The 144,179-nt window shown below is 41.9% G+C and overlaps 5 protein-coding genes and 1 pseudogene across 6 annotated transcripts; 4 read left to right on the top strand and 2 right to left on the bottom strand.

Moving 5' to 3' along the window:
* Positions 1-989: 989 nt before the first annotated feature.
* On the top strand, positions 990-10,818 carry LOC118558722 (annotated as a pseudogene).
* Positions 10,819-30,079: 19,261 nt separating this feature from the next.
* On the top strand, positions 30,080-36,827 carry LOC105927354 (tumor necrosis factor receptor superfamily member 13B). Its single transcript, XM_012864062.3, is given in 6 exon segments — positions 30,080-30,188; positions 34,130-34,264; positions 35,379-35,495; positions 35,676-35,969; positions 36,045-36,108; positions 36,110-36,827. Coding segments are annotated over 5 exon segments (780 nt in total). The 5' UTR covers positions 30,080-30,188; positions 34,130-34,149; the 3' UTR covers positions 36,300-36,827.
* Positions 36,828-39,739: 2,912 nt separating this feature from the next.
* Positions 39,740-63,083, bottom strand: usp22 (ubiquitin specific peptidase 22). 2 transcript variants are annotated; one of them, XM_012864132.3, is made up of 13 exons: positions 62,516-63,083; positions 60,236-60,368; positions 52,178-52,291; positions 50,460-50,561; positions 47,876-48,042; positions 47,637-47,784; positions 47,359-47,461; positions 44,397-44,555; positions 44,191-44,317; positions 44,013-44,104; positions 43,575-43,637; positions 42,771-42,920; positions 39,740-42,673 (listed from the first exon to the last, which is right to left on the bottom strand). In XM_012864132.3, exons 1-13 carry the CDS (start codon positions 62,633-62,635, stop codon positions 42,631-42,633), a joined length of 1,521 nt encoding a protein of 506 aa, XP_012719586.1. In that variant the 5' UTR covers positions 62,636-63,083; the 3' UTR covers positions 39,740-42,630. The 2 variants fall into 2 exon arrangements, with proteins under 2 accessions (XP_012719586.1, XP_021172934.1); XM_021317259.2 differs by lacking the exon at positions 62,516-63,083 and adding an exon at positions 60,459-60,479.
* Positions 63,084-65,104: 2,021 nt separating this feature from the next.
* cops3 (COP9 signalosome subunit 3) lies at positions 65,105-77,908 on the bottom strand. Its single transcript, XM_012864123.3, has 12 exons — positions 77,729-77,908; positions 76,273-76,402; positions 75,779-75,891; positions 74,196-74,245; positions 72,464-72,556; positions 72,195-72,374; positions 71,974-72,114; positions 70,713-70,886; positions 69,123-69,209; positions 68,826-68,939; positions 68,636-68,716; positions 65,105-65,942 (listed from the first exon to the last, which is right to left on the bottom strand). Exons 1-12 carry the CDS (start codon positions 77,781-77,783, stop codon positions 65,889-65,891), a joined length of 1,272 nt encoding a protein of 423 aa, XP_012719577.1. The 5' UTR covers positions 77,784-77,908; the 3' UTR covers positions 65,105-65,888.
* A 2,475-nt stretch (positions 77,909-80,383) lies between these two features.
* On the top strand, positions 80,384-90,240 carry LOC105927391 (5'(3')-deoxyribonucleotidase, mitochondrial). Its single transcript, XM_012864124.3, has 5 exons — positions 80,384-81,103; positions 81,982-82,082; positions 85,689-85,749; positions 85,872-85,986; positions 88,155-90,240. Exons 1-5 carry the CDS (start codon positions 80,738-80,740, stop codon positions 88,292-88,294), a joined length of 783 nt encoding a protein of 260 aa, XP_012719578.2. The 5' UTR covers positions 80,384-80,737; the 3' UTR covers positions 88,295-90,240.
* A 39,499-nt stretch (positions 90,241-129,739) lies between these two features.
* On the top strand, positions 129,740-139,248 carry LOC118558723 (ubiquitin carboxyl-terminal hydrolase 37-like). The gene is made up of 18 exons (XM_036129269.1): positions 129,740-129,748; positions 131,960-132,018; positions 132,138-132,237; positions 132,347-132,417; positions 132,534-132,689; positions 132,894-133,037; positions 133,154-133,261; positions 134,738-134,896; positions 135,029-135,176; positions 135,378-135,469; positions 135,608-135,739; positions 137,722-137,845; positions 137,947-138,098; positions 138,197-138,296; positions 138,372-138,448; positions 138,549-138,672; positions 138,784-138,844; positions 138,946-139,248. The coding sequence occupies exons 8-18, from the start codon at positions 134,844-134,846 to the stop codon at positions 139,170-139,172; spliced, it is 1,290 nt and encodes a 429-aa protein (XP_035985162.1). The 5' UTR covers positions 129,740-129,748; positions 131,960-132,018; positions 132,138-132,237; positions 132,347-132,417; positions 132,534-132,689; positions 132,894-133,037; positions 133,154-133,261; positions 134,738-134,843; the 3' UTR covers positions 139,173-139,248.
* The last annotated feature ends 4,931 nt before the right edge of the window (positions 139,249-144,179 follow it).

Raw genomic sequence — 144,179 nt, 5'->3', positions numbered from 1 at the left:
CCACACACCCACACACACACACACACACCACACACATACATGCCATGAGGAGGACCGCAGGTAGGTTGGTGGATTTGGGGGGTCTCTGTTAGACAGTGAGGGAAGATAGAAACCCTGATGGGAGAGAGCAGAAATGTGTACGTGTACAACTGCAGAGCCTAAAAAAAAAAAAAAAAAAAAGCACACAAAAACCAAAACAAATCCAGCTTGCTTGTTTGGATGTTGTTCAGTAATGTTTTTTTGTCCTTGTGTCTGTTCTGTGATGAACCTGAAGCGCTACCGCCCTCGTGTTTTTTACTCCCCCACTGCGGTCTCAAATGGGGAAGAAAATGGCCAAAAGTTATTTTGACTGCGCGTCTTATGAGAAACTGGAACGACCCATCGTCGTGTTTGTGCGTCTGTTTGCCAAAACCATGCTGCGTGCAGCAAGAAGCCGTGATTGTGGATGATGGATAAAAAACCCGTATAGAGGCACAATCTCGAGTAAGAGCCCTTCAAATGTTACTATGGTTGAAGGTGTGAAGCCGGTTATGTAAAGTTCGCACCGTAATTGTTGCCATGGATAATTGCAGTACTCTTAGTATTACCAGGCAAAGGAAATACTTTGCTGGTTAGCTGAGCTCATGGTTATTCTATTGCTTTTCTCTCCATAGATCGACTTTGCTCTCTTTTACTTCCTACTGACCGCTGGAATGTGATCACCGTGGCTCCTTGAACATAAAAGCCCCAGTCATCCTAGTCCCCAGATCCCCCAACCCTTAGACTACAAAGTTCCTACTTGCCTGCACCCCTAGAGTCTTATCTTTATCCCCAGTTAAAACATCACTGAATCCTTTTAACCTTATCTCTTTATTCTTGTTCAGTACAATTAGTGCTTTTTGAGGGCACTTAAGTAAGACCCATTACATACTCCTTTTATGATTACATCGTTCATGCTATTTTATATCAAAGCCCATAAGAGCTTCTGATCAACGAAAAGTTTTTAAGTCATGGCCTTGGATCTGTGGCCCTTTATCCCAGCGTCCCCAACATCACTATCCCCGAGCCCCTCCTGTACGACGCCTACGGCCAGGAGAACGACTCGGACCTGAACGGCAACTTCTCAGACCACAGAGAGCTTCACCAGGACAAGACCAGCTCGGTCGTCCTCACCTTCATCAACTTCATGGTGTGCGCTGTGGGATTATGTGGGCAACACCCTGGTGATCTACTTAATCCTTGCGTTACGCCAAAATGAAGACGGTGGACCAACATCTACATCCTGAACCTGGCAGTGCAGATGTTCTGTGCATGATGAGGTCTGCCATTCATCGCCCTGCAGCTGGCGTTGGTCCGCTGGCCCTTCGGAGAGGCTCTGTGCAGAGTGATCATGACCGTAGGTGGGTGGAAAGCAGAAGGCTGATGAGTCATTGTAGACAGCAGCATATAGCCGTAATGGATGAAGAAGGACGTTCAGGTTTCCCAACTGGGAAATTATCCTCGAGTCATTCATTATCTATTGAGCTGCTAGAAAAAAAAAAGAAGAGAGAAACATTTTATTTTCAGTGTCAGTGCATTTAGCCTGAGCTAAGAATTGTTATTTATGTCTCTGTAAAGCAGATTCGGGTAAGGAAAGTGGTTTTTTGATTAGTTGTGCAAAGGTTTTAATTTTCTAACCACCCAGGTTCTGGCATTTGATGCAAAGCCTCTAGTTAAAGTGTTCTTTCACAAATCTAGAGTAACCCGGACAAGCTCTTTTATAAAATATTAACAGTAATTCAGTCAGGGTTAAAAGTCCATTTTGACTGAATTATTAAACATAATTTGGTAATCTGTGAAAACCCCTATTTTACTTGCAAAGGTTTGATGGAGAGTCATAATGTATTTCTTTTGCTTTTCAGGCTTACTTGAATTTGCTCCATCTTAAAAAGACCAATATTTAGACAGGTCTAACCTGGTCTGAATACCAGCTATTGGTGGTTGTTGTTGTATTGTGGAATCTAAAACATTTAAGAGCAAAACATGCTAAAAACCTTTTCCTGATAAAACGAGCATCCCAAGTCCTGGGATTTGAGATGACAAAAAATGTGAGCTATTATAAATAAATGTGGTTTCACTGATCACATAATGTTAACCTTTCTGCATTCAGTTTAGAATAATTGTGTCCTGATTAGACCAGCACTTGACTTTAAATGAATAAAGAAATATGCCCTTTCTGCATTTTCACTAATAGAAAACATGGTTCATTAATCCAACTCTGTTCTTCTATATTATCATATTCAGGATTCATTATTGGATATTCTCATCCAGGTCCAACAAGAACAAGCATATCAGGCAATAACAAAGCCCTGCACCACCTAATAGGATAGCTGCAATTCCTAAACTTCAGCGTAGCAGAATTATACTGTTCTTCTGGTTGTTTCTAAAAGAAAAACTGAAGAAGAATTAATTCAGTGGTTCTTCTGTAAGATTTCTGCGGAATATCTTCTCTAGATTTTTTTTTTTTCAAAGCAAATGTTTTTAGCAAAGTTGTAATGGTTACTGCTGGTGAACTTGATATTCAGCCGGACACAGAGTTACGTTGTTTTTAAAAGGTTTGTTGTGAGGGGATGAGTAATGGCAGGTGAGGCAGGCAACCAGGACCAGACTTGACCAGACGCAGGTGGAACCAGACTAGAACAGAGGATTTAAAGGCTGACGGTGTAAGCAGGTAGGGATGAGCAGGAGACCAGAGGATGCAGGTAGCGAAAGACCAGAACAGGCAATGTGTATTTCTGCACCTCTCTGCAAGTTATCTCTTCCTTTTACTCATCATAATTCTGCTGTCAAAATTTTCAGATTTCTAAAAACAGGATGTTTTAATACCAAAAATACATGTCTAACGCTTCCTTTTAGCATTTACACAAGTAGAAAGAAAGGTTTTAAAAATCTCAAAGAGAACATTTGTTCATTCTAGAAATATCCAGCTAAATTTTTAATTCCTTGGAGCTTCATGACAGGGAGGATTAAGTGCCTTCCAGACCGATAAATAAAGTTTGAAAGAGGCTTTTAGTTTACCACCAATAGACAGCTATGAAGCGGACGCTATCTTTCACTTTCACTCGGCGGCTAACAGTAAGCCAGCTGCTGTACTCTTACAGTGGTTACAAGTCTTTAAATAGCTTGTCTTTCCCTCTTTTAAAAGTTTCATAGCACAATATCTCCTTACACCCCGAGTACCTATCAGAATGTCGATTAGAGAAAGAAAAAACATGGTTTAGGGTAGATTTGAAGGATGTGGGATTGTTATCATAAACAGCATTTTCACTAATGTTTTCTGTTCAGATAGCTATCATTTCTATTTTTCAACCAATATTTTTCTTAAATCTGGGAAACATGACTCTTCCACGCCTCTGATGAACACCCTCCCTTTCCCTCTACCAGATTCTCTCAATCAGTTCACCAGCATCTTCTGCCTCATGGTGATGAGCATCGATCGCTACCTGGCCGTGGTCCACCCCATCAGGTCCACAAAGTGGCGGAAGCCCCGTATCGCCAAACTAATCAACGTCACAGTATGGGGCGTGTCACTGATAGTCAACCTACCGACGATGATCTTCAGTGGCCTGAACAAGGTGCCGGTGTGTGGCATAGTGTGGCCCGAGCCCCAAGACCTCTACTACAAGATCTTCATTTTCTACACCTTCTCCATTGGATTTTTCATGCCACTGACAGTGATATGTCTGTGCTACCTGCTCATCATAATCAAGGTGAGAACCTGGCGGTAGATGAGGGCAACTTTTTCAATTCTAAAATTGTATGTGTGCTTTAAATTGAGGCTTTTTCTGCTTAAACCACCAGAACCACTGTTTAGTGTCAGTTATTTTCGAGGAAGAGAAATGCTTGTCCTGATCAAGCTTTAACTCACACACCCTGGATCAAATAGTCGGGAGTATAGTTGTTGTTTTATTATCCGCAGACATTGACAGTTTTCATTTGTGCTCAAACAGAGGGGAAAAAAACAGCACAGAAAGATTGAAACACTGGAAATTTTCTTTCTGTAACCGGTTTATATGGAATCAGCCAGCTGCTAAACGTGTTTTGTCTCATGTTTACTTTTACTCTGGACAAGTAACTGCACGGAAATTTCAACAAGGGGAAATATTTTAAAAAGACAGCACAATCCAAACTATCATGTTCACAGATTAGTAGGAAAATAATGATCTGATAACTAATTATTGAAAATCCACCAGAAATAGTCCACTTATTACAAGTTCAAAGGTGGTGTAATACGGCTGGGAGTCAGGTTCATTGCATGGATAGCATTTTGTACGCTGCAGAAGAAATTGTTGCATGGTGTGAGTTAACTGTTGCTCAAACAGGATGAAAAACAGTATAAAACCCAATTTAAGCTGTTTAGCAGCACATGCAGAAACAATGTGTTGCTACCTGATGGTAAATTGTCCAGAGGTGACAATCACCAGGGGTGTGATTACTTATGGTAGCTCCCTGGGGATCCTGCAGTCTGTGTATGTGTGCTACTGTCACCTGTTTAGCTTTGTGTTACTATTTATGTTATATTATTTCAGTAGTTCTGTTAGCTCTGATTCTGCTATCTGGTTATTTTGTTCTGTTCATCCCTGGATCCTCGAGTTATGTCCGTTTAGTTTCTGTGCAGCATTTGTGTTTATTATATATATTCAGGTATTGGTTAGATCGGTCCCCTCTTAGTATTCACTAAGTTAGATCTTCCTATGCCTGGCCCATTATCTAGTTCCCGGCCAGGTTCTGTTATTCCCTGCAGCTGCGAGTTCATCGCCCCTCCTTTCCTACAGCCTAATCGTATCACTCAGTTCACCTGCGCCTAATTATCTGCCTGTTGTTTCCCTCCGTCTCTTCGCCTTTAAGTTCAGCCCACTCTGTCAGACACATTGTCAGGTCCTCCGTCTTCATTACGGCATTCTACCCTGTTCTGGTTTTCACCCGCGTCATGTTCCTGGTTTCTGTCATCCTTGTTACTTTGTGAGCATTATTGATTTAATAAATCACTCTCCATTCATCATGCGGCTTCACAGCTCTTGTCTGCGCTTCGGTCCTGCACCAACCCTGACAGAAAGGTCTTTCCCGCAGTGTAATCAGCCAGCTTCCTCGAACCCAGCAGGCTTCTAGCTTGACTCTCTGTTGGTTTGGTTTGTCTATCCACAAAAACCTGAACAATTATGAACTGAAAGGGGGCATTTTGCCACTTACAGCAAACTAGTGTGACCTAGTTAGGTCAATAGATTAAATCCTCTAACATACGGGCACATTAGGATAATGAAAGTAGTGTAGCTTATGGTCCCTGCCACACAGTGTAACTCTAGCTGTTTAAAAGTGCTAATAGAAATAAGTTAGACAAAGAACAGAACATCAGTCTTACAGACTAATAGCTCAGATGCAAAAAAATACATTTTTAACTCTTTGAAATGGAATCAGATCTCCTATCTAGTGAGGGAAATTATTGTTTTCATGTTTTCATGATCTTTTCTTTCAGTACATTTTGTAATTGAAGAACATATCCCTGAAATGACATTGAGATTGTAAAAAAAGCTGTCAGATGTCAAGAGCAAAAGCTGTTTTCTCTACAAGGAGGTCAATTTTTAAAAGCGGTTCTCAATTAAATATGATTTTTATTCTTGGCCTTGGTCAGCATTCAGGTCTTCACAAATACCTGTAGGGTCAAAACATAAGTCAGTCTTTTCTGGTGATCTTTAGGCCCGTGGCTTGACTGCTTTAAAAATAGTAACTGCCCTGTAGGAAAATTAATTCATGGGAATTTCTATAAAACCTACTGAGAGTTGTTTTGTTTTGTTTTTTCTGTCTTTAATTTAATATCCAAAAACTGGGTTTTTCACGGACTACTTAGCTGAGACGGATCATATAGGACTGGATTATAGTTGAATTTGAATGAAATGAACTGGTTTGACATCATTCAGGAGGATGGCACTGTACTGGATGCTGCAGGAATTGAATTGGCCGTGTTTGCTTTTTTTCGTACAATGACTTTAGACGTAAACTGGGGCCGTAAAATCAAATTGAACTAAGATGAATGAAGACAAATTTAAAGTCTCTGATGAAAACAAGAGCAATGAGCGAGCCTCCTCTAGGTCTCCTTTATTGACGGTTCAGGGAAGAATGGAAAGCCCTTCGGTCTTCTAAGCGCCTTAATTTAAAGCATTTGGTTCAGAATGTTTGACTCTGTATGCTTCGGTCTTAGCGGGAGATGGATAATCCTCCTTTGATATCAGTGCAGAGATCAGATAACAGATTTGTAATAGTATGAGGGCACATTAGTGCCCATAGTAATGGCCTGTTTAAAGTCACCACTAATACTGAATGATGTAAACAGGTTTTAAGAAATTGTGTCATATACATTAGTCAGACGACATTTTCTTTCAGGGAAAGGCTTGCCTGCCAGAAGACTAGACCTCCTAACCTCTTTATATTTCAGAACCAGTTGCCTACTAGGAAATTGCGTTGATGTATTTTAACCAATTCCAATTTGTTCTTGGCTTCAAATGATTAGAAGATGTTTACTTTGTCAACAGTGCCTTGCAAAACTATTCAAACCCTATGAACTTTGTTTCTCCAGATTTTGCCACATATTTAAATGTATTTTATTGGGATTTTATGCGACAAACCAATGTTAAGTAGTACATAACTGTGAACTAGAACGAAAATGTTTTTTAAAGTGTTTTACACAGAATCGTCAGATCCCATTAAGATACATGAATGAACAAGGAACTGTATTTCCTGATATTTGCCCAAATATTCTATCCTCCTACCCTGTAATGCTTCAGTGTGAACGATGACCTTGTATTTTTGACGTTTTGAGCCACTCTCTCCGTTCTCTTCACCAGGTGAAGTCATCTGGAATACGGGTGTGTTCCTCCAAGCGGAAGCGTTCGGAGCGCAAGGTGACGCGGATGGTGTCCATCGTGGTGGCCGTGTTCGTCCTCTGCTGGCTGCCGTTCTACGTCTTCAACGTCACCTCCGTCACCGGGTCCATAATGCCCACCTCCGCCGTGAAGACGTCGTTCGACTTCGTGGTGGCGCTCGCTTACGCCAACAGCTGCGCCAACCCCATCCTGTACGCCTTCCTGTCGGACAACTTCAAGAAGAGCTTTCAGAACGTTCTGTGTCTGAAAAAGGTGGCGGGCCTGGACGAGATAGAGCGCAGCGACAGCAGGGCGGACAGGAGCCGGATGGTTAACGAAGCCATGCTCATCAACGCCAACCTGGAGACTCATAATTCTGCCCTGCTCAATGGCGAGCTGCAGACCAGCATCTGAGGCGTAAAGGAGCAGCACTAAGATCGGCAACATCCGAGGAGGGGAGAGAGTAACGGGAGGGGCCGGTGCACCGCTAGTAATGGACACTGACACATGAGCAAAGTCTGACAGAAATAAACAGTCTCTGAGGGGGGTTGTAGAGTTCACGGAAAGTGCATTGACCCCTGGTAAAAAACTCCTGGTGCTTCAGTAAATGAGGCGACTGCAGCTTCTCAACCCTAAAATGGAGCAAAAAGTTTCAGAGATTTGTTTCAGTTGAAATCAAATTTTTTTTTTTAAGAGTGCTGGTGGCGCTCATCGATTTGACTCGTCGAAGATCCGGGCAAGCAGTCTGTCTGCTGCAGAATGAAGAAACATCCTGACCGGAGAGGATTCAGAACCAGATCGAAAGCCATCTTCGCTGTCCAGAATCACCTTCACAAAAGAAACGAGCGGCGGAAAGGCTTTGATTTTCTGTAGCCTTTCATCTGCATAATCTGGCACCACTCTGCACAGATGCCAAGTGTAGCTGTATAATTTATTCACATCGGCTGATTAGTTTGCTTGTATATAATTGAAAGGAGGAACAAAGTGGTATCTTTTATTTACTGATGGATTCCTTTCTTGCCTTTCTGGCTTGTATCTTCATGGAAGAGGCAGCGGCTGGTCGTGAACATGAATCTAACATCTTGGATTAATGATGGAGGATGGGAAATCATCTCCGCAGACAGTCTGACCTCGCTTCTACAAAACAACTTGACTTTCTACACAGAAAATGGATTTCTGGGCACCTTTGCAGGACAGTTCAGCCCTTTTGTCGTGTGTGTCAAGAAACCAATGTATTTTAAAGGCAAGCCCAGCTTCGATAACTGAAGCCAGTGATATGTACAGTACAGGCCTACCATAGCCTGAATTTTACAGGAGTCGTCGCTTGTGCTGCTGTGAAGAACCTATATCTATTTGTACAGTGCTGTGTTTTGACAAGCTCCCTGTTCCATGGTGAAATGTGACCCTCTGATTCTCCGTTTGGTTCTGCCAGCCTGTGCTCGAGAAGATGTCCAAATTTCCCAGAAGGCCGAAAAATGTGTCACGCGTTCGAAAACGAAGGAGAGAAACAATGAAACATATGGAGGGTAGGACATTGGAAGCAGTATGTGAGTGACGAAGATAAAGTTTCAAAAGGCTTTGGTGGGATGTATGAATCAAAGAGAAAAGCAGACAGTAAGGTTCTTCAATATGTGGGTGAGTGAGAGGAAAAGAGAGCCTCTAGCTCTTGAGTAATTGTGAAGAAAAAGAAAACTCAGTCATGTGATGCATGAAGCGTACACATTGATCTCAATATGTTAGAATATCGCTGAAAAGTTCATTTTTTTCGAGAAATTCTATTCAAAAGGCGAAACCCATACTCATTACACACAGAGTGAGTGTCAAGGTCAGGGTGAACTTCATTTATGTAACTTAACCCCCTGACCCTGCCTTAATATTGAAGATGATGGCTTACAGCAAAGGAAACCCCAAACATTTAGTTGCTCAGAAAATTGATGTTGCCAATTTTTAGGAGATTACATAAAACTAATAAAATACAGCATTGACTTTGTGCAGTTTATGCAAACCACTGTGGGTTTGGGCTCCTATGAATCAATCCAGCATGGCATGGAGGTAGTCAGCCTGTGGCTCTTCCTAGGCAAGGCAGTTTGATTTTATTTCACACTTTTCAGTAACACGACGGTGTTAAGGAAGGCCGAGTCGCTTTAATAGTGGCCTTCAGCTCGTCTGCATTGTGTTTGCTCTGGTGTCTCATGTTCTTGAGAATACTCCATGGAATCCCTGGAGTTTAGGGCAGGTGAGTTTGCTGGCCAGTCAAGCACAGTCAATAAACCAGGTGTCAGTACGTTTGTTATGGAAAAGAAATCCAGCATCTCCATAAAACTTGTCAACAGACTGAAGCATGTCCTAAAATATTCTATAAAATATACTGACTGTGGAAACACACTGGACCTCTCCAGTTTTGTGCCTCTCCACTCTCAAATTTCCTTTAATCAAAACAGAAAATTTTGGAGCAATGAGCAATAGTCCTTAGCCCAGTCCAACGCTGCTGAAGTCTCTGGTCCACCCAGTTGTACCCCATGTCCTGGATGCGTCTGCGTGCCTTGGCTCTTGAAGCCCTGACCCTGGCCACAGTCCACCTCTTGTGAATCTCTTTGAAGATTTGCTTCACAATCTCCTCAAGGATTCATTTATTCCTGTTGCTCGTGCACCTTTTACTTCAACTGATTTTCCTTCCACTCAACTTTCCATTAATATGCTTGTATAAAGCACCCTGTAAACAGCCAGCTTACTTCTTATTTTGGGGTGTTACACTCCTGGTGGAGGGCGTTGATGACTGTCGGCCTGGCAACTGTCAGGTCAGCAGGCTTCCACATGATTGCGTAGGCGCTAATATCACATTATCGTGGTAAATATTACTTCTGAGAAACATTCTAAGGAACATTTGAAATATATATCTGTGTGTAATCTAATGTATCTGACTTTTTAAAATTGACATGAGTATGTCAGTATTCTGCATCATTGAGAAGCACCTGTATGGTCTGGGTGCTCTCTGTCTGGTGATTAGCATTGCCGGCATACCCTGTTCCTCTGTTGCATCTCAACAGTCTAGCTATTCTGTTTTACATTTGACACAAAACCCAGAAAATGCTCGGCTAAATTAAACTTGTGACCGCGAACGAGAGAAAGTGTGCAAATGAGGAAAATTATCGGATTTTTCAAAAAATTGGACTTAATCATCCAAGACAAGCAGAGGTGAGCTGTACCAAACTGTAATCATGACAATAATGAGCCTGCAGAAACGGCCTAACACCCAGCTATGAATACGTCATTCTGGGCGTGATTGGATGCCGGAACAGTACTGAGCTCAGAAAGAATGGTGACGTTTTAAAAGGAATACAGACATGATAAAAACAATCTAAATTGCCATTTTACTCTACAGTGCAGCTAATCACTGGAACCATTAGATTAACTATGATTACTCAAATACCCCAGGGTTTGTTTTGTACATTCTAAAACCAGAGTAATCCTCTGGTTTTAGTTGGAATTGGGTCATTGGTTCCAAAAGTGTTTACACCTCTTATGTATTATTGTTCATCTTGAAGGCTTGAATTGTAGAGCTAGGGTTCCATTTTTAATTATATTCATACAGTTTCTGTGAAAGATGGATCCAGATGCATCTTATGTCAAAGATGAATTATCCTCAGTCCTATTTGTAACGAAAGGGGTCAATACAAAGTCAAATCTATGAATTTTAAATAACTCAAAACTGACAAGATTTCAAAGGTAAAGGTTTCAGGTTACTGGAATGTTTCAACATTGGCTTTTACATAGAATTCAAAGCATAATCAGTTATTCACACATTACTTTATTTATATTTTTACTGATTGGACACTCAACTCCTGATCTCTGTTTCCACACTGTATACTATTTGTAGTTTTGTGTCCTCACAGCATAATAAAGAAAAAGTTGCCAGCTGCACATACCAATGTAATATTTGAAAGTGAGAGCACTTCAGTTTTATTTGGTATTCGGGGGCCCAAGGGATTTATATCCCTGGCAGATTTAAATTTAAAGATGTTGTCATTCAACCAAGAAATTTGTTTCTAACAGGAAATGACACGGGCATCAGTCAAAAGACAATAAAACCACATAATAGGCATATCTATTTTGAAAACTAACTTGTTTAATTAAAGTAATTAAAACTTCAATCAAGATGTTTGTTCCTTATGGGAAAATATATATAGGTATTTCTAAGTAAAATAAAATAAAAATAAAAATGTGTAAGAGTTTCAGTTTTGACAAAAATGCTGGTGATTTTCCATCACTCCTATTTTTGGGTCCCTCCACCAATTCTTTCTCAGATTTAAGTTGGGGCTCTGGCTAGGTCACTACAAAATGTTGATATGACATGTTGTCAGAAGAAACATATTTATAAAATTAAAAGATTTAAGATACTTGATATCTAAATCTGCCTGGGGAATAAATACTTTTTGGCAAATACATATATCCAAACGCACCATTTCCACGCATCATTCAGAATTCAAATACTCAACTATGTTTATATGTTAAAGTCAGTGTGACACCACCCCCCCTCAATAAACCATAATATAACAGAAAACTAAGTGTACTTATCTTATGTAGTTTGCAGGTCCATGCTAATATTTACTGCCAGTGCCAATAGGTTCAAATGCTGACAGCCTATCTATTTTCTTATGAAATAAGATTTCTTATGAAAATTTAGCACAGCAATTGTTTCTCCATTTTTATTGTTAAAATCAGCTATGAACTTGGCCCACTGGCTCTTTTTGTCTATGTATGGTTGGAAGGTTGTCTACAATAAAACCAGATTAACTGGGACTGAAAGGCAGATTGACTTGACAAAACACGGCATGATCATCAATTTTGAAGTTTTGCATTTAGGTTTGTCACTTTATTAGCACTGAGTTTAAAGTGATAGTTAAAATGTAAACAGAGTTCTGAGAAACTGTTGTTAGAGTTCCCTTACTAGCAGTGTGTCATTTCACTGTGAGTTAGTGGAAAAGTGAATCGGCTATATCACTAGAGCTCTACATTGCTAACAGCTAACCAGATAGACCTCTTTATTAGCTGGTTTTAGAGATATGAAACAAAACAAAGTGAAAGCCTTCTGCAAAAGTAGACTGACAAATCACAGCTAATGTGGCAGAATTATAAAGCAGGCATCACTAACCAGCGTAAATTTAGCCTAGTAGCACGAAAGCTGTTCGGCTGAGAAAGCAGCAACGAACTTAACTATATAATAGTTTGTGACAGAGTACACTGTTAATATGCCCTTAGTTTTATATTCAATGGATATGTACATTTTCAGTTTTATTTGTTTTAAATGGCTAAAATTAGTTAAAACAGGGAGTCCATCTAACTAGCTGCTAGCTTTCATGCTAGCAGTATTACACCTATCTTTCACTAGTTGGGGCAAGACAGGGCTGGATTTTAGTGGTAATTGTTTTAGAAAATTTAACTATCCCTAATATACAGGAAATCAGCGGGCCTACATGTAAGCCAAGAAAACAAAATTTAGTTAGTTCAGTCTGAAGCCTTAGTTTTTGTTTTTGAACATATCTCTTCCTACGGAATATAAATTCGCGGAGGTTAGCGGAATAAAATATTGGGGTTTGTGTATTGGACTTAACACATCTGCAAAAATCAGATGCTAATTCTGGTTCTCTGACCATTGGCAATATATTGGCCTGGATATAGCTAGTGAGCTAAGCTAATATTTTAAGCTAGTTACAAGAATATCAGTAAGCTATCCAGTAGCCTATGCCTTATGTTTATTGGCGTCATCTGTACGAAGATGAGATGTTGAAATTATTTTATTTTGAGCTGCTATTTTTCATCTTGCACACTGCCTACAGCCAGAACACATACATTTTGTGTGGGGGTTGTTGCTTCATTGTTCATTTTGACTTCATCCACAGCAGTTATGAACCCTTTCCCTAAAATAATTAAGTTTTAAGTGAGGCACAACTGTAGCTAATAAATTATATCCGCTCAGCAGGGGAAGATTCAGCAGAAGATAAAAAAATAATTGAAATTCTTTCTCCTTTTTTGCTCTATTAATGTTGACTGAATAAGTCCACAAACACAGCAGACATGCAGGTCAGTTTTTGCTATGAGGCTTTTTAAGGTGGAGACCATTCGTAAAAAGACCTTGATAGCGCTACAACTGGGAAGATGAGAGATTTGTCAGACAGTTGCAAAGCCAAGAGCAACAAAGTTGTTAACCATTTGCTACACCGTTGAACTGTCTTCATTTCCATATATCAATGCTATCAGAAGCCATCAACCTACGCAATCAGAGCAGATGAGAAGCACAGATATGGCTGTTCCTGAAAGCCCACTGCTGATAGCAATTATATGAGGCAGCACAAACACGTAGCTACACACAGAAATGGGCATGTTGAAGTTCTGTTGATGGCAGCATGCCGTACCGTTTTTCATGACATCGTCTGTGTTAACCATGGTCTGGGTTGTTTCCAGGAGTGTCGGTCACGTCGTCCATCACATGTCTGGGTTGGAAAACAATCGGCCTTGTAGACATCTTCACAGAGATGTCTGGAGATGAATGTTGGTACATCTGATCTGGCAATGTTGTCCATTATCTGTCACATGGATGTTGGGTTTTTGTACCTTTATAAGAGCTGAAGAAGACTTGGACCAATTTTCTGTCTGGGTAGATACTGCTGAATTTTAGATTTCAATAGTCCAAACCTAAACACTTTTACAGTGCTTTGTAAATGCATTCATATTTCCCAGCTTTTCCACATTTTGCCACATTACAGACAGAAACCTCAGATAGCTGCAATTGGATTTTATGTGAAAGACCAGCATGACGTAGCACATGAATATGAAGTGGAACACGATACAAGTTTTAAACCATTGAAGTCTGAAAAGTGTGGCGTGCATTTCTTTTTAGCCCTACTGAGACAATACTCATCTTTTCTGCAGTTACAGCTGCAAGTCCTTTTCCATTTCTCTGTACAGGTTGTGCTTGTATAGAAACCCAACACTTTAGTATTCTTCTTTGTGAAATAGCTCCAGCTCGGTCAGACCGCATGGAAAGCATTAGGGAAGAGCATTTTTTCAGTCTTGCCACAGATTTTCCATTGGATTTAGCTGTGCACCTTGACTCGGCCATTCTAACACTGTATCAGCTCAATTTAGTTCTGGCTATATGTTTAGGGTGGTTGTCCTCCTAGAAGGTAAAGTTTTGCCTCAGTCTCAAATCTTTTACGTGTAGTCCTAAAACTTACATTTTGGTCACCTCTGACAAGAGCACCTTCTTCTACATTCCTGACAGAGCTTGCGGCAAACTTTAACATTTGTAGACCCCTGCTGGTTTTGATCAAGCAACATCTGGCTTTATTCCAGCCAAGGGAGCACATGGATCCCACTATTGCCTACTGATGCATATTGAACACATACCAGAAGATATATTATGTTGCTGCCATCTAGAGGGCTTAGGTACTCCCTCAACTGACCTAATGTCCATACCTAATACTTACATTTATATAATTTTATGTACTGCATTGAAAGTAACAACCTTCACTTAATGTAGCATCTGTTTGACATAAAAAACACAAAGTTGTTTTATAGAATTGTACATATTTACTTGGAGTTAAAGGTTTAACTGGACTTCTAATGGCTTTCCTTCAACAATGGCTTTCTTCTTCTGATTCCTCCTTAAGACCAGATTTTTGTCGTGCAAGCCTAAGAGTTGACGTTTTAACAGATACTCCCACCTGAGCTGTGGTTCCTCCACAGTAACCATAAATGTTCTGCTGTAATGAATGATGTGCTTCTCTCAGTCTCCTCTGTTACACTATTTCAGCCTCCACCACCCTGCAGTGCAAATACTACTTTATCATCTACCACCTGTAGTTTGCTCTTATAGTCTCTTGATGTGTCCTTGCCTCCTTCTTTCATTTGTGAGTAAAACTGCGGAGGGGTAGTATGACCTTAAACGATATTCACTGCGGGAAATAGAGCAAATCCCACAGAAAAAGAAAATATGATTCATACATCTCCACTGGCCATGTACTTTGTGTATAAAATGGAGCTTTTTTGGTGTTTAATAACTGTTGATAAAGAGAGTTTGTGCCAAAGCCAGCGCAAATGTAGCGCTAAAATCCCCAATGGTGGCGCTGGGAAAGTGTTTTCACTAGCTGCTTTCTTTATCATGTTGTGAAACCAAAACTTTTCCTTTTCTTAACCTTATGTTGAGCTCTGTTAAAACAGTATTAGGATTTTCTTGCTTGACATGTATTACAGTGTTGAGTGAGCTGGACACACACAGGCTAAGCACCAAATGTAAATAAGAACATTTATGTCCTGCAGCTGTATAGTGTACAGTTGAGAGGAAGAAAGCAAAGGGATGGGGAGCCTTTGCTTTACCAGTTTCTTCTTTTTTTTTTCGAGCATAAGTTAACTTGTGAAGGGCTATTACGTGCACTCCAGAGGATGCACCGTTTAGTACAAACTGTGTGTATTTGTCGTATCCTCTGCTTGTTCTTGCATGGAGGAAGATTGAGTATCACTACCTTCTGTTTCAATGCACCCACTTAAGGCAGAGTTACTCCTGTTACCCGGAATTCTCTCTCAGAAAGTGGAGAGTACTTTATAAGGATGGTTTAGGATATTTGAACTCTGGTTCTTTCAGGAGGTTGTCATCTCCTGATATTTTACCTGCAGTAGATTACTTCTTGGCAACTTCACTTGGTATAAACCCAGAAGCTAAAGCTAAAGGCTATTCCAGGAAGTGCCACGGAGAAAGAGGATTTGTACTGTCCGATAAAAACTCCAGATTAACCATCATGGTAGTAAATGACAATGCCATTTTGTCACCTTTAAACAGTGATCATATTAACATTCGTGGCTACTGGTGGTTTTTAACACCTGTAGGCATGTAAATGTTTATCAGTTACTGTAAAAACAACTGCCCAATGCAAATATTTTAGTATATTTTTAAAAGTGTTTACATAAATGACGATGCTATGAACTTGGTGAACCATTAATTTCAGCCTCTGGGGCAAGATAAATTGGATTAGGAATGAATGAAGACTAAAGGCTGGTTTACACGGCAGGATTTTTGTCCCGATCTTCCCCTTCGGACAGGCGCAGACTATCGACGTGGCTCTTAAAATAATCTTAAGAGATATTCCTGCCGTGTGTGGTGTGTTAAGAGAGATTTGGTCCGCTCGGCAGGACGTCGGGACTGCTCCGACTTCAAATTGGGGATATTCATCATGTTGGATTGACTTGCCCCGATATTATAGCGTGTGTGGTGTCCCCCCGAGGACAAACGAGCCTGTTGACTGTGACATGTAGCCATTTAGAAAGCGAGGGGAGGGAAACCCAGAGAAAACACAGCTCACCTCCATGTCGTAGTGTAGCAACTATGAAGCCCCCTGGTCGTGCTGTCAGGACCGGGTGAGGGGGCTTTTCTTTTTGTTATGTTTTATCTAAGTTAAATTAGTCCACTAACTATCACCATTGTTATTTGTTGTCGTCCATGTTCGTTTACTCTAAATTCACATTTGATCTTGAAATGTTTAGCAAGATTTCTTGTCTGACATCTGAATGACCGCGAGGGAAATCTGCTTGTGTGTGGTGTGTGTTGTGCTTGCCGTCTGACCGGACACCACGCACTGTACGACCAAACCTGTTTTATCTACAATTTTTTTAGCGTTACGTGTGCTGTCCCTCAGGCTTTGAAAATCGGACGACTATTTTAAAATCCTGCAAACCAGCCTTGAGACTGTTTTCTACAGCAGGCAAGATATTAACAGCTTTGAACATTTGAGCAGAACCTCACCTCAAAGATCCTGACCTGTTATTTTAGTCATTGCCCTACATTTTGTAACAACTGGTACAATTTTGTAGCTTTTACAACAACAACCTTCAACACCGGTATGAGTTTAAGGTTCAGGGTTACCCTGAAATCTCTAAACTTAAGCCAAGTGGCACCAAAGTGTTTGTTTCTAGTGGTGTACAGCTGTGGTTATGTACTTTTTATTGTGCTGTTACTTTTATCTATGTGCCTTGAAACTTCATACTGTCTAAAAATCATGTGATGACGGCATTGCAGAGTGTTTTCCCCAAACCCGACCCGACCAAAGGCCTTTGTACTCTACAGAGAAGGTAGTGATATAACCGTAACAGACGTGTTGAATTTCTCTTTCACTAATATATACCCGGCTTACATTGCTTATGTTTGTCAAAAGCAGGTGTTTTTTTTTGTGATTTATTGTCCCATAAGGTAGATATAATGTGATCAATGATTGTATTGGACAGGTCAATGTTCTTGTCTGTGCAAATTAAAATGCAGCCCATAGTCCGACTAGTGGGTTTGTGTATCATTGTGGTGACAATGTGTGTAAATGTTATTTTTTTGTGATTAGTTTGGCTTTTCATAGAATGTTTCAAGCACTGCAACTTGAGGGGCCCTCCAGGATTTAAGTCCCTGGTGGAATGTTAATGTTCCTCTTGATCCCTGTACACACAACGCAAAAACATTATGTTACAGATAATCCCTCGACGTGGGACTCGATAAGGGCCAGTCCCACTCAAGGGCTTTCAAAGGTTGAGATAAGCTAAAGAAAAGCAACAAGTGAAAGGAAGGGAAAACACTGAAAGGAAAAACATGGCCAGTCTGGACTGAGCTGGGACTTTCAGAAAAGAGGGTTTCAGACTAAACCAGCGACATGTTGGCTGATTAACAAAAATAGGTTCCAGTTTTTTAGTTTTCACCACTCCGAGGATTGATTTCTTGTACATCAACCACTTGGTGATATGAAATGTTTCTACTACAGGACTTTCTCAAACAGTCATTGGGTGATAGGTGGGTACATCCTGGACAGGTTGCCAGTCTATCACAGGGCAGCATAGAGATACACAGAACAAACAATCATGGCAGCACACGCACACTCACACCTAAGGGCAATTTGGAGAGATCAATGTCAAAGAAGCTCACTTAATAATTCTAAGTAATCCTTTTACTTTTTCAGGAACTTGAGCTACAGTAGGTCCTCAATTGGACCGTACCCACGCAAGGACAGGGCAGGTTTCTCTGAATTAGAACAGCAAAATATCAACAACCCTTTTGGCAGTTCACCTCGGCTTCTCTCTCAAACCACTTTTGGTGGCATCTTACCATTCCTGACCAGGAAAACCCTACAGCAGCTGCAGTTATGGAGATCCTCTGACCCAGTCATATAGCCATCACAATTCAGCCCCGGTCAAACTCGCTTAAATCCTTGGCCATTTTTCCTATTGCTAACACATCCACTCGGAGGATGCAATGTTCACTTGCTTCCTAAAATATCTATGTGATGATGTGCTCAGGGGAGGAGATATCACTTTTCGTTCAGACAGAAAAAAAAAGATCAATGTTAGCTAATCTTTTTTTTTCATTTTTGTAGCATCTTAAAATGCTAATGCTAGTTTTTAAACTACTTTTTAAGCAGGGCTACATGGCTTTCATGCCAACGATGTGGTGTAAAAAAAAAAGAGTGTGCTATCATTTCCAAAACGTGTAAAATATTTAGAAGTTTGCAGATGGTGAAAATTAAAAGAAAACCCCTTAGTTGTACGTTGTTAGTTTGATAGTTATTAGTAGGCATGTAACAGTAACAAATCACAGTTCGCTATGTGTTCTGGTTTTAAAGGTAAGGTTTGGTACATTTTCTCTATGCTTTTATATAATAAAATAAATAGAAATATGTGACTGTTTTTAACCTGGGTCAGCAGTTAAAGAAATGTTTTTCAGTTTCTGAAATTAATTATTAGATTTTTCAAAGTTTCAAAAGATAGAGTGAAAGGTATAAAACTAAATGTAGATTTGGTTGGATTACTTTCAAAGAAAAAGAAGTGTATGCAGTATTATGCACCTTTAAGTGGACAATTTTATTTTTCATTGTAGTGGCCTTTATTTGAAAATAGGCTGACAGGAAATGGGGTTGAGAGGGAGGAAGACATGCAGCAAAGGTCCACAGGCTGTTACACCTTGAGGCCTCCAGACATGGAACACGCACACTATACCGGCGGCACCACTGCGCCCCCTTTAGGAACAAACTTGAAGAGTATTGAACCCAAAAGTTTTTTTATAATCCTGTGTCTGTTCTGTGATTAAACATATGTGGTTATCTAGAGTGAGTTTTGAGATAGATAGATAGATAGATAGATAGATAGATAGATAGATAGATAGATAGATAGATAGATAGATAGATAGATAGATAGATAGATAGATAGATAGATAGATAGATAGATTAGTTAAATGAAAATAATTTTAAATCTAAATCTGCCAGTGTTATGAATAATGTTGGTCTTAACTATACATTAAATTAGCAATTTTTCCAATCTCTAATTTAATGCTTGTCCCATTTGCTTAGTGTACGTAATTTTCAGAATTCTTATATATACTCCTCACCTGCAAGTTGGAACGGACGCTAAATGTACATCAAATGTAAAAATACTCATATCCTTTTGGTTCAATGTGAATTTATTTAGAGGTAGTCGGACTCGTAAAGGTAGGCGATGCTTGGTTTAATACCTTCCCCACTTGAGTGAGCCCACTTACAACAACATTCCCTCATATCACTTCTAAATTGCTCTCCCGCCCGAGTCGCCTCCGTGTGACTCACGACTCTGAGTGCCGTGCCAATCGGCACTGCTTAGGATTCACTTCCACTGTGAAAACATTGCATTCTGTAATGAACATTGTGCCGGGGAGTGTTTTATTGTCGTGCTGGCAGGCGAGAGGACAGATACTGGGACCAAAATGTGCAAAGAAGAAAAAGAATGTTCCAGATCAACTCCAGCCAGCAATATGGGAGTTTTAAGAGAATCCCCTTTTTTGAATGTCAATATTAAAATGTCAGCCCCTGGTCCCTGAGTTTCGTTATTTCAGGTAAGAGCCAGTTCCAAAGTTTCACAGCCTCTGTGTATGACCTTTTCAACAGGCAGGTGGAAAAATGACCAATCAAAGCGCTCCTAAAAAAAAAAAAAAAGCTTTTAAGATGGGCTTGTGTTGCATAATGTACCATTCTGTGCACAGAGGTACTCAACATAATAGGAAAAATCTCAGACATCTTTAAACCCGGAGGCCTTGAACTGATTTTAAAAATAAAATGCCTCCCAGACAGGAGGTTTGTCTGTCACATTTGCTGACAATTAGGACTGAGCAACATGTAGCATTAGGAACCAAGCCACATTACATGCCTCTCTTTGTTATTTTAGTGACCCTCACACTGAGCTACAGTAATGTTTTTTTTTTTTTTTTTTGGAAATAAATGTAATTGTTTTCTAACCCATAACAAAAAACTTTACCAGCTATTCAGTTTCAAGTCTAGGTTTCTTATCTGGTCTTAGTAGAACATTTAAAATGATTCATGGAAAAAGATTTTGTCATCAGGCTCTCAGAAGGCAAGTTTTTAATCAGTTTTACTAAGGTGTTATACCTGAGTTAGCCAGAAAAAGGTTAATATGAATAGTTGAGGAATTTGGATTCCCTTATTATGCAAAACATTGCTGTTTTTCATTTTCATACTCATAACTAACACTCTTGTGACCGGCAAGTCTCATCTCACTTTCTGGTTATGTGCAATAGGCTACTGTGTTTGTAACTTTGTTCTAAATGCCATCATGTTTAGCCAGCGGCGTTAGCTTTGAAGTCTACCCTGTTTAAACGATCCAGCTGCTACACTCATATCTAATTTGCTAACCAGTCATCCTCTCAGATATTATTCAATCATTTGGAGGCCAAATGTTTTGCCATGTCCAAATAAAGGTTTGAGAGCAAACTTAGGTTGGTAAATAATGAAGACAGAAAGATCCACTGTCACTAAAACATTTAAAGCACTTTTAAAGTCTGGTCGTACTGACCTGCCAAAGCAGTTTTTTTGCAACAATTCTCAACCATATATATTCCATAAGCAAAGATCTGGGATTGGTGGCATGCCCAAGGACAATTTAGTATTGGGTGGGAGAATGTGAAATTGAACCCTCACCCGAGGAATGAGATGTCCTCATGAAACCCGTGCAATAAAAAATGATATGAGACAATCAGCTCTGTAGAAAGGAGCAAATGTGACTCATGGACAGTCTATCCATCCTTGGTGACCTTTTGCTGATATATATTGAATGACACAAGATGGGCAGCAAACACTTCTTTAAATATACATTTTAGACCTTAACTGTTATTCTAGCTTGCCAGTATTTCTCCCCTGAAGTCTTTTTTATTGGAGAAATACACAAGAATATGACATTCCCATAGCCATAGTTTGTCCTGTGTAATTTTTATAATACATTTGAAAGTTAAGTCCTGACTTACCTTATAAAATGTATCATTATGTGTAACTGTTTCATTGTACAATCCATATAGCATAAACTTCAATAGTGGTGTCAATACATTTTATAATCACTTTGTCATATTGATATTGTGGATATCAAGTACCGAGCTGAGTCAACCTTTGATGACTATGTTTTATAACCATTTGTGCTTTAAAATATTTTTACTTTATATTGTTTAAAAACACATGGAACGCTGTCCCACATTTGACAATAAAAAGCACTGTTTACAATAGCAAAATGTGTAACATGGGATACATATATGAATTGTGGGGAAATAGTCCACACATCCAACCACATGTGAAACAAAAAGGTTTCACATATTCCAGGTATATTGTGTAATAACGTGAAACATGGGGAAATTGTTCACTTGTATACCACTGTTCAATGCGTTTTAAATGAGGAAGGTGCATCATATAGTAATACGTGAAACGTGTAGGCGAATGTTTCACATGTGACAACAAAAATATGGCTCTCTGCTTGTCACATATTAAGCTCAATGCTTCATATGTGACAGTATAAATATGTGAAACGTATAGGTGGATGCTTCACATGTGGCAACAAAAATATGTGAAATGTGGAGGTGAATGCTTCACATTTGACACCAAAATGTGTGAAACATATAAGCAGATGCTTCACATGTAGCAAGAAAAATATTTGAGCATGTTGGCGAATGTTTCACATGTGACAATAAGAATATGTAAAACATGTAGGTGAATGTTTCACGTTTGACAATACTAATATGTGAAATTTTTAGGTGAATGCTTTGCGTGTGACACCAAAAATGTGAAAAGTCTAGGTGACTTCTTCACATGTGACAGTATAAATATGTGAAAAGTCTAGGCGACTGCTTCACATGTGACAGTATAAATATGTGAAACGTTTAGGCGACTGCTTCACATGTAACAATATAAATATGTCAAACGTTTAGGCAGATGCTCAAATGTGACACCAAAAATATTTGAACTTGTAGGCGAATGTTTCACATGTGACAATAAGAATATGTGAAACGTGTAGGTGAAGGTTTCACATGTGACAATATAAATATGTCAAACTGTTAGGCAAATGTTTCACATGTGACAATAATAATATGTGAAATGTTAAGGTGAATGTTTCACATGTAACAACAAAAATATATGAGCGTGTAAGTAAATGTTTCACATGTAACAACAAAAATGTGAGCATGTAGGCGAATGTTTCACATGTGACGACAAAAATATGTAAAAACATGTAGGCAAATGCTTCACATGTGATGACAAAATGCACAGCAAAAGTTTGTACACTTCAATCACCTGTGAGAAAATATTTCAAATGTGGAATATTTACCGACAGTTGGGTAAGTACCCACAGGTTTAGTATATGTGAAACACATTTAGGAGTATATGTTTCAAGTATGAAAATTAGGTTATATAGCTAAATCTGACTAAATGTTTCACATGTGACAACAAAACGCCTGGATGAAGATGATTAAAGCAGGATGCGTAACATGCTGAAAACGTGTCTCAAACACTTGGGAATCCTGTGATAAAACCTCTCACATTTGGGAGTCCGGGGTTATGGGTCCCCTGACCCATGCCTCTGTGCTCGGGGAAGGCGGGTCTTTGGTTCTCCACAACCACTATCGAGCTATTTCCTTCTGTATAATTTTCACCTAAACTAGTGCACTCTCACATACTCCCAAAGGTGCAGGGTTCCAGGTATTAAGTGTTCACTTATATACAGAAAGCCGGTAATTTATTTATTTATTTATTTATTCACTTTCTTTTCTCAGGTATCACTTTACACATGTCAGCTTAAATGATAATACATATGATTTAGCAATGGCATCTAGGTGTTGTTCTATTGTATCTGTTGCTTTATGTCTGTTGGTTGTGCTGTTCTTGTTGTGTCTCTTTCCAGGTGACGGAGCAGACGGAGAACGTTTTATCATTCTCTCCCTTTTATCTCTTCCTTCTTTCACCTCTTCTCTTTCTTTTTTTCTCTTCTTGTTCTTCCTTTACTCTCCCATTGTAGTGTCCATATAATTTGAAATTCTCCCCGCAGGAATCACAATAAAACTATTTACATGCATAAATCAAGCGGAGCACTATGGCGAAAGCTGTTCGCTCCACTTGTAAAAGCAAAATCTGTCGAGCTCTATTTGGTATTAAGACATCAATTCTTATTGCCACATTGCTAGACCGGACACTGGGGGGAAAAAAAACTCATTTTATTTTGCGGTAACATGTGAAACACATTTGGGAAAACATGTTTTACATTTGGAAATCACATTGTGTAACACCTTATTGGAAAACATTCCGCACGTCACAACAAAAAGCACAGTTAAAAACAACTATACCGAGATGTGTAACCAACATAAAACACGTGTCTCACATATAGAAAATGAAGTAACCGTCGACATGTGAAACACATGATTAAAAACTTTTCATAGGACCTTTTACAATGAATTACACATGTAAAAATTTTATTTTTTTAAGAACATGTGACCTGTGATTTTCATGTCATGCAATAATAATGTTCACATGTGCTTTTTTTTAATCACAAGTGGAGCATGTGGATTTTTTATTCTTATTTTTTTGCATCACTACAGTGCACTGGCAGACAGACACTGTGACAGTGCAGAAAATCTTGTAGCATTTGGCTATAATTCTCTGTTTAAATTACAGGATTCACAACCGTTCACAATCAGCTGACCAACAGAGTATGTAGGGACACAAATCCCATGAATGCCACTTTAGTCAGGTTTTCTACATGTGTGCTGTGTTGTAAAACGACAATAAAGGCTAATAAGGAATGAGAATGAATGAATTCTAACCAAATCATGCATCCTGGTCTCCTGCTGTGGGATCATGTTGGGGGAACAACAACAGAGCAATTAAACAAGACAAGCTACACAAACTGTTGTCTTTGGCTGGAAGTCAAGAACACGTTCTATCAGAGCGGCCGTGCTGACAGCGGAGAAGGCGCTGAAGGGCAACGCAGATGGAAATCTTGCCCAGCAGGTGATAACAAATTCTCTGCACACTCAACATTCTTTTGAAGAGGAGCGTACAGTTGTCAACATGAACTCCTAATAAAGCACTTCTTATTCCCCTCACGCCGCTACTTTTATCTTTGACATTCTCAGGTGTCATAGCTGGTGTCAGAACACGCCGATTCTTCCTCTTTAATGTGGGGTTTGCAGAATCTACTTGTAAGATTAAGATGTATGAGAAGTGAAATGTACATGTGAGTCAGTGTGAGCTATGACAGTTCTGAAGGCAACGTTGGCATGTATTACCTGATCTTAAGCTACGCTCTATCCCCACCACGTGGCCAGATTAAGTACTGAAATGAACACCATTAAAAATAAAATAGGAACTTGTTATGTTAAGAAAAAGTCTATAATAGTCTTTGTTGCCACAACATGGGGGGGGGGGGGTAGAGGTGGGTACAAGCAGCTGGAAATCCTTCACCTGAGCTTTGTTTTCTGGTTTCATATGTGTGGTTTCTTTTTCCTTTTTTAGATACTGAGAAGCCATCTGCTGTAGCTCAGCTTTTTTAGGACGCTTTCTTGGTTAGAGGCGCGATCCAAACAAACACTTTTTTTTCTTCAGGTTTTGTACCAATCTCTAAGGCAAGGCAAGGCAAATTTGTTTAAATAGCACAATTCAGTACAAAGACAATGCAAAGTGCTTTACATGATTAAAATATAGCAAAATAAAACAGAATAAAAGCAAGTAGGAATAAAATGTAGATAGAAAATAGAACATTAAAAAAAAACACTAGTTGTGTTTCAGTTAACTAGAACAGTCGAAGGCAACCCTAAACAAATGTGTTTTTAATCTCGATTTAAAGGAACTCAGGCTTTCCGCACTTTTACAGTTTTCTGGAAGGTTGTTCCAGATAAGTGGAGCATAGGAACTAAATGCTGCTTCTCCTTGTTTAGTTCTGGTTCTGGTTCTACAGAGCAGGCTGGAGCCAGATGACCTGAGTGGTCTGGATGGTTGATACACTGATAACAAGTCTGTGATGTATTTAGGTGCTAAGCCATTCAGGGATTTATAGACTAACAGAAGGATTTTAAAGTTTATTCTCTGAGATACAGGGAGCCAGTGGAAGGACTTTAGAACTGGGGTGATGTGCTCTACTTTCTTAGTCTTAGTGAGGACGGGGGCATCTGCAGTAGGTTTCACAGCAGTATGAACGCTAATAGCACATTTGTACTGTTGATAGTATATTTTTAAACCCCCAATGATTGGGAAATGATATGATTTTGCCAAATTATTAAAATAAGATCAAATTGTAAAAGTACTTAATTTTCAAATAAAACAATTTCCCAACAGATAAACAGGTGGAGGCTTTATCTCTTTACCTCATTACTACTATTAATTAGCTTTTGTGAAGGCTAATAAAACATCTGTCACTGCTTCGTTGCTCATCATATATAGAGTGAATATTCAATCCAATGAGAAGAACATCAAGCATATATTTAAGTTTATTAAAATGGTGAAAACATCTGATTTTCTATAACTAGCACTTATATGCATTTTGGTATATTAAATCTATTTGGTAGTATAGAAATTTGATTAATCAGTGAATTTTATTTGGATATTATATGATAGACCACCATAAAGTATTGCATAATCCTGATTTAGAAGGAAATGGATGCCTACTTTTAGAAATTACTTTCATATGCCAGTCTTGTAGAGTGTGGCGGGCATTCCCTGGCACTAATCATTTGCAGAATCGCATTTACAGCTGGAGTCTTTTGAAGTATGTCTGTCCCAGCTTTGTACATCTAGAGACTGAAATCTTTGCAACCACTTTTTTTTTTGCAAAATAGCTCTAACACTTTCAGACTGGATGAAGAGTGTCTAGGAACATACTTTTTCAGGCCTTATCACATTCTCAATCAGATTTAGGTCAACACTTTATCATTGAATCCTAATCCTAAACCTCCCATCAACTGTGACTGGCTTTCCCGTCCCTACTAAAGACAAGTATAGCCATATCAAGATGCTGCTCCATCAATGGTGGGGATGGTGTTCTCAGAGTGATGTACATTTTTCTGCCACAAAGTTTTAAATTTAGGCCAAAACTTTCCATTCTGGTCACGCCTTCCTTTACATGTTTGATGCGTCATGTGTATGGCTTGTGCGGAATAGCAAACAAGATTTCTTATGGCCCTCTTTCAGACTTTGTTTTTAGTGCGCCTTTATAAAGGCAAGATTCGTGGATAGCATTAATGCTACTTTTCCTGTTACAAAATCTGGCTTTTTATTCAACTCAATAATGGTCTCCTTTCTTAGACTGTTTTGGTTGACAGCCATGTTTTGCAAAACCCTTCAGTTGTGAAAGATGGACTAAACAGTTCTTTGTGAGATGCTTGAGAAGATGTTTTATACCACACTTTGCAATTACTCTATTGTACACTGTATTTTTTTAAGCAGATTAAAAGGAAGCGGAGTATAAATGCATGCAACACAGATATTGCTTTTGTTTTCTGAAAACATTTTTGAAAACTTTATGACTTTTTACTTTCATTTCATAATTAAACCCACTTTGTGTGGTCTGTGGCATAAATCCAGATTTAAAAGATGTTACTGTTAAGTTTCTGGGTCTGGACCCAGACAGACAGGTTAGTAAATGTTGATTCTCAGAGGAGGAGATTTTGTAATGAAAGGAAGCCACTAGCCCTGTTTGGACCCAAGAAGTAGCACATAATCCAAAAGGGCTTTTATGAAGTGGTCCAGAAGTGTTTCTGCTGGCAGGAATTCATCTCCTCAATCGTCCGGAAGCAGGTGCAGGGATCCAGAGACAGTCCAAGGTCATACGCATGCAGAAAGACACAAGCAGAGGTTCCAGTGGAGAAGTCCAACAGGCAGAGTCCTGAGTCCAGTCCAGGGTCCAGAAATCCAAAGACAGTCCGACAGACAAAAGGTGCAGGAGGGCTTGAAGGCAGGCTTAAGTAGCGCCACAAACAGGTGAAGCCAATCCAGAAATCTGGGCGGTAATAGGTGCATGCAATCAGGAGAATTAGCCGGAAAAATCCAGAATAACTAGAGCCGTCGACAACAGGAAAACAGTGGTGGCCGTGAACATGACAGTTACATTGGGGGTGTAAAGTGATTAAAATGGTACACAGGTTGCAGGGTATAAAAACTTTTGTAGCAAGTCAGTTTATGTAAAACCTCTGAAGAACACCTGTGGTATATTTCAGAAAAAAATAATTCAACACTTAGTCATAAAAGTCCACATCAACGCTGTCTGCTGTCGCACGACCACATCAGGTGTAGATTATTGAACTGTAACCTCAGTTTCTGCGGGCAGTGTGAGTGGGAAACCAGCAATAGATCATTGACTAATTTACTGGTAAGCCCTGTAGTTAATTTGTACATCGCATAATTAGCATTTAATGACTCCTTTGCTTTAGCTACTTTGAAAGAACAAAAATACCATCGATGAACAGATCTGCTACATTAAAACAGGACTCTTCACATTAAAACGAGCATTAGGTAACGAACCCTTAAACCTCCCCAAAGTAATTATCAGCCCAACTGCACCTGGTGTTTTCAGTGGGCCAAGATCCTCTTGCGATCGCACAAAGCGGAACTAAATCGGTGCGTCTCAGGACAAAACTAACACCTTTTGATCATTTGCAACTGCATGGTTTCCGTTCAGTCCCAACAGCTGCAGCAGCAAAGCCTCCAAGAGAATCACAAATGGACGTTTTAGTCCCCTGCTTGTTGTGAGTTGTCACTCCTTAGCATGGGGTTGTTGGATATTTTTCTCTAGCTCTTAATGTGTCTTCCTTAATAGTTTTTGCTCAAATACTTTATTGAAAAACAAAAGTCCACACAAAACAGAGGAAGGGCATCATGTAACTGACTCCTTAATGAACTTTTGGATATAACCTGCCACGGACAACCAAACCCATGTACTAATGAACTGAATGCATCACTGAATTAATCATTGGTCAGATGACACTGAACAAAGACAGAAAAGTTTTCTGACCTGAGCCCACGCCTTAAAAGAGTATTGGTTAACTGGATTGATTATAGGATTATTGATAGACAGAAGAAGAAAAGAACCCACCAGAGAAGCGAGGGGAATTTTCTGGACTTAATCAAACCCACTGACATTGGAGGAAGACTTAATCCTCTCTGGATTATAACCTGTAGTGCAAAGAACAAATACTAGCTGCCTGGTAATAAAGGCGACAGTTAACAGCATGCCAGTCCAACTTTACTTTATTTGTACTTGCATCTGGGCAATCGGGGGCATTCAGCTTGTTAAATTTAAAAGAGATTAAATAATTTTGGGTAATAAAAAAAGGATTTGAGGACAAAAACGCTTAATAACTGAAATAAATGTAAATAACTTTGGGTAAATATTAGTTTTGACTTAGTGCCCACCAAAGTTGTAATTAAGGTGACGATTGTGGGAGTTCCACTTGACAATATGTAATCTTTTCAAAATGTTTAGTGGTAAAGTGGATTTTGACTGTTTTAAGGTGGAGGTCAGGTCCAATTAAAGGTACTTCATAGCTGAAAATAATATTCTAATTTGTGTGCAAATTTAATCAAAGTGCAGGTAAGCAAACAGTGGCAGTTATGATAAGGCAGGTGGTAAAGAGAAATGGGGATTTAAAATATAAAGTAAAATGTCATCGGCATAAGGAGGAATTTTATGATCAGTTCACACTAGTACATATAAGGTTTGGACAGAAAAGTTGACCAAACCCACATCGAGTGAGAGTATAGTTGGCTCTGAGTGTCACAAAACACAAAGCAAGATTGTCTTTATTTTTATAAAGACCAAAGAAGTAAATATTTCTTTATATTTAAAATATAGTAGTAGTAGTGTTTACAGTCATCAAAAAAGAGTTAGTATATTTAAACATACTACAATAATTTTGAGAATGGAGAAAGAAAACCGGGCTAAAAAGAGACACAGTCCTGAAACACTGAAATCAAGTTTTCTGCACAGCAGATGAAAAAGCATATGGTGTGAAATTGACCACCAGTTTCACATACTGACGTCGTGAAAGCAAACATTGCATGTATTTCTCAGACCTGCTCAGAAGTTCACTGGTGCATGTCGGCAGCGAGTCCTTATGCTGGTGTCATTTGCGGAAGTTTTTTATACAAATGAATGCTCACAGATTCTTAATAACATGCAAAAACTAATATTCTAAAAGAGTCTAACTAAAAAGAGTCTATGCAAAATGTAATTTTAAATGAAGGATTCATTTATTAGCCTAAACCTAATGATTGGTTGATCCACTCATTTAAAGAATGACTCAAAACTGCCACAAATTCTAAAGATAAATATTATGTGCGCCAAACTGGGCGACATCCATGGGCCATGACATTAGGCACCTGGCAAAATTCGGTTAAAATCGCCTATGAATCATGTTCATAGTTAACTATTCAGCCATTGTTTATTAACACAAGACAAAATACCTTTACTGTCAGTCTGACATTTGTCTGACATTACAGCTCTATTTTTTTTACAGACATATATACACAGACACACACAGAATCAAAAAGTACACAGTGTAAGATGAGCAGATGTTAGCTTTTCACTCTTGCATTAGGAGCAATCTGCCTTTCTTAGTCACGTTACAACCACATACCTCAGCTGCTGAAATAAGTTCTCCTTTTTCTTCTACTGACAAATCTTCAAACATGTACACTTAATGTGTTAAGTTAGATTTTTAAAATTCAAAAGCAGTAGGGTCTATCTACTGTGTGACTCCCTACAGACTTTACAACTGACGGTTTCCGGAAGCTGGGTCCTAACAACATACAGACTCTATAGGAGCCTGACCTCAGCGTGTGTGTTTAAGGGTGGGGGGAATACTCCTGGCACTCAGGGGGGGAAGTCCCACACCAGACAGCAAGATCATATCCAAATTAGCTTCCAAGCAGAAAAACAGCACTGTATTTCACCCACTGCTGTCTCGAAAAACAAATCGTCCCTTTGCCTCTGCCTCACAAGGTAAGTGATCTGTCCGCGCATCACCACAAAGCAGAAAAAGGGAAAATGGTTTTAGCAGAATTTTTGGGAGACCCACTTCAATCTCCTATTGAGCAGGATGTTAAGATAGATTTTTATTTTATTTTATGAATCTGTTGAGTAGCCATATGTAGTACAATTCTTTTTCTAGTTACATTTACATGGAAGCAGAAATCAGGAAAGGCAGCTTAGGGATACCCTAAAGAAGCCCAAATTAAAGATAACACAATATAGAATTTGAAACTGAGAGCTACTTCAGTGGTACAGAGTCATACAAATGGCTACTAGTACAGACCTTTGAATTAAAAGGAGTCAGAGTTCACCTTAACTTTATGTAAAATAAACAGAATTTCCATGATTTGTTATAGATATAGCCATTTTTTAAATATATATAAATGCAAGTGTGAATAAACAGGAAGGGTTACCGAATAAAATAAAGTTTTGGATGCAGCTCACTGGCGGATGGAGCTTTTCTTAGAACAAGCTCGTGGGCGGCACATGTGGTCCTCGGGGGCACCATGTTGGTGTACCCTGGAACGGTGAAATGTTTGGGGTTATGGATTTGGTTCATACTTTAAATGTTTCATGAATACGTTTAAAGGAATTACAGGTTGAAACCGGAGCTTGGTAAATCTGCAAAAGAGACTGGCTCATGGTTGCTGGGGTATGACAAGATGTACTCGAATAAATCAGACCTGCAGCTCCGAGTGTGAAGGCAGTGGAGGAGATCTGTGAGCCTTTCACGCTCCGCTGCGTCATTGTTCGCCAGAGCAGAGAAAACCTTGTTCAAGAACACGAAGGTACAAACTAAAATGGCCAGGCTGAAACGATAATAATTATGTTTTTATATGGCTGGTGGAATCACTCTGACCTTTACTGTGTTTGTTCTTAAAGAGTCTCTGGGGTCCAGAGAAAAAAAGCAGCGCTTGTAACAACTGAGAAACTCCTCTGACACTTTAAGTTGATTTTACGTAATTGAAGTTTTAAGTGGTGTGAGGGCTAAAGCTCAGAGGCAGTTTTTGATAAACAGTAAGGCTCTCTACCGAGGGCAGAATGCCTACAGGGTGAGACATAAAAACGAAAGTCATTTGCACCTTGAATGGAGAAATACTTATATCTTATTTCCGAGTCAAGTTAATGATAATGGGCAACCCCTGTATAATGCACAGTGTAAGCACTGTAAACAATATTACTTTGGGCTTCTAGTGGCTGATGACGAATAAGTAGGTGTCTGATTTGCAGGAATGATATAATGATAATAGAAACTCCAAAACACAGCATGGGATGTGTAAAGCCTTTACTCTGTGTTAAAAATATGGACTGTAAAGGTTTCCTCAGAAACATTGTTAAAATTGATATACATCAAACCTAGAATCTCTACATACAATCTCATATTTATCATAATCCATCTATCATCTAGTCTGATGATAGATTGTAGATTGCTCAAAATGTAGTCAATGTTATTCTAGATCTTAATGTTTATGGACAGTTACATAAAAAGTGTGATTTTTTTTCCTCTTTAATTTTTGTAGCATGAGCTTCATGGGGGAGTGAATTTGTGTGCAGGGCGGCAGAAAGAGGAGCTCACCTAGCGTCCCATTCATGCTAGAACCACTACTATCACTCACCAGTTACAGATCATAATAATCATACATCAAATAAGCCCATACTTGAATTAATGGTAAATTTCAAGAACACAGAAAAATATAACCCGCATGTCGTTGTTGTTGTTTTTTGACTGATAAATTAAGATCGGCTCTATTTTGAGAATTAAGCAGTCTAACCTTCATCTATTTTTAAACTAAAGGCCCAATTTGCACTCTGAAAGAAAAAAACATCACATCCAGCTAAATTCACAAATATCTTGTAGGATGACACTTTCTCAATAATCTCGCCTCCTTTAAGAATTATCTCCACACCTTTAGAACCCACTTTAAGTCAAAACATTAAAAAGCCTGTCGCAATTCAAAAGGCAGTCTGAAGTTCATCAACTGAAAAAAGACATGGTATCATCAGCATAAAGGTTCACTTTGCCTGCAGATATAGTCTTTGCGATAGTAATACTAAACAACGGAAATAAAATTGGGCCTAATTTGAGCCTTGGGGGACTCCTTTAAGAGTTGTCTAAGCTATGATCATAAAAAAACGTTTCCAAAATAATTTATTGTGGTGTGTACCTTTCTACGAATACACATATTGTCTGCATCTTTATTGCATGAAGCAGTCAATCCTAAAACAATGATAGATAAAGACAAAAGTGATTGAGCAGTAAATGGAAAGTGTTATGAGGATTATAGAAATAAAAAAAATAACAAAACTCAATTTCTGTGTTTGTGTTGTCATAATGTATTTTGACACAGGTTTAGAAATGAAAGAGACCACCAACACCAAATCATACAGACCCTTACAAAGTTACCTTTTGTAAGGGTCTGTAGTGTATCAGATAGAACCAATTAGGCTTGTTTGGAATGGTTGCCAAGAAAGAGGCTTTCACCCTAAAAGCTGTACACAATGCATTGCAAAAAGTATTCATACACCTTGAAGAGCTTTTCCCTCGCATTATGTCACGTTAAAACCAAAAACTTCAGTGCATTTAATATGGATTATATGTGATAGTGACAAGTCAATTTTGTCACTGAACATTTTTGTCTACAAGCAAAAGTACAAGTCACCCTGAAGGCACCATCACCAAAGTGAAACATGGTGACGGTAGCCTCATGCTGTAGGAATTCTGGTCAAAGTTGATGATAAGAACGCAACCCTCATCTGACCAAAACAAGTTTCAGTTAATGTCCCAGCAGAGATGAGCAAGCTCTACAAATCAGAGGATGGGACAGAAAAGGTGTTTTCCTGGCATGTGTCCTCCCCCCCCCCCACCTTTGGTTAACTAGATGTGACTTGTTGCTGCGGGTCTCTAATAGTGTAACTTGAAGATTATTTCCCCCAGTATAGAACATCAGTAAAGAAAATCTCGGGTCCTCTACACCCATGAGGTTTACGTCAATGGCGTCTTCTCTTGTTTTTCCCCATATCAGATGCATATCTAAGGGAAAACAAGATGTCATAGAGTAATTACAATTTCATAGAAATGGTTCAATATCCAAAGGCAAGGCAAGGCAAGGCAAGGCAAGGCAAGGCAAGGCAAGGCAAATTTATTTATATAGCACAATTTAGTCCACAGACAATGCAAAGTGCTTTACATGATTAAAATATAGGAAAATAAAACAGAATAAAAGCAAGTAGGGATAGAATGTAGAAACAAAAAATAACATTAAAAACAGTAAAACAGTTTAACTAGAACAGTCAAAGGCAATCCTAAACAAAAGTGTTTTTAATCTTGATTTAAAAGAACTCAGGCTTTCAGCACTTTTACAGTTTTCTGGAAGTTTGTTCCATATCAGTGGAGCATAGGAACTAAATGCTGCTTCTCCATGTTTGGTTCTGGTTCTAGGTAAAGGTTAAGCATCAATCTTGCTCCGTAGGAGTGTTAGTGTAGCACTGAGGATTTGTTGAAAATAATTATTTTGTTTCTGTATTGAATGAATGCTCTTAAATTATAAATTGGATTTTTCCTGATTTTTTTTTTTTTCATAAGATCATGCTACTCCAATAAAAGGAGAACTCATATTAGGACTACTTGCAATAGGGTTGCCAATAAGTATAAGGCTGTAAAAGAGCTGATATACCTGAGGTTTAATCCGTTAACAAAGAACATATACTAACCCACATTGTGAATATTGAAAACTGCTAGCATATTTACACGCATGTCTGCTGTCCCCGTCTGTTCTGTTTCTCTCTCTCTCTCTCTCTCTCTCTCTCTCTCTCTCTCTCTCTCTCTCTCTCTCTCTCTCTCTCTCTCTCTCTCTCTCTCTCTCTCTCTCTCTCTCTCTCTCTCTCTCTCTCTCTCTCTCTCTCTCTCTCAGAGTGAGGGTTTTAGGGGCAAATGGCTGGAAAATGCAAGGAGGGTGAGGACCTAGACAACTTGACCAGATCATGTATACCCTGTCGCATCCTGTGTCACCAGCCGACTGCAAAACCCAGATGTGCTGTTTCCTGCGGTGAGTTAGTTTTTTCTTTCTCTCTCTCTCTCTCTCTCTCTCTCACACACACACACACACACACACACACACACACACACACACACACACACACACACACACACACACACACACACACACACACACACACACATCTTTGTTTAAAACAGACCTCACTTTACATAAAAGTCCTCACTTTGGCTGCAAGTAGAAGTACAACACGTACAAAGCCGAGGTTGGACAGTGATATTGCCAGCTTCTGATCATTTGCTCACATTTATGTCTTTGGACCACTTCAGTTTTTGCCATTGAGTAACTTCGTGACAGCTCTTCATTGGTCTGCATCTGTTATTGTCTTCAGCATATCAGTTTCTTAGCTTCAACTTGAGTTAACCTAGTGAAACCTCTTTTACGGCTTCTCTGAATAATGCTCTCCTTCATAAGCCTGGCAGTTTAGGTGGAGGACCATGTCTTGGTGGGACTGCGCCGTACTGTTTCCATTTCTCAAATGATTCAGTTCAATTCAATTTTATTTATCTAGTGCCAATTCATGATACGTGCTATCTCAATGCACTTTCCAAAGTCAAGTTCAATCAGATTATACAGATTGATTAAAAAGTTTTCTATCTAAGGAAACCAGTAGATCACATCAAGTCTCTCCAAGCAGCATTCACTCCTGAAAGAGCGTAGAGCCACATGGAGAGTCGTCTGCATTGTCCATGGCTTTGCAGCAATCCCTCATACTGAGCAAGCATGAAGCAACAGTGAAGAGGAAAACTCCCCTTTAATGGGAAGGAAAAACCTCCAGCAGAATCAACTGTTTTGTGAAATGTTCAAAGCTTAGGATATTGTTTCATAACCCAACCCCTGCTTTAACCGTCTCCACAGCATTCCCCTTGCTGTGTTCCTTGTTCTTCAGAACCCTTAGAGGTCTTCAAAGCACAGCTGGATTTATACTGAGATTGAATTAAAACATTTTGAAAACATATTTTCCATCCACTTTACAATCACATTGACTATTTTGTGTTGGTCTACCACATAAAATCTCAGGATGAATAAATTATTATGTTACAAAATCAAAAGCTTTTGGGACGCGTCTCGTTTTTCTAACTCTTTTCCCACTTCTTTCATTAAGAGGTCGCCCTCTGCAAGGCTAAGCCGGGCCACTACTATGACAGGCTGGTGAGGAGATGTATAAAGTGTGCAGAGATATGTGGTAACCATCCAGCAGAGTGCTCCAAGCACTGCCCAAGTAAGTACTGCTCTGCTAATTTTTGATATTTCTGAAACAACGCCAGGCTTCCAGTTTCAGCCCCGCGGAACTATGAGCGAAAACGGCTCATAGTTCGGAAAAGTCCGGCAGCAGCAGCTCTGCAAGACCAGACAAAACCGAAATACATCAATGAGACATTCCCTCTGTGTCGTCCTTCAGCTCCGCCACCTCTTGTGACGACCAAAAGTCTCCTGCAGCCCGGGAACCCCAGTCTGACTCCGGGGACGTTAGAACCCAACACCCTGCTGTACGCCGCCCTGGCCGTGTGCGCGGCATTGCTGCTGTCCAGCCTGTGTCTCGCCTCGCTTGTGTTGCTTAGGAGAAGGAGGGCCAAAAACTCAAACACGAAACCCGCCAGTACCACGAACACCACAGATCAAAAGCGGAAGTGTGCCGTTCAGGCAGAGCAGGAGTCTGGCTGTCCAGGAAGTCAGGCAAGGAGAACCCCCAACGGTCAGTAAGGGTGAAGATCAACAGGCCTGATCTGCGCAGTTCCTTTCGCTGATATGTCGTTTCCGTCCTTTCTAGATTTCCTGCCAAGCTCGAGCTATCCCACCTACCACGAACCGTCAGAGGACTCCTACCCAACAGAGAAGCGTGCACTGCTTCCCCGATCTCAGGGGGCTCAGCCACGACGGCGGCCGGCCGCAGAGAGCACCGTACTCCTTCTACCAGCAGGGCATCCTTCACAGAGCCCACATCCAGAACGGAGGTTCCCCGTGGACCAGGGCGGGCCAGGCTACGGCAGGTCCGGAGGTCCAGCCCGAGGCAGCGGTGGGATGAGGTCCGTCGGCAGAAATAGAGTGGGGGCGATTTCTGCCTGGGATATCAGAGGTTGCCATTTAACACACGGTTGATCGACATGGGCATGTTTGTTGGTAAAATGTGGAATTTTTTTTTTTTTTTGAGCTGAAATATTTTAGCTCTAAGAAGCAACCATGGATCAAACTAGATCTGTAGCATACGCATGGAACTATAACTTTTAAGGGGCAGTTTTACCTCATGTTTCTCGCAATACAACTTCTATTCTGACATTTTTCTATGTAATTCCTCTCTGACGACACTTGTAGAGCAACCAGATGACTGACTATGGTTACAGTGCCCTACAAATATAAGTTTGTCACATTTTGGCATTTTTTTTATAAAATTCTTTTCAGACAGAACAACAAAAACTAGTGAATAATAGTGATGTGGAAGGAAAATTACAGTCTTTAATAGAAATGTACAAATATAACTCTGAAAAGAGTGGCATGCATATGTAGCTAGTCCCCTTTACTCTGATACAGCTAAATAAATTCTGCTTCAACCAGCTGCCTGTTTAACAGTGTCTTGTTTGATCACAGTGTAAATCCAGCTGTTGTGTGAAGCGTCGTCTTACAACAAGAGATAGATATCTATCTATTGAGAAACTCATGATAGATATGAATCTATTGATCCATCAAGAAGGTCCTGGGTTCAAATCCCATCCTGGGGTGTTTCTGCTTGGAGTTTGCATGTTCTCTCTGTGCATGCATGGGTTCTCCCTGGGTACTCCGCCTTCCTCTGTTGAGTTAATTGGCCTCTAAAATTGTGCAGAGCTGTAATTGTCTGTGTAAATGGTTGTTTGTCCTGTGTGTCTCTGTGTTGGCCAGTGATGGACCGGGTCTACACCCAAGGGTGTACTTCACTTCTCACCCAATGACCACTGGAGATACAGTGAGTTATAGAAAGATTCAACCACTTTGGCCTTTTACCTATTTTTTTACATTCCAATCTGTAATTTAAATGTTTTCTAATCCTATTTTAAGCCATGGATCTGCACAAATTAGTCTAAATTGGTGAAGTAAATTGAGAGTTATATAAAAAAAAGAATTTAAAATGGTGTGAAAAACTGGAAATCTAAGTGTCACATGATCTGTCAGGATAGACGCACCTTTTCTGGAAGGCCCCAGAGGCGGCAGCACCACTAAGTTAAAGGCATCACTCCATGAAGATCAAGGAACTCACCAAAAAAAAAAAATCAGGGACCAAGTTGCTGACTTACGAAATACCTTGGGGGGTGAATACTTACTGCAGGGCTACAGTCCACAACTGCATCACGGAGACCAGGGAACACGTCAGACAGGTCAGGGAGAACGTTGCAGAGAAGTTTGAAAGCAGGGTTCGGTTATACAACACAACCTTGGAACATCTGGCTGCGCGCTTCTCTATCCAACATCTGAAAATGGTACACGGCACAGCTGCAAACCTACCAAGACGTGGCCGTCCACCTAAACTGTCAGACCGAGCGACGAGAGGATCCTTTGCCTAAACGCAATGCCCCACTTGTGTCGGAAAACTCACACCTCCTGGTCGTGCTTGATGTTTGCTTTTCAGTTCATGTCTGCATAACAAAAGGAAGAGATGATGATGAAGGAGAATCCCACTGGGGGCTAATGTGAGCAGTAAGACATGGCGGAGAGCAGGTGTACAGATCAGAGCTGCCCGCAGAGACAAGCTGGTCAAAGCTCGTCTCGGTGCCAAACTTAGAAATCTGCCACCTGCAGCTTTTCCTGTCAGCTCTCTTGGGAATAATGAGTGATGCTGAGCATGAGCGCGCTCTCAGTCAACACGGTAGCTGATCAGATCCAGGCTTTATTCAGACATTTATCTGACTAACAATCCCTTTGAGGCCCCATATGAGCGTGGAGCATTGATGCTTTTCTCCAGAAAACATCATTACTGTACCTGCTATCCAGTTCACAGCTGAGCATCTGCAGAAATCCACCTGTCAAACTCGTGAATCATTTTCTGTATCAAGTGCAGAGCAGAAAGTTAAATAATGGTGTAGCCTTTCTGAGGTGGAAATACACAGGAATATTGTAGTGCAATATTGTCGATCCAATTTCAGCATTTAACCTTCTTCGTGTGGAATCTCTCATGATCCCATGACTCATCCTGACAAAATTCTCGCTCTGCTTCACAACAGCCACCAGATTATGACCTTGCTTGTCCTCAGCCCCCCTTAAGGTGACTCCACAGGTAAAACAGACTCAGCAGCTGGTTCTGGCTAAGCTATTTCTAAACTGTAAATTTCTATTCTCTTTTATATGGATTTCATGTTAGCTTCTTTGTCATCGGCTTTTCAGCAGACATGTGAATTGAATTGCATTATTGCCCCCCCCCCCCGTGGGGGAAATTACATTTCAGTACAACCTATCAAGAGAAAGACAAACATGGGTAGACAGGTGACTGAGGCCTTGCTGCCCATGTAGACTAGGATGGTTGGGGTGGGGGGGTGGGGGGGGGAGCAGGCATAACTGTTTGTTAGAAAGAACTGATCTTGATTTCAACCACTTGGCCAAAATAAGATCTAACTCCATCTGAAAAAGAATCACCACAGAGTATGATGCTGCCACCACCATATCTCCCTGTGGTTTTAATATGTTCTCTAGACAGTAAACTGTTGTTACTGTGCCAAACGTCCATTTTGGAATTATGGCCAACCGTTTGGTTTCATCTGACCAGAACATGTTCCACAAAGTTTTGCAGATTTCATTGGATGGAAATGGCCTTTGTCCCCCTTTTACTTGTTGCTGATAGACCTGCCTTTCCCCAGTAAGACACTAAAGGATTATTCTATTCTTCGTACCCGTCTACCAACCCTAACCCATCAGTCCAGACTTATTAGCAGTTACATGTAGAACACAACCAGAAACTACTACAGCTCCCTCAACGATACCACAGGACTCTTGGCAGCCTCCTTGACCAGTTCCTGCAAACGCTACTCAGATGACCTGATAATACATTTCAACACCAGCCTGAGGCACATAATGAACGGGCCGTTTGCACACAGAACACGTTTACAGGATCTTTGCGTGTCAAATTCTCAGGCTGAAAAAAAATGAATAAAAGCCTCTTTCAGTTCATAGTTTCGTTTTGTTACATCTGACAATGAGCAGAACCACTGGATGATCCTCCAGCGTCTGTGAGAGAAACACATTGATCAGCAGAATGGGAAGATGGCCCATGACAAGTTCTCCTGTGATTTAAACACTGAATGCATCCAGACCACCTGCATGAGGATCCTCGCAGAGCTCCACCAGACAGTGGAGACCCTGATCATTTGTCTCACACATCACTATTGGAGGCTGTTGTAAGCCACGCCCCTTATGTGGTTCCACGATCCCCCTGCGAGCTGCGAAGGCTCACACGGTCAACGATCTCAGCGGATCGACCCGTACGACAACGACACAGCACTCTGGTTTTTTCCAGATACGTTTTTCTTTATTTGAGTGTGTTTTCATCACTGCGTCCAGTCCTTGCAGCAGTAACAACTGTGTGCGAGAAGGAATGGCTGACGAGGTCAGGACCAGTTTCGCGCCCTCCGCCACCTTCCGACCGGATCCGGCGGTGCGGAGGAGCGACTTTCATCGGCTTCGAGGTTTCACCTTCTGACTCATACAAACAAAACTGTACACACACACACACACTTTTATAGGTGTCATCATACATGTGAACCAAAAAAAAAAACTTAACATATCAAACTGTGATACCAGCTTAGACAGCATGCTGAATGCAAGTACTGATTCAGTACACAAACGTACAGTGCATACGCACGACACACGTGCATACAAACGAGATCTCACACTTTGTCTTTTTTTTTTTTGTCTCTTTACACGTAGTAGCACATTTTATACAAACATCTACTCTAATCTTTGATTTTCTTCCTCTTGGGACACGCGCACACAGACGGATCGGTCAGAGCTACATGCGGTTGACGGTTAACACTGCAGGACTGAGCTTTTGTGCCCCTTTTACACAAAACTCCACCTCCATCTTTTCATCCGGGTGGTTCCTTTTAGGCCGTTTACCTGCAACCTGACGACATGCCATCAATTTAGAAAGGATGGGGAGGGGGGCGGGTCTCTGAATGGAAAGCCATTCACAGTAGAATGTATTGGCATTCCTTGTGATGTGTTAAAAGCCTTATAGTAAATTCACCTTTTACTGTCGTAAAATAATCTTACAGAAACTTTGATTTGCAGTTATCAAGCGGAGAAAAAAAAAAATCATCAGTGGCACGATTGTAGGTACCCGTCAACGTATGTTTAATTTTTGCTTTCGTTTTTAAAAATCGGCTGGTAATTTGTAACCCGTGACTTCATACACGGGATAGGCCAGAATAAAAGAAAATGGACCTCTGTGTTGCGTGTTTACACCCCAGGGAAACAGGAAGAACCACACTGACTGAATGGCCACACAGGAAGGTCAGGAACAGAAGCTCAGTGGTAGAGAGCAGAAAAGTCAGCATCAAGTCAAGCCTAAGCACTCCAGCTGGTGTGAAACTAAAGGAAACCACCTCCTAATGTGTGGAAGGGGAGCAGAGATGCGTTAGGTCCGATTCGCTACTAAAAAGGTGTAGGAAGCCTGTCGGGGTTGCGGACTACGTCAGTGGTTAAAGACGGCTGTTATGACCAGCTGGCTGGCGGAGTAAAGGCAAAGACACACCAGAGCATTGTGCACATCATCTCTTGCTATTAACATATATTGGACTGGTTGTGCTCAAGTGTGCCAAGGCATTAAGGGGGGAAACGTAAATGACTGGACATCAGCCAAATGTTTTTCGGGGAAAAAAAAAATAACCCTGAAGATGTCCGACACATTTAGCGACCCTTCTGTGTCACCGTCTTCGTTTCTGAAAGCTCTCGTGTTCGGGCTATAGTCTGCTCGATCGGCAAAAGAATCGGTTTAGAGAGGTGCTCGTCTACAGGTTTATGAAGAAACCATCTGGCTACTGGACAGGAAATGTTCCAAAGCTCATGTCCAGAGAACATGAACAGAGAACTGGCTGAGCAGGCAAGAATCAACCTTCCCTCCCCATCTCAGTCACCAGACCTGCACTGTGTAGAAAAGAAATGGGTAAAGGAGAGGACTCTGGACTCTAGAGGGTCTAGAAAGACTCTGCAAAGAGAAATGATCTGAGATCTGCTTCTCTGTGTGCCCTAACCCTGTAAAACGTTACAGAGTTGTCCTACTGGCAGAAGGAGGTACAAATGTTAAAACCAGGGGTACCAACACTCGTGCCACCAGTGATTTAACAAAACTGGATTCTTTTGGTCAGCTAAACCAAAATTAAAAAGGGTATATTTTTCTGAAATTTTCAGGGTGAGATTATGATAATGCAGTAAAAGATGACTTTATTTCAACAGTTTTTTTACACTACTTTACCAGGGGGGGCTGGGTGACAACGAAAAACAGCAATAGCAGCAGCTTTACCAAAACGCATTAGCATCTTTTTCTCTTCTGTGTAGAAAAACAAAATCGACGGCACGATTTAACAGATGAACGATGCATTTTTTTCTTTTCTTCAAGAGAATGAAAAACCGTAAACAAACCATTTGAATGCAAGATGTATAAAAATAGATTTACTGGGTCTTTCATTTGCCCTCTTTGACTATAGAAGCTGGAAGAGAGACAGAAGCTTTTTTTCTTTTTTTTTTTTAAATAATAGTACCACTTGGACTACAACAATCTGACAAATAATAAGAATACTGTCAGGTCAGGCGATAGTCTTCAGTTCAGGTCTGAAGTGAAACTGCATAAGAAGACGACTTCCATTGTGAGAATGTTTGGTCTTGTAGAGGAGTGTTTGCACGGTCGACAAATATGTGCTTGTGTCGGGGGAAGTCGGCCGGTGAAATCTGTGCAGGTGCAGCGAGCTCGGCTTCTTTCAACCCCTGGATGTTATTAAATAGCTGTGCAAGCATGAAGGACGTGGGGTTAAAAAGAAACAAAAACATCTCGGATTCAGTAAAACTTCCCGAAGTTTTACTCTGACAGGTGGATGGAGGGACGAGAGATTTTTTTTTGTCCATTAGCTGAAAGCAAGAGCAGACTTTCACAGCTTCTTTTTCCCTCTTCGCGTCCTGAATTCAAGTGACAACTTCAGCAAGTACACGAGTGTCTGCGTCTCTTGCATTTTATCCTGTTTTATCCCGCGCAGGAGACGGCGGGCCGGGTTCTGTGCGCGGTGAAGGTGGTTCTATGTTTTCAGTGAGCCTCGTGTTCTCCGTCTCCTCGCCTCCGTTGACCCTCTTCACCTTTCGCCGTGCCACTAACCCCCTCCTGCCTGGTTCCTCGCGCAGGCTGCAAACTATTCATACTCCAGGAACTGTTTGTGATAAAACAAGAGGTACCTGAGGAGAAAAGAGCAGCACGCCGTCAAACCCAATCCCTGCTAATGGGAGGGGGGGGGGGGGGGGGACCTCCTGTGTAGATATGAGACCCGCCTACCCTTCACTGTCAAGTACATCGTTGATGCTAGCCTTGGTGATGATGGCGTCGTCGCACTTGAACCACTGGTCTTTGTGCTGCCGGATGAAGGTGGTGTAATGGCCGCTCTCTAGTGTCCCCTGGTGGTTCACCACGGCAAACAAACTGTACCTGGAACAACAAAGGGAAGGAAAAAAAATGACATGACATGAATGAAATGGTGCGTCTCGGCATGATATGAGACAGTGGGCAGGAATGATAAAAAATATAGCGATGTCCAAGCACTTCCAGCCCTCTCTGAGCTCTAGCAACTCGGGCAATGAGATGTGAGGTCCGGTGTGGACATGTACACGAGTCAGACTCCATCCCAGAGGATGAACATATTATGAGCAAACAAAGTGTGGAACATGATCCACCGATTACCAAACTCAAAACAGTCCATTCCAATATTGGACACATTCTCGGGTCTTCTCATATTAAAGTTCTCAAAAAGAAATCATGAGATGGGATCAAAGCAGCATCAGCAAGAGATTTCCAAAGAAAGCCATGCAGTGATACGTATGACTTTAGGAAAAAGTAAGTAATCAGCGACTAAGAGAGGCGCCTCAGCATCAGGATCCAGGCGACGCAGCAGGTCCAGCGCTTTGGTGTCTGAACGGAAGAGTCTTAGCTTGCCAGGACCAGCGGCGAATGTTCTAAGGTTTCACCGCTGTTCTGGGAATAGGGTTTGTGTTTCCCCCAACAAAGCAAAGTCTAACCTGCAAGTGATAAACTGCTGATTTTTACAGCTGAAAGAGGCTTTGTGTCCATTTGTGTTCAGCTTACTTATTGTCATTGTTGAATGTGTCCACGGTCTGCTGGTACTGGCCGTTCATCCTGCTCTCCTTACTGAAACCCAAACAAAACAAAAGTAGCGAATCAGATCTAAATGTTGAATTTCTCATTAATGCTGCACATGACGCATGGGCAGCGTCAGTAAGAATGAAATTATATCAATCTCAAGGTTGTGAGTTCTGATGCCGCTTGGGGCACCAGTAATGTAGTGAAATTCAGAAGATCTGCTTTACTCCAATGTCATTTCAACATTCTGGGTCAGGACAGTAAGGCGTTTACATCTATACATGAAAAAGCAGACTAAATGTCAGTTTTATTGCCTTCTGCACCATACAGACTTAATGGAAACTATGAATCTATACTTTGACTCCATCCCCAAACATCAGATGAGCTTCTGCACCAATGGCTCCTCTTTTAAATCCTGCTCACCTGGAGGCCATGAAGGGCGTCATGTCCAGCTCGAGTGGGAATGAGACGTAGGTAGTGATCTTCCTGCGTAGTTTGGCTGAATGTTCGAACCTCTGACAGAGCCGGACAGAAGAGCGTTAGATCTCAGCTGTGGTCACTGACACGGTCATTTAAAAAAGGTCAAACTCAGTAGTTTTACTTTAAGGTGAAAGCAGGCCACAACGGGCAGCTTCTTCATGGTCAGCTGCTTGGTGGACTCTTGGTAACTGTGGCAACCGCTGCACTTGATCTTGGCGCTGCTGCCAAGGTGCTCCGGTCTGGTGAACCTGAACAGCGAGAATTTGGGGTTTTGGACGGCAGATTTCCTGTACATTTGTTTCTATGTGTAAAAGCTGCGTGGTTTACCTGCGCAGACAGTCCATGAGGGTTGTGGCTCCAGTGGTGTGACTCTCTCCATTAAGTGCTGACACATCTCCTCCGGGGCTGAGGGGCCAGAAAGGCGTGGAGGATCCGGGGAGGTCCAGGCTGATGTCCCAGAACGGATCTATGGTCGTCGAAACACCACTAGAGACGCAAGGGAGGAATTGAAAACGTGTCAAGGAGGAGCAGACTGAACTCTGTGATTCTACCAAGAACAGCGTTTCCCCTGTTGAGCTGACGGGGAGCCGCACCGCTTCAACAAACCCCTCCAAGACGGCCTGGTTAATTATCAAATGTATTTTCTAAACGTAGATCACAACAGGGGTCATGTAAGGTCACCTTTCCTATAAAACAGGTCTATACGTCGTCTTTTATGAAACAAAATGCTCGTATTCATATTTTTACAGCACTGTCGTTTCTGGGCTGCACAGTGCAGTTGGTAGCAAAAAGGTTCCTGGGTTCGAATCCCAGCCTGGGCTCTTTCTGCATGGAGTTTGCCTGTTCTCCTCGAGCAAGCGGGGGTTTCCTCCAGGTACTCCGGCTTCCTCCAGCAGTCCAAAAATAATAATAGAATAAGATTTCTGCACTTAAAATAGGAACAACTCATTTCCGCCATCTTATTTCAAGTGCAGTATAGCTATCTTATTTTTAGGGGTCAAACTACTACTACTTCTATTCTATTGGCAGATCATCTTATTTACCTGCTCAAATCAAGGACAAACTTTACTTATTTTCAGTTCCGGTTTTGCAATGTGCCAACTGTAGAAAATATGCTAAGTGGACATTCCTAGAGGAAACCCTGGAGAATGGCATATTTTGCTTTCTTAACATAGCAAAGACAAAAAATAAGTCAAACTGTTGGAGCAGAAAAGCTGCTTTCCTGCTTTTAAAGCAAGAAGACCAGTGTCGAGTATCAGAGGAGCGCCCTTTGTTTCACTTCCTAGTCCCACACAGAACAATAAAACAGAGCGTAGAATCAGAGCTCTTGTTTTTTTTTTCCATCATCGTGGTGAATTTATAGAACATTCATTACGGGGGAAATTAGCAACCATCCCACAGTAGAATTAGTTTTCACTAATTTGGATGATTTGAAACTCTTCTCGATCATCCGATCATACAAATAGTGATGTAGACACACCAAACAGTAATAAGATGGGAGGGCTCACTTCGGAAGCTTAGGGCCAGACTAAGAGGTGCACAACCTGGGCTTAAATGGCAATCACACTATTTATGGGGGGTAAAAAAAAGAAACCTCTTGCAGAAAGCAAGGGGAGAGATGATTCCATGGTTGAAAAGCGCCCCCTGGTGGCTGCTGACAGCCACAACTGACAGATGTCAAACTTCACTACATATCCACTAATTAATCCCTGAGTCAAGAACTTATGAATAACGTCTGCCATTTCAAGGTCAAAACACATCAGACTACCATGGTGTGCAGCGGGACAGCCGTCGGTTCAGAGGAAGGATCTCCTTGGAAATGAGGCGACTTTTTCTAGACTGAACCAGCTGCTGATCGTAGTTTCTGACTACTGATACATTCCAGCCGGCGTCATGACTTCCCTTTTTCACCTCCCTTCCATAACGAGTTCACTACCTCACGTCCTTGAGAGGAAGTGCGACACCTGAAATACGTTTACCTGACTCCGCCAGATAGATTTGCTCCGCATATCCATCTGGAAACCTTCCGTTGAAGTAATTTTGGGAAGGGGCGAAAATACTGGTTAGCTGATTGGCCTATGTTGGTGATAGACGGGCCAAATGAACCAATCAGATTCGTCGTCGCTCGTAACAGAGCGACGACGAAAACACAACCACAAGCCAAGCTACTCTTGCTGCTGCAGGTAAAGGCTCGTTAGCTCAGCAAAGAAACACTCTGTAATTCCGATAAAACTTGCTCGATAGCCACGCTAACGCTAGTTTCATCGGCTGAAGCCGCCATGTTCTTTAGACTGAACTGTCGCGCTTCCTGTTTCGTCACACCTCAACCCGCCTCAAAGCCAACGCTGATTGGACGTTCGTTTGGTGAACGGCTCCAAATTTTCTTTAACGGAAAGTAGCCAGACTGATCTGCGAGTGAAACCTTGAAAGCTCGCGAGATCAGGATGGTCTCACGAGGCTAGAAATACGTTGGCCTACCAAAAATGTCAGATTCTGTGCAGCTTTAGTTTTCATCTGGAATTATTCAACAATTTATCTACACATTCCATAAATAAAGGTTCTAACAAATTCATCATTTGCGTTTCTAAGCTTTTGTTGCACGTTTTCTGGCCTTTTGTAATTGTAATTTAGCTGCCTCTGACCTTTAATGATCTTCAAGCACCCTTTGCCAAAAGAAGTTTGTGCAGCTGCCTCCTGAAACGCCATGTTTGTATAGTGTTACTGATCGGGGTACCAGTAACTAAATGAAAAGTTAGGATTGTGAGGGTATAGCTTATTTGAACAAAACACATTTTAAAGAGCATTTTGTTAAGAAAATGTTTAGTTTCAGTCCCGCAAAGCAGCTCCAAGCTTCATTTAAGTATGATTGGGTTTCATTTTAGCTTGGTGCTTCTTTTCCCCAACTTTTAAGAATATTTCTACATTTCTGTAAATCATAAAAAAAAGGTCCTGACCCCACCGACGCGGCCTTTTCTTTAAACTGTAACTGTAAACTCAAACATGTGAACTTCTTTGAAAAGAGAAGCTCAAAGCTTCAATGGTGTCAAGAAGCCAGCAGGTGGAGCTAGAGGACCACTCCTGAGGCACCAGGCTTCCTGCTGCTGCAGCGTAGCGGCCCACGGTGCAGATGTGCAGGGCTGAAGGACAGTGGAGCTCAGGGTGGATCACAAGGAGACAACAGTTAGAGTTTTACAGCAAATGCAACATCACAGCTTGGACTTCTCCAGACCCGGCGAGTCTCCGGTGAGGCGCGACTACGGCTCATGGTTTCACTCCCGAACACACTTACTGGCACACTTGGCAGGTGACGTCAGACTGCAGACCCCCTGTGAAGATTTGGTCGATGATGCAGTTACAGTGGTTTGGGTTGTTGGCTTTCTTCCCGTTGTCGTCTGTGGGGACACACCAGACACACGTACAGAAGAGAAATGTTGGCCACCTCGTGCAACTTCACAACCGCCCACCCGGCTTGTAAAGCCGACAAAAGTGACAGCGAGGAACCGCCATCGTCTCGTTTCATCCTCTCAGCTCCCCCCTGTGTTGCCGTGTCGCCTGTGTGCGCTTCACCTTTGCAGTGTCGGTGCAGCACGTCCAGCGCCGCGATGAGGAACTCGTGGGCGTCCTGCTGCTCGTAGCCGGCCAGGTGGCGGGCGTGGGTCCACACCAGGTGCAGGAGGCGGAACGGGATGTGAGGGGAGCGGTGGCCTGAGTAGAACTGCAGGGAGAGGGAGGAGGGGATGAGAGGAACATTTTCTCTCCATAGCTCAGTTGGAGCAAAGAGAGAGAGAAAAAAAAAGGATAGTCACCTCCTGGAAGAGCTGCGACATCTCACACACCAGGCATGAGTTGCTCTGCATCTCGCATTTGTGTCGGTCGGACAGGAAGAAGTCGCGCAGCAGCGGGGTGTGCGTCAGCGCCTGGACGATGCAATTCATGAAGCAGGTGTTGCCCAGGTTGATCAGACCGCGCAGGCCTGAGAGGGAACGGCATTAATCACCGCATTAATTTAAAGATGCTAACAACTATTAGCACACTGTTCAGCTTCTGACTGTCTGGCACATTCATCCAAGATGCAGGATTTTTTTTTTACCTGACTGTGACTCAACAGTTACTTCTCTTTTCTTGTTCAGTTAAACATCTCATTATTATCGGACTATGCCACATCACCTACTAATAATGGCGCATTACGTTTCCCTTTCTCATAAGTCTTTCTCCTCTGTTGTGCAGCTTAACCGTAATGTTTTTTTCCCCCTTATGGAGCATCCGCCTTTCTGAGGGTCTTCTCTAAGAACGCTCATTCTTCCTTTTTCCACGGGTGTCTGATTTGTGTCTGTGTGTTCAGAGCATATTCAGAGCCGACATCTCATCATATTTTCATGATGGCTGCATAATGACAGTAAAGACTTGATATGAGCAGGGAGGCTGAAAACCAGCACCGAAGGTGACCTTTGACCCCTCAGCCGGCAAACATCACTCCCTAAAGATATTACCAGGTGGGCTCGGGAACACCAGAGTCAGTCGACACCCCCCAGAAACACCGCTGGCTTCTCTGGACCCGAAGCTCCTCTGAGCCGGACTGACTCAGAGTGGACAAACGTCTTTTTCAGGGAGGTGATGATGTAAACCAGTGCTAAACAGGCCCCTCCCAGCTTTGTTGGAACGTCTTCCCGCCATCACATTCAAAATGAGTCAATATTTGAAAAAAAAATAAAAATAAAGATAAAGCTGATGAGTTTAAACATTAAGCATCACGATATGGTTCAAAAAGATTAGCAAAGCTTTGTATTCTGGTTTTATTGATGCTTTACACAACGTCCCAACTCAAAGTCGGGACGTTGTGTTTTATTGGGGGTTCAGGCCTTAAACTTTTATGCATTAAAAGTAAAACAAATAAACAAAAAAAGAAAATCAGAAAGTTTTGTGTGGATTTTAATTTAGCCCCTGGTACTCTGATGCCCCTAAATAAAATCCAGGACCACTAACTGCAGTCAGATGTCCCCTGTGTGTAATCTACTCCCAGTGTAAATCCAGGTGCTCTGCGGAGGACTCTGAGGTTTGTTGGAGAACTTTGGAGAACAACCGGACCATGAAACGCAGCAGACCGGTCAGGGAGAGGTTGTAGAGAACTTCAAAACAGGGTTAGGTCCTAAAACCACTCTCCAAGCTTTGGACAACTAAAACGAGAGCCCACAGCTGCAAACTGGGGAGTGGTTTTTATTCTTATTGAATTTCAGATGTAGAGTGGAAACGATAAACTATACATAATGATATTTATTTTCAAATCTAAAAGACCAAAATAGTCATTTAGATTGTTACTTTTTTACAGTTTGGTCTACTGTCATTTATCAATACCATGGTCCATTAATTATTCATTTAAGTCTTGAACTGCCTCAACCTAATAACCCCATAATGTTCCTACTTTGAAGGCCACAGGAACAATCATGAACTCACCCAGATGGCTCCTAGGGCCACCATGTAGTCAAATATTACTGCCTTACGTGTTTGAGTTTGACACCCCCACACTCCGGTTCAGATCAAGCCATATTCTTTTGTTGTTATGGCCTAGTCAAATTCTTAAATCCAATTAGGACTGTGGCGAGACTTGAAAATATGCTCTCCATCTAATCTGCCAGCGTGTGAGCTATGATGCAAGAAGAATGAGTCTCTAGATGCTCAGAGCTGTTACAGACATCCCTGCTACAATGGCAGAAAAAGGGCGCTGCCATTTTTTATTGTAGAAAAAAACACCATGGATCATTTCCATTGAGTACACAATTAAAAGAGGGCTCGGGGTGAAAGACACTGATTATCTACAGTGACAAAGGACAAAGCATTTCTCTCCACAGGCCGACCACTCGCTGGCGGAGTCGAGGGAGGGGGTCTTAGAGGAAAGCAGGAGGTGGCAATCTGGCTGATGAGCGGCCAGAACTGTAAAGCCCATCCTCCAGCAGCAACAATGATGCTAATGGATCTGGGCAGATCACAACAGGCTGCTACAAGGTGTTAAAAGGGATGCCAGAAGCCGTCAGGGCGGCACACAGCCGGACCACTCCACACCGCTTCCGTCCAACAGTCCCTGCTGCGCCGGTGCAATTACAGCCCTGACGCAACACACCGCCTCAAATGCACCATTCATCTAAAAATGCACCGTGTAATGGTCCAAGTCATTGAATGCGTCAGTAAAACGGCTCAGTCCATCAGGTCTAACTGCCCGTCTTGGCAGACCAAGATTACGAAAGCCCCATAAACAAAACATGTTCCTCCTCTGCTGATGTCCCATCCATCTATAACCAAGCAGCAGACCAAATGATGCTGACAGCAGTCGGCTCCGGGTTTGGTCCGTGTGTGTGTGTGTGTGTGTGTGTGTTCTGTGAGCGCAGAGGCACAAACCAATTGTACAGTTGGAGGTGATTCTCCTCCTCTTGGGATTGTGGCGAAGCAGCTCCAGCTCCCTCTTGGTGGGCTCCCACGTCGAGTACTTTTCCCCGATGCCTGCAGAACAAATGGAAATGCATGTGAAACTAAATTTACATGCTTGCCTAATTTGCTTTTATTTCAGAACTGGTGCAGGCAGGCTTATCTGAATAGCCTCTTACAACTGTGATGTTAGACAAGCCTGAAAAGAAACACTTTTAGTCGGTTGAAAAGGTACGAGCTGTCCATTCTGCCCTCCACAGGTAATATTTGGTAGAGCCACGTCCTGCAGCAGCTAGTTTTTGGGGGTCAGGCTGCGACCAGATCTAAACATCTAGAATCTGAAAATCTCGTTCTTTGCCCTTTGCCAACTGGCCCAGGCTCAGGCAGATGAAGAGCGCGTGCCAACAGCTATTTTCAATTCCTGGAACACATTCTCAATTGGATTTAGGCCTGGACTTTGACGAGGCCATTCTAAGACAAGGACGTGCTTTGAGCTAAACCAGTCTACTGTACCGTATTTTCTGGACTATAAGGCGCACTTAAAAGGCTTTATTTTTCCTCAAAAAAACGACAATGTGCTTTATAATCCTGAGCGCCTTATATACGGATTAGTTCTGGTTGTGCTTACTGACCTTGAAGCGATTTTGTGTGGTTCACGGTGCTCTGTCAAAATGTTTTAGTAGGACGCAACGCGGAGTAATACACACTGTGCTTCACCATAATATTACTCTGTGTGTGTGTGTGTGTGTGCTGTAAACGCCCGACTGTTAAACTCAGACACTGAAGAAGAATTTGAGGGATTTGTGGACGAGAAATAAGTTGCCAAAGTGAGTATTGTGTTGTATTTAACATGTTATAACTGAACAGTTTTGAGATTTGTGACTAACGGTTTAGCGGTATTGGATTATTTATTTTTTTTGCGCAATGTGTTACAACTGAACAAGGTTGGGAGTTAATGTGAACATGTTTAATAAAGTCTGACTGACTCATCTGACTGTTTTGTTTCGTTTAATGCGCCTTATAGTCCAGTGCGCCCTATAGTGCAGAAAAAACGGTAGCTCTGGGTGTGTGTATGGGGTCGTCTGGAGTTTTTCTAGGCTCTAACATCTTTTCTTACAAGAGTATTAAGCTCCATCCATTTCCACGTCATCGCTGACCAGATTAGCTGATGATGAAAAAGCTTCCTCACAGCATAACACTGCCACCACCGTGTTTCACCATAGAGATAGACAGCGCTGCTTTTCCTCCCCCTACAACATTTTGCATGCAGGCCTTTGTCTCAGCTATCCGGAGCTCTTTCCTCATGTCTGGCTTCCAGCAAACGTCAGATGGAACTTTCTATGGCCTCTTTGTGCCGCGCGTGCCTGGACCCTAAAAGTTAATACACCCGTATAGCTAATCAGCGACACTCCACTGATTTTTATTTTTTTCCTAAAACATTCTGTAAAACTTGGACCGATTCCCATAGAATTCAGTCATCACCCACATTGGGTTGTCGCGGCATAAAGTACAAAGCCTGAGGTTCCAACATGTTAAATAAAAAAATAAAATGAGGAAATTCAAGTAGTACGGATATTTTCACAAGGCGCTGCGCGTACCGTGAAAGATCGGGTTAGACTGAACTCCACAAGGACCTTATGAGGCCCGCTGCCCGAGACATGAGACTGGATGTGTGTTCAGTGCTGCTGTACCTTGCATCTTCCAGGCTTTCCTCTGCTCCTCTTTGGCAATCTGCTCCATCTCTTTGTCGTAAATGTAGTCTTGGCACATAAAGCAGTAAATTCCCCCATACAGCAGGTCGATCGCTGGAGGAGAGAGGAGAGGGGAGGGGAGGGGACGATGACAAAAGGCAACGTATGAATCCAATTTGTGCAAAAGCAAAGAACACGTCGGTGTACTGGTGCGTGAGGAAGAGGTGGTTTAGGTGCAATCTGAGTGAACCGCCTCAGGTGATCAATCTACACCGCTTGGAAACAACAGAGGGACACCCTGAAGCGTGAGGAAGAAGCAGGAGGAGGAGGAGGGAGGCCCCCCGTTTGCGTAAACTGCATTCGAGCCTTCGCATTACATCCCTGTTCCTGCTCTCTCACCCCCCCCCTCCTCTGCACCCCGGAGCTACCTGTTTGATGTTGCCATAGCAACCAGCCTGCGGGCCTCTCTCGGGAGACGCCGTCTGCAGGTACGGAGCGAAGGAAAAATTAGAGACGCAAGCGGCGGTGAAGGACAGAGAGAGAGGGGAAGGGTTTCAGAAAGCCCTGAGAAGAAGAGAGGTGCAGTGGAGAGGGTCACTGGGTAACCATGGGAACAAGAGGGCAAAAGGAACGGAGGATGGAGATGGAGAAAAGCCCACACGATGAAGCAAACAGCATGAATGGTTGAGTGAAAAGCTGCGGGTTGGGTAAAAGACCAAATGAGATGAGAATCGGTTATTTAATAATTGCCGGTTTCAGGGGGCTGGTTACAGGCTTAATTACTCCGTCCCTGGTCTGCCGAGACCTGCTCCTTTTCTCTGCATTTTAAAACTATTTTTGTGGCATATAATTTAGCAGCTAACCTAATTAAACGTACAATTGCACTCGGTGGGAATTGCACGTCCACGCGCGGCAGGGAGTCTTCCTGAGCGAACTGATAACTCAGCCTGGGGAAGGAGAGAGAAGGAGAAGAAAAAGGAAAAGCAACTAAACAAATCTTGGTTTTTCTCAACATCTGCCAAACCCAGATTTTGTCTGGGCACCCGGAGCGTTTTCCGCTGCTGCCGGGCTCACCTCCGGGATGAGAATGAACAAACTGAAGGCGACATCATCAGGGCGACGCTGCGAACGGAAGATAAAAACGCCTTTTACTGCATATTTGGAACGCGAACACCTTACTTCTTCCCGCTTTTCTTTACGGCATACACAATAAAAGAAAGCCGCGCACAAAGAGGGTTAATGACATCATTAGTGTCCGAGGTGAGCGCTCCGCCCTGGCTTTTTCCACAGCCTGCGAGAGAACGAGGCTGCTGGAGGTTCTGGGCCTCCAGTCGCCCAGGATCCAACTGAACCTGAAGAACGCGCATAAAAAGCCCATGATGCTCCGTGCAGAACAAAGGAGGCGAGGGAAGGATCTGAGATTGAGGCACGTCGTCAGCAGGTCAGCAGTTCATCAGAAGGTCAGCTCAGAGACGCAGTCGTCACTGCGTGCTCGTGTTAATACACAGAGTCAGGGGCAGGTCTAGCATGAACGGCGCCCTGCGTAGACCTCGCCTTCTGCAATCATGTCAGACGCTTTGTCAGCAGCAGCCAGGAGCACCAGCGCTACACAACAGAAGAAATTTTAATAAAAGCCATGAATAAAATAAATCACTTAGGGACCTAACGGTGGACAACTGTCTTTTCCAGCACTCGTGCCACCCCTGAAGAGTTGCAGTCCTGGGCAGCGAGTCGTGCTGCCCGGATCCGTTACAGGATATAATAAATATCTTCAGCGTTATTAGTCACTGCAACTTTTGTGCGTTCCAATGAAATGCATCTTCTACAATCACCCCGTCCTTTACGGAGCAGCGGGATGCCACTCTGCTGGGCCATTCTGGAGCCAAGGGTTTTGCTCAGGGACCCAGAGTGGCAGTCTGTGGGATTTGAACCAAGGAATTTCCAATCTCTCCAGGATGCTAGCGCCTTGCTCCAACCACTAGGTCACCACTCCGTTTTTTGTTTTTTGGCCGTGTGTTGCGTATTTGATCGTTCTGTCAAAAAGTGCTTGACAGTCCTAACATATGAACACAGAAAGAGCGTTTTTTTTAAATAATTTTATTCTCTGCTAATTTTTTTTCACCATCATGTCAAACGTTCAGCATCCTGGTAAGGCGCATTTAGTGTCTGCTGAAATGTTTTATTGGTTCGCAATATTAATATCCAACGGTAGATCGGTTATATCGCACAAAGAAGCAGAGAATTCAGCCTTAGGACGAGTGGGACTGGTTATGTAGGGATGGCAGTGACTCATGGATCCTTACAGGAAATATTCCAAATAGTTTGTAAATACGACTGTCTTGTTTTAACCTGGTTGCAACGTGCTACTGCTACCACAGGATGGCAGCAATGTGCAAAGTTGTTTGCCATGTAGGTGCTAAATACAGGTCTCTTTCATGCTGTACTAATGAACACCCCAAATTCAGCATCTCAGAAAATCTAAATATGCCAGGTCCAATTTTGAAGACACCTGGTGCCACACTCTAATCAGCTAATAAAGTCCAACGTCATGTTCCCTGATGAAAGCACATTTTACATTTCCTTTGGAAATCAAAATCCCGGAGTCTGGAGGAAGAAGTTTCCAGTCTGTGATGGTTTGGGTCGCCATGTCATCTGCTGCTGTTGGTCCACTGGGGTTTCTGAGGTCAAAGGTCAATGCAGCCGTCTACCAGGACGTTTTAGAGCTCTTCATGCTCCCTGCTGTGGCCAACCTTATGGAGATGCAGATTTCATACTCCAGCAGGACTTGGTGCCTGCACTCAGTGCCAAAGCTACCAGTACTTGGTTTAAGCACCATGGTATCTCTGTTCTTCATTGGCCAGCAAACTCACCTGACCTTCACCCCACACAAAATCTATGGGGTATTGTGAAGGAAGATGTGCTACGCCAGACCTAACAATGCAGAAGACCTGAAGGCCACCATCAGAGCAACCTGGGCTCTGATAACACCTGAGCAGTGCCACAGACTCATCGCCTCCATGCCACGACGCATTGCTGCAGTAATCGAGGGGAAAAGGAGACCCAGCTAAGCAATGAGTGCTGAACAGATTCATACTTTTCAGCTGGCCAATATTTCTGGAAAGTATTTTCTTGTATTGTTCTTAATATTCCAATATTCTGAGATACTGAATTTGGGGTTTTCATTAGTTATCAGTTATAATCATCAAAATTGAAAGAAATAAACACTTGAAATATATCAGTCTATGTGCAATGAATGAATATAATATCCAAGTTTCACTTTTTCAATGGAATTGCTGAGAAAAAAACGTTTTCATGATATTCTAATGATGTAACCAGCACCTGTATAAATTTTACCATTTACAAGCCATGAATCATGCCTGAAAAAAAGAAAAGCCTGAAAAAAAGAAAAGCTGTTATCGTCGTTCTGGCCATGGCTGAGGCATATACTTCCACATAAAGCCCTAAATTTTATGTCCGTGAAGCAAACTTTGGAGCGGACCAGACAGTCTCGACTCTCCGCCCCTTGTCACCTCCATACTTCTGCAGGCAGAGAGAAGCTGGGCTTTATTTATTAGTTCAGACTGATTTGTGATCCAGCTATTTCTCATGGTGGATCATTTCATTCTTAAAAAAAAAATATTCAAGACATCCATGCACATACAATAATAAAAACAGAACTTGTACTCCTTTGTTTTAATATAATGATTTGAGTTTTTAATTCCCAAATTTCTTTAAAGTGTTAACGTCTCACAGTGATTCTGAAGAGCGGCAGAGTGCACGATGCTGATGGCTGGAGGAGAGGCTTATAGCCACAGCTCCAGCCGCCAGAGGGTCTGTGGAAAAGCAAGAGGCAGCGAGCGAGTAGAACAGTGTAGAGCGGAGCAGGGCTGAAATCTTCAATGGAAACGCGCCACTTTACAGTTAGGGCCATGGAAATTCAGAGTGACAACGATTTCTGAATTTTGCTTCTGTACTTTGAATGCTCAGACTTTTGGCTTTGATTTAGTGAGTGCTGGCTCTTAATATGGCTCACTGCTCAGGGCAGCAGCTTGTCAATGTGGCATGAGGGCTAAAAATAATTTTCAATAAAATCCACTCTGGTCTCATTTCTTTCTACTGATGCCTTCCGCTTCTTCTCTTAAACTTGTAAGCAGTTTGCTTCTTGCGACACTCAGCCATGTTCAAAGTAGAGCTGGACAATTAATCGCATTTGCAATATAGTTGCAACTTAAAAAAACAACAATACAATTTCCAAATCGCTGAGGTCTGCAATTTTCGGTTATGTAACTGTTAGATCTAAATGGTGCATTCAATATAGTTAATCACAACATTCTCTTAGAAAGACTTAAAAATCGTATCTGTCTGACTGATTCCAGCATGGGATTAATTTCCACTGTTATGCTGATGACACTCAGTTATATTTATCCATAAATCCTGATGAATCCAATCGGTTACTTTGACTACAGGCATGTCTTGATGACATCAAAAGCTGGATGACTTTAAATTTCCTGCTTTTGAATTCTGACAAGACAGAAGTTGTAATCTTCCTCAAAAAATAAACTTCTTAATCAATCACTTAATCTGGGTGGCATTAACTTGGCCTCTGGTAATAAAGTAAAAAATCTTGGTGTTATTTTTGACCAAGACATGTCATTTAAATCCCATATTAAACAGGTTTCCAGAGTTTCCTTTTTTCACCTCAGGAATATTGCCAAAATTAGAAATATTCTGTCCAGGGATGATGCTGAAAAACTAGTCCATGCATTTGTTACTTCAAGGCTGGACTATTGTAATTCTTTACAATCAGGAAGTCCACAAAATGCAGTTCAAAGTCTTCAGCTGATCCAAAATGCTGCAGCAAGAGTTCTGATGAAATTCTCCTAACGTATAAAGCCCTTAATAATCAAGCTCCATCATATATCAGAGCTCTGATTACCCCGTATGTTCCTAACAGAGCACTTCGCTCACAGACTGCAGGTCTGCTGGTGGTTCTTAGAGTCTCTAAAAGTAGAATGGGAGGCAGATCCTTCAGCCATCAGGCTCCTCTCCTGTGGAACCAACTCCCAGTTTCGGTCCGTGAGGCAGACACCCTGTCTACTTTTAAGACTAATCTTAAAACTTTCCTTTTTGACAAAGCTTATAGTTAGAGTGGCTTAGGTTGCCCTGACCTACTTATGGGGATGTGCTTCTATGGGCTTAGGCTACTGGAGGACATCAGGATATATTTTTCTCACTCTATCGAGTTCTACTGTTCTTCAATTATACATTGCTTGTTGTAGTTTCAACTTTGAACTTTTTCTTCTCTGTCATTTTTCTCTTCATTGTAGGTACACCTGGTCTGTTAGATGTGACATCATCCAAGGGAGACAGATCATCTGCCATTACCATATAACATAGAAAGGATTCCTGGATCAGTGTGTGATTCTGTGCTTTTTGTGTCCCTTCTCTGTCTTCCCTAACCCCCAGTTGGTCGAGGCAGATGACCGTTCACACAGCCTGGTTCTGCTGGAGGTTTTCCTCCCTGTTAAAGGGGAGTTTTCCTCTCCACTGTCGCTTTATGCATGCACAGTACGAAGGATTGCTGCAAAGCCATTAACAATGCAGTTAACTGTCCACTGTGGCTCTACGCTCTTCAGAATGAGTGAATGCTGCTTGTCAAGACAATGCAATCTGGTGAGTTTCCTTAGATAAGAACCTTTTTGACCAATCTGTCTGTATGATTTGATAGAATTTGACTATGTAAAGTGCCTTGGGATGCGTTTGCCGCTATATAAATAAAGTTGAATTGAAGAAACAATGGATAAGACATGTCCTTAAGGTGTCTGTAATGTCTAATGTGGGTTTGCCTCCACATGGAAAGGAAGAGAGTTGCAGCAATGAGATAGTCTAGTTTTATTATTTGTTTGAGAGTTTATATAATCTAGACTTTCTTTATACCAGAAACTTTCAGGAATCTCACCATAGAATTAAGTACTGAACAAACTGTTTAATGCATAGACCTTTTTTGTTGGTTGCACTTTATGTTCAAAAAGGATTGATGTCCAACTCAACAAGCTATTCTCTTGAATAAAAATATTCAGATTAATTAATAAACAGTTTTCTTGTTTTAAATAGTCCTTGTTTACAAACATCTTTATCTACAGGTCATTTTTGTTGCTTGTGGTTAATGCAGAGAAAAGTCAAAATTAAATCGCAATTGCAATTATGGTTTAAACATATTAAAATTTTGATATTTGGCAAAATCGTACTGCCCTAGTTCAAAGTATACGTTGGGAACAGCAGAGCTACAATGAAAAGCTAACAGGGAAGCTAATCGCTAAACTAACTGGATACATACACACTAGAAGTGCACATGCGCAGCCAGCAAGCAGAAATCAACAAGTAACGAGCACACTGGCGTTGTGTGAGCATGTCTGAATGGTCGGCATGTGGGACAACCAATAGATAAGGTGATAACCCCGGAACTTGAGGGACAGAGGAGAACGGGGAAAGAACCAAAACTCTGACCACTCACTGCCGTTTGGTGCTAAAGGCAGTGATTGGACGATTTTACCCAGTATAACAAAGTTTTTCTGAACAGGATTACCAACTGTAGCTTTGAGGCAGTTATACTCGCATGTTGGGTTGTTGCGCCGGTGGGGGGGGGGGGGGGGACACCACTCAACATAACCAGTGGAAATGCCGTAAAAAGAGAGGAAACAGTTCCAAAATGGCTGCGCCCCGTATTGTAAACAATCATGCTGAATAGTTGGTGTGTTTGTGGCAGCTAAACATAAATAAACTGAGGGCTCAAGACGTAGAAGAAGATGGTATGTTCACCCGTTGCATACAGGAAGACATGAAGGTGGGGAATACAGCCTGTCTGTAGGGATCTTTCTTAAATAAAAGGCTAAAAAAAAATACATTGCTTTACTAAATAAAAGCTGATGGCTTTACTGTTGCTTGTTGTTTTATACTTGATTTATGCTGCAATTGATGGAAACAGAAGTCAAAATCATTGTTTGTACCCATAACCTTGGCCAGGAAACTCACCCCTGAAAGTATACCAGTAATTTGCGCATGCTGTTTTAGGTCAGAGAATAAGCAGCTACAAAACAGCATTTAACATAGTTAATGCCAACACATGCAAAGTTGTTCGGCGAGGGAATCCCCTGCACCATTTTGAATGAGACTTGCGTGGGTGCAAACCAGGTACATTAAAAAAAAATAACCACAGGAACTATGAACAGCTTGACAGACCGTGGCCAGTGACTGGCAGGTCAGAGTCTGATAAATCTGACCTTTACCTGATCAGTGAAAGTGACATATCTAATGGCTATCAACTTGCAGGAATAACACAACACTTTAATGTGGGTACTGTTACCGAGGGAAGAAGCTCAATAAAGCACAGAGACACAAGAAGCAGAGTAAAAGGAAACTATTTTATAGGACAGCTCAAGAGCCGCCTGCGGTTGATATAGACAGGGAAAGAGAGCACAGCTACAACCAGACAACAGGAAGGCTTAACGGAATACAGCAAAGTTGATCTGTTGTATCCTTTTTAGATTTCAACCTGTTATATAGTACATGCTGGATTTGGAAATGTTCAAGTTAAAGGATCGACATTTTATAGGACATACAGGCAGAGGCCCCTGTATTAATGCTAGCTGCGCTAATCGTGCTCGTTGGCAATATAAGATGCGAAAAACAGTTTAAAATGCCAATTCTGTAATGATTTGGCCTTAAGTTTCAATTAGTAAGGCCTTGTTTATGTAACAGAGTAACATTACCTTGATTCCTAAAATAGTTCATGACTGCTCAGGCCTCAGGGCAGGAAATCTAAAAAAAATAATAATTTAATGCTAGTTTCACCTCTTTCTACATTATAGTTCTCAAAGAGAAAAGATCAGAGGACCAAATAAAAAATAAAAAACAAGTGGGGATCAGTAGGGGTTGGCCCAAGACCTCTCATGCTAGAACTGGTTTACTGATTGTGATCTGTTGCACTGACTTCCTAAACTTCATGCAGCAACTGTCTGATCCCAACGAGGGAATGAGTGAGTGTGCTTCTGGTCATACCGAGGTTATGCCTTTTGCTCTTGGCATGCTCGTGGATGTGTTTTTTGGAGAAGCAGGCGAAGAAGACACAGTAGAGGCAGGAGTGGAGTCTGTTGAGGTGGGCGCCGCACATGTGACAGATGCATGACTTGGCCTGGAAAAAAAACAACAACAACAACAACAAACTAAGAATCAAGAGAGGTGGGTTTGGGCAATGTCATGAGTACTCACAACTCCTTGTTACCAAAGCTGACAGCATCACATCATCTCCAGCTCTGCTTCCATCAAAACCAACGTTAACAAATGCCTCGGCTTAAAAACCAGAACCATATATATATTAAAAAAAACAGCAGAGTTGCAGCTAGAATTTATTAATTTCCATAAATACTAAATGGGGAAATATAGGCCAGATCAGCATAAAACGGTAATAAGCATGTGTTCCATGATACTGGTCCTCAAAAGATGCTATGTTTATAAAACATCTATAGTGTAAAGAGGGTATATTTAAAAAAAATCCTATGCATTATTAACTGCGCTTCACACACATTCTGTTTGATTGTCTGTGACAAGAGGCAAGGGAGGGAGGCGTAAATGTGCACGCAGCGTGGACTGCAGCAGCTCAAAAGCATGCAGATGATATGCAGGCATGCACACGAGCCTGCTTGAATACGAGAAGAGATGCGTAATGCCGCAAAAAAAAATAAACAACGCATGAAAGGCAAAATAATAAAAGGAACATGGATGGAGGAGGGGAAGAAGGCAAAGAAAAGGTGAAATTTAAGCCTTCGGGGTGTTAATAAAAGCTGAGTGCTGCCGGTGGAGTCGTGTGCGAACGAGGGAGAGGAGACGAAGAGGAAAACAGATCCGCCGTTCGGATCCCACGCAGCACGCTGCAGCTGGGAGCGCCGTCAGAACAGGCCTCAAAATGCAGAATACGTTAAAAAGGTCTGAAACAGGGAGAAACACTCGTTAAGAACCTAACTGGGTCACGGGAAAGCAAGGCTCGCTGATGCACGTTTGGACCAAAGGCTGTCTGTCATGTCATCTGCAGAAGGAATAGGAAAAACAGAGTGAAACGACGGCATGTATCTGCAGACGGGCCTGACCCGCCTGCAGATACGTGGGTACGAGGGCCACAGGTTCACGGCTCGGACGTGCGCGGGGAAAAAACAGCTTGCATTTCTTCCTCGCGAGCAGAGGATCTCCAGCAAGGATGGTGAAGCCAGTTGGAGCTGATGGGGAGGACGCGGGGAGCAAAGCACGAAGCAAGAAACCCTGGAAGAGACGGTGACAGACTAGAGACTGGGCCGAGGTGCGTCTCCCGACAGGAAAGCGACCCTAAACACGCAGCCAGAGCAACCCAATGGTTCAGACGAGAAAGCAGGCGACGGCTGCAAATGACCGCATCGACTGCAGGTCTCCGCGTCGAAGCGGGAAAGCATCTGGAACCCGAGGTCACCACGCCCCGGTCTGATCCCGGGGGGCGTCCGTTAAGAGCAGGCCCATCAACGTCCGGACGTTGCAAGACTTAAAACATGAGGGAAAAAAAGAAAGACAACTGACATTTGCATATGCTCCTTGATCCAGCCATTTTACAGAGCAGGGCAGGCAAACATGCCCGTCTGCAAAAAGCTGACAACGGGTGTGATTGAAGCGACAGGTGGCCCACAGCATGACGCTGCCGCCACAGCTAGATTTCCATTCTGGGCCAATCCAGCTAGGGCATCCTCTGGCAAGGCTAATCTGTGGGAAAGAGACGCACTGAAAATCACCAGGGGTGATTTCATCAGCAGGGGTGCCAGCAGGGGCTGCGCATTAGGGATGCACCCCCGCGCGTAACGTCGTCCGCAAAGTTGATCGTGACAACGTGCGAGCGTAGGGTGGGTGCAGAGAGGCACGACACCGAGCACGCGCTGCGGATGGCCAGTGTCGTTTTTACACACACACACAAACACACATACGAGGAGAACCCGCTGCGTAATGCTGCCGGAGGAAGCGGAGCCAGAGCAGGCGCAGCGCCAAGCAGCGCGGGGAGATGCGCATCGGCGCTCAGACCTAGTGGTCACTCTCTGGCCTTGACGGGAGCGACAGAGCGTCTGTTGGTTTGCTTTAGTTTGAGCTGTACCACTGATGATGGCGTTTATTAATCGAAAAAGCACGGGCTTGGCATTAGACGTGTCTGTCCTGGACGGGCGGGGAGCTCGTCAGACGTTCAACGCAAAGACCAGCAAAAAAAAAAAAAAAAAAAACAGCACGTTGTGTCGCACACTGGGACACTTGTCTTCCCCCTCCACTTGTTACCTTGCGTTTTCTTGTCTCGGCTGAACCGCTCCACACGAAGCACTGATAAATAAGCCTCAGGTTCTGCTTCCAGTTGTCCACTTTGAAGCTGTTCACATGGGGGCAGCCTGCGGGACTCATGGCAGTCTCACAGCATCCGGCTTTTCCGCCTGCTCCGCGCGACGAACCTGTTCACAAGCCGCCCCCCGCCAACCCCGGTCCGAACGGCTAGGTTTTTCTCCCCCCCCCTTTCTCTCTCTCTCTCTCCCTCCAGCTAGCTCGCCAGCTTCGTTTTATTCAACGACTGCTGCGCTCGAGCTAGCTGGCCATGTCCCGGTAGCAGGAGCTGATGCACGCGCAGCAGCAAACATGGAGGCCAATGTTTACACTGCGGCCTGTGTTTGCAGGTTGTCACCGACGCGCTCAGAGCCGGGGCTGCGCAGCTCATGAAGCTCCCCTAATTCGCTCAGTTACATGTTAGCACGCTGGCTAAAGTTGGTTAGCACTGGAATTTCAACACGGCGACCGTCGCCAGGACCCTCCTCATTCATAACGCGGGGCCAATCAGCGGCGCGTTCTCGGCGTTGATTGGCGTGCGACAACGTTCGTTGTTGTTTCTTCTAACGCGTCCCGCCTCTACGCGACGGGTGCTGCCTCGTGATTGGTTGGCCTCTTCCCGTGAACCACATCCGCTTGTTTGTGGAGATGCTCGTTGACTGGACTCACTCCTCAACAGTCAACCGGGTGATGGCCTGGGTGAAGAAGACCACGAGGCGGCGGGAAGAGTTAAGAACCGACCTGTCAGTTTATTATGTCAGAAATCGTATAGAAGAAAATCACCTGCCTCGTTAAGACTCAACTTTCCAGAATTCTTAGTAACTTAAAAATGCAAAACACTAAAGGTCATGATTTTATAGCATATCATTGTGGGTAGGATAAGGCACCTGAGAAACTGGATGAAAAGAAGGAATCATGGAAAAGTACACTGAAGGAATTGAGACAAGATAGGAACCGGGAAAAAAGAAAATACACTAGGAAGGAAGGGCACAGGAAAAGGGAAGTAGAAAAGTACAACAAAGATAGAGAGACAGGAGGAATGAAGGGAAGCAGAAGGGGAAGAAAAGAAGGGCATGACTGAGGCAGGAAAGATGGAGAAGAGAAGTAAAAATAAAATAAAACAAGGATTCAAGGGCAGCAGGAAGGACAAGGAGGGAAAGATGTATGGGCATTGGAAAGGAAGGGTATGAGGGAGGGTAGAAAGAAGAATACCAAGAAGGAAATAAGGATGGGATGAAAAACACCTTTGTTAGACAATAGGGAATAACATCTGTGTTTTTTTCCCATACTCACCCATATCTGAAAAATACTACAAATAAATTCCATACTATGCACACCAACTTCATTCCACCTAGGTGGGTTTTGATTCCCACCTTTGCCGGTGGAATATAGGATTATGACCCATATATTAAAAAAACCCTGAAGCGACCTTTTAATGGTACATAATAATGACGGATGATGCGTAGATTATTTAAAAAAAAAAAAAAAGACTTTAATTCACAGGTTCTGAACGTGAATCTGAAATGTCCCTCTGGTGGGTGTGAACTGACACAGTCTGAAACGTCCTGTTGCAGACAGCTCCAGCTTATGCCCGACAAAGGTCCGTTGGGTTGAGTTTCTCGGGTGTTTGGCGCATCGAATAGAACCTGAACGCCCCATTTCAAGTGGATGCTGACTTCCAATACGCAAAAAAATATCAACAGTTGACTGTGTCCGGTCTTCTGTATCCTTTCCTCTGCTGATTATTATACCTAAACTCAGGTAGTTCAGGTAGGGTGGTCCCTGTTGCATCCACATGTTTTGCTCAATGACGTCAATCACCTCCTGCCTTGGTTGGCAAAGAGGGAAGGGAGAGAGGCCAGCAAGGGGTGAAGATGCAGTCTGAAGCAGGGCCCACATTATGCCCGTCAAACCCAAATGGCTGCCGGTGACACTCGGGTCACCTCCGACGTCGTCTCATGAACAGACACTTTAGCGTCCACATAAGAGGAAAACTCTTCCTCCACTCGCTCGTGATCACTTCATCCCGGGTCGACGGACCGGCTGGCTGTTGAGAAAGCCCTGTATCCACTACCGGAGATTTCTTATTGGTTAAAAGAACAGACTGGACCGCCATCGACAGCGCAGGGGTCTCTAGCTTCAGCCCTCAGGAGCCATGTCCTGCAACCTTTAGATGCATCAAGTGGGTTAGAAGAGCCCATTCAAAAGTTGCTGAACAGTCGATGTCTAGGACTGGAGGTTTAGGCCTTTCGCAGATTCACACTCTTTTAAGAGTGCGCATTTATCACCTAAACCGTTGCGTTTATCTTGGTCACATGGTCAAAGCGGATGCGTGGCCTTCCTCTGCTAGGGGGCATCCAGGGTGTGCCCCGGCTGATTAGCCATATGGAATGACGCATTAACCCCGCCTACGCTGCGCGCTGATCGCCATGCCGGGTGACAAATGGTGCGCACCCGGTGAAATGGGAGTGGGCTTCAACAGCAACAACCGAGATCGGTTAAGGAATGATGGAAACGAAGGTTGAGCATCCAGAGGAAATTAACTGAGACCTGTATTCTTAAACAATTTATTAACAGATCCACAATCGCAATGCTCAAGCTCCCAAATTTGACAAGACAGTTTGGTTTCATCTGCTGACTTGAGCGGTCACAACAGTTTCTTGTGCAGTGCTCTAGCGACATCTAGTGGATCTGACCTAAAAAAAGAAAAGAAAAAAAAAAGAAAACAAAAACCAAAAAAAAATAAAACAGTGCACCAGATTGTGTTCGACTTCGCCACAGTGCCGAGCTTCGTCAAGGGCATGTCCGCGTGTACAGCTCTGCATTTGATGATATCTACAATCTAACCCAGGAGTGAGAAGAAAACGATCAGCGCGATCTTTACAAATGTAGAATAGAATCATATTTATTCCTCGTCAGCCATAGATGTTTCACTTCGTACGTAATGCCCTCCAGTTACGGCCGTCATGCAGACAAACCAAAAACAAAAACAGTGAGATTTATTCACACACGTTTTGGAACAGATAAGTCCAGTTTTTATTGTTGTGGTTTCTCTCAACGTAGCTGTGGCGCTCCTGAACATTGATAAATAAAACACTGACAAAAATGTATGTTGGGGTTTTTTTTTTTTCTGCTTTTCTTTAAGGATCTTTTGTTATCCTTAAGACACGGTGAAATAAGAATAACCAAATTTATCATCATTCCACACAATTAGGTTTTCCTTGACCAATGTCCTTATGCAACAGAATGCTTGCTTTTCCTTTTAAAAAAAATCCAACTCATCCTGGGAAGAACGTGTTGGGGTGGCTGTGGCGTTCTGTCCCTGTCCAAGGCCCCCTCATGAATAACTTGATGTTTTGCTACCGACGTCATCCTCCTGCGATCCCATACTCTACAGGAAAAATAAAAAAAGAGCATCATGGGTCAAAAAGTAAGTCAAGTGTTACAAGAAAAGAGAAGACGTACATTTTTTGGTTATTTTTATACAAAGTCATGGTACAAAAATCAATCACACCGTATACAGTTTCAAATAACCAGTACGGCGAGCAAACTTAACGATAAGCAATTCTAAATGATGGTGAGAACGTAAATGAGGTACATTCAAACATTTTCATGCTGTGACAACCATTTCATTTTGCTAAGCTTCATCACGTCACATTTCCTAATCAAGTCTAATCGGTTAATTTATCTCCATTTACTGGGAGCTCATTTGTGGTTTGTTGTTTTCTTTTACTATCAACCAATCACAGGTCTTAAAAGGCAGCGTCACATCTAGGAACGGGGGCCACCACACCTCACTAAGAGACATTTTTGTCATCTTCTTACTCAGGGTCGCTCTCAGCAGCGATCTGAATCACGCTCAGACTCTAAGGCAGGAATTGTAACCTAAGTTAGGAGCTCTCTGAGGACTCTGACAAACTTTGTGAATACGGGTCGGGCAATGGCTTTAATATCATTTTTTTAAACAAAGACAAATTAATTAAAGAATGGACATTTTAAACGATGTTTAGCATTTTATATATTAGCGTAGCTAGCATGACTAAACGAGCAGTGTCCACACCCATGCCCTAAATAATGCGGTGTGGTAGCTTCACTCGCTCGCTGTGCATTCCAAACGACTGCCAACATTTCTGAATCCATGACGGACAGAGGTGGAAAGATCAAACGAACAAAACGGCAACTTAGTTAAACTCTGCTTAGCCTTCCTGGGCCCCATTTCAGAAAGCTGGCTTAGTGGATATTCAGAGTCATTTCTGGGGTAGATTCCTACATACCCTGGCTTATGCGTTTCAGAAAGCTCAGAAGCCTTTACCCTGAGTCAAATTAAACAACCTGCTACAGAGCAGAGTTGTTAGGACAAACTCTCTTTAGGAGTTTTTCCTCCTTTTTAGCTGAGATCTGCACAAGGAAGTGTTGGAAAAGGTATGTCCTTTTCTGGAGGAGCTTGATAAGCCGGAGCACAAATACTCCACAGAAATCTGTGTCAGGAGAGGCTGATCAGACCATGATTAAATGTCTCATCATCTCTGGATTTATATATTTTCAAGCGTTACTGTTATCCGCCGCTGTCATTGATTTATCTCAATATTCTCAGCCCACATTCTGACTTTTCTAACACAACGAGGGGACGCTCTCAGTTTTGAACAATGTCTTTGTGCTGCTCTTGGTTTTTATGCCAGGAGCAGCTTTTTAATAACGTAGGTGATGCAGAACATCTTTCAGAGGCAGCTTTTTGTCATTAATTTTTCTGTTGCACTCAGTTTCAGCAGAGTTTAAAGGTGTTTCATAGTATGAGACCCACCGCATTAATAGAAGAACTACACAGAATGAAAGCAATAATTTATTCTGTATGAAACTGAGACCTCCATCTTGAATTTTCCATTCAGATATTTTCGTTTCCATTCATAACCCCAACAACTTACTCTGTAAATTTTCTAATTATGGTTTAATATTTTCCATATGCCTTCATTACAGATTTCTAATTCCACTCGTGGGTGATGCGCACTGCTACGCTTCTTATTTCCTTCTGTTGCCATGGTGAATCGCCTTATCTGCGCTCCATTGATGAGGGCTTCTTTCATGCCTGGGCTCGCTCCCCACTGATTGGACACTGAGTTTAGTTACCTGATGGATATCAGCTGTTCTCAAACGGAAAACGCAGAGCATGACAGCGTGAGGTAGAACTACTCAGAGCAGCTGCTTACTCCTCAGGGTAGATCGCCCATTCTTTCTGAAACTGGGCGCTGTTATCTGCTAAAAATCTTGCTCTCTTTTGCAGCCTGAAGGCACCACATTATATTTATGTGACAGAAAGCACTAAATGTTGAAAGCCTCGTGGTGTCAGTCACATCCGGCGAGTGGTGACTGTTTGATACATATCTCATGTTATTTTTTCCCCCTGCTAGAATCAGTTTTGTTCTGCAGGTTATGGGGTATAAACTTGACGGCAAATTAATTGAATCTTACACAATGCGAGTAATTTTTAGTTTATTCTATTTGCTTAGAAAGAGGGATAACATTCTGGTTCAGACTTAAATCAAATTATTTGATGTATCGTGTGTAAGGTGCAAGGGATAAACATTTCTGAGATTTTATATTGACCAGTTCAAACATGGTCAACTCAAATAATCTATAAACAAACTAATAGATTGTATAAATCTGAATACGCTTAAAAATATCAATAAACATAATGTTGCATTTTTTTAATCTTTTAGTCTGATATCATCACAGAAGCAGAGTGGTAGTGACCTACACCATGTCCCTAATAGTAAGGGGGCGGTATTGATTTATTCTACCAAACTACACCATTATTGGTCGCAATTTTATATTGTTCTTTTATTAATATCAACGAGAAAACATTTATTTTATTATTATATTTAGACCACTGCCTTGTAAACATTTGTTTTAAGTCACTTTTTTACCCATATTTTCTCAGTGCTTAACATTTATGCACATGTGTCCCATGAACTGTACACATCTGCTATAAGCATTAAAAACAGCATAGATCTGCAACCAGGGAAAAAGGAAAATGTTTTCCCTTCACAAAGCTGGGAAGCTATGAGGCGATCTGAAATCCAATCTCACCTTCTGCACAAACTGTGGGTTTACTGTGATTTCTTGATCCATAGACTTTAGTTTCTCATCCAGCTCTATACATTTCAACATCTGGAGGGAGAAGAAAAACAAAACAAAAACAAAACAACGGCAAGGATTATTTTAGCTTCAAGGAGCACCGTAAAGGCGGAGAATGCTACCCCGCAGATTTAAGCTTCACCTCTTGGTCTATTTTGTGGAGCATTGCTGGGTTGTTGTATTTTTCAGGGTTGTCATGGAAGCAGACCATACCATCCTTTTGGTTAATGCTAGCGTAGATCTCGCCATCTTCAATCTGAAAGGTGTCCAAGAACAAGGGTTACGTCTGAACTCCTACGCTGACCTCCACGGTCCCGTCAGAGCGTGCGTTGAATTCAACACAAAATGGTTCACTTCAACATAAATACGCAAATATAAACAACCAATTAAGGAAAACTTAAGATGATGAGCAGCCGTTTGAACAAGAGGACATACTCACCATGTGTAAGACGTATTTCTCTGCTTCCTGGGGACCTGAAAGCTGCACCCGACTCGCCATGTCTTGCAAAGACAACGTCAGGAAGGTCTGCGGGGATTGGACGAAACAGGGAATCATTTCAGACCTGCTGAACCCACTCTGGTGGCTCACTGCAGCCTTACTGTCTTTCAGGGGTTCACTTCCCCAAACATTGCACAGGCAAACGCTATGTGGTGTATTTGATTCAATTCCAATAAAAAATGAAAACATTTTGTGGCGTTCAAACCATGAACTTGAATGCATTTCTGTGGGGTTCTAAACGATAAAACAACAAAGGAGAGTGATGGATGGTTTTTAAAAACTTGGATAAAAGTTAAACAAAAGTTTAAAAAAAAAAGTGTGGCAGGAATTAGTATCCATTCTCCTAGACCCCTAAATAAAATAAAGCTTGTAAATGAATCTCAGTGTAAATAATTTGTTTTCTGTGAAGGCCTCAGAGGTTAGTTAGAGGACATTAGTGTCATTAAAGCAGGGACTGATTTGGTTTTCAGCACAACAAACTTTATAGGCATGGCCAAAAAAAAAAAAAAAAAAAAGTGTTTTATACACTTTTAAAAATGTTGAAATAAAAGAAATGGGCCGATGTTTCTGATTAAGTCACAAAGAAGATGATTACTAAGCGATGCTGTGACACAGGTGGAACTCGTTAAGTGTCGTTATTCCTCTGAAGTTGTATTGATGAACCTCAGAGGCCTCAAGACCGGTGCAACACCGGGTGCTTTTAAAAACACACAGTAGTTACAGCTGGCACTATTTAAAGGGTAACTCACCCCCAAATCCATTATCTTTTACCAATAAATTGTTACCATGGTTGTCTTAAGCTTCAGCAAAAGAACGAAGACTTTCGTCTCGTTTTCTGTCCACTCTATCTTTCAGACTAGGGCCGGACGATAATTCAATAGCAATAGATATCCATCGATAGACCTATATCGATGATAGAAAAAAAAAGGGTAAATAAAAAGCTCAACAGAACAATTTTACTTTCTTTTGCATTCTAGCTGTATATATTACATCCTCCCAACCAATCACAAACACAGATCCAGGAAGTCTCTGTCACCAAGCTCCGCCCCCTTCAAAGAATTCAGGGAGCGCATGTTCTAGTTTCTTTTTTTAAAAACTTGCAGTTTTGGTAAAAAAAAAAAAGTTGGTTGAATAGAGGGCTGAGTTTGAATGCAGTGTTTGTGTGTTCTGTGTCTAAAAATAGGTCGCTAAGCATCATAATAAAATGGCCAGGGCTGCACTTAAAATATATATTTAGAATTTGTTGATAATTGTTGATATCGATCAATACGATTTCTTTTTTTATTTATATGCTTTTTTTCCTATATTGTCCAGCCCTATTTCAGAGCACCATTAATAGCGGATTATCAGACGCCTACACCGCTTCACTTTAACAGAGACATTCGTTTTATTTCATTTACTTCTGTTTAAAACTACACTTCATTAGAGCTAACAGCTAGCTTCATACACCACAAGCTTCACAGGCCTCATCATGTAAAGAACTGAAAACTCTAGGTGCGGGGTTTAACGCCCGGAGCCCACCCAGCCCACCTTTGTTAACCTCTGGATGTTCTTCTTGTAGAGGGAGGAGAGGCACTGCTTGACCAGGCCCGTGTTGTTGTCTCGTGTGAACGTCTCGCTGTGTTTGTTGACCAGGCTGCGCAGCTCGGCGGGGTTGTTGGTGGCGTAGACCTGAGCTAGCTCGTGATACGCGTTGCTCAGGGGCTGCGGGTGGAAGTGGAGAGCACGTTAGCGGCGAAACAGGAGGGTGCATGCTCAGACCTTAGCTGCTTTTCATAGTTCCTTCACACGGTAACAAGGTTCTCGTGTTTAACTGGGACTCTGTGTGACAGACCGACACGACAACATGCAGGGTTGTTAAGGGGAAGGAAATGATACATGGTTACTAAAATCTGACAGGCGGTTCGTACTCAGTCTGTGTGTGACCTTTGACCTTTTACTCCGCCTCTCCCACCTCGGCACAACTCAAACTTTTATCCATCTGCTTTGCTAAATAACTCACGCTCAGTGAGATTGGAAGGAGAGAGATCTGCGAACAACGGGTTTCAGAACTGGATTTAGGTCTAGACTTTGACTAGGCCACTCTAATGCCTGGACTTGCTTTGATCTAAACTACTCTGTTGCAGCTCAGCCCAGACTCAAGTCTTCCACCGCCTCCGTCAGGTTTTTTTTCCTGGATCGTCTTGTATTTTGTTCCCTCCGTCATCCCCGCGGCACGATGCGGCCTCCGCCCTGTTTCCGCTGGATGCTGATGTGTGTCGACGGTTTCCCAACACACCATTCTCATGTAGGTCAAACTGCTCCATTTCAGAGCTCCTTCTTCCACAAGCTTCCTACTTCTTCTGGGTTTTTTTTTCTTGACGCCTACATTAAGGTCATATTAAAAGAGAAGCCTAATAGTACACTTGTCAATTACCCTCAAAGAGCTGTGATTCTCTGCACTTCCTCCCGAGCCACCCAAGGCGGCTGCTGCTGCTACAGGGATTAAAGCCCTAAGCGGACGGCTATGTCGATGCGATGCTTCAGATACTCCCTACACTCACAATGATGAACAGTTTTGTGTTGGTCTGTCACACAGCATCCCAATAACAGAGGTGTGGGGGGAAAAAACGGTTAACAGTCTGAACTTTTCATATTTGTCTTCATGCAGAGCACTAATGTTAGCTAAAACTTCTTCTGGCAACTGATTTCCAGAACGTGGTTGAAAGTCAGACGCTGAGGACTGAATTTCTGAATCTGAACACGTTTCTCTAAAGCTGCAGACGCGGCACAACCAAACAAACACTTGTACCTTGATGAACCTGCCCACTATCTGTGACGTGTATTTGGGCAGCTGCTGCACTTTGCCGTGGAGAATGAGCGACACCACGATGTATTTCTTATAGGCTTCCAACATGATGTGACTCACTGCCATGGCCGGAGTGGTTATTGCCTGCCGAGGAACAGAGACGGGTTAGCGGCCTCTCGGGACGCGCGTGGCTTCAAAGCGCCGGACGGGCTAAAAGGCGGTACCTGTTCATAAAAATACAGTGCTCTTTCAAAGTTTTTCAGGCCCGTGTAGATCATGCCGCCGTAGTAGTAGTAACATAAAAAGTGCTTTGCGTCGTAGGCTCCGTTTTCCTTGCAGATGTCCATCATGTCCACCTCCAAGAAGGGCAGAGCGGGCTTGAAGCACTTCGCTAACAAGCACAGCTGCAAAGGAACAACAGAGGAGGTGAGGCGGGCCGAGTTGGACGGGCCTGGAGCCTTCGGCGCCGGGGAGGAGCACGGAGGCCACTCACCTGACACAGGTCTGCGTGGACTGAGGTAAGTTGGTTTGTGTTCATCTGCATTTTGTCTATTGCCTGTTTTAGGATGACGACGCCCCTCAGCGGCTGCAGGAGGAGGAAAACATGGGGGGTTAGTCAGCCGTGTTGGGGAAAAAAATAAAATAAAATCAATCAGGCTGATCTCAGGTGCTGTGTGGGATGAATGTGAAAATAGATTTTGAAAAGATTTTGCTGGGGAGTTACAGGCAAACTTTGAAAAAAACCTGCCGAGTCTTTAATATGTAACAAAGACAAAGAGCACAATGACCGCTACATGTCACGACAACCAAACAAACAAAAAAAAAGATCAAGACCACCTATTGTACTGGAAGGAAGTGGTTTCGTGCAGCAGCAGCATGACTGATCTCCCAGCTCACCATGCATGGGGAACAAGCTTTAGACTCTGTGTGAGAGACTGTCTGTTCTGCTTTGGGCACACACTGAGCTGTAGAACACTGAGCAGAAAGCTGAAGCCTCCACATGCCCTGCTGCTGCCAGAATCAACCAAATATGGCTTCAGCAAGTGGGCCTGTGCTGCAGCAGATATAAAGAAGGGCTAGAAGGCTGGAAAAGTCAAGAAAACAGCCAACAGCTGCGACTACAGGAGCCAGAACTACATCCCGTCTTCTCAACTCCTCCGTCCTCAGGAGCTGCAGACGCTGCTGTCTGGAAGCCACCAGTGGGACTGGGGTCCATTAGGGTCCACTGTGGGTCCATTAGGATTTAGGATCCACATGTATTCATTCAACGAAAAAGAATCCTCTAACTTAGTTCTGTTAATAGCTTAAGAAAGTTGAATCTAAATGTGTTAATTTAGATCAGCTGTAGGCACGTTCTAAGAAATTAGAATATGACTTCATGAGTTTAACAGTCTAACTCGTACTTTCTATAGATTCATTACAAATAGACTGACATTTTAAGCAGTGCTTTCTGCTCATGTTGATGGTCAGGGCTTCAAGTTAAGGAAAACCCAACATTGCATTACTTAGAAACCAACAAATACTAATAGTAATATCTGGCAGCTGAATAATCTGTGCAGCCGGTGCTCGCTGCGTTTGCATGAGTCTAGCTGTGCTGACGGGTTCTCTAGGAACGCTGTTGGCCCTGGTGTCTCCCTCGTCTTCCTCTTGACGATCGGAGCAGTTTGAGGGACAATCTGTCCCTCTGACACCAGGGTCAGGCCAACAAGCGCCGGCAGCGCGGGCAGGAAGTCAGCACCTCCTTAAAGCTACCGGCAGGAGGAAGCGCGCAGAACGTCAAACCCTGCGGGTAGATGGCAGCGCTGATTAAACGCGGAGGGTGACAGACTCCCCGAGTCGCTGGCGGATGTGGAGGCCGAGTTCCTCCAGACCTTGATCTGCAAATCCATCTTAAATTTACTTTCATCAGAAAAGAGTTTGTCTCACTGAGCAACAGTCCTGGCCTTCAGCTCCAAAGCGTCTGATGCTGTTTCTGTCTCAGGGCTTGCTTTAATTAAATTAAAAATACATGATTAAATGGATTTAAAAATCCTACTACCCAAAGCACCTGAAAGCGTTCATCCCTAAAATAAAGATGATTAAATTTAAGCATTCTTTTTGCTTTTGATGAAACTGAGAAGTTTGGCTCAAGCTGAACAGCATTAATGTGGGAGGCACATAGTCCAGTAAAATGAGCAGGAAGGAGAAAAAGAAACCGGTCGACTTGGATCTTTTAAAACTCTTACCTGTTTCCGCTCTACAAGCGCATTTGTCAATTGGTGGCAGAGGCCAGCAACTGCAGGGAGGGAGAGAGAGAGAAAACATTTTAGGAAAAAGTGGCTTTTCCTTTTTTCATCAATGGTTCAGCTAAGCAGATTCAACTTGAAAAGACCTTTACGCTTTCCCTTAACTCTGCCTTCCTTTCTTTATCAGGGATTGTCTAAAATTATATCAAAACAGGTTTTAAAGTGCGGATGGGGTTTAGTAAACTTAAGGAAAAGACGTGCGTACCAGGAAGTGAACTCTCCTTGGCCCTGTTCAGACCTGTTGCTAACATCGGCCCCGGGGCGACCTGCAGGGCTGGTCACAGAATCTTAGCGCCATTAGTTTGATCTGGACGTAAACTGACCAACTGGAGCGCTGCCTATGGACCCATGTTGCTCCCCTTTGGCAGCAGAGTTACTGAATGTTTTGCTTTGGGAAATAAAAAGGGACATTCTGCTAAACTTGGCGCGGTTAAAGGGGATTTCTGTGGTTAAAAACCCTTTTGACGGACCATCAGTGAAGTTTGATGCCTCTGCTGAGGGAGTGAGATTCCTCTGGAGTACTATCTTTGTTTCAGTGACTGATTACTCCCACCGTAGTCACCGTATTGAAACAGAACTGGAGCTGAACCACTGGATTATTTTGATGCTGTACCTGCAGTTTAAAGTCCTTTAAAAAAAAAAAAAAAAAAAAAGATAGCAGACAGAATGCCTGCGGCTTTGTCCGCCTGTCTGAAGCATCCGATCACGCGCCACTGCTCCTCCACCACCTACTGCAGTGCACTGCCAGTCAACTGGCTAAAAGATGGCTACTACTCCTTACAAAGTGTTGTGTTGGGGTACGACACAGGCAGCCATGATGGGGGAACCACACGACAAAACCTGTGAACGTATCTCCGTTCTGGAACTACAGTAATGAGCAGCATGTCGGTTAAAGGGTTGACTGCAGACGGGCTATCGGAGCAGAGACCCCGACTAAATTCAGCCGTTATCAGCCAGAACCCAAATATGACCTTTTGTCAAAACAAGGTGGAAATAAAAGACATCTATAAAGCATTACTATAACTTAACAATAGGTGATTGTTGCTTTTCTGTTCCAACCAATCGCACGTTTATGTTTTATATATGTGTGTAAATACAGCGATAACACTGCATTTTTGCCTTGAGATTCCCACAGCCACTGCCACAGCCACTGCGGCCGTCCCATAGGTGCCTTACGTCTTCAGCTCTACACCGCTTGTTCTCCAGCGGTGCGGGGCAGTTGTGGCTAAGTGCACGGGGCAGGACAGGCGACGTGCGCGCTGTCAGGAGACGAGTTACGGTTCAAAGCGAAATCTTGATATCAAACGATTAAACTAGCGCCGGTGACCGACTTCATTATAGACCAGTCCGGAAACATCTACGGGCTCGCTGTGTGTTTATTTGGATGTAAGACGGCTTTTAATGTCAGGTGGGACCGGTTGTGATGGATGGGTCAAACATGCACCATATCCTCCACCGCGAGCGCCGCCGACATCATACATGGTTACCTCTAAGAGTGGAGCAGCAGCTCAGACGGGACTTACAAGTGTCTGTTGCATATCTAATGTGCTCCCCATTACAGGTACTGATGAAGAGCTGAACTTGGGAGAAGAGTGTCTCAAAGTCTGGGATGTTTGGCATGGAGAACTTCACGAAACTGAAAACAAAAGGAGAAGATGATCAGCAACAGTCTTCCAGTGCGACAGCGAGAATTAGAATAGGGACCGCTACAGGAAATAAACTATCAACCAGACCAAACGTATGTTTTAAAAAAAAAAAAAAAATCTTTAGCACAACTAGATATTCCCTTTCTAAAGAACAGAATCAGCAACATGGCTACTGGGGTTCACGGCCTACAATTAACAGAACATGCAGGCTGATTGGCCACGTCCCAGGTAGACAGAACTGATTAAACACTGCAACAGAATAACATAAAACAGCAGAGAACCCCCCCACGCACACACACACACACAGTGTCCGATAGATGTGTACCCTCGGGAGTGACAGCGGGGACGGAGAGCAACGAGAGGAAACTTACAGGACCGCCAGCACGCCGAGGGAGTGCTCCTGGATGTCCAAGGCCCCCAGCACCGTGTCCAGGTGGGACAGATTTTTGGCCAGCAGCTCCCCGCTCTTGTTGATCAACTCACACAGCTGAGTCATCTGGCCTGGGGAGGGGAGAGAGGGTTAGGGTTAGGAAAGGTGACTGGAAAAAAAAAAAAAAGTGCAAAAACTACTACAAAGCGCGTCGTTGTGAAGACCAAGGAAAAACGACAGATGCTTTTTACGAATCGTTTTTTATAAAGAAAAACGATTCGCATTAAGCCTCTAAAATACAATCTAGTGCAGAGGACGTCCCCCTAACTAGTAAGTGCAGTCTACCTGTACTTTATAGGTCACTAGTGAACAAAAACAACACCACAGATTGAGCTGCAAAGCCAGACGGCTGTGTGATAAAGCTTTGGAACAGAAGCGAGTGGGACACATAGGAGAGCTTGTTGCCCATCACCTGAAAGTGTGCTGAGGAATAATGGCACAATGACAAGGAGCTCCGAGGGGGTGAATATAAATGCTTGCTATGCTGTTCTGATTCCTATTTGTAAACACCTTTGACAACTATACACCCCTCTGTCTCAGTTCTGCACTATTCTATGTCGGTCTCTCACATAAATTTCCCATAAACCCATCGGAGCCGGAGGTTGCCTGTGACAGAGAGCGTTAAGGTGAAGGGGTATGAATGCTTTCACAAGGCACCACGGATTGTTCAAGGAAAAACAAGAAACTTCACAACCGTGAACGGTGGAAGTACCAAAGCCACTGAAGGACACAGTTAACGTGAATAAAAACATTAACTTGGTCACTTTAACAGTAAAATATCAGATCAATTACTCGTTTCATCCCTAAGTAGGATGAGACATTTTATTTCCTCAAAAAAGAATTAACATAAAATGCCAATTTTGTGTATGTTTCCCTCCCGATAAGCTATTCCCCGTAGAAGGTAGAAGACAACGTGAAGAACAAGTTTGTTTTCCAGCAGCCCGCCGTGAGTTTCCACCAGTCGGCCGGTCAGACTCCCTGTCAAGGCCTTGCACAAGGGAGGCAAAGCGAAAGGGATTGACGGGTGCCTTTGAGCCAATGGCATTCCAGATTTCGCCTCAACAGCCAATCAGGGGGAGGCCTGGGGCGGGAGTTCCGGTGAGCAATGCCCAGAAATTACTAGCTAGATCAAAAACAAAAAGTACATTTTTGACATTTGGTTTGGTGGGCTGGGGAGTTTGAGCGCGTCCCAAGGGTCGCGGCGTACAGACGGGTCACGTGCTGGGAGTTTACAGCACTCTCGCGCCCCGGTCAACTCGTTTTCGTGGTGTGTTTACATGATAAAGCAAAAAGGGAGCCCTGAGCAGCCCTGCTGCCTTGGCTATCGCCAAAGCATTGGGTAGCATATGCTAGCTAACTAGCTAATACTTCCCCTGCGGTGAGTTTTGCGGCCCTACCTTGAGCGGAGAGTTGCCGCACGTTGTTAACGAACTGCTCCAATGCTGAAGCCATTATTTCCCGGGTCCAAAGTGGAGGCAATTCGCAATGTTTTTCATTCAAACGTCAGAAACAACTCGGTCCGGACTGAGACAGGGGGCCACACAGCCGCCACTGGTGGGGAAGCTATCGCGAGATCACAGGAACAGAAGAGGCTGCTGCGGGATTAACGAAACGTCATTTTTGACCCTTAAAGTGCCAGGCGCACGGTTGTCTTGTAATTTCAAATGAACAACAGATATATTGCACTTGCTTTATTAAAACTTTAAAAAATTATGTTTTAGGTTTTTTTAGGGTGGAAGACCATTGTGCTTTTAACAAAAGACAATGGTAATGGGAAAAGACTGGAACCCAGTTTTTTTTTATTTTTAAACAAAGATGTTTTCAAGCCTAAGAGCGTCTTCCTGTCAAGTTTAAAGATATCAACATTTACCCCGGAAATCAGAGCTCTGGTTTGGAAATTACTTCATCCCAACTTAAACACGTTCCAGTTGCAGGACAGAAATCCATTAAATTTGCTCATCATGACAAGGTTAACTACTAATCAACAAATCCATAAAAACATATTTTTCTGTATTTTATGCATTCAGTCAGAAACATATTTACCACTTAATATTCAACAGTACTGTGTATGTCACTAATTTAACGAGATCCAACACATCAATTGTGGATATCAAGTACCACTTAACTTTCACAACAATTTCTATGCACAGAAAGCCATGTTGGATTTTAATGCTGGGGTTGCTGCAGTATCTCCCATAGTTTTGCCAGGAAGTTGGATTTCCCGTTTTTCTGTCGAAAACGCTGCATTGGATCTAAGACCTAAGAATGATGATGATTGCAGAAACTCATGTCAAACAGAAAGCATCAACTGTGTTCAGACTGACTGCTAGAAACACTAGTTGGATTATCTAAAAATTACCAGACTAACTACTATTTGACAAGTCCATAAAACATTTCTCAGCATCGTTTACATTAAAAAAATGACAAGATTTTGAACTTTGTGGGATTCATGTGACCAGATATGAACAGCCAGAAATCCCAGACGTTTATCGCTTAACTTGCAAACTGATAAGTTCTTTAAATTAAGGTTTACGACCCTTGAAACCTTTATTTGTGGAGGAAAACATTGGTTGAGCATGTTCATTAATCCTACTTTATTTAATGTAAAAAAAAAACAAAAACAGGGTTTTCAGCTAGGATAATTATCCATATGCCTCACAAAAAGCGCTGATTTTAGATTTTTTTCCCCCTATCAGCTAAACCGCAACAGTGACGCTTGCCCGGCTGAGCCCGGCTTAAAACACGCCAAGGAGTGACTCATCTTTTCTGTGTAAATTATCTTTGAAGGATCTGACGTTGCGTTTAAATCCATCGTCAAGATGTGTTTCATCTCGCCAGTTCTGACCGTCCTTCTCGCCAATTGCGCTTCTAAAAAGTGTTTTATGGCCAGGTCACTTTCAAGAGGTTTACTGATGCACATTGATTGGGTTCATCAAATAATTAGTTAACTGAAACTAAACATTTTGACTGCAAGATCATTCTACCGCGGCGTCTTTGAGCAACTGATTTTTTAAATCAAATAAAAAGGTCAAACTACGCCATCCAGTATAGCACCCATTGCACTAAAAGCACAGGTCCACAGTAGAAGACTGCTGGTATGCACTACTGTATGTGCACAAGGTTTTTCCTCCTTCATCCATATCACCACGTCAAAAGATTGTCTTTGATGTATTCATCCTGCTGAGGCTACTTATTTGATTATTTATTTATGGGTTTCAATTTGTTAAATGTAAATGGTATATTTTTTGATTATCGTATTATTTTTGGTACATTATTATCATTACTATTATGTAATTTTTAACTATGGAATTATTTCTATTAGTAAATGGATAAGTAGAACCAGAGTCCAATGGGATAGTTGTTCTTACAAAGGCACGGGTAACAACAGAACATCTCTGTCTTTGTTGCTTGCCTGAATGGACAAAAAAATAAATAAATAAATTCAAAAGACAGAATTTTCAAACTCGGACATTTGACTTGTTATTGTCTGAATGTTTGGTTTTGACAGACAAAAGGTATGCATTGTGAACAGGAAACGAGCAGATGGCATTTCATTTTAACTCTTCTTATCCGAGAAGTCAGAGACAATTCTAGAAAAACAGAAACAAAAGCAAAAAGCAATGAAGGAAATAAAGACAACACCATTGTAAGGAACAGCTTCTCGTTTTGTTTATTTCTTGATAACAATTAGATGTTGCAGCATGTAAAAAAAAAAGAACAGATCAGGCTGGAGTTTCTGTCAGATTTGACCATTTAATGAAGCCAATGTACAACAGTAAAACCCCACGGAAGTGGCCATGGGTGTTATTTACAACGCGCTAAACAAGCCAACGGTAGCATTTATTGATTTAAAAGTAAAAAAAAAAAATAAAAAAAGAAAAAAAGAAAAGATCATTAAAAAAGAACAACACGAGATGTACGAGTTGACCTGAACGCACCATGGACATTTAAAACCAAGTGTCGTAAAACACAGTGTAGAAGCGCAACTGTTGGTGTGGTGAAAATAAACATCAAGGGAAGAAGAAGAGCAAGAACGCAGCCAGCTCACTACACCTGTCTAGTACAGCTTGTTCCTACAGCTGGCTGAACCCTTCTCATCCTCCTCCCCCCCGATGCTGAGAAAGCAGGCGTAAACCCTCCGTTTCAGGCCAACGGTGCTCCAACTGTTACACATGCACCGGGATGCCCAGTGGGTCGCTGGCGGCTAGCTTACACACACACCGACAGTCGGCCAAACCGCTCTCAGCGCAGCTACCGGCGGCGTGTCGCGTTCCAGCTGACCGCTGCCGCCGCGGTTAGCCCGTCAGCCAGCCGGCCTTAGCAGCCAAAAACACGGCGTCACACATAAGACCTGGGAACTATACAGCGGCAGCGTCAAAAGTCAGACTGAGAAGCGTTTCTCTCCCATGCGGACGCTTCGTCGGCTTGCTCCAGACGCCGTGAGTTCGGACGGGTTTCGCGACCGTTGGCGACGGGGAAAAAAAGCGATGTTGCTGTGCGCGACTGCAACCCGAGCCCGCCTACTCGGAAGAGGCAAACTTTTGCTCCCGTTTCCGCGGTGTAAGGGGATCGCCGTAAACATGTCGTCGTCCCGCGCCGCCGGCAAGAGACTGCGGGTCCTGGTGGACATGGACGGGGTGCTGGCGGACTTCGAGGGGGGGTTCCTGAAGGAGTACCGGGCCAGGTACCCGGACGAGCCCTTCGTCCCCCTGGGTGACAGGAGAGGCTTCTGGGTGTCAACGCAGTACGAGCGGCTGAGGAAGGACCTGTTTGTAAGTGATCAGGACAGCCGGATAGAGCCAGTATTAAGTTCTCCGCATTTGGCTACTAACTTCATTAGGACATTTTTTTAAATTTATTTAAAGGAGAAACTTTAAAGCAACTATACCGACTTTTTTTTTTGTAAAATCAATCAAACTCTCTTTGGCTTTAGTTTGCCATCTATAGAATAACATGTAACTACCATTTTTTTTATTACTCTTGCTATTGTGTTGTAGAACGTTATTAAATAGATATAAAAACAACCCTGCTGAGCTTCCAAGTACATTGACATTAGTGACGTCACAGGAGGCAAATAAGTGTACATTTGGTTGTGTTATTTTTCCCTCCTCCTGTACTTGTATGCTTTTAATATAATTCCTCCTTCAGATGTGTTTACTTGTAGTCCGACTAGTAAAGAAAAATTTTATTGCCCTGCTGTCAAGAAGTCATCTATGATGCTTCAGTATGAGCCAAAATCTTGTCAGACGAGTATCTGTCGTAATATTCACTACTTGTGCCGGCTGTGATGTCATAACATTGTATTGTGTGAAATCCCGGTAAGGCAATCCGGACTTGTCTTCCAAGTTTTTTTTTTTTTTTATTGCAACTGCCAATATGTCAGTGACAGGTAAAGAAATTCACCACTAGACCGTAAGACGTAAAACAGCTGGCTGGGATTGACATGAACCAGAGACCCTCGTTGTTAAGCTAGTCTAAATATAAATGAGGGATGGGTAAGGACAGGTTCATGACTTGCCAGTTAGTTAAAAACCTTCCTACTTTCCTGTTTTTACGGTAGAGTAAGACCGATACTAATACGACCTCGGGGGATCAAAGTACTCCACTGGATGTAAGCTCTGTGTGTGTCTGTATGTTTGACTGTCTCCAGGAAAAAGCTGTCAGTATCTGGGAGTCCAAAGGCTTCTTCATGGACTTGGAACCTCTGCCTGGAGGAGTTGAGGCGGTGAAAGAGATGGCCAGGATGGTTGAGTAAGACTTTTTAAGACGTTTGCAATTTAGGGATGCTTGAGTTTGAAGACCTTAATCACTTCTCTGGTTTGGCTGGGCCCAACGAGGATATCATTTATAACTGATTTTTCGAGGACTATGATATTTTTCACCATCTTGCACATACTTGAAGAAAGGAACAGTTGCTTCAGCGAGTGAGGCTGTTCTCTATTTTAATTGGGATGTAAATACAAGAGATGTAGTTTAACCCTAGCAGGTCATGAAGGCGGGTGAAACTATTAGTACCCAGATGTTTTATGTTTCTAAATGTCAGAGTTGTTGGACAAACTCTTGATTTTATTCTAGTTGAAGGAATAATCTAAGATGGATAAAAATGTGTTTGCCCCTATTTATGGCCGATTTTGCCTTTGGCTGGCTTGATTAGAAATTGGGGCATCAAATGCTAAAAAGTCAGATTTTTTTTTTTTTTTTGTATTCATTACAAGCATCAAAACTAAGGACTCCCATCATTTGCAGTTTATAAATGCATCATCAAACAGCAGGTTACTTTGGTGCACTATTTTGGAATTAAAATCTGTGAAAGTCTAGAAGCATATGCTTTGATGGATACAGTTTTTCCCTCAAATGATTCCTTCCCTGTTGGATTAAAACAGCTTTTTTTCTCTTTTACGTGTTTATAGTCCTTGTTCAAATCTCCCAATCGGCAGGTCAGACATAAAAACAAAAAGAGAATGCTGTTGAACCCAATGAGTATGGTTGTCTCAAAAGGAAAATTATTTTGAAAAAAGAGTAACTACGTCATCAGCATAGAGCCTGATTTTATCAGTCAAATTAGTTTTAATTTCGACGTTACTTTTCTTGTTTCAAATTGCCACTGCCGGTGGTATGCTAAACATTTATTATGGGTAGAGTGAGCAACGTTGTCTTGTACCTGATTTGAGGCGGAAGCGGACTGGAAGTTTGCATAGTTAGGTATGCGTCAATTTAGCCCGGCAGCTAAACGTTTTTACGGAAGCATGGTGGTGAGGTTGTATCGTACAAGTTACCCTGTTGCTCTAAAACAGTCATCGTCAAAGGACCACACTCTTACACATTCATCTGAAAGAATGTGTACCAGTGCAGAACAGCTGTGATACAACCCTTATCTAATCCTATCTTAACATTGTTTCTTCTTACCAGTCTTTGCTTGCAGTAATCCTATCTTGTAGCATCTTGATTAGAAGCTTCACCTGGGCAGTTCTCTCAGAATTAGTCATGCTTCTTTTTTTCTTTTGTTTTGTGACTGGAGGATCTTCGCCACTGTGGGACAGTAAAGGACTTCTCTGTTCTATAAGATCGCATTGTTTAAAAAGAAGGCAGAAGCAGGTGAAAAGAGGCTGTGAGAAGTCTTAGGTACACGTTTGGATGTTGTACAGATAAACAGAACTGTACATTTAGTAAGTATAATTAAGCTTATTTACCTTAGTGACCTCCATGCACCAAACAGTTAGGAAGGGGAATCCTAACTTACAGGACTGTCTCAGAAAATTAGAATATTGTGATAAAGTTCTTTATTTTCTGTAATGCAATTAAAAAAACATGAAATGTCATACATTCTGGATTCATTACAAATCAACTGAAATATTGCAAGCCTTTTATTGTTTTATTATCGCTGATTATGGCGTACAGCTGAAGAAAACTCAAAAATCCTATCTTAAAATATTAGAATATTTCCTCAGACCAAGTAAAAAAAAAATATATAACAGCAAAACAAAATCAAACATTTGAAAATGTCCATTAATGCACTCAGTACTTGGTTGGGAATCCTTTTGCACAGATTACTGCATCAATGCGGCGTGGCATGGAGGCAATCAGCCTGTGGCATTGCTGAGGTGTTATGGATGCCCAGGATGCTTCAATAGCGGCCTTTAGCTCATTTGCATTGTTGGCTCTGGTGTCTTTCAGCTTCTTCTTCACAATAACCCACAAATTCTCTATGGGGTTCAGGTCAGGGGAATTGGCAGGCAAATCAAGGACAGTAATGCCATGGTCAGTACACCAGTTACTGTGAGAATCTTATGTCGTCTCTTAACCACTACCATACTTGTCATTTAGTTTACTGAACCAAGCTGAGTGTTTTTCAAGGCTCAGGAAACCCTGCAGTGTTTCCAGTTAATTAGACGATTCAAGTGATTAGTTGAATAGCCTACTAGTATACTTTTTCACGATATTCTAATATTTTGAGATAGGATTTTTGAGTTTTCTTAAGCTGTAAGCCATAATCAGCGATATTAAAACAATAAAAGGCTTGCGATATTTCAGTTGATTTGTAATGAATCCAGAATGTATGACATTTCATGTTTTTTAATTGCATTACAGAAAATAAAGAACTTTATCACAATATTCTAATTTTCTGAGACAGTCCTGTATTTTTGTAGTATAAGCAGTGTGGTCTGGTGGGTTAGTTTAAGATGTGGCCTCTAGGAGGCAGTGGAACCATGCTAGAAATAAATATTTTTCTGCATCAAGAGTAAATGATTATATCCCTATTATTCTAAGAGACTCCTGATATGCCTTAGCACTTTGGTGTTGACACTGAGTATCTTTTAGTTTGTTTAACATGCTTCTTTGACACCCTGCAGAGCAATCCATGCCTTTCAAACGGTTTTTATTAGCAATAATAACGATGTAGAGGCTTTTGATTGATCATTTGTGTAATTCCCCCTGAGATGTTGGGTACCAGCTTCTGGACCAAATCCCGACTAATGGTGAGGTATTGGTTCTGATTTTTGTCAAGGTATTAGCATTTTCCTATAGGTACCAATCCTAAATGTACTTTTTCCTGTTGACGAGGTGTTTCACAATGCCGGAAGATGGACAGGTCATCTGCAAATTATTCCCGGATTGCTGCAAGAAGTTGCACGTGGAGCACGTTTTCAACCCATTCTTTATTCGTGCCAGTGTTGTTAAGGCAGAATGCAGCAGAACTGACCTCTCATGTGGATTGGGTCATGATCGCTGTTGGGACAGGCCAGGGCTCATTGAGGGAAACACTTTTTCTTTTTCTTTTCCTTTTAAACAAATAGTTTTGCAGATGTCCCCAGCGATCATTAAAGTAACTTTGGGGCAGCCGTCTGCTGTCCGGCCTGGTACTTCCTGCAGATTTAAAATCTGTCCTTAGATGTTGTTCTTGGCCGGACCCGTCCTCTTTGCGCCGTTGTTGAAGAGTCTCGACCTCTCTCACGCTCACCCGCTGCCATTGTTAAGCAAGCTCTGCCTTGATGGTGAATGAGTTTAAAAAGTGTCTTTGTTCATCCCCTGCGCACCCACTGACGACTCCAAATTTCTCTTTGCAGATGTTCGTGAAGGAAGAAGTCAGATTCTTGTAGTTTTCCCATGATTCACACTTTACAACTCTGGTTTTTCAACATAAATACACTCCCTATCTGGATCAGACCCCTCAGATAACCATATTGATCATTCCCATCAGAGCCATCGCTCAGAATCGGTCCGAGCTCTTCCTCTGAACTGGCGCCACCTGTTTCCAACCTAATAAAGAGCCGATGTGGGTGGTGCGGGCAGGTGGCATAGGAAATTAAGTGCGATGTGTTTCCACTGAGCTCTTGTTGTTTCCTTCTCTCCCTGCAGCACAGATGTCTTTATTTGCACCAGCCCCATTAAACATTACAAACACTGCCCGTACGAGAAGGTGAGCCCTCTGTTGATCAATAACACGCCTACCATAATCATTAAGGTGTTTCATTTCTCTAATAGCTTACATCTGGATTGTGTGTGTGTGTGTGTGTGTGTGTGTGTCTTTGTTTTTTCCAGTACGCCTGGGTGGAGAAGCATTTGGGCCCTGACTTCCTGGATCAGGTCATTCTGACCAGAGACAAGACCCTAATCGCCGGTGACCTCCTCATAGACGACAAGCCTGACATTCAAGGTGATCGTCGTTCACGTGCACTTGCTTCGTTTAGTCTGTGACATACAAGAGCTTCATCCATCCATCCATCTATCCATTTTCCAACACGTCTATACCTTGTGGGGTCATGAGGGGTGCTGATGCCTATCTCCAGCTGTCAATGGGCGAGAGGCGGGGTACACCCTGGACAGGTAGCCAGTCTATCACAGTACAAGAGCTTTAAGACGTTAAATGGGAAAGTATTTGCCCTCTTAATATTCAACAAAGATAAGCTGAGTAAAAAGAAAAGCAGTGCAATTTCATTGGCTAAGGCAGTGGTTCCCAAAGTGGGGGTCGCAATAGAATTCTTTTTTTTGTTATTGTGCTTAGAAGATTTAGTAGTTTCCTATTTGTGAAACCGACACCAAAGTAAAACTTTACAAGATGCTCAACATTTCTCATTTTAAAAGGTACATAGCCACGTTATATGCTTAAAAAAAAAAGACCAAAAACCGTTTGATCATGATAAAATTAGTTTATATAGACCAAGCGTCCATCCTGATAGTGTTTTGATGCTCTTTTTTTTTGTGGATAAAAATGGCCACACAACGGGCGCGATGAGCAGATATTGACAGACGTGGCATCATCTAGCGACAGTATCGCAGAACTATCATAATGCCGGTTAAATAATAAACTTGTAAATAATGTCGCACTGAGCCTGACCTTCTACAAGGCCTCGGAATCATATGTTTTTGTGTTTTTTTTTTCACTGGCTCCTCGACCTTTCTTCATTTTTTTGCTGGGAGATGCTAATAGCCGTTAGCCGCTTCCTTGTTTTCCCTGCTGCGAATGCGCAGTGTCGTACCTCTGTTGTTATTATAAATAAACACGAAAAGGCTTTATCTACTAACAATACACAAACAAAGCATAAAACATCAAAATAAACTAATACAGCAGCAGGATGTGATAATCTTTCATAAAAACATTGGATCCAACAAGAGTGAGCTATTGACGTATACATTTTAAAAAAGTCAAATAACGTGGCTATGCACCTTTAACATAAAGGGGAAGACAGCACTTATAAAAATACAACTTTATTCTCATAATATTATGTCTTTATTCTTATAATACCCCAACAAAGAAAAATAAATCCCTCTCGCTTAAAGGGGGTCACTAGTCTCTGGCACTGTTATTGTGGGGGTCGCAGGCTGAAAGGTTTGGGAACACCTGGGGATAACAGCCCTCCTAACCAACCTGTGAAAAATTAATCAGCCCCCATCGTTAAATCATAAATCAATTGTGATTAACCAACTTTGTCTGGAAACCTGAGTTTAATTTTCCTAGCTACACCCAGGCCTGATTAATGCCAGACCTGCAATCAAAAACTGGCATATCCTCCTTGACCTAAAGAAATCCTGGGAAATAAGAAAACTCAAAAATAACATTTTGAAGTGGTCTAGTGAAAGTTTGAACTTAAATTTAATTTAGACTGAGAAGACTCTCATACACAGTGCAGTTTTAGCAATCTTCCAAGACTACTCCATGAAACAGCGTGCGATGTGGCTCTAATAAACTTTGGTATGTTTGATCACCATCTACTATTACTACCATCTACTATTAAATCGATTACGACAATAAGCAACATCATCTACAGCAGTGGATTTAATGTAAAAAACAAAAACTAATCAGCTGTTTAGCCACATGCGCTATTCTTCAGTCCCAAATCCTTACAGAACAAAAGGACTAATAAATGTAATTAAAAAATGATAAATTTATCATTTGATAAATTAAGAGTTCTCTTCAGACGAATCTGTTTAATCAACCATCAATTTAATTTGAAAAAAATAAATAAAAGGTGGGCAAAAATGTCTCAAAGTCTGCTGCAGGCATAAAAAAAAAAAAAACAATCCAACACTTGGAACCAGGAGAAAACGTGGAAAAGCTTTAAGGGTATTAATAATTTGGCAGGGCAATGAATGTTCAGTGTAACTCATTGTGGAAAATGTGATGAATATCTGTTCATTTTATTTCAATGAAAACTGAAAACATGGCATATCATTCTGTGTCATTATTAGCTTCAGCGCTACTGATGCGCAGCTACTGTAGCAAGCAGGCTGGCGCTGTAGTTGCTCTGAAAGCAGCTTGTGAGTGTTCCTGCTAGCCAAACACCAGTGGTCCGTGCTGACATAGTGTTCATGTGTCCCCATCAGGCGTGGAGCCGACACCAGCCTGGGAGCACGTCCTGTTCACCGCCTGCCACAACAAGCATCTGTCCGTCGCCCCCTCCCAGAGACGGCTCCTCTCTTGGTCGGACGACTGGCGGGCCGTCCTGGACAGCAAGAGGCAGTGAGGGACCCTGATTCCCCCCACCCATCCACCCCGGGCATCCTCTGCACCCTAGTTACCAGGGGAACCCGGAGCATTTTCATCCCGTTGTTGAAGTCTCAGCAGCGTGAACGGGTCGGCCTTTCCTGTCCTTGTGTTTGGGAGAGGACGCTCTCTGGTTTTACCACCAGGGGGCAGCATGACACAGGCTGAGGAGTTCACTTCCACTGGACACCAAGTCATAAATAATTGCACATCAGCTCTAACAGGGCAGACCGCACTGATTGAAGCGGTGGGTGTCTGCTCTCGTTTTGCTCCTAAGTTCGGACCATTCCGCTCGGAACGGGTCTCGTTTTATTTTTTTCGTTCTGCCGTAGTGGTTTATTTAAGGCCGATTGCTAAAGGCCGGTTGTATAAAACGTGTCTGTGCACTGTGATTCACCCACAGACATCAGCACACTCCACAACACAGGAAAAAAAAAACGACGAACAAAAATAGACTGTAACTTATTTGACCAGTACTTGAATGGACTTGAACGCCACTGTAAGGCACAGAAGTTTACACCCGCTCATCTCTAGCATGAATCGTTTTACTTTTGATTAAACAGTTGAATATGATGGGGGGGAGGGGATTGCATTGTAACGTGGTTGCACGATGGATCCGCTGTTTTCCGTACACTCCATGCACTTTGAAAAACCAGGATTGCTCATCCGGTTGAGGTTGGGACCGTTCTAGCAGCCTAGTCAGGCTTTCTGTAAATTCAAGTCGTGCACCTAAATCCCGTCTGGTGCGATCACACCAGTCTGGATGAAGGAGCCGTCCTGGTTCGTCGTTTAAAAAGGCCCGACAGAACGTGACGGCCATGCCAAAGATGGCCGTGTGTAAACTTCTGACCGCCACTGGAAATGCAGACGCTCAGATCTGCCGGGAAGCTCACTTCTGTTCTGATGCAGCTAAGAAGTACAACTTCGGTGCTCTTTTTTTATTTTTTTTTATTTTTACGCGGTTCTTTAGTATTTTAACGATGATCTATGCATCTCACTTCACACACTGAGGGAAAAACACAAGAGCGCGCATGTTGCCAAAAAAAAAAAGAGTTATGTAGAACAAAAGTAGTGACTTAAAACTTAGAAGTTTTCCTGTTTTAACTCAATGTATACAAGAGAATATCTAGAAAATGGTAAAAGAAAACTAATAGTATTGGGAATGAGCCGAGTCCTATGAGACGTACTGTAAATGTCTTTTATACTGTAGCCTGTTTACAAAAGCACACGAGCAGATTGAGGATAGAGGGTATAAACTCCGAGCTAGCTCCGGAGTGATGAAGTGGATTTATTTAAGCATGCTGATTTTGAAGTAAAAAGTGTTTCAGGATGAAGTTTTTTTGCCAACTTCGGCCACAAAAACGACACTAACCTTGTGATTTTAGTGCGTTTAGAAGAAGCTCCTTGCTCTCGGGGCTCCTCTTTGGGAGCCGCGTTCAGAGATTTGTGCGTCTCTGCCTGGTTTAATGTACAACTCAAAACCGGCTTCCATGTTTTAAATCTTTGTTCCATGTTCTGTTGACCTGAAGACAATGGAAACGAAATAAAGGACACTTTGACATGTGAATGGAGAACTCTTTTTTTTTTTTTTTTTTTCTTCCCTGCGGCACCTTTGTTCTTCTCTGTTGTCAGTCCAGGTTCACCCTGTTAAAACAAACAGATGATGGCGGATTGTTGTGACAGATGCTCGGAAACTTGCCCGCCCTCGGAGTCCAAGCATCCCAGCGTGGTGGGGTGGTGGGAGAGTTTAAACACGAGCTGCTCACCTCTCTGTCCCTGTTGTTGTCATGTGTCCTCCCTCAGTCCATCTTATCAGCTAATAAAACGTAACTTCATTCATTTGAGCTGTTTACACCTTGCATTTGGTGTCGGTTGCTTAACTTGTTCCAAAACATAGCCTTTTATATGCTTTGGTTTAAAAAAAAAGGGTTCCTAAGCAGACATTTGATTACAGTCATTTCAAGTTCTTTATAACTATGGGAATAAAATGTATGAATCAATATTTCTATTTGGGGTAACAATGGCAGAAACTAAGAAGTTATTCCTGTAAAAAGTCCAATTTTGTTTTTTATCTTATTTAGGAAAGACTGAATGTACTGTGAAGTGCTTTGGAGTCCTCTGGACCTGATAAAGCACTATAGAAATACCGGCCATTTATTTCCAGACTTTTTTTCCTATCATGTCAAAATGTTGCCCTTCCTTCCTTTCCTCTGTTTTTTTTATACTTCTTTTATACTTTCTTAAAATCCTTTGAGTGGTCCCCTTTCCTTTGTCTATCTCTGTGCCTTTCATTTTTAATTTCTTATCTTCCTTAAGTCTTCCTTTTCTTTATTTCCATCCTCTCTCATGTCTTTTCTTTTCTTCCCTTTGTGTCCTTCCTCCCCTTTTTGTCTTCCTTTCTATCTTTCCTTCCTTGTGTTCTTCCTGTCTTTCCTTGTGTCCTTCCTTTTATTCCATTCTTCCTTCCTGGGATACTAGTGAATGTGGAGGGCAAAGCAACTCTCTCAGCGTCTTCACTTTAATAAAACACGTTCGTTTTCCAGGCATTAAAGGGTCAAAATATGGACATCCGCCATGTTGAAAAAAAGCTCAGATCCCAAAAGTCACCACAGTTCATTGAAACAGTGTTTCCTAAACCTTTGAACCGTGACAAAAAAAAAGCTCACTGCGTGTGTGATTGCTGTCTGTATGCTTTTTGCTAAATCTGCAGTCATAATGTGTTTCCTCGTAATTCCTGTAATGGCATACAGTACACATTCCTCCATCTGAGTCAGACACCAAATATAGAATGAAATGTCACGAATGAATAGCAGCCAAACATGCAGCGTGGCCTTAAAACCGATTTAGCGAAATAAAACTATCCACTTGCTGCAAATCCCCCCCAATGATCTAAAGAAAGCCAGATAACTTTGAGAGAAAGTGTAGGATTTTGGCTCTTGCAAAAGTCTAAAGTAAGAAAAAAGTTTGCTGTAAGATGTTGTGGCCTTTAATTTGTCTTGTCTTTTTTTTTTTTAAAGTGGGCTAAAAAAGGAAGAAAAAAAAACACAAAACATGTGAGTGAGCCTTTACTTTATAAGAAAGAGAAAAAGATAGAGATATTTTTGCCTTTACTGACCTGTAACAACTAACCATTTCGAGTTTCTGTGCAGCCTATTTGTCTCCAGGAGGCAAATAAGCGGAAACATTGGAAAAAGACATTCCATGTTAACTCAAGAGCCCCTCTGAGGTCCTCTGTGAGGATGAATGGGTTTTATCCTTTTCCTCTCTAAATCTGATTCAGTGAGTAATTTAACTTGACTCAGAAGTCATCAAATATGCACTCAAACACCAAAGCAGCACGTTTACTGATGTAGGTCTGAACATGTGTTCCACAGAAACATTAAACTCCGCTCTAACGGCTACAGAATCGTGTGCGTGAAGCAGACATGTTGGATTCAGCTTATACAGAAAAGACTGAATTTATCTTAAAGAAGATTGCTTGGACTTAAAGCCGAGGACAACTTCCCCCCCAATTATTCTCAGTCATCAACCTATTGGACGGGCTTTGTCTCAGATTGGACTGTGGACTGTAGGAAAAGAACAGGACGAAGGCTTCAGGAAGCCACCAGCTCACAAATATTTTTCCTCTCTTTGCTCATAAGAAGCCCTCCCATCCTGTTTGTGACCTGATGAACTTTGGCAGAACACTTCCGAAAGTAGTTAATGGATCAGCTATCTGTCCGCATCTGGAAGCTTCTGAGGAGGAGCCGGTCCAAACACTCAGTCATCCATTGAAAAACACTTCTTTAGTCTAAATCTCATGTCAGCCCCTTTTGCATTTTGTCTGCTTAGCAGCGTTGCCTCTTGCCGAGCACAACTGTTCGTTGTGCTCTGAGCTGACCGTATTCTTGTGACTCTTCTCTAAAACATTTAATTTCAAAGAGGGAAAAAAGGGTGGTGTAATATCAAGGGTGCCCTACTAAAAAGAAAACCATTTAGGTTGTCAACCATGGTGGTTTATTTCCAAAGACCACTATACACATCTTTGGACTGTTGGACATTTTCCTTGGCACTGCCATAACGCCACAGCTCAGGAGGGACCGATACAGAACAGTAGAACCTTACAGTCAGTTACTTTTTTGGGATTATGGTACCATAGACATAATAAAATCCAAGGTTTAAAATGCATGTACAAAACAGAGTAAAAACCTACCTTATAGCCTGCCATACAAAACCTACAAAAGCATTGGCAATAATTCATGAATTTGGAGAATGTCTTTCTTTAATAACTGCTTTAGTTTAAGTATAAAATGGCAGCAGTGGGAGTATAATTCAGTACGTGACACGTTCCCTTGTAGAGAACAGTCTATTTGTACCAGAGATGCATTAAGTACAGATACCTTCAAATGTCCACTGGAACGTCCATGATTTACTTAATCTCTAGAGTCTAGACAAACCAAAAGGTCACCCAAGGAGCCTTTGAACATGTAAGCATTTCAAAATGCTTGCATGAATACAATGGGATACAATGTTCAACATTCTTCACATTCGATTCCTTGATATCATGGTATTTATGTGGTCTAATGGGCTTCCTAAAGATAGTCTTTATTTTGTCCAAAGAAAATGCTTTTAGAACTCTGCCTAACATCTTGTCATATTTGTCACATTTGAAATGAGAATCCAAGATGAAAGCAAGATATTTCACTACGGAGAATTGTTTTAGAATTTGCCCGTTGATGTTCAGACATAGATCATTACTGAGCATTAGTTACATATCGGCCCCTACAGGAAAACAAATTGACAATTTTATGTACATTTAGTGTTAAACAAGACTTTTCGCACAATGTTGCAACAGGTTCCAACTACCAAGACAGTTGTGTTGAAACAGGTGCTATTTCTTTACTGGCTACAAATAAAACCCTGCCATCAGCATACATCTTGAAACCTGGCCTATGTGCTGAGACATGAATATCCAAGTTGTGATGGGATTTATACTGTCAAATGCCTTGTTTTAAATCCAGAAAACTGCTCCAACAATTTGAAATGCATTTATTTGTATTTAATTGGAATATCTTTCAAGTGTCTCATTGTTAATTTGATACATTCACTAATTCAATGGTTTAACAGTGTTAAACCATTCCTACTAGTTTCTTTTAATAATAATTCTATATTTTTAGTTGGGTAGTATAATAATTCTTCTTAATTTTGAATATAAATCATACCAGTCGACTTTTTTTTCAACAAGTTGAACTGAACAACCTGGAAAAGGTAAAGATGTGACATGTATGTGTTGTTTTAGGCCTATGGATAATGATTTATATTCCTAACCTTGAGCAATGTGGGGACATTAGCAGACTAGACGGTATTAAGGCAACGATAAGACTTTAGAATTTGGTCGCTGTTTAAGGATTTGTTACACAGCATACAGCGACATGCATGAGCAGCTGAAGAGTTGGACCTTAGTTAGTGATGCAACAGAAAACAAAACTAAGTTTTTTCTTTTAAAACTCCTGAATGCACTCTGAGGTTAGAAAAGTTGTCTGACTGATACATTTTCCACTATTTAACGTTTAGATGCTTGTTTCACTGAACGCTGTGCCTGCATGTGTTCATGTAGAGACTATCTGCAGAATACCAAATCCATTTTACCTAAACCTACCTAGATTATGTTTAATTGTGTAGATGGTTTCAATCTCTAAATAAACTAGACAAACTCCTACATAATACATGTGGTAAATAAATGCAGCTCATTTTAAAGTTGATTATTATAGTTTAACTAATGGGTTTGATAAACATTATTTTTCCAATAAAGTTGCGTTCATGACTGAAATTCTGTTCACTCTTATTGTGTTCGACATTTTGAATACCCAGGATCTTTTTTTGTTAATAAATAGTCATTTTTCTTATGGCTAAGTTGTAATCTTTCTGCAAATATTTCATACTTTAAAGTGCAAATTTTAAATTTTATTCTCAGCCATGCAAACAGTGAAAATGTGTATTGTAAAATAAAAGTAATAAAATGGCTTTTTGTGAGAAAAACAATCTGACATTATTAATTAATCAAAAAACTCTAAATCAATAGATTTATAAATTTATTTTGTTTTTGTTTTATTTTCACCATATACAACACCTAACCTTGATTAAAAACGTACATTTTCAACAAAGCATGTGTTATTACTTCTGACCATCTGTTTGAAAGAAAATTTCCACTGGAAAGAGCTAGCCAACATTTTAACGTCTTTATTTTTGCCCCAGGCCTTGTTCTGATTACAATCTTGTTTCAAGTCTAGAGCACGGTGAAAGCAACGGAGGCAAACCCCTTATCAGAGGTAAAGATAATTAGGTTGAGGTGATAGACTTAATCATGTGTGCACTGCCAGGCATTGTTGCAGAACTTTGTCCCTGCTGACCAAAAGCGTCAGAGTTCTGAGGAAATCCCAGCAGAGCAATAAACATGAGCTGGACTAAACAAGAATTTCTCTTATGAGAGTGTACTCCTACTGGACATTCAACAGAACAGTTTGTATTGCTTGCGTAGCGGGGGTATGATGTACAAGATGTGCTCTTAGGGACCAGGGGAGTCGCCGCTCACAGTCTGCGCTAGAATTAGATTAATGCTTGAATTAGACTTGGCTGGAGAAAACTGGAAGCACCCACAGCGATAAGCATATAATCTAGTGTAGCTTTTTGTGTTTGCATACTTACATTTTTTATTTATTTTTTTTACTGTCATTACGGCTCTGCGGCTTTATCTCGCTATATGTCCCTCTTTCTGTTTGTATTGCTCTCCTTCCGTTTGGCTGATTGCTTTATGGGAGAGAGGAAAAGTGTGTTGTATAAGATGTTCCAGACGGGTTCATGTGAGCCATCAAGCACATCGCCTGTACGCTTTGCCGCCCGCTAGTTCCAGAAGTGGAGTCATTCGAATGACCCCCACGGTTTGCGATGTTCGTTTATGGCTCATCTGCCAACGTTGCCGGTAACCTGATCAGTGGGTGGCAAACGGTATTTGATCAGTTCATGACAACTCTCATATTTAAACACAGAAGATCTTTAATCCACTGTTTGTATGAAAAAAATAGTTTGTGTATTTTTATTCTAGCCAATTTAATTTTGTAATGACCAACATAGGGGTATGCAGATTTGTTGTTGTTTTTTGATAGACCAGCACAGGGTAGTGCATAAAAGTGAAAATTAAAGGAAAATAATAAAAAAACTAATACAAGTTAAAACTATAAAAAAAAACAGTCTGTAAAGCCTTTCATACCCATGGCACTGTGTCCACCTGTGCATACTTTAATCTCAGCATAAATCTAGATTCTGTGGAGGCCTGAGAGGTGTGCTAGAGAACGCTGGTGAACAAACAGCATCATGAAAGCTAAGGAACATAGACAGACCAGAGATGAAGTTGTGGAGAACTTCAAAGCACTCTTAGATTTGAAAAGCAAAAGCCCGAGCTTTGAACCTCTCCAAAAGTGCTGTTTTGTCCAACATCAGAAAATGGAAGGCACAACTGCAAAATTTACCAATACATGGTCATCCACCTAAACTGATACGCCAGGCAAGCAGAGTATTGATAAGAGAAGCGGCCAAGAGGCTCATTGCAACACTGGGGGAGAGCATCAGCTCAGGTAGGAAAATATTAGTCCTGTAATCCACAAATCTTGCCTTTTATTGAATGCACTGTATTATAATAAGTCCCGTTTGCAGTCTGCCACAAACCTAGTGGTCGACAGGATAAACATCTGGAAGAAGGTTCTTTGCTCAGACTTCTTAGCCTCTCTGCCAAATGCTTTCTGTAGCAGAGAACCAATGCCTGGTTCACACAACAATGTTTCAAAATTGCCGTCCGATTTTCAAAGCCTGAGAGACCCCACGCATAAGGATAAACAATCGTAGATAAAACAGGTTTGCTCGAACAGTGTGGGGTGCCCGGTAAAACGGCCTGCACAACACACCACACACAAACACATTTCACTCAGGAACACTCAGGTGTCAGAAGGGAAATCTCTCTAAGCCTTAAACGTGAGTTCAGAGTAAGTAAACATGGACGTCGTAGAGGAACAATGGTGATAGTTCGTGGATTAATTTCAACAGAGAGAAAAAAGGCGTTGTTTAAAGGAGTGGAGACGGCCCAAACAGTGGCTCTACGCTTCCTGTACTATGGCGTAGAGTTGTTTTTCTTCTCTCCAGGGTTCCCTCACCTCGCTCTCTGATTGGTTACATGTCTCTTTTAACAGGCAGCACGCTGGTTTGTCCGCGGGGAACACCGCACACGCTAGGATGTCGGGCCGAGACAATCCAACATGTTCAATATCCCTGATATGAGGTTGAAGCGGTCCCGACATCCTTCAGAGCAGACTAGATCAGTCTTTACACACCACACAGGGCAGGAACATTTTTTAAGATTATCTTAAGATCCATCCTGATGATTGGGGCATGTCAGTGGGGGAAAATTGGGGCTAATTATCCTGCCGTATGAACCAGGCTAACACTGCAAGCACATCTCATTTATAACACCATGGTGGTGGCAGCATCATGCTGTGGGGAGGCTTTTTTTACTAGGGACAGGAATAGACATGAATGACGCTAAATACAGGACAATCCTGGAACTAACCCTTTTATCACGACAGTGAGCCTGAACATACAGCCAGAGCTACAAGGGATTTTTTTAGATTAAATTTTATGTGTTGGAATGGCCAGACCTAAATCCAATTGCAGTTTAAATGTTCACAGATGCTATCCATCCGAATTGACTGATCATGAGCTATTTTACAAAGAATATTTCCTTCCACTTTACAATTATGTTGGATTGTCTTTAACAAAGACTCCCGAGAAAAACAACATTGAAGTCCGTGGCTATAATGTGAGAAAACGTGAAAACCTTGTAAGGCGCTGAAGGTAAAAAGCCCGACTGCCAGATGCCTCAGGTTACCCTCCTATATTTGTCAGCCAGGTGCTGACAACACCTGAAATGAATTCCCTAAAGACCCCAGCAGCAAATCAACACGCGCTCCCAACATGATATCAAACCGATTGCTCGAAATGTCACAAGCACGTTTCACGCATGCATGACATTATATGTGATCCGGGTTGTGTTTCTACCAACGGAGAGTGGCAGTTCAAAACGGATGCGTGCGCAAAGTCGTTTTTGCATGCATGATTTTGATTTCACGTGCTGACGCTTCCCATGCAAGTGCAACACCCGCAGCTGCTGGTGTGTTACATCTGAGTCAGTGGCAAGCATGTTTTTACCCGTGCCAAACTGGCTTATTCATCCAAAGCAAGCATAACAGTCCAATATGCAGGTCTGCTTTATCGACAAATGTCTGTCAACAGTGGGGTTTTTTTCCGCCCATCCGTGTAATAACAGGACACAGTGTTTTGCTGAGCTGGTGTTATGGACGGAAGTCAAACACAGCAAGTAATTACTGTAAAAATACGCTGCTGCCCTCACCGACAACATGCCACCGTTTAATGAATATCTGTCTGTTTCCCCTTTTATAAGCAGACATGAGGTCTGAACACAGGACAACGTATAGTTCTGGTACAGATATTCACTGAACGCGCATACAGACCATAATGCAAAAGCCTCCAGAGGGCGAGCCAAACCTGCCAGCTCAAACATTTGTATCTGAGGCCCATTTCTTTGAACTTTCACCTGGAAGACGCGCCAGTTTAAAGGTATAAACTCAGTAGTCTGTTGTATTGGCATACAGCTTTCGTTTTGACAGCAGAAATATACTCTCAGCTTGTTGGTTATGCATTGTTAATATTGGGTTGGACCCCCCTCATTCCCTTAGAATTTCCTTGCGGCATAGATTCAGCAGGGTGTTAAAACCATTCCTTTGAGAATTTACGATCTGTATTGATATAATTTGATTGGTCAGCTCCACTTCCATGATGAAAATTCATCACCTCCCAAAAGAGGGTTTTATTGAACTGAGATCTGATGAGTGTGGAGGCCATTTGAGGACAAAAGAGCTCAATGTGGTGTTCAAGATAACAACTTGAGATGATCTGAGGTTTGTGTCATGGTACGCTATCCTGCTGTCATCAGAGGATGGGTACGTACGAGTCATAAAAGGATGGACATAGTCATAGGTTTTGGTATTTGAGACCCTTAAACACCAGTTAGGGAGACATTGAGATGTTTAAACAGTTTAACTACAGTGCATTGATGAAACTTTCCTCTGTCAGTCTGCCCCAGGGCAGCTGTAGCTACTTACATAGCTCACCACCGTCAGGGTGTGAATGGGTGAATGACTGACTGTAGTGTGAAGCGCTTTGGAGGTCATCAAGACTAGTTAAAGCGCTACAAGTACAAGCCATTTACCATTTTTTACCATTTAAACTTTCTTCCAGCTCTGAGGGGGAAGGTATGTGGTTATTAAAGAAAGCAGTGAAAGGTAGATTATGATGGGGAGGATGTTGTGGGGATTATGAATATTCTGGTGGGGTGGGGTTAACCCTCAGAACCTGAGGTGTACAGGTTGTGTCCAGGGGAAAAAAGGGAGGACGGACAGGCAGGTGAGTGACGAAGTGAAGGTGAGTCTGGATGGCAGATCTGAAGGTGTGACTGGAGGAGCATTGAGGAGATTAGTGGAAGGGATCCTGAGAGGAATTCTGCTGTGAACTCTGGGAACGAGGAGGCAGGAGGAATGGAGTCGTAGAAAAAGACGTAGGCTGGATTGTGGTTTCATGAACAAGACTAGGAAGAGACCCGATTACCACTCAATGAGTTGAAACTATCTGGCATCTGCCTCAGCGGATCTGATTCATTTTTAAATCCTCCTGATTGGACCATGATGAGCTCCTGCTGTGAAGAGACATCTACCTGTCCCCCTTTGTGATCAACACACACACACACACACACACACACACACACACACACACACACACACACACACACACACAGCCCTGTGGACATAACAGAGATTGACATGAGTGAGTGCAAAAATTTTCTAGTCTCTGAATGCTTTGCATAAAACATATAATGGCAGTGTTGCCGTTATCAAAGCCATATCACAGTATTTTAATGGGTTTGGTATGTTACATAACTACCTTAAATCAGTTGTTGAAACATATAGATCACTTGATGGGTAAATTAAAAGGAAGCCCGGTTCTGCATTGCTATAAATGTTAATCGGACAATCTAGAGAATCTGACACTAGAGATTTTCCTTTATTAGGACTGATATAAAAGGAAAGAGACACAGTTGGTGCTTCTCAAGTGTTTAATGGAAGCAAAGACAATTTAAGTGGAAAGCTACCATTAAGAATCCATTAACAACATTTCCCCTCACGGAATGAAAACAGCATTAATTTTCTTTTCAGGGAAAGACAAGGGCATCGACATTCACCTCTAAGTGGAACCAGAAGTTAACTGAGTACAGCATTGCATACTAAGAACGCACTTACATTACTCTTTCTGAAGAAGGGAATTCTGTCAGAGGCTTGAATTTGCCACACACCGTGGAAATGCAGTTCGCTTCACAGCAGAGCTCGATGACTTGTGCAGAAATAAGAAAACCAAAGAGCTCTGGGAATAGACTGGGATGTAACTGGGAGATTGTTTGGAATATGTGGCTATAATTTTGTATTTTCGCACAAGTAAAAAAAAAAAAAAAATGCAGTGTCAACATGAGTTTGATAAGGTCTGTGAAGTGTACCGTTGACAGAGATTAATTTCCCTGGTGTTCAGTCAGAATGGGAAGAACACAGTGGGTTCTGTTTGTTTACACCTGTCTTTGTGTACTTTTAAATTTATGCCTGTGTCCGTGTGTGTGTGAATGCACTTATGTGTGTGGGAAATGGAAAGAAAAGCAGGTAAATTTCCATTGTAGAGGCAGGCCGTACCATTTCATTACTTTGTCTACCTTCACTGAGATTGCCGTTATTGCACCGGTGCCTCTAGAGGTACAAATCAGTTTATAAGACCGTTTGATTTCCAGGCACAAACCGAGCTGGAAAATGTTCACATTAGTGTGCTCACGTCAAACGGCAAAAACATATTTAGGTGTTGTCACTGTCCACTGCCTGAAAAGATGTTTAAAAAGATGATGATGCAGAAAATTGCAAGAAGACTTTCTATTTCAAGAATGTGGAAATATGGTTTAAAAGTTGTTTGGGTTGAACACAAGCCTGATTTTACCATCTTTGTAAAGTCAGGATGTATAAGATGAAACAACAATTACTAACAATTATTCTTGGCTAAACAGTGACAAGGTCTACCAGCGTAGATATAAATAATGGAGGGGTTCTTTAGAAGCTTGTTGAAGTCCTCTGTGGGGAAGGGAAGGCACCTTGCACCGATTAGCTAGCATCGGGTGATTATTCTCCATATTCACTTCGTGTTGAATTCTTTCTACAACAGCCTTTTCTCCGAGAAGTCCGTGTGAAGAGGCGTCCTGTGCGGATTAGCTGAAGTCGTCCGGTCCTTTTCTCGGATGTGATTTGAATAACAAAATAGTAAGGCGGTCCACATGGGGAAAAAATAAAGAAAATGTAAAAAAAAATTCATATGAGTCACTGATCTAAAATTGTTTAGTTTTAGCAAAGAGAAAAAAAAAAGTTAAGAGCAAAAGAATGCAAGCAAACAGTACAAAGGGAAACTAGGAGCTGTGTGTTGCCAGTGGCGTTTCATGTTCTAACTCCGTTACGGTCTTTGTAACTGGTGCACTTTGTTTCATCCTGAAAAATATATATATAGATGTTGGAATCTTGTTTTTCTCTAATAACTCTCTGGTCATTTGGTCTTGGAAAAGATTCCAATAGAAACTCTCTGACAAAAACAAAAACGACTTTTTGATGACGTTTTGTTCATGCTCTGTTAATTTAAGATGAGGTTAATATTTTGCACATATCGTTTCACTGACTTTCAGTGAGGCATGTTTTCTAATGCATTGTATTTATTTTTTATGCAAACTGTTTTTGTGTTAAGTTCTATAGTTCATATAGAATGTATAAATAGATGTTTGTTTGTCTCTTTCCATAATCCTGCCAGAACCTCTACTTCAATTTTAAGAGCTTTTATTTTAAAGTTTTTTTTTTTTTTTTTTACCTGAATCTAGTAATCTCCAAAGCCTTTAGATGCCCAATCTGTTGCCCAGAAAGAGGGCAAAGTTCCCCACAAAGGCCTCTGCTTCTTTTCACAAACCATCCACTCTGCAAATACAATGCTTCGTCATTTATAAATCTCTGAAACGCCCGAGGGAATACACCAATAGTTAAATATAGTGCAGGAGCTGTTGTATGCGGGGAAGAGATTATCGCCAAGCCTCCCAGTAGACGTGTTGAGGAGAGAATGGAAAACCACAGGATGTAAAAGTAATCTAATAAACTCTTTAAAGATTGATCTTAGAGTTTTTATTTAATTTTTTCCCTTTGAAATCTCATGGAAGTAAAACAAACTGCTCATTCCTTGAACGTTAATTCAAACATCCACCAAGTGCAGAGCAATATGATCTGTTTTAAGATTCTTCAAATCCTGTCAAAATAAATTAAATGTGATTTATTGAGGAATATACATGTTTCAGAATTGGTTGGGGGTTAGGAAATGCAGGTTCAAAGAAAAGTTGTTTTGTTTTTTCACACGAGGAACACAGGAAAAGCATTTTGCACATTCAGGATTATTCTTCTAAGTGTAAATAACACTGATTTAAATTGAAAGTAGTCATGGTCAGAGTTTAGCACATTCAAAATTTGGGCTAAATTTGTATGTCCAAATATGTCTTTGTATTCATTCACCCCTTATGTAAGATAAAGTATTCAAAAAAGTCAGCAAATGTTGGAAGCCAGTATCATGAGACATAAGGATCAACAGCCTCAGGCAGAGGAGTTTAACTATCTGTGTCTTGTTCATTAATGTTGGATGTAATTTTATGCTACCCTACTTTTTATCGTATAGTGACTCAGCTGGATTGTGCTTTGCTGGTTCAGCATTTTATTTGACAATATGAAAAACATCAATATAAATAAAACATTACTTGGAATGCAAAATGAATATATTCAGTCTTAAAGCTGGCATCCAAACTCCTTTTCGTTTGTCCAACCTGAGGTCGTTAAGAAAGCTGTTCTCAATAGTTTCAATATAAGGCCAAACCGCGCTGACTCGAGATGAGTTTTGCGTGAACGCCCCCCTTTTCAGTGATTGGCCACGGGCGAGGAGGAATGAGAAGGTTTTCTCTGAGGAAGTCCTGAAAAACTGAAGAGCGACCACATTACGTAATACCAAGGACCACTATGAACAGAGTGGATCAAACTGAAATACGGTTTTATTATGTACAAACCATGAACCACGCCTGAAGGGTAAAAAGAAAAAGGACACTTCAGCTTTCTATATCCATAAAATAATTTCACTGCGGTTAAAAACTTTTTTATTAATGTGTCCTCGCCTCTGCCATGACTGACACAAAAGATTTGATATAAAGGTGTAAATATTAATATTTTCTCCGTGACTGAAAACCTAAAACCGCGGTTGGGCAGTGGCGCCTCCGGAAATGTTTCATAGGGGGCCAGATGGGGCCAGTTACACTCTTGGGGTGGCACACTGAAACTAAAAGCTGTCACGTTCTGGTTTATGTTTAAGGTATTTTGCCCTCCTTCCTTAGGTTCTCTGGTTGCTTTGAGTTTTGTCTTGTCTAGGTTCTTGTTTACTGTTAGTTTATCCTGTTTTGTCATCAGTTTTAGTCTTAGCTTTATTTTCTGTTTTAGGTTTGTACTTCAGGGTTGTTTTGTTCTTTATTAGATCGTGTGTGTGTAGTTTGTTTCTGTCAGCTATTTATATTTGTCTGATCTGTTCTTGTTTTGAGCCTCAGCACTGATGTCTGGTCTAATTACTTATTCTGCACACCTGCCTAACTCCACCCCTGCTGCAATCACTTCTCACCGGTTTCACCTGCTTCCACCTCCATATAAACTGTTGAGACCAGACATCAGTGCCAGGTCGTCTGTTTGAGTATGGGTGAGTCTCCTCCTGCAAGTTTCTGTTTATTGGTTTACTTTTGGATTTTTGACCCCTTGTCTCCAGTTATCTGAGCCATCCTGTTCCTGTCGGTTCCTGTCCTGCCTGCCCCGTTAGTCTGTTTATTTTGGTGCCGTCTTTTGGTTGTGAGGTCTTTTTTGGTTTTTGCCTCAGTCTTTGATTTTTGTTAATAAAGAACCTGATCTGAACCTCTGCTGGTCTGGCTGAATTCTGGGTCCTCTGCTCCGATTCGTGACAAAAAGCCACATTTTCAGGATAATATTCTACTGTCTACTGCCTGTAGAAAACTATCTTTAAGACTCAAGTAAACGCCTACTATCTTTTGGTTTATTGTTTGATTTTCATTGTTACTAATGATCTAATGTCCATAGACCAATTACAGTACAGTTAGCGTTTTGAGTTAAACAGCAATTCCTTTTGATTGTGTAATTATATTAGGAATAAGGTGCACATTTATTCATTTATTGAAAAACAAAACAATTAGTAGGGGAAAGTAGATACTGGCAGATACAATAAAAAGCGCGATAAAGGGTCAAGAAGAGCGGCTGCCTTGCTGGCTGTGCATGATGGGATGTAATGCTAAACTGATGCTACTACAATTTACACCGGTGAGTGGGGTGGCCGGGACATGGCACAGGGTGGCCATGGCCACCCCTGGCCACCCTCTGGTGGCATACGCAGGATGCTAATGATGAAATCCAAAACCAACTTTCAGCAGGTATGAGAAACAAAAAACGAACACCGAGCTCAAGGCAGGGGGAAGAACTGTGTGGCAGAACAACAGAAAAATCAGGCAGAGCAACAGGCATGAAATCAACGGAATAAAACCAGCGATGAGTAGTGAAAACCAGGTAGCTTGAGTACAGAGGAACGTCTGGAGAAAGGTAAGGGAGAAACAGGGGAGAGCAATCAGGTGGAGATGTGGAACAGCTGAGAATAATGAAGACAGAAGAGATGAAGGGAGGAGTGTAATGAAGAGAGGAAAACACATGGAAGAAATCAAACTGAATACAAAATGTACAACGAATGAACTAAGAACCTAATCCACAAATGTATGAAATAAAATGGTAGCATCTGTTGAACATAAAGAAGAAACAGACACAAAAAACAAAACTCAAACACTTAAGGACTGCAACAATGTCAGAAATAATCCAAATAATGTTGGATTTCTAATGAGAAGAGTAAAGAGTTTAGAACCCTGCGGTTCTGTGGTTCTTCTGACCGTCCTCCCAGGCACCCATACCCCACAGGCCTACGACAGGCCTACTGTGTTCTGTCTGACGGTTTGGTGTTTGTTTACGTGCTCTTTTGTCCTTCTCACCCCTCAGTCTGTTATGGCAGATGGCTGCTGGATCTGCTGGAGGCCTCTCTGCCTCTGAATTGAAATTGTACACGATTATCCAACCTCCCATGTATGAAAGTAAAGCTTTAATACAGACCTTTCTTAAAATTTGTGAAATTGTTAAAAATAAAGCATCCTGTAATCATAATTGTGCTTTATGTGGAACTACTGTATTAATTTAAAGTTACATCAAAGTTAGCTGAACTTTGTTGAACAAAACTAATTTAGATTGAGTATAGATCAGTAAAATTTGTGAATCTAATCTATCTATCTATCTATCTATCTATACATATATATATATATACATATATATATATATACATATATATACATATATATGTCACGATTTTGTTTACCGATAAACTCAGGATGCACACACGGGACTAAAAGTTTGATAGTATTTATTACAAGGTTGATGGGTGGAGGTTTGATGAGGCCAGAGGAGCTGGTTGTACAGGAACGGAGAGAAGGTGATGGCAGGAGCTGACGGACCGGAGACTGAGAGTCCACCCTTGCTTGGTGTTGCTCGGCTAGTAGGCCTCGTAGCACTCAGGTTAGCAGTTCATAGAAGACACCAGGGCACAGAGCTGAGCTTCACCAGGGCGGCTAGTCAGGTTAGCCGAACTTGAGAGACACCAGGGCTCAGAGCTGAGCTTCTCCAGGGCGGCTAGTCAGGTTAGCAGAACTAGAGAGACACCGAGGCTCCGAGCTGAACTTCTCCAGGGCGGCTAGTCAGGTTAGCAGAACTGAGAGACACCGAGGCTCAGAGCTGAACTTCTCCAGGGCGGCTAGTCAGGTTAGCAGAACTGAGAGACAACAGGGCACAGAGCAGAACTCCTCCAGGGCGGCTAGTCAGGTTAGCAGAACTTGAGAGACAACAGGGCACAGAGCAGAACCTCTCCAGGGACAAACAGAGAACAAACAGTCTTTAGAGTGACTGACTGGACTAACCTTAACAGGAGCAAAAACAAAGCTTCCAAGGCAAACGGGGACTGGCATGGAGAGGTGTGGAGTGATGATGACGGCCCAGTGCTGAACTAAAGACAGAGGGAGGTTTAAATAGAGAACTGACAGGTGACACCAGGGTCTGACTAATTAACCAGCAAATGATATCAGGTGTGACTGACTGCTGAGGAGGAGAAGTGAAAATTGACAGAAAATAACTGATGACTGAAAACTAACAATAAATAAAGTCAAACCTAACCCAAAAGAGATGAAAAAATGAAAGTAACAGAAAAACAAAGCCAAACCAAAACTCAACCATGACATTACCCCCCCCTCAAGGCCGGACTCCGAACGGCCTAAAATCAAACAAAACAAACTACAAAGTGACCGAACCAGGGTGGGTGGAGGGAAGGCAGGATGGCGGGCAAGAGTCATAACCAAGCTGATCTAACCTGGGTGGGTGGAGGGTGGTACGGATGGCGGGCTAGGGTCAAACCAAACAGATCCAAGCAGGGTGGGTGGAGGGTGGTACGGATGGTGGGCCAAAAACAAAAACTACCCACTCAGGGCGATCTGAAACAAGGAAAAACAAAAGCGGACTAAAGGGGTTACTAACAGCCCCTGGTAGGCCAACAAAGGGCATCTAACCGACGCTGACAGGCGAACATCGCCACAAGGCAAAAACGGGCAGAACAGGCGTACGACAACGCCAGAGGGAAGAACAGGCGTACGACAACGCCAGAGAGAAGAACAGGCGCACGACAACGCCAGAGGGAAGAAACGGGCGCACGACAGCGCCAAAGGGAAGGAACAGGCGTACTTAACGCCAAAGGGAAGGAACGGGCGTACTTAACGCCAAAGGGAAGGAACGGGCGTACTTAACGCCAAAGGGAAGGAACGGGCGCACAACAGCGCCAAAGGGAAGGAACGGGCGCACAACAACGCCAAAGAGAAACCCGCCGGGGCGTGAGGTAAACGCCGGGGCTTGGGGAAGAGAATGTCGGGATGTGAGGAAAGCAGGAACATCTAAACGCCTAGGAACAAGAACGGAGGGCGTACTTACACGCCGGGGAACCGAGAACAGAGGGCGTCCTAACACGCCGGGGAACCAAGAGTCAGAGAGCATCCTAACACGCCGGGGAACCAAGAGTCAGAGAGCGTCCTAACACGCCGGGGAACCGAGAACAAAGGGCGTCCTAACACGCCGGGGAACTGAGAACAAAGGGCGTCCTAACACGCCGGGGAACCGAGAACAAAGGGCGTCCTAACACGCCGGGGAACTGAGAACAAAGGGCGTCCTAACACGCCGGGGAACCGAGAACAAAGGGCGTCCTAATACGCCGGGGAACCGAGAACAAAGCGCGTCTAAACACGCCGGGAACACTAAATCTAAACGCCAGGAATCTAAACACCAGGGAAACAGGAACAAAGGGCATCCTAATACGCCGGAAAAACACGAAATCTACAGGGGTCAGAAGCCTAAGCAAGCGCTAGGAACTAAGGAGCACTGGGAGAGCACAGGACAAAATAAAGAATTTAAACTAAGAATTAAAAAATAAAGGCAAGACTAGAACAGGGATAGCACCACAAAAGAAAAAACTAAAGCTAACCCTTGAATCAAAACAAAAACACTAAGCAGAAAACTAAAACGATACCAGAAAATTAAAACTAAACAGAGAAACTAGGACCCGAACTGGTAAACTACTGTAAAAACTAGATAGCTAAAGTAACACAAAACTGAAGCTGAAAAACTAAGGTAAAAAAAACAATACTTAAGCAAAATAGGAGACTAAGGCTAAACTAGAAATTAAGGCAAAACAAGAAAACAAGAACATGAAAAAGTAAACTAACGAGAAAACCAGAGAACTAAGGCTACAAATGAGGAAATAAAGCAAAGCTTGGAAACTAAGGCAAAATCTAGAATCCTAAACGGAGCAGGACAAACAAAAGCAAAAACAGAGACTAAGAATTCTGAGGAAACAAGAACCCCTAAATAACTCTAAATCCCAAAATCCTAAGTAGAACAAAAACTGAAATTGAGCCCAAAAAATAACAGAAGGCACTGGCCTTAAGGGCTCAGGCAAAGGCGGTTGCTAAGCAAAAAAGAAAAGTCTTCGTGGAGGTCGTCCTGGACGAGGCAGGCGGCGGAGCAGCATCGCCCGACTAAACCCTCGAGGAGGGCGGCCCCGACGAGGCAAAGTCAAGCGGCCCGGAGACCTAAACCCTCGAGGAGGGCGGCCCCGACGAGGCAAAGTCAAGCGGCCTGGAGACGGCGGTCGGCGGCTCCGGCCGAACAGAAAAGTCAGAGACGGGCGCCGTGGTGGACGGCCCCGACGAGGCAGAGTCGAGCGGCTCGGAGTCCGCAGTCTGCGGCTCCGGCCGAACAGAAAAGTCAGAGGCGGGCGCCGTGGTGGACGGCCCCGACGAGGCAGAGTCGAGCGGCTCGAAGTCCGCAGTCTGCGGCTCCGGCCAAACAGAGAAGTCAGAGGCGGGCGCCGTGGTGGACGGCCCCGACGAGGCAGAGTCGAGCGGCTCGAAGTCCGCAGTCTGCGGCTCCGGCCAAACAGATCAGTTGGAGGAGGTGCCAGGCTACAGGTCTCGGTGGAAACCGAGGCCAGAGGCGGGTCCTCCTGAACCTCCTCACGAGGCTTGGGCGGAGGCAGGTCCTCCTGGACCTCCTCACGAGGCTTGGGCGGAGGCAGGTCCTCCTGGACCTCCTCACGAGGCTTGGGCGGAGGCAGGTCCTCCTGGACCTCCTCACGAGGCTTGGGCGGAGGCAGGTCCTCCTGGACCTCCTCACGGGACTTGGGCGGAGGCAGGTCCTCCTGGACCTCCTCACGGGACTTGGACAGAGGCAAAGCGGCTCCCTCGGAGGCCTCGGGCTGAGGCAAAGCGGCTCCCTCGGAGGCCTCGGGCTGAGGCAAAGCGGCTCCCTCGGAGGCCTCGGGCTGAGGCAAAGCGGTTCCCTCGGAGGCCTCGGCTTGAGGCGGAACAGCTCCCTCGGAGGCCTCGGCTTGAGGCGGAACAGCTCCCTCGGAGGCCTCGGCTTGAGGCGGAACAGCTCCCTCGGAGGCCTCGGCTTGAGGCGGAACAGCTCCCTCGGAGGCCTCGGCTTGAGGCGGAACAGCTCCCTCGGAGGCCTCGGCTTGAGGCGGAACAGCTCCCTCGGAGGCCTCGGCTTGAGGCGGAACAACTCCCTCGTCGGCCGACGGGTCTGTTTTAGGCGGCTCGGAGCTTTCGGCGGCAAGCAGAGCGGAGCTTTCGGGCGGAGACGGGCAACAGGCTTTGGCGGGCAGCGGCGCCGGGCAACAGGCTTCGGCGGGCAGCGGCGCCGGGCAACAGGCTTCGGCAGGCAGTGGGGTTGGAGGCGGAAACGATTCCTCTTGAACCTTGACGGACCCTCCGCGCCGGTGGTTCTGCTGTCTTCGCCGGGAAGGGACAGATGAGGAATCTGAGGCAATCTCCGGGGTGGCAGCTGGCCAGCAGGGCAGAAGGTCGTCTCGGTCTCCGTAGTAGAACTCCCACAGCTGGCTCTCCTTGATGCGTGGGGGTCTGCTAGGTGGAACGATGTGCTTTACTCGAGGGGCCAGCTGTGAGTCATGGAGATGATGACCGAGACGACGAGAGGCTGAGCGGCTTCCTTTCCCGGGCTCTGAAGTAGCCGTTACCACACCCACTTGGACCACCAGGGGAGTAGAGTTGGCCCGGATCGGTGGCGCAGGGTTCCGGGCTGAAGCCATCCTGGCGTACCTTTCCCTCATCTGACGTTGGCACATCTCTAAATATGCGATGATTTCCGGGTCGTCAACTCCTGCAGGTAAGTCCCGCATGGCGCCTGAGTTTACCTTGGGACTGGGCCGTACTGTCACGATTTTGTTTACCGATAAACTCAGGATGCACACACGGGACTAAAAGTTTGATAGTATTTATTACAAGGTTGATGGGTGGAGGTTTGATGAGGCCAGAGGAGCTGGTTGTACAGGAACGGAGAGAAGGTGATGGCAGGAGCTGACGGACCGGAGACTGAGAGTCCACCCTTGCTTGGTGTTGCTCGGCTAGTAGGCCTCGTAGCACTCAGGTTAGCAGTTCATAGAAGACACCAGGGCACAGAGCTGAGCTTCACCAGGGCGGCTAGTCAGGTTAGCCGAACTTGAGAGACACCAGGGCTCAGAGCTGAGCTTCTCCAGGGCGGCTAGTCAGGTTAGCAGAACTAGAGAGACACCGAGGCTCCGAGCTGAACTTCTCCAGGGCGGCTAGTCAGGTTAGCAGAACTGAGAGACACCGAGGCTCAGAGCTGAACTTCTCCAGGGCGGCTAGTCAGGTTAGCAGAACTGAGAGACAACAGGGCACAGAGCAGAACTCCTCCAGGGCGGCTAGTCAGGTTAGCAGAACTTGAGAGACAACAGGGCACAGAGCAGAACCTCTCCAGGGACAAACAGAGAACAAACAGTCTTTAGAGTGACTGACTGGACTAACCTTAACAGGAGCAAAAACAAAGCTTCCAAGGCAAACGGGGACTGGCATGGAGAGGTGTGGAGTGATGATGACGGCCCAGTGCTGAACTAAAGACAGAGGGAGGTTTAAATAGAGAACTGACAGGTGACACCAGGGTCTGACTAATTAACCAGCAAATGATATCAGGTGTGACTGACTGCTGAGGAGGAGAAGTGAAAATTGACAGAAAATAACTGATGACTGAAAACTAACAATAAATAAAGTCAAACCTAACCCAAAAGAGATGAAAAAATGAAAGTAACAGAAAAACAAAGCCAAACCAAAACTCAACCATGACAATATATATATATATATATATATATATATATATATATATATATATATATATATATATTTTAACTATGTCATGAATATATATTAGATTCAGTTTAGATATCCATCCATCCACCTACCCACCCAAAGCCCTAAAACCTTATAACCTTATCTTATAAGGTTATAAGGTCTTATAACCCTTGCCAGGCTAATAGATGTGAAATTGTTTGGTGTCTCATCTGGTTTTTCTATAGCCTGGGGCTTTGTGTTTTCATACACATTTACCCGACTAATTTAACTTTCCCCGCATTTTACTTTCCTGGAGCTTTGGTCCCTCAAGCCACCCAGTATTTCTCTTCTTTACCTGGGCTTGTTGAGGGGGCAGGGTTGCGTGCACGAAGAAAAACTGTTCGCCAGAAGGGTGGAGTAAGGAGCAGTAAGGAGATACATTTTGTAACCTGAAATCATCACAAAAAGTTGTTAAAAGATGTTTTTAGGCGAGAAAGTTCACTTCCGAAGTTCTGTGCGGCCAGTTCATCAGGATTATGAGCCAATTTTAATGGATGTTTTCAGCATTTTAAGTTAATTGTAAACTTTTTTCCCACAGTTCTGTAATGAGACTGATATTTTAGGCCTTTCAGTTTCCTTGTGCATAGAAAACACACATTTCCCTAAGAATTACTCTTCAACTAAACCTAACTTGATGGACTGTGAAGTTTTTTACGGTTTAATAACCACAGATGGATCCGCTGTATTATAACCTAAATCAGAACAAGCTGGCTCTGCAGCAGCTGAATCTGTGAAGTGTGTATATCCTATAACCTATAAAGATAAATTTGCTCCCATTATAAGACCGCGGTATTGTCCTGAAAAATCCCCCTGGTTGTTATTTCCACGAAACGGGCACAACTCTAGTGATAAATCTCAAAATTTTAAGTTTATGAGGCAACGTTTGGACTGGACAGATCAGTCTGTCTGCTCCCCTGCGCCATGCCACTGTGGTACCCACGCACACAGAGATAAGCTGTGCTTTATTTTCATTTATTTATACCAACAGGAGAAGAATAGATTAAAGCCTGGCGGATCTTAGCATGCAGAAGAAGGTTGGATCGGTGTAAAAGGGGTTTGGCTCAGGGCACCATTTGTGCATGAACCACTCTTCAGAGAGGTCTTGGGTTTGATGCCCATATCTGAACTTATACTGCTAAGACCTAAAACAACCTGAGTGCACCACAAACTTTCACTTTTAGACAAACTACATCTCAGTTTTAGCAGAGATATTGTTGAAACTACTTCCACAGGTCCTTTATCCCAGCTGCTGCTGGACTTTATAATCTCTGCTGCTCACAAAAAGACTCAAAAGGTGTTTACAAACTTGCTAATGATTGCACGGGTTCTTGATCTGATCATGAATCATTTACACTGTCTCTCAGATGCCAATGTCCAATTGCACATGCCTTAGCTACTCTGAGCTTGTACAATCATGCATATTGCAAAGATTTCCCTCACATCGTTCTGTAAATTCTCTGCAATCTTTCCTCTATTAAACTTGAATGTTGCATTTCTTTTTATGTAATGTATGTATTCTCATCTGAACAAGCCATATTATTAATTAATAACTGTAAATGTTTTCTTTTTTCCTCTATCTGATAAGTAAATTCTCTTCTGCATTTGAACTCAACTTTAGATTAGCTTTTTTTCAAATTGCCTAATCTAATCTGTAACTCTGGTGTAGCCTGTCCACTTGTTTTTGCCACTATAGCCATGTTTCAATCAACATTTTTTTAAGCATGTTTAGAAATAACGCATGAGAAAAAGGTTGATGGCAAAATTCCACATAACTTCCTCAATTTCACCAAAGCTTTTCCGCTCTTGCTTGAGGCGGTTTTTGGATTTTGCAAAAAAGAGTTAATGCGCATAACGGAAGATTAAAACACATTTGCCGAATAGGCTCTGACGGAGTGAACATTTACCTCACACGACTGATCAGCTGTTTACGCGGTCTGCGTCTTCCTGGATGGTGCCATAACTTTCAGAATTGCAACTCATCTCTTTCTTTACATCTCTGGACTGTACTGGAGTGCCACTACAAGTTGAAATGCCAGAACAACTACAACTTGGCCGAGAGCTGAAAAGCTCTCTCCATTTTTCTCCGATGTGTGATCCATGCAAGTCTGCGACCTGTTTATTACAGCCATGCATAACGTCAAATTCTGATGAAATTACCCTGGTTAATTTGCTCCAAACAATAATTCACATTTTTATCTTCTGCGTCATTTTAGAAGCTTACTCAAAATTTGTGTGGTAACTGAATGGAAACATGGCTCCTGACACACCCAAATTTCTCCATTGTGAGACAATAATAGTATTTCTATTCTATTCTAAACATTCAGAGATTGGTAAAAGGTACAACCATGACTCTGTTTCTGATTTTCTTTAAACCGGAGCAGGAGGTCTCCTTTTTCTTTTTCAGCTTACTTAATTTTGTAAGTGTTTTAAGTGTTTTATTGTTGCTAAAGGTCTGGCAGTAATCAGGCTTGTTGACTTGAAGCACAAAATGTGGCAAATCACAGTTAAGTAATGACTGATGAAAGGAGGCTGGTAAATATCATTTTTTTTATATAAGAAATAATCATTATAACCTTGCAGTTGGTTTTAGCTCAGGCTATCTTTGCCTAAAAAATGTAAGCGTGGCAAAAAGCAAAAGCAGAAGAAATCTGTATGGAGGCAAATCTTTTTTTTTTTTTTAACAATTTTTTTTATTTATTTATCCTTTATTTAACCAGGTTATACCTATTGAGATTAAAAATCTCTTTTGCAAGGGAGACCTGGCCAAGATAGGCATCAAAATTACATCACATCATTACATACGTACAAAGACACACACAAGAAAAGCCAAATATGCACTTACAATAAAATCTCATTTAAAACATTGACATGTGAGGGAGTCCAACTCAAAGCATCTAATTTTCAGCTTACAAATACTCAAAGGAACCAATTTACTAAGTTTCAAGTTGTTTTGCAGCAAATTCCATGTAGAGGGAGCAGAGTAAGCAAAGGCCTTTTTACCCAGCTCAGTACTGACACGTGGGACAAAAAACAAGACAACAGCCTGAGAACGGAGAGAGTAATGACCAGTACTTTTTTTCATAAGAAGTGAACATAAATAAGAATACAATACTATACATGGGAGTTCAACTGCCAAGGAAAGGTAACAGGAGAGGACCAATCCGTACAGGTAAGACCAGTTTCCTTTAAAGCCATCTGTTGGGTCTGCAAGATCGGAGACAGAGACTCAACAAAGCCGAACAGGCTTATAAAAGTTCAGATAAAAAGAAGTTAAACGCAACGAGAAACACTGCTCACCTGCTACACAAATCACTGGTGAAATAACGAAACAGGATTAGTCACAGGGCTCTTCAAAAAGGACCAGTACAGGAGGTCAGCCCTGCAACTCCAACACTATTACATAATAGCTTAGTTTCTATAATGACTTATTATTCTTTCTCATCTCATTTGTCTTTTCATCTTAACATAATTTCAACAATTATAGTCATATGTAGGTCAGTTTAATTGCTCCTGGTGTTTTCAACAGACCTTTATACATTTTAGATCAACGTCTGTGCCTCAAGGCAGTAAAGTTTAAGGATAAACGGTGAAGCAGGCTGAGACGCGCTGAAGACTGAAACATAAGGTGGAAACAGATGACGCAGGCGTCACACAGCACGTTGCTATATATTAGCGAGGATTCTTCATGCCTGCGCGGCCTGGGAAGACAAAAAGGAAGCGCTCTGTGTCAGCACACTGCACAGATTGACTCATGCGGTCTCGCTCGAACGTGTGATTTGTTTGTGTATGGATGAAAGCAGGCGATGGAGGCAGCGCTGCCAGCACTGATTCTGAATCACTCTGAAGTGTGAGGAAAAAGAGCTAAAATTAGAAAGGAAAGTAATAAAAAAAAAAAAAGACACAGGAGGCTCTAAAAAGGCACAAATTTCCCCCCCCCCTCTGTTCTACCCTAATGAATCATTTTTAGATAAAAATACAAAATCGTATTCGAAGCTGGTGAGGAAGAAGGAACTTCACAGAGGAGTTCCTGTGGTGGGTGCCACAAGATCTAAAAAAAAAAAAAAAAAAAGATAATTGAACCAGATGTTTATGGTGCTTGCAGCTATTGAGGTTCCAATTCTGCATGGGTTGTGTGTGCACATTTTTATAGACTTAATAAAACTGCACTTTCATGACAAAAATTCCTATCAGGTACGTTTGTGTGGAATTCCTGTTAACTTCCGTGTATTGTGATGGATTATATGTAATTAACCCACATAAAGTAGAGCATGATTATAAAGTGGAAGGAAAATGCTGTGGTATACATTTGTCCCCAGTACCATTTTACTTTGATACCTATAAATAAATCCAACTGCTTACAGAGTCCACCTTGTAAGAATCCTTATTAGTTTCCAATGATGTGCTACCTTGTGTTGGTCTATCACATAAAATCCTACTAAAATACATGAAGTTTGTGGTTTTAAATGGGCAAAATGGGAAATGCCTCTGCTAATTATGTTAAAGCGGACAAAATATTATAAAAAAAAAAAAATTCTACACACGGGATCCTTTTGAGAAAAGTTTTCATCCACACGAACCCACACGAATACTCCGCTGAGCGTTGTTTTGAACATGGCAAACACACAGGAGGCAGTGTAGTGCAAAGCTGAAGCTTACGTCAGCCAATCAGAATCCTTCAAAAACAAAGGCGATGTTTAACAGCGCTGTGCCTCTGGATTGGGAAGGAGAGCTAAAGCAAAACAGCTCTTCTTCTTTTGCACCTCAACGTATTGGAGCAGCTGGGCTCGTAAAAACAAACAAGCGAATGGCGTCTAAACCAACTGTAATGTTTCAAACTGCAAGCAGGCTTATATCAGAGGCAACTCATGGGTGAAATAAAGCGGACTTGTGCAGCACGTGGACACGGGCAGCATACAGCAGTGTGGGCTGAACACAACAGGGCAAAACAGTCCAGCTGGCTGAACACACAGAAACTGGTAGAGGCACGGTGGCTGTGCACATGAAGCAAGACGTTCTGGCAGGGATGAGTTGGCTGAGGCCAGAGACAGGGGAACAGGTGAGCAGAGCTGACTCTAATTAATTGCAGCAGGTGGAGCTGATCAGGTGGCACAGTGGTGGCTGGAAGGTGACTGAGCTGATTGGATGGTGGCTAAGGAGTGGACTGAGCTGATTGGACGGCTTCTCTGGCTGAGAGGTGACAGAGCTGAATCCGGAAAAGTCCAAAACAAACAAACTCAAACCTACGTCATGACACCGGGTATTCAGTCCAGACACTGAGCTGCACTTAAAAGATGTATTAATAATGCCAGAAAAACTGGTACATGCGGGAAAGCCTTCAGCAGATGTGAGCAAAACTTGGTCATGCTGGTTGCAGGCCGCTCACAGCAGGAGGTTAGCAGAAAGCAGGAAGGGCTGAGGCTAGAGACAGGTCCGTGAGGCAGGCGTGGGTCAGACACAACGAGGGAGATGATAGACAGAACCATTGGGGATTGGCAAGGTTGGTGGTGAAGCAATTCTCCACGATAGTTATTATATGTGTGACTATTAACAAATTGCAGAGAAAAAAACAAAACAAAAAACTTTTTTTTTTTTCAGTTCTCCCAATACAGATGCAAACATCTCCAATTTCAAAACAATACTGTCACTTTAACTCAATCTAGGTTAGGGTTAGGCTGGCCTTATGTCCGCTGTTAGATATGGTGGAGGAGCTGTGATGCTGTGGAGATGCTACTCTTCCATAGGCTTGGCTAGGAACCTACTTAGAGTGTATAGAATCACAGATTCTTTAAAACATCAGGGCGTTTTAAAATCAAATAGTGGTGGTTTCAGGGCTAATGAGGACAATGGGTTAGTGTTGTTGTCTTCCCCACCTGGCTTAAAAAAACTCAGAAATGACAAAACCAGACACAGGAGTAGCCTTCCAGAAGAATTCTTGAGTATTTCCAGTTTTACTTCAGTACTTTGAAAAGTCTTACGCTGCTTTGACACATCTCTAACGTGTCTTTGTTGTGTTTGTGGGCACGCTAGCTAATGCTAACATTAACTCCAAGCATAAATAAGGGCACTACTGCTGCAGGAAAACAACGGTAAACAACAGTGGCAAGCAGCCCTGCATTAGCAGCAATAACATATACACCTTGTTGCTGGCTATTTACGCCTGTGGGAACGCGATAAATGTCATGAGATATTATCGTGACGCAGAGCTTTCTCTTGATGACCACATTCAGCTTTGAAGAGCTGAAATTCTAGGGAGCAGTGGCTGATGGATCAAAAAATATCAACCATTTTCTGTTTGTAAAGCACTTTTTTAGCAACGATGACTGAGGCATAACGGGCAATTTTGTGTTTTCTATTTATACAGCGTGTTATGAGCTTGAGAGGGTGTGTGAGAGAAAGAGCTGCTTCATCACTGGCCACATTTCCAGCGCCAGGAAACTTCACACGTTGACGTCTTTGCCTAACAGATTGAGGCGGCCACGCTGAGGAAGCCTCACAGTAGGAAGCTGCCGAACGGTGCCAAGCTGTCAGTCACACGCGCACGTGCATATGTGCACGTACATGTGTGCGTGAGCGTCAGTCAGTGTGTTTATCCCCACATGGCGGACTCATCCCTTCTCCTGGAGTTTTGTTGTTTTTAGACACAGACTGACGCTGTGTGACGTCATGAGACGGTGTGTGGATTCAGAGTAGCTTTAAACTGAACTGGAAACCTGGAATCTATAGGGAATATTATATATATATATATATATATATATATATATATATATATATATATATATATATATATATATATATATATATATATATATATATACTGTAAATGATACAAAAGTGCAGGCACGGCCTTTTTCTCCTTTGTGTGGCAGATTTGTACCTGGGTGTCTTTCTGTAGCCTCGTGAGACCATCCTGATCTCGCGAGCTTTCAAGGTTTCACTCGCAGATCAGTCTGGCTACTTTCCGTTAAAGAAAATTTGGAGCCGTTCACCAAACGAACGTCCAATCAGCGTTGGCTTTCAGGCGGGTTGAGGTGTGACGCAACGGGAAGATCGACAGTTCAGTCTAAAGAACATGGCGGCTTCAGACGATGAAACTAGCGTTAGCGTGGCTATCGAGCAAGTTTTATCGGAATTACAGAGTATTTCTTTGCTGAGCTAACGAGCCTTTACCTGCAGCAGCAAGAGTAGCTTGGCTTGTGGTTGTGTTTTCGTCGTCGCTCGTAACAGAGTGACGAATCTGATTGGTTTATTTGGCCCGTCTATCACCAACATAGGCCAATCAGCTAACCAGTATTTTCGCCCCTTCCCAAAATTACTTCAACGGAAGGTTTCCAGATGGATATGCGGAGCAAATCTATCTGGCGGAGTCAGGTAACAAAGCTCCATCATCAGCAAACAATGATTTCATGACATCCTGATCTACTTCTTTAAAGACATCATTAATCATAATGGAAAATAATAATGGACTAATAATACTTCCTTGTGGAGTTCCATTATCAATTTTGTATTTATTAGATAATGCTATTCCCATCTGTACCTGTATATCTCTATTTGACAAAAAATCTTTAATCCAATTATAAGCCCTTCCCGTAATCCCCAAACTGAAGAAGCTAACCACCTAAGGACGTGAAAAGTGAACTGGCGGATGGATACTTTTTGTCAGCAAGTTAAGGAGTTTAGCTAACTGGCGTTGTGGCATTCGGCGGGCTTTTCTGAACGAGGAACGAGAGAAAAGCAAGTAAAACAAGGTAAGTTTAATTTATCAAAAATGTCTTAAATGAATGTTTGTCTGTAGCATTTTTAACACATTATACTGAATCAACAGCTTAATTGCAGTCAAGTTCGTTGAGGCTGACCCATCATAACAGCCCCACGGTGTAGCCTTCCTAAAATTATACACAGAAAAAAATTCAGACAGCTAGCAAGATTTTTATCACATTTAATTCCACAGAAGCGAATCTGTAGCGCTCTGTTTAACTTAGTACCGCGCTGTTTGCGGTCTCGGGGGAGGCTGTGTCACAGTTTCAGCAATTAGTCGGGACCCGTTTTTTTTTTTCTTTTTTTTCCCTCCCTTTTTGCGTGCTGGCGTTTTATGTTTCTGATAGCTCACTATGAAAAAGACAAGGGTACTTCCAACAGAGCTACGGTCGGCATTTGTTCGGTTATCTTAACTGCAGTTTCATGTTGCTCCCCCGGATCTGAACTCCACAATGACAAGCGAGGCCGTGGCGCGACTGCGAGTGGATATGGAGATGAGAGTTGTGTCTTCATGCAGGGTTTCCCGCAGCGCTATCTTCAAAAAAAAAACTAACTTGATATGCTTACATGTTTATGTGAATGACATAAGGATGTCACTCCGCGAGTCGGACCGCACAAATCTTTTTCTCTTGGGTATGTAGTATTTTCTTAACTATCTATAATTATATAAATCCTAGCTCAATTAATGGCATCTTATTACAAGAAAGCTAAAAATGCAGTCTCATCTTCTGAAATTATTGTTCTAAAATAGATGACTTTTTGTCAGCCACTGGTGGATATGGTTATACCAGTAAGCAGTCATTTAAAATATGTACTATGTTTACACTCCTTTTTTCCCCCAACCTGCACTACTTTTAATGTTTGTCATGCTTGCAGTTAATGACAAATGCTTTTGTATCATATTGTAATAGTTTATGATATATGTGTTTTTAAGGTGCTGGTGGTCCAGTCATTAAAGACTACAACTGTGGATGAAGTGGAGCTGTAAGTTTTGTAGTTTTGCCTCCTACAATGAAAGAACCATAGTGAGTCATTACAAAGACACTCATGGACGTGGAAGACGGAGTTGGACATGCATTTACCCAAGCTGTCTAACTGTGCTCCAATCTTATGTGGATTTTGCAAAACATATCCAGGAACATAAAAAAGGACCATATCCAGTTGCTAAACTACGCTGTAGACTCTGTACTTTTTCAGCACCAACCAACACCAAACAGTATTTTCTTCATTTAAAGAGACATTTGAGAATAAGAGAAACTGTTAGTTGTCCATTTGTGGGGTGCTCTTTCAGGTCTAGCGTAATCTCAACGTTTACTGCACATCAGTCGATATCATCCTTATACTACTACGTTTGTTGATTTCGATCCTGACCTTGTTGTAAAATGTAACAGTCAAACCTTCGTAAATGACGTTAAGGAACAGTTGGATGATTTAGTGTCATCAGATTTATTATTGCCTGATTCTGAAATTCAGCCTCATAATTCTATTCAGCGGCGGATTGCATCCCTTTTACTTCGCCTGCAAGCAGTCCTTCATGTGTCCAAGTCAGCAATTCAAGAAATTGTTGATGACTTGTTTGATGATGGTAAATGTGCTGGACAAATAACTAGGCAGACGATTGAAAATATTTTGAAGGAGCAAAACTGCAATTCTGAGGAATTAACAGCGTCTTTAACTGAAGCACTACAGGGTGCAAATCCACTCAGTTTACTTTCAAGAGAGGGGCCTTTAGGCACAACATTTAAAAGGCAGTCATTTTATAGACAAAACTTTACTGTTATTCAACCTGTTTAATATGTTTTGAATAGACACAATAGGTCTCATACTGTCGTTTATGTCCCAATTCTAACAGTAATTTCTGAACTTCTCAAAAGAGATGAGGTACTGCATGAGTTAAGAGTTAACAGGTCATGTGAACACTTAGGGCAGTTCAAGTCATGTCTGGATGGTGAGTGCTTTAAAAATAATCAAATTCTCTCACGTGAAGATGTTAGTTTATGCATAAATTTGTACATTGACGATTTCGAACTTTGTAATCCCTTAGGGACATCTAGAAAAAAACACAAAGTCTGTGGTGTCTATTGGGTTCTTGCCAATTTACCAAGAAAATATAAGTCGTCATTGTCATGAGTATATCTAGCTTTACTGTGCAAGACTGAACATGTAAAGATTTATGGTTATAATAGTGTTTTGGAGCCACTGATAAAGGACATTCAGTACCTAGAAACAGTTGGTGTGTTTGTTTAGGAACTTGGTTGTAATATAAAAGGGACCATTTTATTTGTGGCTGCAGACAACTTGGCTGCACACTCCTTAGGTGGATTCCAAGAGTCCTTTAATGTGGACAAATTTTGTAGGTTTTGTCTGTGTAACCGTGAAGAAATACAAACTTGTGATGTTAGGAGTGGTAAGTTTGTTTTACGAACACCAGCGTTGTATGATGAAGCTGTAAATTTGTTGAAGCAGAGTGAACTTTTGTCTGTTGATGGTGTGAAACGAGAATGCCCTCTTAACAAATTGACAGGTTTTCATGCATGCCAAGGTTTTCCACCGGATTTTTTACATGATGTGCTGGAAGGCATTGTACCCATAGAGCTAAGCCTGTGCCTTGCAGATTTTATTTCCAAGAACTATTTCACATTGGATGAACTAAATAGTGAAATCCAAGGCTTTCCTTTTAAGTTCTCTGACAAGACAAACCAGCCTCAGAAAATTCCATCAACGTTCAAACGGAATCGGACTCTAGGTGGTAATGGACATGAGAACTGGAGTCTTGTGCGTTTCCTTCCCCTCATCATTGGTCACCGTGTCCCAGACATGGTGGTCAGACATGGGAATTAGTTCTTGAGCTCAAAGACTTGGTGGAGTTATTCTCAGCTCCAAGTTTCACTTCAGATTTGCTTTGCTATTTACAAGCAAAAATTTCTGACCATAGACAGTTGCTGCAAACAGTCTTCCCAGAAAAAAAGTTGTGTCCCAAACACCACTTTATTGAACATTACCCATATCTTATCCAAAAGTTTGGACCTCCAAGTGAGTATTGGACCGTCAGGTTTGAGGCAAAACATTCTTTCTTTAAAAAAAGTGGTACGGGATGTTAACTACTTTAAAAAAAATTTTTTTACTCTTGCCTCAAGACATCAGCTTATGTTGGCACATTATCTCGCGATGCCAAGCATTTTCAAGTCTGAGGCTGAGACTGCAAAGGTATCTGAAGTGTGCTTCGAAGTGTTAGACACTGCTGTCAAACAAGCCATCTTGAATAGATTCAGCAATGTTGACACAGTGGGACTGACCCCTCACATATTTCTAAATGGAACAAAGTATTCAAAAGGAATGATTCTCTCTGCTGGAAGTACAAGTGGATTACCAGACTTTGGAAAAATTTTGGAAATATGCATTGCGATGGACCAGCATATTTGCTTCATTATTGAACCTTTTACAGCCTACTACATAGAGCATCTGCGAAGTTACCATCTTGTGAAGAAAAACCCTTCTGAGTGTGTTTTGGTGAAACCAGAGGATCTCAACGACTACGTGCCACTGGTGTCGTACTTCATTCGGGGCTGCCTCCTGGTCACTCCCAAGATCTTCCTACCTATTGAAGTAAACCTGCTGTAAGTAATTACACACACTTATCAATTCTGTGATTTTATTTTTTTGTCTCAAAACAGATGTGGCGATTTGAGCTGATTAGTAATGCAGAACTTTTTTAGATTTCAAATTTTTCTCATTTCTCATTGTTCACAGCATCTCAACTGCACAATTGTTCAACCTGTCTCTCATCCACATGTATATCAACTAAGGCTGAACGATCTTGGAAAATCTAATTGCGATTTTTTTAAATTTATTTTTTTGTCTTAATATTGCGATTCAATGCAATTTTTTTCCCTCCCCAGTTTATCATGTCTTTTTAAACATATACAAACAACAAATCAATCAAAAGTTTCCTCGCCGTGTGGATTAGTTGCAAAAAGACCCACAGCATCTAAACTCGGAGCAGAAATGATCGCGTTCTGCCTACGATATATTTCAACCAAAATTGCAATTTTGACATTAACCACAAGCACCAAAAACGGCCTCTAAATAAAGATGTTTGTAAACAAAGACTATTTAAAACAAGAACTTTTAATGTTTCTATTAATCAGAATATTATTCAAGAGAACATCTTTTAATTGATTTGGACATTGATCCTTGTTGAACATAAAGGGAAACCAACAAGCAAGACTATGTATTAAACTTATTGACCTGTACTTAATGCTATGTATGATCAAACAAACTCTAAAACAAGTAATAAAATTAGATTATCTCACTGCCGCAACTGTCTTGCCTTCCATGTGGAGGCAAACCCACTTTAAACATTTTACCGACACCTAAAGGACATGTCTAGTTCCCTAATTGTTACATAGCCAAAAATGGCTGACCTCTGCGATTTGGAAATTGAGTTTTTTTCTATTGCAATTATATTGAAAATGCGATTAATTGTGCAGCCCTAATATCAACACACTTGGCCAAATTCTCTCAATCTGTCTTCATTTCAGAGTGTTACATAGATTTAATTTTAATGTTGTTGTCTATTAGTCTGTCACTATTGCATTTTTTTATTATTAAAGTTATATTGCTTGCCTCATGCTGCTGAATAAATTTAAATGTTAAGATACTAGTGTTGTTTTTTTTTTGTTGTTTTTTTATTCTCAGATTTATTTTGGTAGGTTTGTTATCCAAAAAAAAAAAAAAAATAGTAAGTCCTCTGGATGTTTTCTTCTTCAGACAGATAGATATATCAGATTCCATGTGCTATTTATGGTTATAAATAAAACATTAAATACATGCTCACAAAAATAAACTAAAAAGAGAAACAGGTGATTACATGTTGTTTTCATTCCAAGAGATAATTTATGCTGTTCTGTTAGACAGTGTTAACTGTCCTTGTAATGATCTTGGCACTGGTGCTGGTCTGATCCTGAACTCAGCACACCTGCTCCACTACACCCTGCATGCAATCATCCTTCACCAGGTTCACCTGTTCTCAACAGCATAAAATCTGCCAACAGACCTGCCACCAGTGCCAGATTGTCTTTCTAGCCATCCCGGTAAGACCTATCCAGCATTCTTTGAACTTTAATCTGCCTGCCTGTTTCCCGACCTGTGTTTTGCCTTCTGTTACCGAGTCTGCCTGATCCTCTTCTGACACTGCCTGCCTGGAATTCGGACCCCATTCTGACTCTGACTGCCCTTCTGGAAACCGGATCGGATCTGCCTCTGGACCCCTGTCTCTGCCAAGCCTGGACTGCCTGCCTGTGTGCCCGACCCTTTCTGCCCGTGAGTAACTGAGCCAGCCTAACCCCTGTGTACCTCTGCATCCAGCCTGTTATCGGACCCGGACCGGACCTTACCTTGCCCTTGGATTGCCCCTCTGTACCGCCGCTGGACCTCTGCCTTCTCGACTCCGACCTCGGACTGCCCTTGGACCACGAACCCGGAAAATCCCCACCATCTCTCGGACCGCTGCCTCCTACTCCGCTCTTCAGCTAAAGCCGGCGCTCAGCATTCCCTCTTAATAAGGGGTTTCCAGTCGTAGCGCGGGCGGAAGCGCTCCGAGTTGCCGTGCTCACGCTTGTAAATAAAACGTTACTTAAAACGTCACTGACTTGTCCTGGTTGAATCTTGGGTCCAGTTTCGGTTCGTGACAGTCCTATTGAGAAATATGTTTTTGTTTTCTATATATTTCCTCAGATTGGGGCAGAATTTAAGAGGATCGTTACCACAGACCTTCTGGTATCCTTTCTTGACGGACTTGATGGCCTGGTCCCAAGACTCCTGGAGATGTACAAAACGGCAACAAAGTCTGGGAAGAAGCAGTCACTCAAAGACATTCTGGACTGCCTTGAGAAAGATGTAAGTGGAAGTGAGGTGGCAAGAAAACCTGGCAAAATTTTAATGCTTACTACAAATCTTTTGTCATCATGTCTTGTAGGACACAAACGAGAGGAGAAGGGCTGCTGCTCTGCTTGGTCTGCCACACTACATATCAGGAGAAGATCCATCAGATGTCATCAGGATGTGTGATGTAAGACATTCTTTATATATTTTTATTCATGTAACTTTTGTATTAAATCAAACAACCAGCAATATATAGATGCCTTGGAATAATTATGTCCTATGATTGCACATAAAAATGGCCTAATTAATTATTTTATTTTTTCCATTAAGGCTCATGTTGAGACTCTGGATGAAGCCATGAAAGGGATGCAGCTTGGCCTTCTGATAGGCTGTGAAGGTGGGGAACAGGGTTCCATTCCACATGAGGTCTTCGATGTGGCAGTTGTGGTGGAGGAGACCATCGTGCTTCACAACGTTAAGGATGTGGCACAGAGCTTTGCCATGCTTATGGGTGTCATCTACTGTGTCAATCTCAAGTATCCAGATGCCATGAAGTACTCCTTTGAGTTTATTCAGAGAGTGGTGATGAAGATAAAACCAGACCAGGCCTCGGCTCGAGTACACGGCTTGAGAAACAGAACCCTGAGGTATAAACTGTAACATCTGCCAAGTTGGAAAGACCTGTGAGAATGTTGTTCACTGTTCTTATTTTCATGCACAATAACTTTCAGTATTGTGCTGCTGAACTATTGTTCTGTGATGAAACGTCACACCCAGGATTTTCGGTTTAAGATTGGTGTAAAGATCTTCTTCCACTTCATTGTATTTGAATGATTTATGAAAAATGATGGTCTTTACTGGTCAAAGACTATAGTGATGTTAAAATAAAGGGAAATTTAAGGTGGGACAGAAGGTTTGAAAGTTCAGACAATAACTAGCCTCAGAAAATGTTCTTTGCAGTTGAGTGGGGTATGAAAATTGGAATTTTGTGAATTTTCTTTCCCAGTCAAAATTCTGTAAAATAGGACACTTTGTTTTTTGTTTTTTTTACTTCAATTCCGGATTTTAAGCAGATGCTACCCATATTCACTTTGTAAGGCCAGTTTAGAAGTCATGGTCTCAACAGCTATTTGCTTTAGGCAGACTTGTTTTATCTTGCGTCACTGAGTTTACGCAGCTTCATACGCCTCTGTTTAAAGAGCTGTTTGTGGTTGGACTCTCTTATCTAATGAGCTTTGTTACCACAATTTGTGAAAATAAATGTTTAAAAACATTAGAGTTCTAAGTGCATTCAGTGTTGTCTTTCAGGAAATTGGTGAACTTGCCATTATCAATTAACATAAGGGATAATATTTAAAAATGTTAGTCTATTTAATTTGTAGTATTAAGTTCAATTGCTGCCTTAAAAACATGAGGTAATGTAACTTGAAGACGCATTTTATTTTGAATTGTGAGTTATTTAAACATAAAAAAATGATTTAAGAGAATATGTAATTGCATGTTCCTTTGAAAAGAGAAAGCAAGTTTTCTCAAACAGCTAAGGCAGTGTTGTGAGTTGTTTTTACTTGCGGTACTGAGTTTAAACAACAGTTGATCATTAATTGAAAAATTGGTATAACTGAATTATTTGAGTTAAAAGGATATGTTGTTAAAAGTTCACTTGACAATAGAATCAGAGTTTTTGTGAATGGGTAATGTAATATTGTTAGTCATTTCAACTCAGAGTATCAAGTAGAAACGATAAATTATCATCAACTGGGAAACTTTTCAAAGTTACCTTCCTTAGTTGAATGAAAGCTTTTCTTAAAGTTGAAATAACATGTTTTTAAGGCAGCAACTGAACTTAAAATTGTAAGTTAAACCACCCTGATAATTCTTACAGTGAAGCAACGACTTGGAGATACCGCTTTTTCCTGGATTTCCCTACCGTGGGACAATAAACAATATTTTTACTCTATTCTTGTATTGGACGGTTGCCACGGCCACTTGGTGGCCCTCCAAGTGTCCCACCAAGTGGCCCCCTTTGCCAGAGTTGCTTCAACAACTTGGAGGTGTTATTACCTCCTTTACTATTCCTCTCACTCCGCATGCTGGTAGGACAAAAAATATGCGCATATATACGTGTAGGTACGTATGTATGTAGGCGTAGAGGTATATACAGTGGGGGAAATAAGTATTTGACACTTGCTGATTTTGCAGGTTTGCCCACTTACAAAGAAAGCAACAATCTATAATTTTAATCATATGTACATTCTAACAGTGAGAGACAGAATCCCAAAGAAAATTCCAGAAATTCACATCATATGAATTTATTCAAATTGATAACCATCTGATGAGGAAAAACAAGTATTTGACCCCCTGGACAAACGGCATGTTAATATTTTGTAGAACAGCCATTATTGGCCAGCACAGATGTCACGGTTTATATAGTTGGTGACAAGGTTTGTGCACATTTCGGCAGGGATGTTGGCCCACTCCTCCCTGCAGACAGCCTCCAAATCATTCAGGTTCCGAGGTTGTCACCTGGCAACTCGAACTTTAAGCTCCCTCCAAAGATTTTCAATTGGATTCAGGTCTGGAGACTGGCTAGGCCACTCCAGAACCTTGATGTGCTTCTTCTTCAGCCACTCTTTTGTTGCTTTGGCGGTGTGCTTAGGGCCGTTGTCGTGCTGAAACACCCATCCTCTCCCCATCTTCAGCTCTCTCACTGAGGGAAGGAGATGTTGGTCCAGAATTCCACGATACATGTCCCCGTCCATCCTCCCCTCAATACGATGGAGTTGTCCCGTCCCCCAAAGCATGATGTTGCTACCACCATGCTTGACGGTGGGGATGGTGTTCTTTGGGTTGTACTCTGTGTTCTTTGCCCTCCAAACACGACGAGTTGAGTTGAGGCCAAAAAGTTCTATTTTGGTCCCATCTGACCACATCACCTTCTTCCAGGCCTCTTCTGAGTCGTCCAGGTGGTGAATGGCGAACTTCATGCGGGCCTGTACATGTTTCTTCTTGAGCAGGGGGACCTTGCGTGCGCTGCAGGATTTCAATCCATGATGTAATGTGTTACCAACCGTTTCTTTTGTAACTGTGGTCCCAGCTGCCTTCAGTTGATTCATCAGTTCCCCCCTTGTGGTTTTGGGATGATTCCACACCGTTCGCATGATCAGGGACATCCCACGAGGCGAGATCTTGTGTGGAGGCCCAGACCGAGGGAGGTTGGCGGTGGGGTGGTGCTTCTTCCATTTCCTGATAACTGCACCGACAGTTGATCTTTTCTCTCCAAGTTGCTTTCTGATTCTCTTGTAGCGCATCCCAGCCTTGTGCAAATCAACAATCTTGTCCCTGATCTCCGTAGAAAACTCTTTGGTCTTGCCCATGGTGGTGATGATGTTGGATGCTGGTTGTTTGGGTGTAGACAGGTGTCTTTTATACAGGTAACGAGGTGAGGCAGGTGTATTTGATGTAGATAATTGGTTGGGACTGGGGCTGTGTCTTAAAGACAGACAAATACTTGCTGTTTGATAGGGGGTCATATACTTGTTTTTCCTCATCAGATGGTTATCAATTTTTATAAATTCATATGATGTGAATTTCTGGAATTTTCTTTGGGATTCTGTATCTCACTGTTAGAATGTACATAATGATTAAAATTATAGATTGTTGCATTATTTGTAAGTGGGCAAACCTGCAAAATCAGCAAGGGGTCAAATACTTATTTCCCCCACTGTATAGCACACAATCCTTATTTTTATGAATGTCTCTACGGTGCTACAGTGCAAATTCAGTATTCAGTTTTTGAACTGCTGCAGTTTTTTGGTGAAAATGGGGGGAGGCAGGAGGATGAATTATAGGGCACTTCTCCCTGGTACACTTGTGTGAAAAAATACATTTGGTATTCTTGGATCACAGGAGATATTTTATTTAAAGTGTAACTCCCCCTGATGTAAGGGCATAACCCCACTCCCAGACACTTTTGGAAAAAAATGGCACCAAAGTGGCAGATTCAAAGAGAGAGGTGGGGTTTTAAGCAGTGCTCAGTACTGCGAAAGTCAGGACGAGGTAAAACTGTGTTTCATTTCCAACAATGATGAGACCCACAACAGAGAGGAGGTCCTCAATATTACACAGTGGTGCTCCAGGAACAACCGCATCCAGAACACCAGCAAGACCAAGGAGTTCATTGTGGACTACAGGAGGTCCAGGAAGAATGAACACGCTCCTGTCTAAGTACACGGGGATGTGGTGGAGCGTGTGGACAGCATAAAGTTCCTGGGCATCCACATTTCCTCTCACCTTTCCTGACTGAGAACATCTCCCACCCTGTGTTGAAGGTCCAACAACAGCTCTTCTTTCTCAGGCAACTGAAACGAACTGGACTTTCTGCTCATAAACCTTTATAGAGCCAGGAGTGAAAGCATTCAGCATGACAATGTGGGATGGGAGCTGCACTGTATTAAATGCGGGTGATGTAGCTGATTAATTGATCAATTATTGAATAAATGGCTTCTTTTTGTTGCATTTAATGGCACACAGATTTGTATTTTTAGATCATTTTTGGCACTGTATTTATTTCATTGCGTCATTATGCTGAAAAGAAAAATCCTGGTGAGGACCCTGGTAGTGTCTTGCCTAAAGACACAATGACGGTCAGACGGGGGATTGAACCAACAACCCGCCAGCTGCAGGAAAACCTCCTTAATTCCCTCCTCCCACTCTAACAACCTAACGTCTTAATGCCAGATGTTGGTTTTACCTGTAAAATTTGTGGCACTCAATGCAAAATTTGGAGAAACTGTAGGTGGTATGAAAATAGCGTCTTCAATTTAAAGAAAAATATGATGGGTTTCTCTAAAAACAGGAAGTTAAACCGTGTTTCTACATGAAAGTATGACAACATAGTGAAGCCTGTAAAATAGTGAATTCTAATTTCTATGTCCTGCATGGGAAATAGAATTCTATTATATCTCTAATTGTTGCTATGGGAGAACCCAACAATTGTGTTTTTAAAAATATACACAAATACACTTGAAATCACGATATTTATTTTTGAACAGCATTGCTAGGTTATTATGTGTCCGCATGATGCCAAAATGATTTCATTCAAATATCAGCAGTTAAAATATCGCTTAGCAGACATTTGGAAACCCACTTTCCAAATATTAGCACGATAGAGAAGTACTTGTTTAAATTTAGCACGATTTTTCAAGTTATTTTGCTCAGTAAGTGTAAAGATGTTTTCTTGCATTTGTAAACAACAAAAGGTAGGAACCTGATTCTTTGTGTAATCTTCTGATTTGACTAAATGCACTAAGATGATTTCCACTCAATTTGATTTCAATTAAGTTTGACTTGTTGCTACTTATTTGTGAAAAGGTAACATTATCATACTTAAATGTCTGTTTTTACAACTTTTAAACAGAAAAGCCCTCAGAGGGATGTACGTCATGGAGATGGCGAAAGTTCAAGTCTGAAGAAGAGGTAAAGTTTTATAACAATCCTAATTTGTTTCCACGTGGTTTTAATTTATCAGATTTTATTTTCCTGTAACAAATGACTTAGACACTCAAATTTTTTACATTTTCTGCTTATTTTTCTGATATCAGCCTACAGACAGAGGCATGGTTCCCCACTTCCACCACAACCCCTGCTACCAGCGAGGCTCCTAGGACTAGAAAAACCTCCTACTGGCATCGTCTATCTCTTCATAACAAGGTATGTATAGCAGAGCTGATTATTTTATTAAAAAGTAGCAAAGAAAACCGGTTGTAATTTGTGAGTGTCAGCACAGTCTGAGCTCATCTGTGTGTATTTAGAAGAAAAAGCAGACCCATCTCCCACAAAATGTGGACAGGGTCACAATCCTGTCACCCTCGGTGACAGAAAGGAAGTAAAATAAAACTTCATCAACAGCAGTTTTATATTTTATTATTTTATATGGGAAAACCTCCTTAATTTCCTCCTCCCAGTCTTACAAACTACCGTCTCAATGCCAGCTGTTGGTTTTACATGTAAAGTTTGTGGCACTTCAATGCAAAATTTGGAGAAACCATAGGTGGTATGAAAATAGCGTCTTAAATTTAAAAAAATATGATGGGTTTCTCTAAAAACAGAAAGTTAAACCGTGTTTCTACATGAAAGTATGACAACATAGTGAAGCCTGAAAAATAGTGAATTCTAATTTCTATGTCTTGCATGGGAAATAGAATTGTATTATATCTCTAATTGTTGCTATGGGAGAACCCAACAATTGTGTTTTTTAAAATATACACAAATACACTTGAAATCACGATATTTATTTTTGAACAGCATTGTTAGGTTATCATGCGTCCGCATGACGCCAAAATGATTTTATTCAAATATTGGCAGTTAAAATATCGCTTAAGAGACATTTGGAAACCCACTTTCCAAATATTAGCACGATAAAAAAGTACTTGCTTAAATTTAGCACGATTTTTCAAGTTATTTTGCTCAGTAAGTGTAAAGATGTTTTCCTGCATTTGTAAACAACAAAAGGTAGGAACCTGATTCTTTGTGTAATCTTCTGATTTGACTAAATGCACTAAGATGATTTTCACTCAATTTGATTTTAATTAAGTTTGACTTGTTGCTACTTATTTGTGAAAAGGTAACATTATCATACTTAAATGTCTGTTTTTACAACTTTTAAACAGAAAAGCTCTCAGAGGGATGTACGTCATGGAGATGGCGAAAGTTCAAGTCTGCAGAAGAGGTAAAGTTTTATAACAATCCTAATTTATTTCCACAATGTTTTAATTTATCAGATTTTATTTTCCTGTAACAAATGACTTGGACACTTACATTTTTTACATTTTCTGCTTATTTTTCTGATATCAGCCTACAGACAGAGGCACGGTTCCCCACTTCCACCAAAACCCCTGCTACCAGCGAGGCTCCTAGGACTAGAAAAACCTCCTACTGGCATCGTCTATCTCTTCATAACAAGGTATGTATAGCAGAGCTGATTATTTTACTAATAAGCAGCAAAGAAAAGTGATTGTAATTTGTGAGTGTCAGCACAGTCTGAGCTCATCTGTGTGTATTTAGAAGAAAAAGCAGACCCATCTCCCACAAAATGTGGACAGGGTCACAATCCTGTCACCCTCTGTGACAGAAAGGAGGTAAAATAAAACTTCATCAACAGCGGTTTTATATTTTATTATTTTATATGGGAAAACCTCCTTAATTTCCTTCTCCCACTATAACAAACTACCGTCTCAATGCCAGCTGTTGGTTTTACATGTAAAGTTTGTGGCACTTCAATGCAAAATTTGGAGAAACCATAGGTGGTATGAAAATAGCGTCTTTAATTAAAAAAAAATATGATGGGTTTCTCTAAAAACAGAAAGTTAAACCGTGTTTCTACATGAAAGTATGACAACATAGTGAAGCCTGAAAAATAGTGCATTTTAATTTCTATGTCTTGCATGGGAAATAGAATTCTATTATATCTCTAATTGTTGCTATGGGAGAACCCAACAATTGTGTTTTTAAAAATGTACACAAATACACTTGAAATCACAATATTTATTTTTGAACAGCATTGTTAGGTTATTATGCGTCTGCATGATGCCAAAATTATTTCATTCAGATATCAGCAGTTAAAATATTGCTTAGCAGACATTTGCAAACTCACTTTCCAAATATTAACACGATAGAAAACTACTTGCTTAAATTGAACACGATTTTTGAGTTATTTTGCTCAGTAAGTGTAAAGATGTTTTCCTGCATTTGTAAACCACAAAAGGTAGGAACCTGATTCTTTGTGTAATCTTCTGATTTGACTAAATGCACTAAGATGATTTCCACTCAATTTGATTTGAATTAAGTTTGACTTCCTGCTACTTATTTGTGAAAAGGTAACATTATCATACTTAAATATCTGTTTTTACAACTTTTAAACAGATAAGTCCTCAAAGGGATATACGTTTCGAAGATGGTGAAAGCTCAAATCTGCAGAAGAGGTAAAGTTTTATAACTATCCTAATTTATTTCCACGTGGTTTTAATTTATTTTATTTTCCTGCCACAAATGACTTGCACACCCAAAATCTGAAGTTTTCTGCTTATCTTGCTGACATCAGCCAGCAGACAGATGTACCATCTCCCTGTACCATCACAACCAGCGAGGCTCCTAGGACTAGAAAAACCTCCTACTGGCATTGTTGGCGTCTTTATAACAAGGTATGTATAGCAGAGCTGATTCTCTTAATAAATAAGCAGCAAAGAAAAGGGGTTGTAATTTTTGAGTCTCAGAACGGTCTGACTGATTTCATCTGTGTGTATTTTAAAGAAAAAGCAGACCCATGTCCCACAAGATGTGGACGGGGTCACAATCCAGTCACCCTCTGTGACAGAAAGGAGGTAAAATAAAACTTCATCAACAGCAGTTTCATATTCTATCATCTATTTTTAAGTTGCCGTTATAGAGGTGTATGCCACTACAGAATTAATTTCCCTTTTTTTTCTTTATTTTACAGTTGTTGCACAAGTGAGAAGTCTCAGGGAGGAGAGACTAGTGTCCAGTTCAGGGCTTCACCTGTTCCTTACAGTCCTGTCTCTGCACACCATGAGCTGCATCTCCCAGCAGACAACAAAGAGGAGACTGATGAGTCAGTCGAACAATTCTCCACCACGTATGAATTTCTTTACATTAGACTTTTTAGAGGTCAACCCAGTTTCAGTCATTACAAAGTAAAATATAAATATACAAATACAGATGTGAGATTGTTTTGCCCCAGGAATCATTGGTTACTTGTTCAGTTTTTTCTCCACTTGTCCTCAAATTAAACTAATAACTGTCTTGTGGACAGTCTTAAACTTTTGTGTCTTCTTCATAGTATACAATGCACTGGTGATTTTGGGGATGTCGAAGATGGAGCACTGGATGGTTCTCCTGCCTCTTCCAGAGAAGGAGACTCCCAAACTGGCCAAAACAGCAGAGTGGAAGATACTGTCTTGCCCTCTACTGTCTCAGCACAGATGTGAGTTATTATTTAGAGCTCAATAATATTTATATTTTATAGTATTCCCAAGTTTCAAATGAAAAGTCATGTTGATCCGTTTTTGTGTGGTGATTTTTGTGTTCCTTCATTACCAGCATCAACAACCAAGAGGACTCAAAAGAAGGAGAGTCTGATGTCCAAGACGACATCCAACCTGCGTCTGAAAGTCACGACGTACCAGAAAAGATTGAGGAGAAAGAACGGTATGAAAACTGTCTAGTCTGGATTCAAGATGATTGTATAGAATCATACATCTGCACTCACACACTTAGTATTTTTTCTCTATATTTCTGTTGACAATTTTTCTGTTAGAACTCTCAATGTATATTTGTCCTCCCTTAACTATCACAAAATATTCTGCTGCAAAATTAATAACTAGGTATTTGGCATATTATGTTCTGCATGTTTACGTATTAGGAATGTTGTGTAATTACAGACGTTTTTAAGTTATTGAATTTTATCAAATAACTCTCAACGTATCCGGTATTGTCCAGAGAATACCAACCCATTTGGCTTTGATAATAGGACAATAGTTGAAAGAGTGATTTGAGCACTTTCATTCTTCTAACAGCAAACTCACACAAATGGAAAGTGATAACTTCACTTCAAGTATAAGAATTTATTAACAGAAATAAATGTTAATCCAGGAACATTAAATAATGCTGTTTATCTGTTGTTAACAATAAATTCCAATTAGGGATGCAAATAAATAATCTATTTACGATTAATCGTCAATTAATGGTTAATTAGGTTAAGGTTTTTCCATCCAATTAACTGATAACATCCACTTAGACCTTTTTTCAGTGTTGTAATATGGCCGCCATTCAGTAGACGGTGCTGATGGTCATTCTAATGTGGAGCCTGATTGCAGTACTAAAAGAAAAAAAAGTAAAGGCAGATGCAACGTGAAGCACTCTGAAGGAGTCTGGTGTGGGATTACTGTTGCTCTGTTTAATGAGGATGCAAAATGCTCTTTAAGCGCTTCTGTTACAATATAAACACTCAACAAGCTCATTAAGTTTTCAGCTACATAGCTAACAGATAAAAATAACTAAAAATAGTTTTGCGAAGAACTAAAGGTATCTTTTTAGATAGACTATGGTATGATATCGCACACCATCTCTGTATTGTTCTCCAGTCTCTTGTTTACATAGTCGGGCTGGCTGCTTGTGCACGTACATGCATGTGGACAGCTGCCACTCAAGGCTTAGCCCCTCCCTGTCTTAAAATGCCACAACCAGAGCAGTGTTTGGTTTAGGCACACAATGGCGGAGAGCAAAGTGTTCTCTTGTTAACAGCATTATAACGCTATGAGTTACTTACTTCTACACTACAAACGTTCCTCCGAAAGGTGATGCTGTTTTGCTGTGTATCTATCCATTGCAAAGATGCACATACAATCCGATGGTGGAGAAAAGGGAGGGGAAATGGGGGCCGGGTTGCAGCTGGAGCAGAAGTAGAGAGAGGTTTGAGTTGATGCACATCTTGTTTTGGTCGACAGGCAGTGCTCAAGCCCCAACTAGTGGTGAAAATGTATTTATTGCTCCCATAAGAGCTTTAAAAATAGCACTGGAAGTTTAAAGTATATACTAAAACTAAACTGGATAGCCTAGGTAATAGGATTCAGCCTTAGGATGGCTGAACTACACAGTTAAACATCTCTTTCTTTTTATCACCAGTGTCTGCGTCCTGAACGACATTTCAGGACAACTTGGAGTCCAGGTGGAAACTGCTCCTGATGGTGGCACTCTTCCCTCAGTTGCCGCTGAGAAAGACTTACACACCATGAAAGAAGACAGCGGAGAAGTATTTCTGACCTCTTCTGCCACAGAAGAGAGGTAAAAGCTTTTAGCTGGTCTGTGCCATCAAATCAGCTATTTGGGTTTCATTGCAATGAAAAAGAAAGAAATTCATGATGATTTGTAATTCCACTGATATTAATTTTGTTTGCTTGTTTTTTAAATCTGAAGTTTAAAGAGAACCGTGGAAGTAGCAAATACGGAACCTGGACATCAAGATGTTTCCTGCACACAATCTTCTCCTGAGTCAGGAAAAAATGAGACTTTTAAAAGCATAAAAAACATGTGTGGGTTAATCCTGTCTCAACTGTTTCATAAGGTATGTTGAATCAAGCTGAATGTTGTTGATTGCATCAACTCAGTATCATATAAATAACAGAAACAACCACAGCATGTTCAGTTTTTGCTGTACTGAACTTTAATACTGTATCTTTTTATCACAAATGAGAGTCTTTCCACATGAAAACAAAGAAGGGCCACATATAGAGCCTTCACTTCAGATTATGTCTGTCATCCACAGGCTGAATTCAACCGTCCAGGACTCAACCACTCAGCAAAGCCTTCTTCAAGTACCAAGAAAACCATCCCCAAACAGGAGCTGGTCTGCTTTGGGTATACAAAAGCACAAAAATTGATAAATAAGCTTTTTACAGACTACATTTTACAAAACCCTCTGCTCTAAAACATTTCAAATGCGTGGAAACTGAAGCCCATGTTCTGACTCTGGTTATTTGTCGTGTGTGTTTTAAGGTTACCCAACATGGGCATGACTTGCTACATGAACTCCATCCTCCAAAGTCTCCTAAATCTAAACTGCTTCGTTCAAGAGATCCACAAGCAGCTGCCTGCGTGGCGCTTTCTCCCCGGATCTCAGCTCTTCAGGTACAGCACTGCACAGATGCAAAAACAAGTGTGTCAAACTCCAGTCCTTGAGGGACAGTGTCCTGCAACTTTTATACACGTCTCTGCTTCAACAGGCCTGAGTCACATAATCAGGCCATTAGCAGGACTCTGGAGAATACGACTGCATACTGAGGAGGTAATTCTGCTGTTCGATTCAGTTATGTTGGACCAGGGACACATCATGGATACTGGACCTCAAGGACTGGAGCTTGCCACATGTGCTCTAAAAGACCACCAGTGCATAGCAGGGGTCTTTAACCCTGTTCCTCAGGAAGCACTGTTCTGCATGTATAGGTGTGTTTCACCATACCTGGATCATGTTATTGCACAACCTCCTCAGCAACCATTACGGGCTGCAGAGGCCTGTTAATCACCCATTTACGTCCGGTGTGTGGAGGCAGTGAAACACCTAAAACATGCAGGACAGTGGGTCCTCAGTATCTAGGTTGAAGACCCCTGGTCTATAGAATGTCAAGAACTGTGTTGATATACATTTGGATTCTGCGTTGCAACAATATTCATATCCCTTGAACGTTCTCATATTGTCATATTGTTACATTTGAATGACCACCTTGAGTGAATTTATTGTTTTTTTGTAAAAGACCAGGTAATAATGTCAAAGATGGCAGACAATAACATTTTCCTATGGACGGATGTTTGTTGAAGGGGACTTTGAATTATAGTCGTAGCTAGCCGTGCTTTCATTCAGAAAAGTCAGTAGCCAAAGCAATACTGCACTAGCCGCTATTGTTTTCTTCTGTGGTTGCTTAAATTGTAGACAGCTGCTATGTTGTGCCTTTATGCACTAATTTAAATAGATTTCTGTCATACAATACATGAGCCAGGGATTCCCTGGAAGAAACGCGGGACATTTTCAAGCTGTTACGTTCAAATTGTGCTGTTGTCAAAGAAAACTTTCCCCATTGTTGTGTAAATGAACATTACAAACACACTCAGACTATACCGTGTTCACCAAAAAAAGACAGGCAGTTATCGAAACATAATTAGGATTTTTTTTTCCTTTTATTTATGCTTTATTTATAATTAGGTATTTTGAGTTGTTTGCCTTTTTTTCGCTGATTTCTTTCAATTTTCAATGTTTCAAACATAGTGTGGAGCGGGGAGAAGGGGGCTAAAGCCACCTACAAGAGGCGTTTTCTTCTACCGGTCATTTCTAGGCAGGTGGAAACAAAAAGCGCGCAAAGATAAATTAAGTAGAGAGGAGCCGAGTTTGGCGAGCTAAACTGAGTAGGGTCATTGGAACTGTGGCTTTAGTGAACCAACTTAATGAAGACCAAGGTGCACAGTTGTTAGGTTAAGGAGAAACTAGTGGGAAAGTTAGAAATTTCAAGTTTTGAATGTCTAATGGAAAAGTTCAATCTATGATCCAAAAACAGAAATAAATCAGTGGTGAAGTAAAGCATTAGTAGGCAGCCAAGGAGGCAATTGTGACTAAGGAGTAGTGATCCACAGATAAGGTGGGAAGGTCTGTCAAAAAGGACAAATACATAAACTCCACAAATTAATCCACAGATTCCAATAGCTTTTGCAAAAAGCTATTGTAAACAGAAAGCCTTAGAAGGACTTGTTGGAGGTTTGACTCAAGACATGCCAAGAAAGGGACATTGAAGATAATTATATTTTCTTAAAAGTTTCTTGTGTGCACCAAGAAGATACATTTAACTAATTTTAAAGATGGCAGCCAAATAAATATCTGGCGCACATGTCATCCCCAAACTACAGTTGAGGATGACATAGAGTGTCAGGAGTCATGAGCATCAATACAAATTCATGTTATACCTATAATTTCCTTTCCACTTCATAATTATGCATCACTTCATAACTGCCTTGTCAAGATCTAAGTTAGATGGAAACCTTGGTAATCAACTACTATTAAAAAGGAGGCTGTCATTTATTTTAAACTAACAAAAGATTATGTTCTTCACTTCTGTTCTCACCAGATGGTTTCTAGATATTGAAGCCAGTCGCTTCACCAACATCAGAGAGGACAAAATGTTGGTTCTATCCACTTTTAAATGGACCGTCGCTGAGTATAATTCAGATTTTGACGATGACGAGCAGAAGGTTAGTGCCATACTTATTTATACTAGACGGCACAGTGTCAATCTTTGACAGATTTTGTTTAATTCCTATCTTCTGAACCATTTCTTTGGGTTTCTGAGCAGGATGCCCATGAGTTCCTCGTTTGTGTTCTGGACATAATGAGGTCTGTGTCATCAGAGGTTGAGCTGACAGCTGTAAACTCTGGCCTGACCTACACGTGCCCAGTCCGTGAACATATTACACTTCAGATGTTAAACGTCAGAACCTGCAGGGGGTATGAATGTATTCTATTTACACTGCTGACTTGTTGCGTCTCCAGGAGTGGTTATTGTGGTTACTGTGGTTATTTTTCAACTCAACTGTCCATTTCAGATGTGGTGAGCAGTCCTATAGAATCGAGGACTTTGTTAACCTCAGTCTGGACCTGGTACCAGGGGGAACGGTGGGCCAGTGTCTGCAGGAGTATCTCAAGGTAAGTGCAAACATATTTGAAAAGCGAACTCAATTTTGAGAGATTTAAAGTAAAAGTAATAATTGTCTCGTTCAGGAGAACCAGATAGAATTCACATGCCACTGTGGAGCGCAGCAGTCGTCCCTGCAGAGCTCTTTCTCCACCCTGCCGAAGTAGGTTACACAACCACACTGTAATCACTGCCATCCAGTTGTTCAGGCTGAGAAGTTTCCTTTATCTGATCCTCTCTGGTCTATTTCTCCTTCCTCTCAGTGTGCTGATCCTGCACCTGAAGCGCTTTATAGTCACCAGGTCCTACACTGTCAACAAGATGAAGAATCCCATCACTTTGTCAAAAGAACTTGTGCTGAAGGAAGAGTATATGGCCAACAGAAATGTAAGAAAATTACAATTGTTAGATATAAAACGAAGAATGGGTCTCAGCAATAACAAATCAGTCAGCTGCTCGTGTCCTTCAACCGTATCTAAACACTATGATGTTTTGTAGACGACAGCTCGTTATTCTCTGGTGAGCGTCGTCAGCCACATGGGCTCCAGTGCTGACAGTGGTAAGTGTTTGTCTGAGGTTCTGTTTTTCTGTCACAGTTATCGACGTCGACATTTGCAGGTTTTGCTTTCCAGGCTAAAAATGTTTTCCCTTTGCTCTCAGGTCATTACATCTGCGACAGTATCTACGGAAGGCCGGATATGGGGGATTCAGCCAACCTTTGGCTAACATATAATGATGAGCGTGTTAGCCAAACAACAGCAGAAGATGTCTGTCGCCGCAGAGAAACAACTGCTTTCCTGCTGTTCTATGAAAAACAGGGTAAGAGATTGATTTGGGTTTCACAGCTACAGTTTATTAGCTGCAGTTCTCTGACATGCTTGCATTAGTAATCAGTGCTACCCAGGAGATGGTTTTGCATACTTAAAATGTTCTTAAATCCAGTAAATCTGAATGTATTTGCGTTCTCTTTCCAGCCCTTGAAGAGCTAACACACCTGCCATCAGGGCTGCAGTATTGACTGCAGCAAGCAATGCCACAAATTACTACAGTGGCTTGCAAAATTATTCACACGTCTTTAACTTTTCCATATATTGTCACATTACAACCAAAAATACAAATACATTTTATTGGAATCTTATGTGAAAGATAAACTGCTATACAACTGTGAAGTAGCAAGAAACTAATACATGGTCTCTTTTTTTAAACAAATAAAAAACTGAAAAGAGCAATGTGCAAAAGTATTCAGCACCCCCCAGTAAATATTTCTTGGAACCGCGTTTTGCTGTAATTACTGCAAGTCTGTACCAGTTTTCAACATCTTGTGACTGAAATTTATGGCCATTCTTCTTTGCAAAATAGTTCAAGCACAGTCAGATTAGATTGAGAGCGTTTGTGAATAGCAGTTTTCACACCTTATCAGATCCACACATTCTTGATTCGGTTTAAGTAAGAGGTCGACCGATGCAGGTTTTTAAGGCCGATACCGATTATTTTGACATCAGGCAAATCGATAACCGATACGTAAAAATTAAAATAATACAACTGAAAATGTTGAGTACAACACAAAGTATCCATCTTATAATAAACACACTTTTGACATTCTCTTTAATTTCATAGTAACATTTACCCAATGATATTTAATTACTCAAATGCAGACTTTGGTGAATTAAAATCTGCCATGATTTTGATTATTAAAATTGGCTAGAAATTAAAATTGGAAAACTGACCCAAATACTGTTCTTATATTGCTAGACCAAAAAGAGTTACATTTTTTATTGTAACAGAGTCAAATTCAATTATTCAAAATAATCTATAAACAACAATTGAGCAAAACCCTTTTTTACATTTTGGATCCACAATAATTTACACATTATTTTCCTACAAAAAAATCTGACATTTAAAATAGTCATATTTTGTAGAGCAGGTAAAACATTAACGTTATTGTTTTGGTTTTAAAACACAATTGTATTCATTTTTAGTTCCTTTGACTTGACAATTTTGGCCCATGTAGTGAAAAGTTTGGACACCTCTGCTGTAGAGGCAACTGCAGTAAATGGAGGAAAACTCATTTTACATGTCAGACATGTATGAAAAAGGGTGAAATAAAAAGCTTCTAACTTGTGCAAAGCTCCTTTTAAAAAACACAAAACATTAACAATGGCTAGCAAACAATATAGAACATTAAAATATATAACAACAAAAAATAAACACTTAATTGTTTGTGCACTTCATGTAGCAGCACAAGGCCTATCTAGTGCAAATTACATTCCCGAGAAATGTTCTGTTTGATTTATATATTAAACGTATTTGCTCTACTTAAAAAAATGACCACGTTTTATTATCCAATCCATTCAGCTTCAACAGACCTGAAGGAAACTGTCAAAGACACCGTCTTACTTCAATTAGCTTTGTGACTCTCAAACTAAACTTAATAACAGCGACAAAAGATTTTCTTGTTGTGGGGAGGAAGAGGAAATAGACTGACCACTGCTAAACATTATTTTCTGCAAAGTTAAATGCTTCAAGTGTTGTGATTATTTTCATGCTCATACACGACATCATGGCAACGAGCACTAACACAGCGGTGGCAGGTAGCCAGCTGGAGATCGGACATGTTTTTTTTTAGACAGTGGGATGGAGTTTTATACTGACTTTAGCAGCTCAACCACCATTTACAAACCAGCATTGACCTGCGAGTTTCATTGAGTTAAAGTAAAAACCCTGCTCCGTTCTCAGTAAAACAGCTGTTCCCACCCGCTCACAGTGACAGAGGCAGACATTCAAAGGGCAAATACCGCTAAATTGTCAATCAGTCTGACAACATTACCAGGCGCTCTCTGCCAGGGAGGCAGCGTAAAACGTATGCGTGTCACGGGACGTCAAAGCATGGTGGCTGAATTCGCCAATGGCCAATGCATGCAGTGTATCGTCCCATCCCGATACAAGACAAAACACAAATATTGTATTTTTAACCGTCTGATTTAGTATTTGCCCTTTGAATGTCTGCCTCGGTCACTGTGAGCGGGAGGGAACAGCTGTTTCACTGAGAATGGAGCAGGGTTTTTACTTCCATTTTCACTCACAGAAACTCGCGTGTCAATGTTGGCTTTTAAATGGTGGTTGAGCTGTTTAAAGTTGGTATAAAACTCCACCCCACTGTCTAAAAAAACATGTTTGTTTCCAGCTGGCCACCGCTGTGTTAGTGCTCGTTGCCTTGAAGAGTCATCATGTACACGCATGAAAACAATCACAACACTTATAGCATTTAACTTTGTAAAAAATAATGTTCAGCGGTGGCCTTTTTCTTCCTCCTCCTCCCCAAAACAAGAAGTTATTTTCTCGCTGTCATTAATTTTAGTTTAAGAGTCGCAACGCTATTTGAAGTAAGACGTGTCGGAGCAGGAAAGATGTGACAGAGTGGTGTAGATTGGCTACGAGCGCTCTTTCTCTGTGTGTATGTGAGCGTCTTCCTTTGTGTGTCCATCTTTGACAGTTTCCTTCAGGCCAGTTAAAGCAGAATGGATTGGATAATAAAACATGAACATTTTTTAAATAGAAAAAATAAGTTTAATATAAAAATCAAACAGAAGATGTTCTCCGGGAAGGTAATTTGCATTGATGACCTGGCGTAAAAAAACATCAAGATTCAGATTGCTCACATTTCTTTAAAATTTGTTATAATGCTGTTTACAAATGTTATTAGGAAGGTAATTTGCACTACATAGACCTGGTGTTGCTACATGAAGTGCACAAACAATTAAGTGTTTATTTTTTATTGTAATATTTTAAATGTTCTACATTGTTTGCTAGCCATTATTAAAGTTTTGTGTTTTTCTGAAAGGAGCTTTGCGCAAGTTAGTGTGATGGTACAGTTTTGGCCTGCCTGTCTCCTCATAAACTTTCCAGCACTTTCCACCTCTCATGCAGCCCAGCTCTCACTCCACCTCCTCACTAGTTCCACCTGCCGTTCCTAATTAAGCCTGGATTCAGTGCACCTGCCAACAGCTCTACTTGAACCTCCCTCAGTCTGCTCTTCTCCGCTGGATCGTCATCATTCTTCATCCAAACCTCGTCCTGCCTCGTGTTTCTCATGCCTGCTAGCCAGAACTCTGGCTAACAGGCATGGGAAGCTCTGACTAGCAGGCGTGGGAAGCTCTGACTAGCAGGCGTGGGAAGCTCTGACTAGCAGGCGTGGGAAGCTCTGACTAGCAGGCGTGAGAAACACGAGGCAGGACGAGGTTTGGATGAAGAATGATGACGATCCAGCGGAGAAGAGCAGACTGAGGGAGGTTCAAGTAGAGCTGTTGGCAGGTGCACTGAATCCAGGCTTAATTAGGAACGGCAGGTGTAACTAGTGAGGAGGTGGAGTGAGAGCTGGGCTGCATGAGAGGTGGAAAGTGCTGGAAAGTTTATGAGGAGACAGGTAGGCCAAAACTGTACCATCACACTAACTTGTGCAAAGCTCCTTTCAGAAAAACACAAAACTTTAACAATGGCTAGCAAACAATGTAGAACATTTAAAATATTACAATAAAAAATAAACACTTAATTGTTTGTGCACTTCATGTAGCAGCACCAGGTCTATGTAGTGCAAATTACCTTCCTAATAACATTTGTAAACAGCATTACAACAAATTTTAAAGAAATGTGAGAAATGTGAGAGATAACTTGGAGCGCTAGAGTAGCAGCAGATCCAGCAGCACAGCAGAAAGATAACTTGGAGAGCTGGAGTAGCAGGCGTCGATGAAGGGAACTCTGTCAGGCAGACGTAGGAAGCTCTGGCTAGCAGACATGGGAGCTCTGACTAGCAGACGTAGGAAGCTCTGGCTAGCAGACGTAGGAAGCTCTGGCTAGCAGGCGTGGGAAACTCTGGCTAGCGGGCGTGGGAAGCTCTGGCTAGTGGGCGTGGAAACTCAAGCTAGCGGGCATGGAAACTCTGGCTAGCGGGCGTGGGAAGCTCTGGCTAGCAGGTGTGGAAACTCTGGCTAGCAGACGTAGGAAGCTCTGGCTAGCAGGCGTGGGAAACTCTGGCTAGCGGGCGTGGGAAGCTCTGGCTAGCGGGCATGGAAACTCTGGCAAGCGGGCGTGGGAAGCTCTGGCTAGCAGGCATGGAAACTCTGGCCAGCGGGCGTGGGAAGCTCTGGCTAGCAGGCGTGGAAACTCTGGCTAGCGGGCGTGGGAAGCTCTGGCTAGCAGGCGTGGAAACTCTGGCTAGCAGGTGTAGGAAACTCTGGCTAGCAGGCGTGGGAAGCTCTGGCTAGCAGGCGTGGGAAACTCTGGCTAGCAGACGTAGGAAGCTCTGACTAGCGGACGTGGGAGCTCTGACTAGCAGGCGTGGAAACTCTGGCTAGCGGGCGTGGGAAGCTCTGGCTAGCAGGTGTGGAAACTCTGGCTAGCAGACGTAGGAAGCTCTGGCTAGCAGGCGTGGGAAACTCTGGCTAGCGGGCGTGGGAAGCTCTGGCTAGCGGGCGTGGAAACTCTGGCTAGCGGGCGTGGGAAGCTCTGGCTAGCAGGCGTGGGAAGCTCTGGCTAGCAGGTGTGGAAACTCTGGCTAGCAGACATAGGAAGCTCTGGCTAGCAGGCGTGGGAAACTCTGGCTATCGGGCGTGGGAAGCTCTGGCTAGCGGGCGTGGTAACTCTGGCTAGCGGGCGTGGGAAGCTCTGGCTAGCAGGTGTGGAAACTCTGGCTAGCAGACGTAGGAAGCTCTGGCTAGCAGGCATGGGAAACTCTGGCTAGCGGGCATGGGAAGCTCTGGCTAGCGGGCGTGGAAACTCTGGCTAGCGGGCGTGGGAAGCTCTGGCTAGCAGGCGTGGAAACTCTGGCCAGCGGGCGTGGGAAGCTCTGGCTAGCAGGCGTGGAAACTATGGCTAGCAGGTGTAGGAAACTCTGGCTA

The sequence above is a fragment of the Fundulus heteroclitus genome, unplaced genomic scaffold (assembly GCF_011125445.2).
Source record: "Fundulus heteroclitus isolate FHET01 unplaced genomic scaffold, MU-UCD_Fhet_4.1 scaffold_151, whole genome shotgun sequence".
Lineage (NCBI taxonomy): Eukaryota > Metazoa > Chordata > Actinopteri > Cyprinodontiformes > Fundulidae > Fundulus > Fundulus heteroclitus.
This window is presented reverse-complemented; position numbering and strand designations above follow the sequence as displayed.

Coding starts and splice junctions, on each gene's coding strand:
- usp22 (XM_012864132.3), bottom strand. CDS start 62,635: ATGAGTCCCGCAGGCTGCCCCCATGTGAACAGCTTCAAAGTGGACAAC. Junction 48,043..50,459: donor CACCTCCAACTGTACAATTG/GTTTGTGCCTCT, acceptor GTTCCCTCTCAG/GCCTGCGCGGTCTGATCAAC. Junction 44,318..44,396: donor CTCATGGACTGTCTGCGCAG/GTAAACCACGCA, acceptor CTCGCTGTTCAG/GTTCACCAGACCGGAGCACC.
- cops3 (XM_012864123.3), bottom strand. CDS start 77,783: ATGGCTTCAGCATTGGAGCAGTTCGTTAACAACGTGCGGCAACTCTCC. Junction 75,892..76,272: donor CTCGGCGTGCTGGCGGTCCT/GTAAGTTTCCTC, acceptor TTTTGTTTTCAG/TTTCGTGAAGTTCTCCATGC. Junction 72,375..72,463: donor TCCACGCAGACCTGTGTCAG/GTGAGTGGCCTC, acceptor GTTCCTTTGCAG/CTGTGCTTGTTAGCGAAGTG.
- LOC105927391 (XM_012864124.3), top strand. CDS start 80,738: ATGCGGACGCTTCGTCGGCTTGCTCCAGACGCCGTGAGTTCGGACGGG. Junction 82,083..85,688: donor GAGATGGCCAGGATGGTTGA/GTAAGACTTTTT, acceptor CTCTCCCTGCAG/CACAGATGTCTTTATTTGCA. Junction 85,750..85,871: donor AACACTGCCCGTACGAGAAG/GTGAGCCCTCTG, acceptor TGTTTTTTCCAG/TACGCCTGGGTGGAGAAGCA.
- LOC118558723 (XM_036129269.1), top strand. CDS start 134,844: ATGAAAGAAGACAGCGGAGAAGTATTTCTGACCTCTTCTGCCACAGAA. Junction 138,449..138,548: donor TCTTTCTCCACCCTGCCGAA/GTAGGTTACACA, acceptor CCTTCCTCTCAG/TGTGCTGATCCTGCACCTGA. Junction 138,845..138,945: donor GGGCTCCAGTGCTGACAGTG/GTAAGTGTTTGT, acceptor CTTTGCTCTCAG/GTCATTACATCTGCGACAGT.